This window comes from Salvelinus fontinalis, chromosome 4 (genome assembly GCF_029448725.1).
Source record: "Salvelinus fontinalis isolate EN_2023a chromosome 4, ASM2944872v1, whole genome shotgun sequence".
Taxonomy (NCBI): domain Eukaryota; kingdom Metazoa; phylum Chordata; class Actinopteri; order Salmoniformes; family Salmonidae; genus Salvelinus; species Salvelinus fontinalis.
In genome coordinates this window covers 4,471,534-4,615,712 of record NC_074668.1, presented here as the reverse complement: position 1 = coordinate 4,615,712, position 144,179 = coordinate 4,471,534, and the positions used below count along the sequence as shown (strand labels likewise).

The following is a 144,179-nucleotide window of genomic DNA, read 5'->3' as shown; positions in this document are numbered from 1 at the left end:
AATACCAGCCTGCCCATTTCTCAATACCAGCCTGCCCTTTCCTCAATACCAGCCTGCCCTTTCCTCAATACCAGCCTGCCCTTTCCTCAATACCGGCCTGCCCTTTCAGCCTGCCCTTTCCTCAATACCAGCCTGCCCTTTCCTCAATACCAGCCTGCCCTTTCCTCAATACCAGCCTGCTCTTTCCTCAATACCAGCCTGCCCTTTCCTCAATACCAGCCTGCCCTTTCCTCAATACCAGCCTACCCTTTTCTCAATACCAGCCTGCCCTTTCCTCAATACCAGCCTGCCCTTTCCTCAATACCAGCCTGCCCTTTCCTCAATACCAGCCTGCCCTTTCCTCAATACCAGCCTGCCCTTTCCTCAATACCAGCCTGCCCTTTCAGCCTGCCCTTTCCTCAATACCAGCCTGCCCTTTCAGCCTGCCCTTTCCTCAATACCAGCCTGCTCTTTCCTCAATACCAGCCTGCCCTTTCCTCAATACCAGCCTGCCCTTTCAGCCTGCCCTTTCCTCAATACCAGCCTGCTCTTTCCTCAATACAAGCCTGCTCTTTCCTCAATACCAGCCTGCTCTTTCCTCAATACCAGCCTGCTCTTTCCTCAATACCAGCCTGCCCTTTCCTCAATACCAGCCTGCCCTTTTCTCAATACCAGCCTGCCCTTTCCTCAATACCAGCCTGCCCTTTCCTGAATATCAGCCTGCCCATTTCTCAATACAAACCTGCCCATTTCTCAATACCAGCCTGCCCTTTCCTCAATACCAGCCTGCCCTTTCCTCAATACCAGCCTGCCCTTTCCTAAATACCGGCCTGCCCTTTCAGCCTGCCCTTTCCTCAATACCAGCCTGCCCTTTCCTCAATACCAGCCTGCCCTTTCCTCAATACCAGCCTGCTCTTTCCTCAATACCAGCCTGCCCTTTCCTCAATACCAGCCTGCCCTTTCCTCAATACCAGCCTGCCCTTTCCTCAATACCAGCCTACCCTTTTCTCAATACCAGCCTGCCCTTTCCTCAATACCAGCCTGCCCTTTCCTCAATACCAGCCTGCCCTTTCCTCAATACCAGCCTGCCCTTTCCTCAATACCAGCCTGCCCTTTCCTCAATACCAGCCTGCCCTTTCAGCCTGCCCTTTCCTCAATACCAGCCTGCCCTTTCAGCCTGCCCTTTCCTCAATACCAGCCTGCTCTTTCCTCAATACCAGCCTGCCCTTTCCTCAATACCAGCCTGCCCTTTCAGCCTGCCCTTTCCTCAATACCAGCCTGCTCTTTCCTCAATACAAGCCTGCTCTTTCCTCAATACCAGCCTGCTCTTTCCTCAATACCAGCCTGCTCTTTCCTCAATACCAGCCTGCCCTTTCCTCAATACCAGCCTGCCCTTTCCTCAATACCAGCCTGCCCTTTCCTCAATACCAGCCTGCCCTTTTCTCAATACCAGCCTGCTCTTTCAGCCTGCCCTTTCCTCAATACCAGCCTGCCCTTTCCTCAATACCAGCCTGCCCTTTCCTCAATACCAGCCTGCCCTTTCCTCAATACCAGCCTGCCCTTTCGTCAATACCAGCCTGCTCTTTCCTCAATACCAGCCTGCCCTTTCCTCAATACCAGCCTGCCCTTTCAGCCTGCCCTTTCCTCAATACCAGCCTGCCCTTTCAGCCTGCCCTTTCCTCAATACCAGCCTGCCCTTTCCTCAATACCAGCCTGCCCTTTCAGCCTGCCCTTTCCTCAATACCAGCCTGCCCTTTCCTCAATACCAGCCTGCCCTTTCAGCCTGCCCTTTCCTCAATACCAGCCTGCCCTTTCCTCAATACCAGCCTGCTCTTTCCTCAATACCAGCCTGCCCTTTCCTCAAAACCAGCCTGCTCTTTCCTCAATACCAGCCTGCTCTTTCCTCAATACCAGCCTGCTCTTTCCTCAATACCAGCCTGCTCTTTCCTCAATACCAGCCTGCCCTTTCCTCAATACCAGCCTGCCCTTTCCTCAATACCAGCCTGCCCTTTCCTCAATACCAGCCTGCTCTTTCAGCCAGCCCTTTCCTCAATACCAGCCTGCCCTTTCCTCAATACCAGCCTGCCCTTTCCTCAATACCAGCATGCCCTTTCCTCAATACCAGCCTGCCCTTTCAGCCTGCCCTTTCCTCATTACCAGCCTGCCCTTTCCTCAATACCAGCCTGCCCTTTCCTCAAAACCAGCCTACCCTTTCCTCAATACCAGCCTGCCCTTTCCTCAATACCAGCCTGCTCTTTCCTCAATACCAGCCTGCCCTTTTCTCAATACCAGCCTGCCCTTTCAGCCTGCCCTTTCCTCAATACCAGCCTGCCCTTTCAGCCTGCTCTTTCCTCAATACCAGCCTGCTCTTTCCTCAATACCAGCCTGCCCTTTCAGCCTGCCCTTTCCTCAATACCAGCCTGCCCTTTCCTCAATACCAGCCTGCCCTTTCAGCCTGCCCTTTCAGCCTGCCCTTTCCTCAATACCAGCCTGCCCTTTCCTCAATACCAGCCTGCCCTTTCCTCAATACCAGCCTGCCCTTTCCTCAATACCAGCCTGCCCTTTCAGCCTGCCCTTTCCTCAATACCAGCCTTCCCTTTCCTCAATACCAGCCTGCCCTTTCCTCAATACCAGCCTGCCCTTTCCTCAATACCAGCCTGCCCTTTCCTCAATACCAGCCCGCCCTTTCCTCAATACCAGCCTGCCCTTTCAGCCTGCCCTTTCCTCAATACCAGCCTGCCCTTTCCTCAATACCAGCCTGCTCTTTCCTCAATACCAGCCTGCTCTTTTCTCAATACCAGCCTGCTCTTTCCTCAATACCAGCCTGCCCTTTCCTCAATACCAGCCTGCTCTTTCCTCAATACCAGCCTGCTCTTTCCTCAATACCAGACTGCTCTTTCCTCAATAACAGCCTGCTCTTTCCTCAATACCAGCCTGCCCTTTCCTCAATACCAGCCTGCCCTTTCCTCAATAACAGCCTGCTCTTTCCTCAATACCAGCCTGCCCTTTCCTCAATACCAGCCTGCCCTTTCCTCAATACCAGCCTGCCCTTTCAGCCTGCCCTTTCCTCAATACCAGCCTGCCCTTTCCTCAATACCAGCCTGCCCTTTCCTCAATACCAGCCCGCCCTTTCCTCAATACCAGCCCGCCCTTTCCTCAATACCAGCCTGCCCTTTCAGCCTGCCCTTTCCTCAATACCAGCCTGCCCTTTCCTCAATACCAGCCTGCAGTTTACTCAATACCAGCCCGCCCTTTCCTCAATACCAGCCCGCCCTTTCCTCAATACCAGCCTGCCCTTTCAGCCTGCCCTTTCCTCAATACCAGCCTACCCTTTTCTCAATACCAGCCTGCCCTTTACTCAATACCAGCCTGCTCTTTCCTCAATACCAGCCTGCCCTTTCCTCAATACCAGCCTGCTCTTTCCTCAATACCAGCCTGCCCTTTCCTCAATACCAGCCTGCCCTTTCCTCAATACCAGCCTGCCCTTTCCTCAATACCAGCCTGCCCTTTCAGCCTGCCCTTTCCTCAATACCAGCCTGCCCTTTCAGCCTGCCCTTTCCTCAATACCAGCCTGCCCTTTCCTCAATACCAGCCTGCCCTTTCCTCAATACCAGCCTGCTCTTTCCTCAATACCAGCCTGCCCTTTCCTCAATACCAGCCTGCCCTTTCCTCAATTCCAGCCTGCCCTTTCAGCCTGCCCTTTCCTCAATACCAGCCTGCCCTTTCCTCAATACCAGCCTGCTCTTTCCTCAATACCAGCCTGCTCTTTCCTCAATACCAGCCTGCTCTTTCCTCAATACCAGCCTGCTCTTTCCTCAATACCAGCCTGCCCTTTCCTCAATACCAGCCTGCCCTTTCCTCAATACCAGCCTTCCCTTTCCTCAATACCAGCCTGCCCTTTTCTCAATACCAGCCTGCCCTTTCAGCCTGCCCTTTCGTCAATACCAGCCTGCCCTTTTCTCAATACCAGCCTGCCCTTTTCTCAATACCAGCCTGCCCTTTTCTCAATACCAGCCTGCCCTTTCAGCCTGCCCTTTCGTCAATACCAGCCTGCCCTTTTCTCAATACCAGCCTGCCCTTTTCTCAATACCAGCCTGCCCTTTCCTCAATACCAGCCTGCTCTTTCCTCAATACCAGCCTGCTCTTTCCTCAATACCAGCCTGCCCTTTCCTCAATACCAGCCTGCCCTTTCCTCAATACCAGCCTGCCCTTTCCTCAATACCAGCCTGCCCTTTCCTCAATACCAGCCTGCCCTTTCCTCAATACCAGCCTGCCCTTTCCTCAATACCAGCCTGCCCTTTCAGCCTGCCCTTTCCTCAATACCAACCTGCCCTTTCCTCAATACCAGCCTGCTCTTTCCTCAATACCAGCCTGCCCTTTCCTCAATACCAGCCTGCCCTTTCCTCAATACCAGCCTGCCCTTTCCTCAATACCAGCCTGCCCTTTCAGCCTGCCCTTTCCTCAATACCAACCTGCCCTTTCCTCAATACCAGCCTGCTCTTTCCTCAATACCAGCCTGCTCTTTCCTCAATACCAACCTGCCCTTTCCTCAATACCAGCCTGCTCTTTCCTCAATACCAGCCTGCCCTTTCCTCAATACCAGCCTGCCCTTTCCTCAATACCAGCCTGCTCTTTCCTCAATACCAACCTGCCCTTTCCTCAATACCAGCCTGCTCTTTCCTCAATACCAGCCTGCCCTTTCCTCAATACCAGCCTGCCCTTTCCTCAATACCAACCTGCCCTTTCCTCAATACCAGCCTTCCCTTTTCTCAATACCAGCCTGCCCTTTCAGCCTGCCCTTTCCTCAATACCAGCCTGCCCTTTTCTCAATACCATCCTGCCCTTTCCTCAATACCAGCCTGCCCTTTCCTCAATACCAGCCTGCCCTTTCCTCAATACCAGCCTGCCCTTTCAGCCTGCCCTTTCCTCAATACCAGCCTGCCCTTTCCTCAATACCAGCCTGCTCTTTCCTCAATACCAGCCTGCTCTTTCCTCAATACCAGCCTGCCCTTTCCTCAATACCAGCCTGCCCTTTCCTCAATACCAGCCTGCTCTTTCCTCAATACCAGCCTGCTCTTTCAGCCTGCCCTTTCCTCAATACCAGCCTGCCCTTTCCTCAATACCAGCCTGCTCTTTCCTCAATACCAGCCTGCTCTTTCCTCAATACCAGCCTGCCCTTTCCTCAATACCAGCCTGCCCTTTTTCTATAGAAAGACAGACAAGAGAAAAGCAGGGACAGTCAAAACACACAGTAGTTGAAAATGTAGCTCAAACATACTACATACCACACATACAGTACTTACATACACATGTTCCATCTACAATGACCAGACAGGACAGTTCTAGATATTCTCTATGTTCCATCTACAATGACCAGACTGGACAGTTCTAGATATTCTCTATGTTCCATCTACAATGACCAGACTGGACAGTTCTAGATATTCTCTATGTTCCATCTACAATGACCAGACTGGACAGTTCTAGACATTCTCTATGTTCCATCTACAATGACCAGACAGGACAGTTCTAGATATTCTCTATGTTCCATCTACAATGACCAGACTGGACAGTTCTAGATATTCTCTATGTTCCATCTACAATGACCAGACTGGACTGTTCTAGATATTCTCTATGTTCCATCTACAATGACCAGACTGGACAGTTCTAGATATTCTCTATGTTCCATCTACAATGACCAGACTGGACAGTTCTAGACATTCTCTATGTTCCATCTACAATGACCAGACTGGACAGTTCTAGACATTCTCTATGTTCCATCTACAATGACCAGACAGGACAGTTCTAGATATTCTCTATGTTCCATCTACAATGACCAGACTGGACAGTTCTAGACATTCTCTATGTTCCATCTACAATGACCAGACTGGACAGTTCTAGATATTCTCTATGTTCCATCTACAATGACCAGACTGGACAGTTCTAGATATTCTCTATGTTCCATCTACAATGACCAGACAGGACAGTTCTAGACATTCTCCATGTTCCATCGACTGAAATGAAAATAGCTCCTGTACAGTACATGTGGCACTGTGGCTGAATAGTCACCTGACTAAATAGTCTAGACAGAATTGTCAACTGGTTAAATGCAGTAGTCTAAACAGTCGGTGACTGTCTGAATAGTCAAAACATGGGAGCATTTAACATTAGCTACCATACAGTCTCATTTCACTGCAACACCAAGGTGATCCAGCAGATTCATAGTGGATGGATTGATGGACTGACGCGAATATGAGCCCAACTCTCCCTGATGGAATCCGGACAGTCACAGTATCGTGAGAGTTCGAACTCTCCCTGATGGAGTCCTGACAGTCACAGTATCGTGAGAGTTAGAACTCTCCCTGATGGAATCCTGACATTCACAGTATCGTGAGGGTTAGAACTCTCCCTGATGGAGTCCTGACAGTCACAGTATCGTGAGAGTTCGAACTCTCCCTGATGGAATCCTGACATTCACAGTATCATGAGATTTCGAACTCTCCCTGATGGAATCCTGACACTCACAGTATCGTGAGAGTTAGAACTCTCCCTGATGGAATCCTGACATTCACAGAATCGTGAGAGTTAGAACTCTCCCTGATGGAATCCTGACAGTCACAGTATCGTGAGAGTTAGAACTCTCCCTGATGGAATCCTGACAGTCACAGAATCGTGAGAGTTAGAACTCTCACTGATGGAATCCTGACATTCACAGTATCGTGAGAGTTCGAACTCTCCCTGATGGAATCCTGACACTCACAGTATCGTGAGAGTTAGAACTCTCCCTGATGGAGTCCTGACAGTCACAGTATCGTGAGGGTTAGAACTCTCCCTGATGGAATCCTGACACTCACAGTATCGTGAGAGTTAGAACTCTCACTGATGGAATCCTGACAGTCACAGTATCGTGAGGGTTAGAACTCTCCCTGATGGAATCCTGACATTCACAGTATCGTGAGAGTTAGCACTCTGTAAGCCCCCTGTTTGTATAACTAACGTGTCCTGCTTGCCCAGCAATTTCAGCCTTGCGTTTATTTTCCAAAGGGTATCAGGAGAGTTCTTGTGGGGTAAGATCTGGCCCCAACGAGTGCCTGGGGAGGTTTCTTCCTCAGATCAGAGAGATCAACAGAAGATGCATTTGGCTGATATAGAATATGATAGTGTAATGTGGAATGCTGCAGGACACAGAGCAGAGGATATCTGATGCAGAGGCAGAGGGGGGATGTAGACAGTGTAGACAAAGCACCCATGCTAGGTCTACTAAACCTAATATCACGGAATAATAATGGTTTTGGAACTAAGTCAACAGAACCTAGGTCTGATCCTGTAGGTTCTTTAGTTGAGATGTATGCATTAAGTAGATTCTAGAATTGTAAGACATAAGACGTAGGTTGGTATCCACCTGGTCTGTCGTATACCATGACCACATGTTCCGTCAAGCACTGATTGTTGTCCTCAGACTCTTAAACCACCCAAAAAAAGGAGAACGAACAGATCCGTTTTGTGACATTAGATACTCAAAGAGCTGGCCCGGCAATTCAACTGTAAACTTCTACATTTCCCAGACCATGATGCAATTTGTTTTTGGAAAAACGTTCTTTTTTAAAAAGTGTTCTAGAACAAGTTTAAAGTTTAAGACTCCCTTCTCCTCCAATGCCCCCTACCTACAGTATACTATTATAACAAAGTGTGCAATTATAGAGGAGAGAACACACTCAATTGTAAGTATCCCGTTGGATAGTCCAGCTATGATTTAGTGAACAAATGTTTTGGATTAAACAATAAGAACTAACCCAGCAAATAGGGAAACGTTTTAAGGACGTTCACGGGACCATGACACAACCTCCTGACGTTCTAGGAGCGTCCTAAAGACACATTATTTGTTTGTAGGGTACATGTCTGTTTTCAACGGTAATTAAACAACATGTAAATTGTAAATCCAATCCAATCACCACAGTAACTCTTTACATTAAGTGACTCGTAAACCTGTACAATAATTATTGTAATTGTTACAATATATAACTTTAGTAAGTGCATAGTAATGGAAATGAGTGTCTTATCACTGAAGAACAGTCCTAATTCGTTCCACTCCATTGCATGCTATTAAAAGGCAATTACGGAGGAACAATGTAGGACACTTTAAAGACCACTTAATGGAAAGTGTTACCAAATCAAATCAAATGTTATTGGTCACATCCACATGGTTAGCAGATGTTAATACGAGTGTAGCGAAAATGCTATGTAGGTTCTGAGTACATACAGTATACCAATGTGCAGAAAAGTGTAGTGTTGTAATTGACAGAAGCTACAGTTACTCCTATCATGCAGAAACAAACGGCTCTGCTATTCCCCAGGTGGTAGTAGTTAGCTGAAGACGCTACTCTGGGGATACAATGGGAATTGTCCATTTGAGAATGCATTGTGTGTGTGTGTGTGTTGTGCATGTGTTACTCACTCCTCGGTGCAATGAAAGGGATAATAGAATGTCCACTTTCACCTGCAGTGAAATATTTAAAACTCATATTGATGCTTAAGGCCAAAGGAAGTATTTGTGGGACAAATGACGTACAGAGAAAGCACGGTTCATTTTCTGCTTATTTTCATACTTTGCAATTGAGACCCAAAGTCCTGTGGTTCATGTGATGCTGTGGGGGTGCATATCAGGGTAACCCTAGAAGTGCTACCATGCCAACGTGGACATTCCAATAGGTAGATGTTCTCTGGCCCTTATAATGCACAACAGAAGTCTTATCGTTTAAGATACATACGTTTCTTTAGGATAAGTAACTTATATCATAATGATGTCATTACAAATGTAATTTGTTTAAAATGCTGTTTACAAAAGGAACTGTAGTGGTCTGGGTGTAGCTGATGCAGAGGAGTCAGACGCAGGACAGCAGAGATGAGTAACACAATTTTACTCAAATATTCCAATAACATGTCGTAATACCGAGCCCACAATAACGGACCGAACATACACAAAACAATCACGCACAAAGACCATGGGGGAAAACAGAGGGTTAAATAATGAACATGTAATTGGGGAATTGAAACCAGGTGTGTAAAACAAAGACAAAACAAATGGAAAATGAAAAGTGGATCGGCGATGGCTAGGAGGCCGGTGACGTCGACCGCCGACCGTCGCCTGAACAAGGAGAGGGACCGAATTCGGTGGAAGTCGTGACAGGAACATTCATTTACTGTTTGCGTATGACATGACTACAATAGTTAATTCCTGTACGGCACCTTTATTTTCATTTCTATTAAAGTACAAAATATTATGTTGTCCATTCTGTCATTACTATAGTACTATTATGTTGACCATTCTGTCATTGCTACAATACTATTATGTTGTCCATTCTCTCATTGCCTAATATTATGTTGTCCATTCTGTCATTGCCTAATATTATGTTGTCCATTCTGTCATTGCCTAATATTATGTTGTCCATTCTGTCATTGCCTAATATTATGTTGACCATTCTGTCATTATTATAGTAATATTATGTTGTCCATTCTGTCATTATTATAGTAATATTATGTTGTCCATTCTGTCATTGCCTAATATTATGTTGACCATTCTGTCATTACTATAGTACTATTATGTTGACCATTCTGTCATTATTATAGTAATATTATGTTGACCATTCTGTCATTATTATGGTACTATTATGTTGACCATTCTGTCATTATTATAGTAATATTATGTTGTCCATTCTGTCATTATTATAGTAATATTATGTTGTCCATTCTGTCATTTCCTAATATTATGTTGACCATTCTGTCATTACTATAGTACTATTATGTTGACCATTCTGTCATTACCTAATATTATGTTGACAATTCTGTCATTACTATAGTAATATTATGTTTACCATTCTGTCATTACTATAGTACTATTATGTTGACCATTCTGTCATTACTATAGTACTATTATGTTGACCATTCTGTCATTACCTAATATTATGTTGACAATTCTGTCATTACTATAGTAATATTATGTTTACCATTCTGTCATTACTATAGTAATATTATGTTGACCATTCTGTCATTACTATAGTAATATTATGTTGACCATTCTGTCATTACTATAGTACTATTATGTTGACCATTCTGTCATTACTATAGTAATATTATGTTGACCATTCTGTCATTACTATAGCACTATTATGTTGACCATTCTGTCATTACCTAATATTATGTTGACCATTCTGTCATTACTATAGTACTATTATGTTGACCATTCTGTCATTACTATAGTACTATTATGTTGACCATTCTGTCATTACTATAGTACTATTATGTTGACCATTCTGTCATTACTATAGTACTATTATGTTGACCATTCTGTCATTATTATAGTACTATTATGTTGACCATTCTGTCATTACCTAATATTATGTTGACCATTCTGTCATTACTATAGTACTATTATGTTGACCATTCTGTCATTACTATAGTACTATTATGTTGACCATTCTGTCATTACTATAGTAATATTATGTTGACCATTCTGTCATTACTATAGTAATATTATGTTGACCATTCTGTCATTACTATAGTAATATTATGTTGACCATTCTGTCATTACTATAGTAATATTATGTTGACCATTCTGTCATTACTATAGTACTATTATGTTGACCATTCTGTCATTACTATAGTAATATTATGTTGACCATTCTGTCATTACTATAGCACTATTATGTTGACCATTCTGTCATTACCTAATATTATGTTGACCATTCTGTCATTACTATAGTACTATTATGTTGACCATTCTGTCATTACTATAGTACTATTATGTTGACCATTCTGTCATTACTATAGTACTATTATGTTGACCATTCTGTCATTACTATAGTACTATTATGTTGACCATTCTGTCATTATTATAGTACTATTATGTTGACCATTCTGTCATTACCTAATATTATGTTGACCATTCTGTCATTACTATAGTACTATTATGTTGACCATTCTGTCATTACCTAATATTATGTTGACCATTCTGTCATTACTATAGTAATATTATGTTGACCATTCTGTCATTACTATAGTAATATTATGTTGACCATTCTGTCATTATTATAGTAATATTATGTTGACCATTCTGTCATTACTATAGTACTATTATGTTGACCATTCTGTCATTACTATAGTAATATTATGTTGACCATTCTGTCATTACCTAATATTATGTTGACCATTCTGTCATTACTATAGTAATATTATGTTGACCATTCTGTCATTACTATAGTACTATTATGTTGACCATTCTGTCATTACTATAGTAATATTATGTTGACCATTCTGTCATTACTATAGTAATATTATGTTGACCATTCTGTCATTACTATAGTAATATTATGTTGACCATTCTGTCATTACTATAGTAATATTATGTTGACCATTCTGTCATTACTATAGTACTATTATGTTGACCATTCTGTCATTACTATAGTAATATTATGTTGACCATTCTGTCATTACTATAGTAATATTATGTTGACCATTCTGTCATTACTATAGTAATATTATGTTGACCATTCTGTCATTATGATAGTAATATTATGTTGACCATTCTGTCATTACCTAATATTATGTTGTCCATTCTGTCATTACTATAGTAATATTATGTTGACCATTCTGTCATTACTATAGTAATATTATGTTGTCCATTCTGTCATTATGATAGTAATATTATGTTGACCATTCTGTCATTACTATAGTAATATTATGTTGACCATTCTGTCATTATGATAGTAATATTATGTTGACCATTCTGTCATTACCTAATATTATGTTGTCCATTCTGTCATTACTATAGTAATATTATGTTGACCATTCTGTCATTACTATAGTGATATTATGTTGTCCATTCTGCCATTACTATAGTAATATAATGTTGACCATTCTGTCATTACTATAGTAATATTATGTTGACTATTCTGTCATTACTATAGTACTATTATGTTGACTATTCTGTCATTACTATAGTACTATTATGTTGACCATTCTGTCATTACCTAATATTATGTTGACCATTCTGTCATTACTATAGTACTATTATGTTGACCATTCTGTCATTACCTAATATTATGTTGACCATTCTGTCATTACTATAGTAATATTATGTTGACCATTCTGTCATTACTATAGTAATATTATGTTGACCATTCTGTCATTATTATAGTACTATTATGTTGACCATTCTGTCATTACTATAGTAATATTATGTTTACCATTCTGTCATTACCTAATATTATGTTGACCATTCTGTCATTACTATAGTAATATTATGTTGACCATTCTGTCATTACTATAGTACTATTATGTTGACCATTCTGTCATTACTATAGTAATATTATGTTGACCATTCTGTCATTACTATAGTAATATTATGTTGACCATTCTGTCATTACTATAGTACTATTATGTTGACTATTCTGTCATTACCTAATATTATGTTGACCATTCTGTCATTACTATAGTACTATTATGTTGACCATTCTGTCATTACTATAGTAATATTATGTTGTCCATTCTGCCATTACTATAGTAATATTATGTTGACCATTCTGTCATTACTATAGTAATATTATGTTGACCATTCTGTCATTATTATAGTAATATTATGTTGACCATTCTGTCATTACTATAGTACTATTATGTTGACCATTCTGTCATTACTATAGTAATATTATGTTGACCATTCTGTCATTACCTAATATTATGTTGACCATTCTGTCATTACTATAGTAATATTATGTTGACCATTCTGTCATTACTATAGTACTATTATGTTGACCATTCTGTCATTACTATAGTAATATTATGTTGACCATTCTGTCATTACTATAGTAATATTATGTTGACCATTCTGTCATTACTATAGTAATATTATGTTGACCATTCTGTCATTACTATAGTAATATTATGTTGACCATTCTGTCATTACTATAGTACTATTATGTTGACCATTCTGTCATTACTATAGTAATATTATGTTGACCATTCTGTCATTACTATAGTAATATTATGTTGACCATTCTGTCATTATGATAGTAATATTATGTTGACCATTCTGTCATTACCTAATATTATGTTGTCCATTCTGTCATTACTATAGTAATATTATGTTGACCATTCTGTCATTACTATAGTAATATTATGTTGTCCATTCTGTCATTACTATAGTAATATTATGTTGACCATTCTGTCATTACCTAATATTATGTTGACCATTCTGTCATTACCTAATATTATGTTGACCATTCTGTCATTACTATAGTACTATTATGTTGACCATTCTGTCATTACTATAGTAATATTATGTTGACCATTCTGTCATTATGATAGTACTATTATGTTGACCATTCTGTCATTACCTAATATTATGTTGACCATTCTGTCATTACTATAGTACTATTATGTTGACCATTCTGTCATTACCTAATATTATGTTGACCATTCTGTCATTACTATAGTAATATTATGTTGACCATTCTGTCATTACTATAGTAATATTATGTTGACCATTCTGTCATTACTATAGTACTATTATGTTGACCATTCTGTCATTACTATAGTAATATTATGTTGACCATTCTGTCATTACCTAATATTATGTTGACCATTCTGTCATTACTATAGTAATATTATGTTGACCATTCTGTCATTACTATAGTACTATTATGTTGACCATTCTGTCATTACTATAGTAATATTATGTTGACCATTCTGTCATTACTATAGTAATATTATGTTGACCATTCTGTCATTACTATAGTAATATTATGTTGTCCATTCTGCCATTACTATAGTAATATTATGTTGACCATTCTGTCATTACTATAGTAATATTATGTTGACCATTCTGTCATTACTATAGTACTATTATGTTGACTATTCTGTCATTACTATAGTACTATTATGTTGACCATTCTGTCATTACCTAATATTATGTTGACCATTCTGTCATTACTATAGTACTATTATGTTGACCATTCTGTCATTACCTAATATTATGTTGACCATTCTGTCATTACTATAGTAATATTATGTTGACCATTCTGTCATTACTATAGTAATATTATGTTGACCATTCTGTCATTACTATAGTAATATTATGTTGACCATTCTGTCATTACTATAGTACTATTATGTTGACCATTCTGTCATTACCTAATATTATGTTGACCATTCTGTCATTACTATAGTAATATTATGTTGACCATTCTGTCATTACTATAGTACTATTATGTTGACCATTCTGTCATTACTATAGTAATATTATGTTGACCATTCTGTCATTACTATAGTAATATTATGTTGACCATTCTGTCATTACTATAGTAATATTATGTTGACCATTCTGTCATTACTATAGTAATATTATGTTGACCATTCTGTCATTACTATAGTACTATTATGTTGACCATTCTGTCATTACTATAGTAATATTATGTTGACCATTCTGTCATTACTATAGTAATATTATGTTGACCATTCTGTCATTATGATAGTAATATTATGTTGACCATTCTGTCATTACCTAATATTATGTTGTCCATTCTGTCATTACTATAGTAATATTATGTTGACCATTCTGTCATTACTATAGTAATATTATGTTGTCCATTCTGTCATTACTGATAGTAATATTATGTTGACCATTCTGTCATTACTATAGTAATATTATGTTGACCATTCTGTCATTATGATAGTAATATTATGTTGACCATTCTGTCATTACCTAATATTATGTTGTCCATTCTGTCATTACTATAGTAATATTATGTTGACCATTCTGTCATTACTATAGTAATATTATGTTGTCCATTCTGCCATTACTATAGTAATATTATGTTGACCATTCTGTCATTACTATAGTAATATTATGTTGACTATTCTGTCATTACTATAGTACTATTATGTTGACTATTCTGTCATTACTATAGTACTATTATGTTGACCATTCTGTCATTACCTAATATTATGTTGACCATTCTGTCATTACTATAGTACTATTATGTTGACCATTCTGTCATTACCTAATATTATGTTGACCATTCTGTCATTACTATAGTAATATTATGTTGACCATTCTGTCATTACTATAGTAATATTATGTTGACCATTCTGTCATTATTATAGTAATATTATGTTGACCATTCTGTCATTACTATAGTACTATTATGTTGACCATTCTGTCATTACTATAGTAATATTATGTTTACCATTCTGTCATTACCTAATATTATGTTGACCATTCTGTCATTACTATAGTAATATTATGTTGACCATTCTGTCATTACTATAGTACTATTATGTTGACCATTCTGTCATTACTATAGTAATATTATGTTGACCATTCTGTCATTACCTAATATTATGTTGACCATTCTGTCATTACTATAGTACTATTATGTTGACTATTCTGTCATTACCTAATATTATGTTGACCATTCTGTCATTACTATAGTACTATTATGTTGACCATTCTGTCATTACTATAGTAATATTATGTTGTCCATTCTGCCATTACTATAGTAATATTATGTTGACCATTCTGTCATTACTATAGTAATATTATGTTGACTATTCTGTCATTACTATAGTACTATTATGTTGACTATTCTGTCATTACTATAGTACTATTATGTTGACCATTCTGTCATTACCTAATATTATGTTGACCATTCTGTCATTACTATAGTACTATTATGTTGACCATTCTGTCATTACCTAATATTATGTTGACCATTCTGTCATTACTATAGTAATATTATGTTGACCATTCTGTCATTACTATAGTAATATTATGTTGACCATTCTGTCATTATTATAGTAATATTATGTTGACCATTCTGTCATTACTATAGTACTATTATGTTGACCATTCTGTCATTACTATAGTAATATTATGTTGACCATTCTGTCATTACCTAATATTATGTTGACCATTCTGTCATTACTATAGTAATATTATGTTGACCATTCTGTCATTACTATAGTACTATTATGTTGACCATTCTGTCATTACTATAGTAATATTATGTTGACCATTCTGTCATTACCTAATATTATGTTGACCATTCTGTCATTACTATAGTACTATTATGTTGACCATTCTGTCATTACCTAATATTATGTTGACCATTCTGTCATTACTATAGTACTATTATGTTGACCATTCTGTCATTACTATAGTAATATTATGTTGACCATTCTGTCATTATTATAGTAATATTATGTTGACCATTCTGTCATTACTATAGTACTATTATGTTGACCATTCTGTCATTACTATAGTAATATTATGTTGACCATTCTGTCATTACCTAATATTATGTTGACCATTCTGTCATTACTATAGTAATATTATGTTGACCATTCTGTCATTACTATAGTACTATTATGTTGACCATTCTGTCATTACTATAGTAATATTATGTTGACCATTCTGTCATTACTATAGTAATATTATGTTGACCATTCTGTCATTACTATAGTAATATTATGTTGACCATTCTGTCATTACTATAGTAATATTATGTTGACCATTCTGTCATTACTATAGTAATATTATGTTGACCATTCTGTCATTATGATAGTAATATTATGTTGACCATTCTGTCATTACCTAATATTATGTTGTCCATTCTGTCATTACTATAGTAATATTATGTTGACCATTCTGTCATTACTATAGTAATATTATGTTGTCCATTCTGTCATTACTATAGTAATATTATGTTGACCATTCTGTCATTACCTAATATTATGTTGACCATTCTGTCATTACCTAATATTATGTTGACCATTCTGTCATTACTATAGTACTATTATGTTGACCATTCTGTCATTATTATAGTACTATTATGTTGACCATTCTGTCATTATTATAGTACTATTATGTTCACCATTCTGTCATTACTATAGTAATATTATGTTGACCATTCTGTCATTACCTAATATTATGTTGACCATTCTGTCATTACCTAATATTATGTTGACCATTCTGTCATTACTATAGTACTATTATGTTGACCATTCTGTCATTACTATAGTAATATTATGTTGACCATTCTGTCATTACTATAGTACTATTATGTTGACCATTCTGTCATTACTATAGTACTATTATGTTGACCATTCTGTCATTACTATAGTACTATTATGTTGACCATTCTGTCATTACTATAGTACTATTATGTTGACCATTCTGTCATTACTATAGTAATATTATGTTGACCATTCTGTCATTACTATAGTACTATTATGTTGACCATTCTGTCATTACTATAGTAATATTATGTTGACCATTCTGTCATTACTATAGTAATATTATGTTGACCATTCTGTCATTACCTAATATTATGTTGACCATTCTGTCATTACTATAGTAATATTATGTTGACCATTCTGTCATTACTATAGTACTATTATGTTGACCATTCTGTCATTACTATAGTAATATTATGTTGACCATTCTGTCATTACCTAATATTATGTTGACCATTCTGTCATTACTATAGTACTATTATGTTGACCATTCTGTCATTACCTAATATTATGTTGACCATTCTGTCATTACTATAGTACTATTATGTTGACCATTCTGTCATTACTATAGTAATATTATGTTGTCCATTCTGCCATTACTATAGTAATATTATGTTGACCATTCTGTCATTACTATAGTAATATTATGTTGACTATTCTGTCATTACTATAGTACTATTATGTTGACTATTCTGTCATTACTATAGTACTATTATGTTGACCATTCTGTCATTACCTAATATTATGTTGACCATTCTGTCATTACTATAGTACTATTATGTTGACCATTCTGTCATTACCTAATATTATGTTGACCATTCTGTCATTACTATAGTAATATTATGTTGACCATTCTGTCATTACTATAGTAATATTATGTTGACCATTCTGTCATTATTATAGTAATATTATGTTGACCATTCTGTCATTACTATAGTACTATTATGTTGACCATTCTGTCATTACTATAGTAATATTATGTTGACCATTCTGTCATTACCTAATATTATGTTGACCATTCTGTCATTACTATAGTAATATTATGTTGACCATTCTGTCATTACTATAGTACTATTATGTTGACCATTCTGTCATTACTATAGTAATATTATGTTGACCATTCTGTCATTACCTAGATATTATGTTGACCATTCTGTCATTACTATAGTACTATTATGTTGACCATTCTGTCATTACCTAATATTATGTTGACCATTCTGTCATTACTATAGTACTATTATGTTGACCATTCTGTCATTACTATAGTAATATTATGTTGACCATTCTGTCATTACTATAGTAATATTATGTTGACCATTCTGTCATTACTATAGTACTATTATGTTGACCATTCTGTCATTACTATAGTAATATTATGTTGACCATTCTGTCATTACCTAATATTATGTTGACCATTCTGTCATTACTATAGTAATATTATGTTGACCATTCTGTCATTACTATAGTACTATTATGTTGACCATTCTGTCATTACTATAGTAATATTATGTTGACCATTCTGTCATTACTATAGTAATATTATGTTGACCATTCTGTCATTACTATAGTAATATTATGTTGACCATTCTGTCATTACTATAGTAATATTATGTTGACCATTCTGTCATTACTATAGTACTATTATGTTGACCATTCTGTCATTACTATAGTAATATTATGTTGACCATTCTGTCATTACTATAGTAATATTATGTTGACCATTCTGTCATTACTATAGTAATATTATGTTGACCATTCTGTCATTACTATAGTACTATTATGTTGACCATTCTGTCATTACTATAGTAATATTATGTTGACCATTCTGTCATTACTATAGTATATTATGTTGACCATTCTGTCATTACTATAGTAATATTATGTTGACCATTCTGTCATTACTATAGATATTATGTTGACCATTCTGTCATTACTATAGATATTATGTTGACCATTCTGTCATTACTATAGTACTATTATGTTGACCATTCTGTCATTACTATAGTAATATTATGTTGACCATTCTGTCATTACCTAATATTATGTTGTCCATTCTGTCATTACTATAGTAATATTATGTTGACCATTCTGTCATTACTATAGTAATATTATGTTGACCATTCTGTCATTACTATAGTAATATTATGTTGACCATTCTGTCATTACCTAATATTATGTTGACCATTCTGTCATTACCTAATATTATGTTGACCATTCTGTCATTACTATAGTACTATTATGTTGACCATTCTGTCATTATTATAGTACTATTATGTTGACCATTCTGTCATTACTATAGTAATATTATGTTGACCATTCTGTCATTACTATAGTACTATTATGTTGACCATTCTGTCATTACTATAGTAATATTATGTTGACCATTCTGTCATTACTATAGTAATATTATGTTGACCATTCTGTCATTACTATAGTACTATTATGTTGACCATTCTGTCATTACCTAATATTATGTTGACCATTCTGTCATTACTATAGTACTATTATGTTGACCATTCTGTCATTACCTAATATTATGTTGACCATTCTGTCATTACTATAGTAATATTATGTTGACCATTCTGTCATTACTATAGTAATATTATGTTGACCATTCTGTCATTACTATAGTAATATTATGTTGACCATTCTGTCATTACTATAGTACTATTATGTTGACCATTCTGTCATTACTATAGTAATATTATGTTGACCATTCTGTCATTACCTAATATTATGTTGACCATTCTGTCATTACTATAGTAATATTATGTTGACCATTCTGTCATTACTATAGTACTATTATGTTGACCATTCTGTCATTACTATAGTAATATTATGTTGACCATTCTGTCATTACTATAGTAATATTATGTTGACCATTCTGTCATTACTATAGTACTATTATGTTGACTATTCTGTCATTACCTAATATTATGTTGACCATTCTGTCATTACTATAGTACTATTATGTTGACCATTCTGTCATTACTATAGTAATATTATGTTGTCCATTCTGCCATTACTATAGTAATATTATGTTGACCATTCTGTCATTACTATAGTAATATTATGTTGACTATTCTGTCATTACTATAGTACTATTATGTTGACTATTCTGTCATTACTATAGTACTATTATGTTGACCATTCTGTCATTACCTAATATTATGTTGACCATTCTGTCATTACTATAGTACTATTATGTTGACCATTCTGTCATTACCTAATATTATGTTGACCATTCTGTCATTACTATAGTAATATTATGTTGACCATTCTGTCATTACTATAGTAATATTATGTTGACCATTCTGTCATTATTATAGTAATATTATGTTGACCATTCTGTCATTACTATAGTACTATTATGTTGACCATTCTGTCATTACTATAGTAATATTATGTTGACCATTCTGTCATTACCTAATATTATGTTGACCATTCTGTCATTACTATAGTAATATTATGTTGACCATTCTGTCATTACTATAGTACTATTATGTTGACCATTCTGTCATTACTATAGTAATATTATGTTGACCATTCTGTCATTACTATAGTAATATTATGTTGACCATTCTGTCATTACTATAGTAATATTATGTTGACCATTCTGTCATTACTATAGTAATATTATGTTGACCATTCTGTCATTACTATAGTACTATTATGTTGACCATTCTGTCATTACTATAGTAATATTATGTTGACCATTCTGTCATTACTATAGTAATATTATGTTGACCATTCTGTCATTACTATAGTAATATTATGTTGACCATTCTGTCATTACTATAGTAATATTATGTTGACCATTCTGTCATTACTATAGTACTATTATGTTGACCATTCTGTCATTACCTAATATTATGTTGACCATTCTGTCATTACTATAGTAATATTATGTTGACCATTCTGTCATTACTATAGTAATATTATGTTGACCATTCTGTCATTACTATAGTAATATTATGTTGACCATTCTGTCATTACTATAGTACTATTATGTTGACCATTCTGTCATTACTATAGTAATATTATGTTGACCATTCTGTCATTACCTAATATTATGTTGACCATTCTGTCATTACTATAGTAATATTATGTTGACCATTCTGTCATTACTATAGTACTATTATGTTGACCATTCTGTCATTACTATAGTAATATTATGTTGACCATTCTGTCATTACTATAGTAATATTATGTTGACCATTCTGTCATTACTATAGTAATATTATGTTGACCATTCTGTCATTACTATAGTAATATTATGTTGACCATTCTGTCATTACTATAGTACTATTATGTTGACCATTCTGTCATTACTATAGTAATATTATGTTGACCATTCTGTCATTACTATAGTAATATTATGTTGACCATTCTGTCATTACTATAGTAATATTATGTTGACCATTCTGTCATTACTATAGTAATATTATGTTGACCATTCTGTCATTACTATAGTACTATTATGTTGACCATTCTGTCATTACTATAGTAATATTATGTTGACCATTCTGTCATTACCTAATATTATGTTGACCATTCTGTCATTACTATAGTAATATTATGTTGACCATTCTGTCATTACTATAGTACTATTATGTTGACCATTCTGTCATTACTATAGTAATATTATGTTGACCATTCTGTCATTACTATAGTAATATTATGTTGACCATTCTGTCATTACTATAGTAATATTATGTTGACCATTCTGTCATTACTATAGTAATATTATGTTGACCATTCTGTCATTACTATAGTACTATTATGTTGACCATTCTGTCATTACTATAGTAATATTATGTTGACCATTCTGTCATTACCTAATATTATGTTGTCCATTCTGTCATTACTATAGTAATATTATGTTGACCATTCTGTCATTACTATAGTAATATTATGTTGACCATTCTGTCATTACTATAGTAATATTATGTTGACCATTCTGTCATTACCTAATATTATGTTGACCATTCTGTCATTACCTAATATTATGTTGACCATTCTGTCATTACTATAGTACTATTATGTTGACCATTCTGTCATTATTATAGTACTATTATGTTGACCATTCTGTCATTACTATAGTAATATTATGTTGACCATTCTGTCATTACCTAATATTATGTTGACCATTCTGTCATTACCTAATATTATGTTGACCATTCTGTCATTACTATAGTACTATTATGTTGACCATTCTGTCATTACTATAGTAATATTATGTTGACCATTCTGTCATTACTATAGTACTATTATGTTGACCATTCTGTCATTACTATAGTACTATTATGTTGACCATTCTGTCATTACTATAGTACTATTATGTTGACCATTCTGTCATTACTATAGTACTATTATGTTGACCATTCTGTCATTACTATAGTAATATTATGTTGACCATTCTGTCATTACTATAGTACTATTATGTTGACCATTCTGTCATTACTATAGTAATATTATGTTGACCATTCTGTCATTACTATAGTAATATTATGTTGACCATTCTGTCATTATGATAGTAATATTATGTTGACCATTCTGTCATTACCTAATATTATGTTGTCCATTCTGTCATTACTATAGTAATATTATGTTGACCATTCTGTCATTACTATAGTAATATTATGTTGTCCATTCTGTCATTATGATAGTAATATTATGTTGACCATTCTGTCATTACTATAGTAATATTATGTTGACCATTCTGTCATTATGATAGTAATATTATGTTGACCATTCTGTCATTACCTAATATTATGTTGTCCATTCTGTCATTACTATAGTAATATTATGTTGACCATTCTGTCATTACTATAGTAATATTATGTTGTCCATTCTGCCATTACTATAGTAATATTATGTTGACCATTCTGTCATTACTATAGTAATATTATGTTGACTATTCTGTCATTACTATAGTACTATTATGTTGACTATTCTGTCATTACTATAGTACTATTATGTTGACCATTCTGTCATTACCTAATATTATGTTGACCATTCTGTCATTACTATAGTACTATTATGTTGACCATTCTGTCATTACCTAATATTATGTTGACCATTCTGTCATTACTATAGTAATATTATGTTGACCATTCTGTCATTACTATAGTAATATTATGTTGACCATTCTGTCATTATTATAGTAATATTATGTTGACCATTCTGTCATTACTATAGTACTATTATGTTGACCATTCTGTCATTACTATAGTAATATTATGTTTACCATTCTGTCATTACCTAATATTATGTTGACCATTCTGTCATTACTATAGTAATATTATGTTGACCATTCTGTCATTACTATAGTACTATTATGTTGACCATTCTGTCATTACTATAGTAATATTATGTTGACCATTCTGTCATTACTATAGTAATATTATGTTGACCATTCTGTCATTACTATAGTACTATTATGTTGACCATTCTGTCATTACTATAGTAATATTATGTTGTCCATTCTGCCATTACTATAGTAATATTATGTTGACCATTCTGTCATTACTATAGTAATATTATGTTGACTATTCTGTCATTACTATAGTACTATTATGTTGACTATTCTGTCATTACTATAGTACTATTATGTTGACCATTCTGTCATTACCTAATATTATGTTGACCATTCTGTCATTACTATAGTACTATTATGTTGACCATTCTGTCATTACCTAATATTATGTTGACCATTCTGTCATTACTATAGTAATATTATGTTGACCATTCTGTCATTACTATAGTAATATTATGTTGACCATTCTGTCATTATTATAGTAATATTATGTTGACCATTCTGTCATTACTATAGTACTATTATGTTGACCATTCTGTCATTACTATAGTAATATTATGTTGACCATTCTGTCATTACCTAATATTATGTTGACCATTCTGTCATTACTATAGTAATATTATGTTGACCATTCTGTCATTACTATAGTACTATTATGTTGACCATTCTGTCATTACTATAGTAATATTATGTTGACCATTCTGTCATTACTATAGTAATATTATGTTGACCATTCTGTCATTACTATAGTAATATTATGTTGACCATTCTGTCATTACTATAGTAATATTATGTTGACCATTCTGTCATTACTATAGTACTATTATGTTGACCATTCTGTCATTACTATAGTAATATTATGTTGACCATTCTGTCATTACTATAGTAATATTATGTTGACCATTCTGTCATTATGATAGTAATATTATGTTGACCATTCTGTCATTACCTAATATTATGTTGTCCATTCTGTCATTACTATAGTAATATTATGTTGACCATTCTGTCATTACTATAGTAATATTATGTTGTCCATTCTGTCATTACTATAGTAATATTATGTTGACCATTCTGTCATTACTATAGTAATATTATGTTGACTATTCTGTCATTACTATAGTACTATTATGTTGACTATTCTGTCATTACTATAGTACTATTATGTTGACCATTCTGTCATTACCTAATATTATGTTGACCATTCTGTCATTACTATAGTACTATTATGTTGACCATTCTGTCATTACCTAATATTATGTTGACCATTCTGTCATTACTATAGTAATATTATGTTGACCATTCTGTCATTACTATAGTAATATTATGTTGACCATTCTGTCATTATTATAGTAATATTATGTTGACCATTCTGTCATTACTATAGTACTATTATGTTGACCATTCTGTCATTACTATAGTAATATTATGTTTACCATTCTGTCATTACCTAATATTATGTTGACCATTCTGTCATTACTATAGTAATATTATGTTGACCATTCTGTCATTACTATAGTACTATTATGTTGACCATTCTGTCATTACTATAGTAATATTATGTTGACCATTCTGTCATTACTATAGTAATATTATGTTGACCATTCTGTCATTACTATAGTACTATTATGTTGACTATTCTGTCATTACCTAATATTATGTTGACCATTCTGTCATTACTATAGTACTATTATGTTGACCATTCTGTCATTACTATAGTAATATTATGTTGTCCATTCTGCCATTACTATAGTAATATTATGTTGACCATTCTGTCATTACTATAGTAATATTATGTTGACTATTCTGTCATTACTATAGTACTATTATGTTGACTATTCTGTCATTACTATAGTACTATTATGTTGACCATTCTGTCATTACCTAATATTATGTTGACCATTCTGTCATTACTATAGTACTATTATGTTGACCATTCTGTCATTACCTAATATTATGTTGACCATTCTGTCATTACTATAGTAATATTATGTTGACCATTCTGTCATTACTATAGTAATATTATGTTGACCATTCTGTCATTATTATAGTAATATTATGTTGACCATTCTGTCATTACTATAGTACTATTATGTTGACCATTCTGTCATTACTATAGTAATATTATGTTGACCATTCTGTCATTACCTAATATTATGTTGACCATTCTGTCATTACTATAGTAATATTATGTTGACCATTCTGTCATTACTATAGTACTATTATGTTGACCATTCTGTCATTACTATAGTAATATTATGTTGACCATTCTGTCATTACTATAGTAATATTATGTTGACCATTCTGTCATTACTATAGTAATATTATGTTGACCATTCTGTCATTACTATAGTAATATTATGTTGACCATTCTGTCATTACTATAGTACTATTATGTTGACCATTCTGTCATTACTATAGTAATATTATGTTGACCATTCTGTCATTACTATAGTAATATTATGTTGACCATTCTGTCATTATGATAGTAATATTATGTTGACCATTCTGTCATTACCTAATATTATGTTGTCCATTCTGTCATTACTATAGTAATATTATGTTGACCATTCTGTCATTACTATAGTAATATTATGTTGTCCATTCTGTCATTACTATAGTAATATTATGTTGACCATTCTGTCATTACCTAATATTATGTTGACCATTCTGTCATTACCTAATATTATGTTGACCATTCTGTCATTACTATAGTACTATTATGTTGACCATTCTGTCATTATTATAGTACTATTATGTTCACCATTCTGTCATTACTATAGTAATATTATGTTGACCATTCTGTCATTACCTAATATTATGTTGACCATTCTGTCATTACCTAATATTATGTTGACCATTCTGTCATTACTATAGTACTATTATGTTGACCATTCTGTCATTACTATAGTAATATTATGTTGACCATTCTGTCATTACTATAGTACTATTATGTTGACCATTCTGTCATTACTATAGTACTATTATGTTGACCATTCTGTCATTACTATAGTACTATTATGTTGACCATTCTGTCATTACTATAGTACTATTATGTTGACCATTCTGTCATTACTATAGTAATATTATGTTGACCATTCTGTCATTACTATAGTACTATTATGTTGACCATTCTGTCATTACTATAGTAATATTATGTTGACCATTCTGTCATTACTATAGTAATATTATGTTGACCATTCTGTCATTATGATAGTAATATTATGTTGACCATTCTGTCATTACCTAATATTATGTTGTCCATTCTGTCATTACTATAGTAATATTATGTTGACCATTCTGTCATTACTATAGTAATATTATGTTGTCCATTCTGTCATTACCTAATATTATGTTGACCATTCTGTCATTACTATAGTAATATTATGTTGACCATTCTGTCATTACTATAGTACTATTATGTTGACCATTCTGTCATTACTATAGTAATATTATGTTGACCATTCTGTCATTACTATAGTAATATTATGTTGACCATTCTGTCATTACTATAGTAATATTATGTTGACCATTCTGTCATTACTATAGTAATATTATGTTGACCATTCTGTCATTACTATAGTACTATTATGTTGACCATTCTGTCATTACTATAGTAATTTTATGTTGACCATTCTGTCATTACTATAGTAATATTATGTTGACCATTCTGTCATTACCTAATATTATGTTGTCCATTCTGTCATTACTATAGTAATATTATTTTGACCATTCTGTCATTACTATAGTAATATTATGTTGTCCATTCTGTCATTACTATAGTAATATTATGTTGACCATTCTGTCATTACCTAATATTATGTTGACCATTCTGTCATTACCTAATATTATGTTGACCATTCTGTCATTACTATAGTACTATTATGTTGACCATTCTGTCATTATTATAGTACTATTATGTTCACCATTCTGTCATTACTATAGTAATATTATGTTGACCATTCTGTCATTACCTAATATTATGTTGACCATTCTGTCATTACCTAATATTATGTTGACCATTCTGTCATTACTATAGTACTATTATGTTGACCATTCTGTCATTACTATAGTAATATTATGTTGACCATTCTGTCATTACTATAGTACTATTATGTTGACCATTCTGTCATTACTATAGTACTATTATGTTGACCATTCTGTCATTACTATAGTACTATTATGTTGACCATTCTGTCATTACTATAGTACTATTATGTTGACCATTCTGTCATTACTATAGTAATATTATGTTGACCATTCTGTCATTACTATAGTACTATTATGTTGACCATTCTGTCATTACTATAGTAATATTATGTTGACCATTCTGTCATTACTATAGTAATATTATGTTGACCATTCTGTCATTATGATAGTAATATTATGTTGACCATTCTGTCATTACCTAATATTATGTTGTCCATTCTGTCATTACTATAGTAATATTATGTTGACCATTCTGTCATTACTATAGTAATATTATGTTGTCCATTCTGTCATTATGATAGTAATATTATGTTGACCATTCTGTCATTACTATAGTAATATTATGTTGACCATTCTGTCATTATGATAGTAATATTATGTTGACCATTCTGTCATTACCTAATATTATGTTGTCCATTCTGTCATTACTATAGTAATATTATGTTGACCATTCTGTCATTACTATAGTAATATTATGTTGTCCATTCTGCCATTACTATAGTAATATTATGTTGACCATTCTGTCATTACTATAGTAATATTATGTTGACTATTCTGTCATTACTATAGTACTATTATGTTGACTATTCTGTCATTACTATAGTACTATTATGTTGACCATTCTGTCATTACCTAATATTATGTTGACCATTCTGTCATTACTATAGTACTATTATGTTGACCATTCTGTCATTACCTAATATTATGTTGACCATTCTGTCATTACTATAGTAATATTATGTTGACCATTCTGTCATTACTATAGTAATATTATGTTGACCATTCTGTCATTATTATAGTAATATTATGTTGACCATTCTGTCATTACTATAGTACTATTATGTTGACCATTCTGTCATTACTATAGTAATATTATGTTTACCATTCTGTCATTACCTAATATTATGTTGACCATTCTGTCATTACTATAGTAATATTATGTTGACCATTCTGTCATTACTATAGTACTATTATGTTGACCATTCTGTCATTACTATAGTAATATTATGTTGACCATTCTGTCATTACTATAGTAATATTATGTTGACCATTCTGTCATTACTATAGTACTATTATGTTGACTATTCTGTCATTACCTAATATTATGTTGACCATTCTGTCATTACTATAGTACTATTATGTTGACCATTCTGTCATTACTATAGTAATATTATGTTGTCCATTCTGCCATTACTATAGTAATATTATGTTGACCATTCTGTCATTACTATAGTAATATTATGTTGACTATTCTGTCATTACTATAGTACTATTATGTTGACTATTCTGTCATTACTATAGTACTATTATGTTGACCATTCTGTCATTACCTAATATTATGTTGACCATTCTGTCATTACTATAGTACTATTATGTTGACCATTCTGTCATTACCTAATATTATGTTGACCATTCTGTCATTACTATAGTAATATTATGTTGACCATTCTGTCATTACTATAGTAATATTATGTTGACCATTCTGTCATTACTATAGTACTATTATGTTGACTATTCTGTCATTACCTAATATTATGTTGACCATTCTGTCATTACTATAGTACTATTATGTTGACCATTCTGTCATTACTATAGTAATATTATGTTGTCCATTCTGCCATTACTATAGTAATATTATGTTGACCATTCTGTCATTACTATAGTAATATTATGTTGACTATTCTGTCATTACTATAGTACTATTATGTTGACTATTCTGTCATTACTATAGTACTATTATGTTGACCATTCTGTCATTACCTAATATTATGTTGACCATTCTGTCATTACTATAGTACTATTATGTTGACCATTCTGTCATTACCTAATATTATGTTGACCATTCTGTCATTACTATAGTAATATTATGTTGACCATTCTGTCATTACTATAGTAATATTATGTTGACCATTCTGTCATTATTATAGTAATATTATGTTGACCATTCTGTCATTACTATAGTACTATTATGTTGACCATTCTGTCATTACTATAGTAATATTATGTTGACCATTCTGTCATTACCTAATATTATGTTGACCATTCTGTCATTACTATAGTAATATTATGTTGACCATTCTGTCATTACTATAGTACTATTATGTTGACCATTCTGTCATTACTATAGTAATATTATGTTGACCATTCTGTCATTACTATAGTAATATTATGTTGACCATTCTGTCATTACTATAGTAATATTATGTTGACCATTCTGTCATTACTATAGTAATATTATGTTGACCATTCTGTCATTATGATAGTAATATTATGTTTACCATTCTGTCATTACTATAGTAATATTATGTTGACCATTCTGTCATTACTATAGTAATATTATGTTGACCATTCTGTCATTACTATAGTAATATTATGTTGACCATTCTGTCATTATTATAGTACTATTATGTTGACCATTCTGTCATTACTATAGTACTATTATGTTGACCATTTTGTCATTACTATAGTAATATTATGTTGACCATTCTGTCATTACCTAATATTATGTTGACCATTCTGTCATTACTATAGTAATATTATGTTGACCATTCTGTCATTACTATAGTACTATTATGTTGACCATTCTGTCATTACTATAGTAATATTATGTTGACCATTCTGTCATTACTATAGTAATATTATGTTGACCATTCTGTCATTACTATAGTAATATTATGTTGACCATTCTGTCATTACTATAGTAATATTATGTTGACCATTCTGTCATTACTATAGTACTATTATGTTGACCATTCTGTCATTACTATAGTAATATTATGTTGACCATTCTGTCATTACTATAGTAATATTATGTTGACCATTCTGTCATTATGATAGTAATATTATGTTGACCATTCTGTCATTACCTAATATTATGTTGTCCATTCTGTCATTACTATAGTAATATTATGTTGACCATTCTGTCATTACTATAGTAATATTATGTTGTCCATTCTGTCATTACTATAGTAATATTATGTTGACCATTCTGTCATTACCTAATATTATGTTGACCATTCTGTCATTACCTAATATTATGTTGACCATTCTGTCATTACTATAGTACTATTATGTTGACCATTCTGTCATTATTATAGTACTATTATGTTCACCATTCTGTCATTACTATAGTAATATTATGTTGACCATTCTGTCATTACCTAATATTATGTTGACCATTCTGTCATTACCTAATATTATGTTGACCATTCTGTCATTACTATAGTACTATTATGTTGACCATTCTGTCATTACTATAGTAATATTATGTTGACCATTCTGTCATTACTATAGTACTATTATGTTGACCATTCTGTCATTACTATAGTACTATTATGTTGACCATTCTGTCATTACTATAGTACTATTATGTTGACCATTCTGTCATTACTATAGTACTATTATGTTGACCATTCTGTCATTACTATAGTAATATTATGTTGACCATTCTGTCATTACTATAGTACTATTATGTTGACCATTCTGTCATTACTATAGTAATATTATGTTGACCATTCTGTCATTACTATAGTAATATTATGTTGACCATTCTGTCATTATGATAGTAATATTATGTTGACCATTCTGTCATTACCTAATATTATGTTGTCCATTCTGTCATTACTATAGTAATATTATGTTGACCATTCTGTCATTACTATAGTAATATTATGTTGTCCATTCTGTCATTATGATAGTAATATTATGTTGACCATTCTGTCATTACTATAGTAATATTATGTTGACCATTCTGTCATTATGATAGTAATATTATGTTGACCATTCTGTCATTACCTAATATTATGTTGTCCATTCTGTCATTACTATAGTAATATTATGTTGACCATTCTGTCATTACTATAGTAATATTATGTTGTCCATTCTGCCATTACTATAGTAATATTATGTTGACCATTCTGTCATTACTATAGTAATATTATGTTGACTATTCTGTCATTACTATAGTACTATTATGTTGACTATTCTGTCATTACTATAGTACTATTATGTTGACCATTCTGTCATTACCTAATATTATGTTGACCATTCTGTCATTACTATAGTACTATTATGTTGACCATTCTGTCATTACCTAATATTATGTTGACCATTCTGTCATTACTATAGTAATATTATGTTGACCATTCTGTCATTACTATAGTAATATTATGTTGACCATTCTGTCATTATTATAGTAATATTATGTTGACCATTCTGTCATTACTATAGTACTATTATGTTGACCATTCTGTCATTACTATAGTAATATTATGTTTACCATTCTGTCATTACCTAATATTATGTTGACCATTCTGTCATTACTATAGTAATATTATGTTGACCATTCTGTCATTACTATAGTACTATTATGTTGACCATTCTGTCATTACTATAGTAATATTATGTTGACCATTCTGTCATTACTATAGTAATATTATGTTGACCATTCTGTCATTACTATAGTACTATTATGTTGACTATTCTGTCATTACCTAATATTATGTTGACCATTCTGTCATTACTATAGTACTATTATGTTGACCATTCTGTCATTACTATAGTAATATTATGTTGTCCATTCTGCCATTACTATAGTAATATTATGTTGACCATTCTGTCATTACTATAGTAATATTATGTTGACTATTCTGTCATTACTATAGTACTATTATGTTGACTATTCTGTCATTACTATAGTACTATTATGTTGACCATTCTGTCATTACCTAATATTATGTTGACCATTCTGTCATTACTATAGTACTATTATGTTGACCATTCTGTCATTACCTAATATTATGTTGACCATTCTGTCATTACTATAGTAATATTATGTTGACCATTCTGTCATTACTATAGTAATATTATGTTGACCATTCTGTCATTATTATAGTAATATTATGTTGACCATTCTGTCATTACTATAGTACTATTTTGTTGACCATTCTGTCATTACTATAGTAATATTATGTTGACCATTCTGTCATTACCTAATATTATGTTGACCATTCTGTCATTACTATAGTACTATTATGTTGACCATTCTGTCATTACTATAGTAATATTATGTTGACCATTCTGTCATTACTATAGTAATATTATGTTGACCATTCTGTCATTACTATAGTAATATTATGTTGACCATTCTGTCATTACTATAGTAATATTATGTTGACCATTCTGTCATTACTATAGTAATATTATGTTGACCATTCTGTCATTACTATAGTACTATTATGTTGACCATTCTGTCATTACTATAGTAATATTATGTTGACCATTCTGTCATTACTATAGTAATATTATGTTGACCATTCTGTCATTATGATAGTAATAATATGTTGACCATTCTGTCATTACCTAATATTATGTTGTCCATTCTGTCATTACTATAGTAATATTATGTTGACCATTCTGTCATTACTATAGTAATATTATGTTGTCCATTCTGTCATTACTATAGTAATATTATGTTGACCATTCTGTCATTACCTAATATTATGTTGACCATTCTGTCATTACCTAATATTATGTTGACCATTCTGTCATTACTATAGTACTATTATGTTGACCATTCTGTCATTATTATAGTACTATTATGTTCACCATTCTGTCATTACTATAGTAATATTATGTTGACCATTCTGTCATTACCTAATATTATGTTGACCATTCTGTCATTACCTAATATTATGTTGACCATTCTGTCATTACTATAGTACTATTATGTTGACCATTCTGTCATTACTATAGTAATATTATGTTGACCATTCTGTCATTACTATAGTACTATTATGTTGACCATTCTGTCATTACTATAGTACTATTATGTTGACCATTCTGTCATTACTATAGTACTATTATGTTGACCATTCTGTCATTACTATAGTACTATTATGTTGACCATTCTGTCATTACCTAATATTATGTTGACCATTCTGTCATTACTATAGTAATATTATGTTGACCATTCTGTCATTACTATAGTACTATCATCTTGTTTTAATAAGACACATAGTCAACTTACACGCATCACTGACACACACACTTCTCCCACCAGACATGCCACCAGGGGTCTTTTCACAGTCCCCAAGTCCAGAACAAATTCAAGGATATAAACAGTATTATACAGAGCCATGAGTGCATGGAACTCCCATCCATCTCATACAGCAAACCTGGTTTCCCTCCCCCCAAAAGCAACACTTCACGGCACAATGCCTCTCCCCCATGTGACCTGCTTGTCGTGTGCATGTACTGACATGTACGTGGAACTGATAGATGCACACACATACAGACTACACGTTAACGATTTAAATGTATGGACATAAAGTATTTTGTCTGCGATGTCTTTTTCGTTATGTGTCGGACCCCAGTAAGACCAGGTGTTCTAGGCGACTGTGTGATCACGTTCTCCGTAGCCGATGTGAGTAAGACCTTTAAACAGGTCAACGTTCACAAGGCCGCAGGCTCAGGATGAATTACCAGGACGTGTACTCCGAGCACGCGCTGACCAACTGGCATGTGTCTTCACTGACATTTTAAACCTGTCCCTGACTGAGTCTGTAATAGCAACATGTTTCAAGCAGACCACCAAGGCTGGTCATAGCTCACATCAACACCATCATCCCAGAAATCCTAGACCCACTCTAATTTGCATACCGCCCTAACAGATACACAGATGACGCAATCTCTATTGCACTCTACACTGCCCTTTCCCACCTGGACAAAAGGAACACCTATGTGAGAATGGTATTCTCAGCTTCAACACCATAGTGCCCCCAAAGTTCATCACAAATCTAAGGACCCTGGAACTAAACACCTCCCTCTGCAACTGGATCCTGGACTTCCTGACAGTCCACCCCCAGGTGATAAGGGTAGGAAACAACACATCTGCCAGGCTGATCCTCTACAGGCTGATCCACCACTCAGTGGTGCGTGCTCAGTCCCCTCTTGTACTCCCTGTTCACCCATGACTGCGTAGCCAAGCACGACTACAGCATACATCATTAAGTTTGCCGACGACACAACAGTGGTACAGACTATAGGGAGGAGGTCAGAGACCTGGCAGTCTGGTGTCAGGATAACAACCTCTCCCTCAACGTGATCAAGACAAAAGAGATGATCGTGAACTACAGCAAAAGGAGGGCCAAGCATGCCCCCATTCTCATTGCCTCAAAGATTTATTATTGGTCCTCAGATCGTCAAAAAGTTCTACAGCTGCACCATCAAGAGCATCCTGACCGGTTGCTTCGCTGCCTGGTGTGGCAACTGCTCAGCCTCCGACCACAAGACACTACAGAGGGTAATGCGTACGGCCCAGTACTTCACTGGGGCCAAGCATCCTGCCATCCAGGACCTCTATACCAGGCGGTGTCAGAGTAAGGCCCTAGAAATTGCCAAAGACTCCAGCCACCCTCGTCATAAACTGTTGTCTCTGCTACCGCATGGCAAGCGGTAACGGAGCGCTAAGTCTAGGTCCTAAAGGCTTCTTAACAGCATCTAATGTATGTGATATCAACAGAGAGGTATATTCTCTGGGTGATTTAAATATTGACTGGCTATCAAGCTGCCCACTCAGTAAAACACTTCAAACTGTAACCAGTGCCTGCAACCTGGATCAGGTTTGTCAGTCAACCTACCAGGGTATTTACAAACAGCACGGGAATTAAATCATCAACATGTATTGAACACATCTTTACTAACGCTGCAGATATTTGCTTTAAAGCAGTATCCAAATCCATCGGATGTAGTGATCATAATATAGTAGCCATATCTAGGAAAACCAAAGATCCAAAGGCTGGGCCTAATATAGTGTATGTCATACAAGAGGTTTTGTAGTGATTACTTTTTTGATGATGTAAACAATATTTGTTGGGTATGTAATGAGGAGCAACCAGATGCTGCACTTGACACATTTATGAAATTACTTATTCCAGTTACTAATAAGCATGCACCCATTAAGAAAATGATTGTAAAAACTGTTAAATCCCCTTGGATTGATGAGGAAATGAGAAATTGTATGGTTGAGAGGGATGAGGCAAAAGGAATGGCAATTAAGTATGGCAGCCCAACCGATTGGCAAACGTACGGCAAATTAAGAAATCATGTGACTAAACAAAAAAAAAAGATAAAGAAACTACACTATGAAACGAAGATAAATTATATAAAGAATGAGAGTAAAAGGCTTTGGAACTCCTTTAATGAAATTTTGGGGGAAAAATCCAACTCAGCTCCATCATTCATTGAATCAGATGGCTCTTTCATCCCAAAACCCACTGATATTGCCAAATACTTTAATGACTTTTTCATTGGCAAGATTAGCAAACTTCGGGATGACATGCCAGCAACAAAAGCTGACACTACACATCAAAGTATATGGGACCAAATTATGAAAGACAAAAATTGTACTTTTGAATTCCGTAAAGTCAGTGTGGAAGAGGTGAATTTTTTTGTTGTTGTCTATCAACAATGACAAGCCACCGGGGTCTGACAATCTGGATGGAAAATTACTGAGAATATTAATCAGACGATGTTGCCTCTCCTATTTGCCACATCTTAATGGGAGACTTTTATTTCCCTCACCAACTTTAAACATCTGCTATCTGAGCAGCTAACCGATCGCTGCAGCTGTACATAGTCCATCTGTAAACAGCCCACCCAATTTACCTACCTCATCCCCTTACTGTTTTTATTTATTTACTTTTCTGCTCTTTTGCACACCAGTATTTCTACTTGCTCATGATCATCTGATGATTTATCACTCCAGTGTTAATCTGCTAAATTGTAATTATTCGTTCCTATGGCCTATTTATTGCCTACCTCATGCCTTTTGCACACAATGTATATAGACTCATTTAGTTTTTTCCTACTGTGTTATTGACTTGTTTATTGTTTACTCCATGTGTAACTCTGTGTTGTTGTCTGTTCACACTGCTATGCTTTATCTTGGCCAGGTCGCAGTTGTAAATGAGAACTTGTTCTCAACTAGCGTACCTGGTTAAATAAAGGTGAAACAAATATATAATAAAAAAATATATACAGTATAATCTCCAATTTAAGCCTACTCGGGCCTGGAGGGAAGCTAAAGTCATTCCGCTACCCAAGAATAGTAAAGCCCCCTTTACTGGCTCAAATAACCAACCATTCAGCCTGTTACCAACCCTTAGTAAACTTCTGGAAATAATTGTGTTTGACCAGATACAATGCTATTTTACAGTAAACAAATTAACAGCAGAATTTCAGCATGCTTATAGGAAAGGACACTCAACAAGCACAGCACTTACACAAATGACTGATGATTGGCTGAGAGAAATTGGTGATAAAATGATTGTGGACAATGTCTTGTTAGACTTCAGTGCAGCTTTTGACATTATTGATCATAGTCTGCTGCTGGAAAAACGTATGTGTTATGGCTTTACACCCCTCTGCTATAATGTGGATAAAGAGTTACCTGTCTAACAGAACACAGAGGGTGTTCTTTAATGGAAGCCTCTCCAACATAATCCAGGTGGAATCAGGCATTCCCCAGGGCAGCTGTTTATGCCCCTTGCTTTTTTCAATTTTGACTTAGAGTAAAGCCAGAGTGTCTTTGTATCAACACTATACACGTCAGCTACTACAGTGACTGAAATGACTGCAACACTCAACAAAGAGCTGCAGTTACTTTCAGAGTGGGTGGCAAGGAATAAGTTAGCCCTAAATATTTCTAAAACTAAAAGCATTGCATTTGGAACAAAACACTCAAACACTCAAAACCTCAACTAAATCTTGTATTAAATAATGTGGAAATTGAGCAAGTTCAGATGACTAAACTGCGTGGAGTAAGCCTAGATTGTAAACTGTCATGGTCAAAACATATTGATGCAACAGTAGCTAAGATGGTGTGAAGTCTGTCCATAATAAAGTGATGCTCTGCCTTCCTAACAACACTATCAACAAGGCAGGTCCGACAGGCCCTAGTTTTGTCACACCTGGACTACTGGTCAGTCGTGTGGTCAGGTGCAACAAGAAAGGACTTAGGAAAATTGCAATTGGCTCAGAACAGGGCAGCACAGCTGGCCCTTGAATGTACACAGACAGCTATTATCAATAATATGCATATCAATTTCTCCTGGCTGAAAGTGGAGGAGAGATTGACTACATCACTACTTTTATTTATGAGAGGTACTGACATGTTGAATGCACCTAGCTGTCTGTCTGAACTACTGGCACACAGCTTAGACACCCATGCATACCCCACAAGACATGCCACAAGAGGTCTCTTCACAGTCCCCAAGTCCAGAACAGACTATGGGAGGCGCACAGTACTACATAGAGCCATGACTACATGGAACTCTATTCCACAGTACTACATAGAGCCATGACTACATGGAACTCTATTCCACATCAGGTAACTGATGCAAGCAATAAAATGTGATTTCAAAAACAGATAAAAAAGTACCTATTGGAACAGTGGGGACTGTGAAGCAACACAAACATTGGCACAGACACATACATACATACACACACACACACACACACACACACACACACACACACACACACACACACACACACACACACACACACACACACACACACACACACACACACACACACACACACACACACACACACACACACAATGCATACACATGGATTTAGTGGTGGAGTAGGGGCCTGAGGTCACACAGTATGTTGTGAAATCTGTGAATGTATTGTAATATTTTTTTAAACTGTATAAAATGCCTTCATTTTGCTGGACCCCAGGAAGAGTAGCTGCTGCTTGTTAAAATACCCCCAAGCCATAAGACTCCTGAACAGCTAATCAAATGGCTACCCGGACTATTTGCATTGACCCTCTACCTACATGTACACTCAGCAAAAAAAAGAAGTCCTCTCACTGTCAACTTATTAACTTTATTTTCAGCAAACTTAACATGTACAAATATTTGTATGAACATAAGATTCAACAACTGAGACATAAACTGAACAAGTTCCACAGACATGTGACTAACAGAAATGGAATAATGTGTCCCTGAACAAAGGGGAAGTCAAAATCAAAAGTAACAGTCAGTATCTGGTGTGGCCACCAGCTGCATTAAGTACTGCAGTGCATCTCCTCCTCATGGACTGCACCAGATTTGTCAGTTCTTGCTGTGAGATGTTACCCCACTCTTCCACCAAGGCACCTGCAAGTTCCCGCAAGTTCCGATCCAACAGGTCCCAGACGTGCTCAATGGGATTGAGATCCAGGCTCTTTGCTGGCCATGGCAGAACACTGACATTCCTGTCTTGCAGGAAATCACGCACAGAACGAGCATTATGGCTGGTGGCATTGTCATGCTGGAGGGTCATGTCAGGATGAGCCTGCAGGAAGGGTACCACATGAGGGAGGAGGATGTCTTCCCTGTAACGCACAGCATTGAGATTGCCTGCAATGACAACAAGCTCAGTCCGATGATGCTGTGACACACCACCCCAAACCATGACGGACCCTCCACCTCCAAATAGATCCCGCTCCAGAGTACAGACCTCGGTGTGATGCTCATTCCTTCGACGATAAACGTGAATCCGACCATCACCCCTGGTGAGACAAAACCGCGACTCGTCAGTGAAGAGCAGTTTTTGCCAGTCCTGTCTGGTCCAGCGACGGTGGGTTTGTGCCCGTAGGCGACGTTGTTGCCGGTGATGTCTGGTGAGGACCTGCCTTACAGCAGGCCTACAAGCCCTCAGTCCAGCCTCTTTCGGCACATTGCGGACAGTCTGAGCACTGATGAAGGGATTGTGCGTTCCTGATGTAACTCGGGCAGTTGTTGTTGCCACCCTGTACCTGTCCTAAGGTGTGATGCTCGGATGTACCGATCCTGTGCAAGTGTTGGTACACGTGGTCTGCCACTGCGAGGATGATCAGCTGTCCGTCCTGTCTCTGTGTAGCGCTGTCTTAGGCGTCTCACAGTACAGACATTGCAATTTATTGCCCTGGCCACATCTGCAGTCCTCATGCCTCCTTGCAGCATGCCTAAGGCACGTTCACGCAGATGAACAGGGACCCTGTGCATGTGTCTTTTGATGTAGAAAGTCAGTAGAAAGGCCTCTTTAGTGTCCTAACTGTGACCTTAATTGCCTACCATCTGTAAGCTGTTAGTGTCTTAAAACTTGTTTGGGATAGGGGGCAGCATTTTCACTTTTGGATGAATAGCGTGCCCAGAGTAAACTGCCTCCTACTCAGTCCCAGATGCTAATATATGCATATTATTATTGGTATTGGATAGAAAACACTCTGAATTTTCTAAAACTGTTTGAATGATGTCTGTGAGTATAACAGAACTCATATGGTAGGAAAAAACCCGAGAAAAAATCCAAACAGGAAGTGGGAAATCTGAGGTTTGTAGTTTTTGAACTCAGCCCCTATCGAATACACAGTGAGATGTGGGTTATTTTGCACTTCCTACAGCTTCCACTAGATGTCAAGAGTCTTTAGAACGTTGTTTCAGGCTTCTACCGTGAAGGGGGAACGGATGGGAGCTGTTTGACTAAGGGGCCTGGCAGCAGCCTCGTTCTCAGTCAAGCGCATTTCACATGAGAGGTAGTTCTCGTTCCATTGCTTTTCTACAGACAATGGAATTCTCCGGTTGGAACATTATTGAACATTTATGATAAAAACATCCTAAAGATTGATTCTATACTTAGTTTGACAAGTTTCTACGACCTGTAATATAACTTTTTTAACTTTTCGTCCAACTGGACCTGAACGCGCGTTTGGATTTGTTTACCAAACAAAAGAAGCTATTTGGACATAATTGATGGACATTATGGAACAAATCAAACATTAATGTCGAACTGCGATTCCTGGGAGTGCATTCTGATGAAGATCATCAAAGGTAAGTGAATATTTATAATGCTATTTCGGATATTTATTTTGGCTGTTTTGGACTCTGAGCGTCGTACTCAGATTATGCTTTTTCTGTAAAGTCTTTTTGAAATCTGACACAGCGGTTGCATTAAGGAGAAGTTTATCTAAAGTTCCATGTTTAATACTTGTATTTTCATCAACATTTATAATGAGTATTTCTGTGAATTGATGTGGCTCTCTGCACAATCACTGCATGTTTTGGAACTACTGAACGTAACACGCCAATGTAAAATAAGATTTTTGGATACAAATATGCACTTTACCGAACATAACATACATGTATTGTGTAACATGAAGTCCTATGAGTGTCATCTGATGAAGATCATCAAAGGTTAGTGATTAATTTTCTCTCTATTTGTTCTTTTTGTGACTCCTCTCTTTGACGGGAAAAATGGCTGGGTTTTTCTATGACTTGGTGGTGACCTAACATAATCGTTTGTGGAGCTTGCGCTGTAAAGCATTTTTGAAATCAGACACTGTGGCTGGATTAATGAGAATTGTATCTTTAAAATGGTGCCTAATACTTGTATGTTTGAGAAATTTGATTTATGAGATTTCTGTTGATTTGTATTTTGCGCCCTGCAATTTCATTGGCTGTTGGCCGCTAGCGGAACCCCAGTCCTAGATAGGTTAACGAAGGTTCCACAGGTGATGTTCATTAATTGTTTATGGTTCATTGAACAAGCATGGGAAACAGTGTTTAAACCCTTTACAATGAAGATCTGTGAAGTTATTTTGGATTTTTACGAATTATCTTCGAAAGACAGGGTCCTGAAAAAGGGACGTTTCTATTTTTGCTGAGTGTCGACTAACCTGTGACCACGCACATTGACTCTGTACTGTACCGGTAGCCCCTGTATATATGCAGTAAATATATCCTCGTTATTTTATTGTTGCTCTTTTAATGATTAGTTATTTTTTCTATTTTCTTCTTTGTTATTTATTCATTGTTTACTTCTGTTGATTTTAGTAAATACTTTCTTAATAACACTTATTTTTCAGAAAAAAAGGCATTGTTGGTTAAGGGCTTGTAAGTTTCATTGCATTTCACTGTAAGGTCTACACCTGTTGTAGGTGGCGCATGTGACAAATACAATTTGATTTGATTTGTTGCTATTGGCGTCGGCTAATGAGGATCCTAGTAAATCAAATCAAAACACACACACACACACACGACAACCTCTCTGTCCCGGCCTGTTTACCCACAGCTTTCACACTGCTAGTCGGGAGTCCACGAGGAATGGACGGCTGAACGCTAAACACCAAGAAAGGACTCAAGCAGTCTCTCTGTTGTCCATCTTTCCTGAAAAGTTACATCCGTTTAGAATACTTCTCTCATGGCTACATGTTAAGGATCAAATATGGTACTTGCTGCTGAGCATATTTTTTGCTTGATTGTACGAAAGGTTCAACAATTTAATTTTAACATGGGAATAAATACAGGCCAGGTTGAGACTGACAGAGAGAGTCACAAATCTGAACTCATTATTGAGGTCGCAGTGACTCGCGGGTCGGAACTCATCATCGGGGGACTCGCGGGTCTACGTACCCAAATCTATAACCTCACCTTATGAGCAAAACATTTTAGCAGCATTTCTTTTGACAGCGGAGAAAAAAAGTTTGAGTTAATTTTCAGCAATTCTACACATTTTGCCAGATTTTTTAGATTTTTTTTGTAGAGAAAATGTAGTTTTAAAGCAAAAATACTGCAAATCAAATCAAATGTATCTACATAGCCCTTCTTACATCAGCTGATATCTCAAAGTGCTTTACAGAAACCCAGCCTAAAACCCCAAACAGCAAGCAATGCAGGTGTAGAAGCACGGTGGCTAGGAAAAACTCCCTAGAAAAGGCCAAAACCTAGGAAGAAACCTAGAGAGGAACCAGGCTATGAGGGGTGGCCAGTCCTCTTCTGGCTGTGCCGGGTGGAGATTATAACAGAACATGGCCAAGATGTTCAAATGTTCATAAATGACCAGCATGGTCAAATAATAATAATCACATGGGGTGGAGAGAAGATTTTGTAGTTTTACAGCTTATTTCCTGCAATTCTACACATTTTGCCATGGGGCGGAGGGAAATGGCTGTTTTCAATATGATATCTGGGTGAGAGTGAATAATCCAAATCAATGGGGGCCCCCTGGTCGGTAATTCGGCCATGACTACTAGAAGTGTAGATTGCTGGCCGCTGGACTAAAGTACCAATCTAACAAATTGTAGCCATCTGATTGATTGACTGTCAGTGACTGACATACCGAGAGTAAACCTGACTATGGACAACCAAATGGCAAAAAAAATTGCACCTTGCGTATTCTACTACTCTAACTCTGAACAGTTCCAATTCTTTGGAAATTGATCCGCGGGCCTACCAAAAAGGGGGTCCGAAGCCGCCAGTTGCCCATCCCTGCAGTACAGTCTAGTCTCCTTGCCGTACAGTCTAGTCTCCCTGCAGTACAGTCTAGTCTCCTTGCCGTACAGTCTAGTCTCCCTGCAGTACAGTCTAGTCTCCTTGCCGTACAGGCTAAGCTGTACTATAGAACATCAAGAAAGAGGAGAAGAGGAGCATTTGACAAAATGGCTTTCTACGAAAGTTGTACAGTTCATTTTCTAGTAGATTCTGTAAAAGGAGCCTGTTGACAAACCACATCGTATTCTCGTTAAGCCGTAGATGTCGATTCTATTCATAGGTTGCAGCTCGATCACTCCGTTACCATGGTTATCAGCGTTCTACAGACGCCGCAGCCATATCGACGGTCAAAAAAGGTCAAACGGGGGGGGGGGGGGGGCTAATGACTTTGTTGTCTAAAATACACTATAGTGGCTTGGGAATATGATGACATTGCTAAAGTAGGCACCTATTTATTAGTCTGTAAAAAAAAAAAAAGCGTAATCAAATGTATTTAAGACAGATGACAAAGTCGTCACTGGCGAAATGTTCAGTGGGCCATCAGTTCTAAAACGAACGTTGTGACAAAACGTGCAACCAATGAACAGTGAGGGTTTTTTGACACCAAGCAAATGTGTTCAAATAAGCAACAATGGAAGAAACTACTTGGTACATTTTATTTCTGTTCATAAATAAATATATATATATATATGTATAATGTATGTTGGTAATGTAAATAAGTTATATATGCCATATATGTCTTAAAAAGCCATGTCAACATATATAATCAAGATATATATATATATAAAGATAATGTCATCATTTATAATCAAGATATATGTATATATATATATATATATATATATATATATATATATATATATATATATATATATATATATATATATATATAGTCTGTAAAAGGCAGATATTTCTAAATGTGTCATCTCAAAAATAAGGGAAAATTGGATTAAATCCCGGCCATTATCTTACCACCTCAATACACGGTGAGAAGATGAGAGCCACACAAAAGTGAGAACCACCAAACCTTACAGGAGGTTACTAGAGAGGAATAAACATTGTTCCAGACACAAAACTAGGGGGTTAAAATAAACATTCCGATATTACATTTCTACAAAAAAAGCTAATCGTAAAATAACATCACATTATACATAGGTACTTTACTTAAATCAGTACATGTCATCATCACTGGTTCCATGTAGCTTTTATAGATAATTCATTATCAAACAAACTGATAAATCATACAAAGACATTTGAGAAGGGGGTGTGACATTGAGACACCTCCTATTGGGGGGATGAGAAAGTGTCTCGTGTTTTCAATAACCCTCATATTTGGAGGACTATAATGGAAGCATGTACTTGGTGTAGACATGGGTAATGAATTATGGGTAGTGAATTTGCTGACACAACTGGGTCCCTTTCGTGAGAAATTACAAAATGGCTGGATTCCAACCAATCGGAGCTAGCTCTTCTTCATATTTAAAAGGTCATTTCCTATTGAGCCCACATATGCAGTGTTCACTGTAAATGCAGTCTTATCATGGGTGAACTTTTCCTTTAAAAATGTAAAAACGCCGAAAAGGGGCGATCGGATTAAATCCCGGCCATTATCTTTTCACCTCAATACACGGTGAGAAGATGAGAGCCACACAAAAGTAAGAACCACCAAACCTTACAGGAGGTTACTAGAGAGGAATAAACATTGTTCCAGGATGTCCATCTAATGATTATTCCCTAATGACTAATTAAAGCTGGATTTTTTTGTTGTTGTCAGTGTGTGTCTGTGTGCGGGCGACTAGTACTGTTTGTAACAACTGACAAAGTGAAAAGGAAACTTCTCCCCAGAACCGTTTGATGTTGTGGCTCCACAGGAGTGTATGGAGTCAGTGTGAACCTAACTGTCTATACATGGATTGTATATGGCTCCTTTGGGAACGCAGTCTCTCCAGAAAACGCAGCAGCATTCCCTTTAAATAGAAATCGCGCTAGCTAACGCTGATCTTTAAGACAACGGATTTAATCTAGCCCTTCATTTCGTTAATGAATTGGCTGGTCGTTGTTAAGAAACATTGCTTTTAAAGAATGTACTGATTGATTATGATGCATTTGATAACGGAGTTTAAAATAGGACAATACTTGTTTAATTAAGAGGTGAACCCTTAGAGACTGAGGTATTGTAGTAAGCGTTTTGCTTTATGTTGCTGTGAGACAACTGCTTTGGAATTGGTTGAAAAACCTTCATCCATAGCTCCTGTATATATTCCTTTATTTGTCCAGGCAAGTCAGTTAAGAAAAAATTCTTATTTTCAATGACGGCCTAGGAACAGTGGGTTAATTACCTTGTTCAAGGGCAGAATGACAGATTTTTACTTTGTCAGCTCTGGGATTTGATCTTGCAACCTTCTGGTTACTAGTCCAACACTCTAACCACTAGGCCACCTGCCGCCCCAAAGGTGATTTGCTGCCAAAAGTCTTTCTAACATGTATTGACCCAGGGGAGTGAATACTTACGTAAATTTGATATTTTTTTGTATTTCATTTGCAACAAATGTACAAAAAAAGCTACAAACAAATTTTCACTTTGTCTTTATGAGGTATCGTGTGTAGATGGCCGAGAAGAAAAATCAAAATTTAATCCTTTTTGAATTCAGGCTGTAACAGAACAAAATGTGTAATAAGTCAAGGGGTGTGAATACTTTCTGAAGGCTTCCCTAACCCTGAAGCTGCACTGCTTTCTGAAGGCTTCCCTAACCCTGAAGCTGCACTGCTTTCTGAAGGCTTCCCTAACCCTGAAGCTGCACTGCTTTCTGAAGGCTTCCCTAACCCTGAAGCTGCACTGCTTTCTGAAGGCTTCCCTAACCCTGAAGCTGCACTGCTTTCTGAAGGCTTCCCTAACCCTGAAGCTGCACTGCTTTCTGAAGGCTTCCCTAACCCTGAAGCTGCACTGCTTTCTGAAGGCTTCCCTAACCCTGAAGCTGCACTGTTTTCTGAAGGCCTCCCTAACCCTGAAGCTGCACGGCTTTCTGAAGGCTTCCCTAACCCTGAAGCTGCACTGTTTTCTGAAGGCTTCCCTAACCCTGAAGCTGCACTGCTTTCTGAAGGCTTCCCTAACCCTGAAGCTGCACTGCTTTCTGAAGGCTTCCCTAACCCTGAAGCTGCACTGCTTTCTGAAGGCTTCCCTAACCCTGAAGCTGCACTGCTTTCTGAAGGCTTCCCTAACCCTGAAGCTGCACGGCTTTCTGAAGGCTTCCCTAACCCTGAAGCTGCACTGCTTTCTGAAGGCTTCCCTAACCCTGAAGCTGCACTGCTTTCTGAAGGCTTCCCTAACCCTGAAGCTGCACTGCTTTCTGAAGGCTTCCCTAACCCTGAAGCTGCACTGCTTTCTGAAGGCTTCCCTAACCCTGAAGCTGCACTGCTTTCTGAAGGCTTCCCTAACCCTGAAGCTGCACTGCTTTCTGAAGGCTTCCCTAACCCTGAAGCTGCACTGTTTTCTGAAGGCCTCCCTAACCCTGAAGCTGCACGGCTTTCTGAAGGCTTCCCTAACCCTGAAGCTGCACTGTTTTCTGAAGGCTTCCCTAACCCTGAAGCTGCACTGCTTTCTGAAGGCTTCCCTAACCCTGAAGCTGCACTGCTTTCTGAAGGCTTCCCTAACCCTGAAGCTGCACTGCTTTCTGAAGGCTTCCCTAACCCTGAAGCTGCACGGCTTTCTGAAGGCTTCCCTAACCCTGAAGCTGCACTGTTTTCTGAAGGCTTCCCTAACCCTGAAGCTGCACTGCTTTCTGAAGGCTTCCCTAACCCTGAAGCTGCACTGCTTTCTGAAGGCTTCCCTAACCCTGAAGCTGCACTGCTTTCTGAAGGCTTCCCTAACCCTGAAGCTGCACTGCTTTCTGAAGGCTTCCCTAACCCTGAAGCTGCACTGCTTTCTGAAGGCTTCCCTAACCCTGAAGCTGCACTGCTTTCTCATATCAGAAGTGTTCTTAACTATGTACTAAATAAGTAACTGTATGTTTTATGTTGTGTTTCTATTATTACTTACAATGGGCCTCGGGATCTCATCACGGTGTATCTGTGCATTCAAATTGCCATCAATAACATGCCATTGTGTTCGTTGTCCGTAGCTTATACCTGCTCCACCGCCACCATGGAGCACTCTGTTCACAACGTTGACATAAGCAAAACTGCACACCCACATGACACAATACACGTGGTCTGCGGTTGTGAGGCCGGTTGGACATTCCGCCAAAATTCTTTAAAATGACATTGGAGTTGGCTTATGGTAGAGAAATGAACGATAAATTCTCTGGCAACAGCTCTGGTGGACATTCCGGCAGTCAGCATGCCAATTGCACGCTCCCTCAAAACTTGAGACATCTGTGGCATTGTGTTGTGACAAAACTACACATTTTAGAGTTGCCTTTTATTGTCCCCAGCACAAGGTGCACCTGTGTAACGATCATGCTGTTTAATGAGCTTTTTTTTTTTTTTTTTTTTTACCTTTATTTAACTAGGCAAGTCAGTTAAGAACAAATTCTTATTTTCAATGACGGCCTAGGAACAGTGGATTAACTGCCTGTTCAGGGGCAGAACGACAGATTTGTACCTTGTCAGCTCGGGGATTTAAACTTGCAACCTTCCGGTTACTAGTCCAACGCTCTAACCACTAGGCTACGCCGCCGCTCTTGATATGCCACACCTGTCAGGTGGATGGATAATTTTGATAAAGGAGAAATGCTCACTAACAGGGATGTAAAAAAAAATTGTGTGCACAACATTTTAGAGAAATAAACTTTTTGTGCGTATGAAAAATTCAGCTCAAGAAACATGGGACCAACCCATTACATGTTGTGTTTATATTTTGTGCACAGTATCAGTCAAAATGTTGGACACACCTACTCATTCAAGGGTTTTTCTACATTGTACTACATTGTTTTCTACATTGTACAACTTTCTACATTGTAGAATAACAGTGAAGACATCAAAACTATGAAATAACACTTATGGATTCACGTAGAAACCAAAAAAACTGTTAAACAAATCAAAAAATATTTTATATTTGAGATTCTTTAAAGTTGCCACCCTTTGCCTTGATGACAGCTTTGCACACTGTTGGCATTCTCTCAACCAGCTTCATGAGGTAGCCACCTGGAATGCGTTTCAATTAACAGGTGTGCCTTGTTAAAAGTTCATTTGTGGAATTTCTTTCCTTCTTAACGGCTTTGAAACAATCAGTTGTGTTGTGACAAGGTAGGGGTGGTATACAGAAGATAGCCATATTTGGTAAAAGACAGAGTCCATATTATGGCATGAACAGCTCAAATAAGCAAAGCGAAATGACAGTCCATCATTACTTTAAGACATGAAGGTCAGTCAATGCGGAAAATTTCAAGAACTTTGAAAGTTTCTTCAAGTGCAGTCGCAAAAACCATCAAACACTATGATGAAACTGGCATTCATGAGGACCGCCACAGGAAAGGAAGACCCAGAGTTACCTTTGCTGCAGAAGATAAGTTCATTAGAGTTACCAGCCTCAGAAATTGCAACCCAAATAAATGCTTCACAGAGTTCGAGTAACAGACACATCTCAACATCAACTGTTCAGAGGAGACTGTGTGAATCAGGCCTTCATGATCAGATTGCAGCAAAGAAACCACTACTAAAGGACACCAATAAGAAGAACAGACTTGCTTGGGCCAAGAAACACGAGCAATGGACATTAGACCGGTGGAAATCTGTCCTTTGGTCTGATGAGTCCAAATGTGAGATTTTTGGTTCCAACCGCCGTGTCTTTGTGAGACGCGGTGTGGGTGAACGGATGATCTCCGCATGTGTATTTCCCACCGTAAAGCATGTGACGGTGTGGGGGTGCTTTGCTGGTGACACTGTCAGTGATTTATTTAGAATTCAAGGCACAGAATTCAGAATTCTGCAGCGATACGCCATCCCATCTGGTTTGGGCTTAGTGGGACTATATATATTTTTTCAACAGGACGATGACCCAACACACCTCCAGGCTGTGTAAGGGCTATTTGACCAAGAAGGAGAGTGATGGAGTGCTGCATCAGATGACCTGGCCTCCACAATCACCCGACCTCAACCCAATTGAGATGGTTTGGGAGCCAACAAGTGCTTAGCATATGTGGGAACTCATTCAAGAATGTTGGAAAAGATTCCCTGGTGAAGCTAGTTGAGAGAATGCCAAGAGTGGTCCAAGCTGTCATCAAGGCAAAGGGTGGCTACTTTGAAGAATCTCAAACATAAAATATATTTTGATTTGTTTTTTGGTTACTACATGATTCTGTATGTAAACTTCCGACTTTAACTGTAGGTGGTAGTGGAGTAATGGCCTGAAGGCACACATTTAATATGTTGTGAAAAGTAATATCATGATGCTTCATAGTTTCGATATCTTCACTATTATTCTACAATGTATAAAATTAAAAAAATAAAATTTAAAAAAACTTGAATGAGTAGGTGTGTCTAAACTTGTAACCGGTACTATATATTGGGGGAAGGGTATATTACAGAATAACCTTTGCATATATTCTCTCTAGAAAGGAATCTTTAGAAAATAAGCATAGGATTTTACCAGATCATTTTACAGAGTGTATTAATGATGAATTATTACATGCAACGTGTATTACTTACATCATTGACTTTGATTGGTTGATTCAGAGTGAAATCCATGCAAAGACACATAGCCAAATATTACAGGGCCATCTAGTGTATATACCATCTGTACTTGAGTATACTAAACATAATTTTTCACTGTATTATTGACTATATGTTTGTTTTACTCCATGTGTAACTATGTGTTGTTGTATGTGTCGAACTGCTTTGCTTTATCTTGGCCAGGTCGCAATTGTAAATGAGAACGTGTTCTCAATTTGCCTACCTGGTTAAATAAAGGTTAAATAAAATAAAATAAAAAAATTATGAACACTTTCCTAATATGATGTTATATATAATAATATACACACGGGAAACTGTTGATCCTGACAGACCCAGCAGCGTGGCACTTCCTGAAACACTCAAACAGGTTCGCCTATAGCCTCGCTATTGTTATTTTACTGCTACTCTTTAATTATTTTGCTACTTTTATTTCTTATTCATGTGTTTTTAAACTGCACTGTTGGTTAAGGGCTTGTAAGTAAGCATTTCACTGTAAGGTGTTTGTATTCGGCGCATGTGACAAATACCATTTGATTTGACTTGATTTGACCTACTGTCATGTTCAAAGGCGTTTTTGTCAACTTCTGAATGGCACACACACACACACACACACACACACACACACACACACACACACACACACACACACACACACACACACACACACACACACACACACACACACACACACATGATGTCGCACCATTCTCTGTAAACCCGAGACACTGTTGTGCGTGAAAGGCCCAGGAGGGCGGCCATTTCTGAGATACTGAAAATGTATCCTGGCACCGACGATCATATCACACTCAAAGTCGTTTAGGTCACTTGTTTTACCCATTCTAACGTTCAACCGAACAGTAACTGAATGCCTCGATGCCTGTCTGCCTGTTTTATATAGCAGGCAGACTGGTGACTGTCTGTAGAAGCAATCCATTTTCATGAACAGGGTGGTGTACCTAATAAACTGGTCAGTGAGTGTATATAGAGAGTGTGGCAAACTTTTAAAATGGACGCCATGTTACTGCCATTGAGCATTCCATTTATCCATTCATGGCAAGTATTTTGATTCAAATGTTTTATTCTAGACGTTCAGTTATATGGCATTGTTTAAAATTAAGAAATTTCTGTAAACTGTTTTTGGTCAACATTGCCCACGGGGAGCTAACATGGCTGCCATATGTAATTCTTTGATAGTCCTAGTTGGAATTAGATAGAACGTCGAGGCCCCGCCCATCTGTGAGATGAACCAGATTTGGTCACCTAGGTTACCCCATTGGCTCACAGCAAATATTTGGCCTTTTTCAAACACAATTTTCTCATTGTTTGTTTGTTTTAGTCCATTAAAAAACTACATTTATGAAAAGTGCAACATGTCTGAAGATCACTTTTCAACATCGCCTGCTCCCAAGCATTCTAACTGCTTAGAAAAACCTAATATTGTAGGGCTTCCTTCATGCCCCTTTTCATGATGGTGCTTGTAGCCACGTGAGTGAGTGCTAGCTAGGTACTGACCAGAACATTAAAATCAAAAGCAGATTTGATTAGTCACATGCGCCGAATACAACAGGTGTAGACCTTACCGTGAAATGCTTACTTACAAGTCCTTTAGCTAACCAAGAACAAAAACACTTTACAAACGGACTATACAGCTACAGGTAGTGAGTGGAGTTACTAACAGACTATACAACTACAAGTAGTGAGTGGAGTTACTAACTGACTATACAACTACAAGTAGTGAGGAGTTACTAACAGACTATACAACTACAAGTAGTGAGTGGAGTTACTAACTGACTATACAACTACAAGTAGTGAGGAGTTACTAACAGACTATACAACTACAAGTAGTGAGTGGAGTTACTAACAGACTATACAACTACAAGTAGTGAGGAGTTACTAACAGACTATACAACTACAAGTAGTGAGGAGTTACTAACAGACTATACAACTACAAGTAGTGAGTGGAGTTACTAACAGACTATACAACTACAAGTAGTGAGGAGTTACAAACAGACTATACAACTACAAGTAGTGAGTGGAGTTACTAACGGAATACACTAAACTAGTTAAAGGTCTCACCTCTGATGAAATGTTTTCCACATTCATAGCGATGTGTAGCCAACTTGGACACAGGGTCGCCACATTTCCCGCGGTCCCACGCCACATAGCCTGAAGCCACAGGGCTCTTCTCGCAGGCTCTATATTTCCCTACGTGAGAATATTGCAGACCATAGGTCGGGATTTTTTTTACCTGGTTACATTGGACAATACAGCAGATTTTCGGCATGTGTTGTTATTTTGTTATTTCTGTATAACCCAAAAAAAATCAACGACGATGTTGGCTCTTTTTACACTGCGGGTCAATAGAAAATAATGTTTGTTTCCCCCATTGGTCAAAGGGAATTCCTCATTATTATGTAAATATAAACTCTGAGTATTGTACTATGATGTAAATACATCAATAATGCAGAAACTCTGTAAACATGCCTAGAGACCATTCCAAACAAGTTCATTGTTTTAGCTGCAAAGCCTTCGTTGATAGACCCTATTTTAACAAGTGTACTGAAGTTAGATGCATGTGCCAGTCACCTCTGACCTGGCCTACCCCAGTTACCTCTGACCTGGCCTATACCGGATACCTCTGACCTGGCCTACACCAGTTAACCTCTGACCTGGCCTATACCAGTTAACCTCTGACCTGGCCTATACCAGTTAACCTCTGACCTGGCCTATACCAGTTACCTCTGACCTGGCCTATACCAGTTAACCTCTGACCTGGCCTATACCAGTTACCTCTGACCTGGCCTACACCAGTTACCTCTGACCTGGCCTATACCAGTTACCTCTGACCTGGCCTATACCAGTTAACCTCTGACCTGGCCTATACCAGTTAACCTCTGACCTGGCCTATACCAGTTAACCTCTGACCTGGCCTATACCAGTTAACCTCTGACCTGGCCTATACCAGTTAACCTCTGACCTGGCCTACACCAGTTAACCTCTGACCTGGCCTATACCAGTTAACCTCTGACCTGGCCTATACCAGTTACCTCTGACCTGGCCTATACCAGTTAACCTCTGACCTGGCCTATACCAGTTACCTCTGATCTGGCCTATACCAGTTACCTCTGACCTGGCCTATACCAGTTAACCTCTGACCTGGCCTATACCAGTTAACCTCTGACCTGGCCTATACCAGTTACCTCTGATCTGGCCTACACCAGTTAACCTCTGACCTGGCCTATACCAGTTAACCTCTGACCTGGCCTATACCAGTTAACCTCTGACCTGGCCTATACCAGTTAACCTCTGACCTGGCCTATACCAGTTAACCTCTGACCTGGCCTATACCAGTTACCTCTGACCTGGCCTATACCAGTTACCTCTGACCTGGCCTACACCAGTTAACCTCTGACCTGGCCTACACCAGTTACCTCTGACCTGGCCTATACCAGTTACCTCTCACCTGGCCTACACCAGTTAACCTCTGACCTGGCCTATACCGGTTACCTCTGACCTGGCCTACACCAGTTAACCTCTGACCTAGCCTATACCAGTTAACCTCTGACCTGGCCTATACCAGTTAACCTCTGACCTGGCCTATACCAGTTAACCTCTGACCTGGCCTATACCAGTTAACCTCTGACCTGGCCTACACCAGTTACCTCTGACCTGGCCTACACCAGTTACCTCTGACCTGGCCTATACCAGTTACCTCTGACCTGGCCTATACCAGTTACCTCTGACCTGGCCTATACCAGTTACCTCTGACCTGGCCTACACCGGTTATCTCTGACCTGGCCTACACCGGTTACCTCTGACCTGGCCTATACCAGTTACCTCTGACCTGGCCTATACCAGTTACCTCCGATCTGGCCTATACCAGTTACCTCTGACCTGGCCTACACCAGTTACCTCTGACCTGGCCTACACCAGTTACCTCTGACCTGGCCTATACCAGTTACTTCTGACCTGGCCTATACCAGCTACCTCTGACCTGGCCTACACCGGTTATCTCTGACCTGGCCTACACCGGTTACCTCTGACCTGGCCTATACCAGTTACCTCTGACCTGGCCTATACCAGTTACCTCTGATCTGGCCTATACCAGTTACCTCTGACCTGGCCTATACCAGTTACCTCTGACCTGGCCTATACCAGTTACCTCTGACCTGGCCTATACCAGTTAACCTCTGACCTGGCCTATACCAGTTAACCTCTGACCTGGCCTATACCAGTTAACCTCTGATCTGGCCTACACCAGTTAACCTCTGATCTGGCCTACACCAGTTACCTCTGATCTGGCCTACACCAGTTACCTCTGATCTGGCCTACACCAGTTACCTCTGATCTGGCCTATACCAGTTACCTCTGATCTGGCCTACACCAGTTACCTCTGATCTGGCCTACACCAGTTACCTCTGACCTGGCCTATACCAGTTAACCTCTGATCTGGCCTATACCAGTTACCTCTGATCTGGCCTATACCAGTTACCTCTGATCTGGCCTACACCAGTTATCTCAGGTTTGACTAAAACACAGCAGGGTGGAGAGAAAATGCATTTTTACTGACAAACAGGTCAAAACTTTTCCAAAATCTCATGACAACAGCGTCCATTATCTGAATACATTAACACCCACGACTCTGTACATTAACAACTACGCAGTGTTATACTACTAAAGGTCTTAATGATTACTAAAAGCAATTTGCACAGACTATAAAATGCTTCCGTGCTGGCCCTCTTAAGGGGACAATACACACCTATATCTTTCTGCAGAGATGAGATGCAAGTGGTGCTTTTGTGACAGCTAACTTTCCTGAGTTGATGAAATTCCAAAACGTTAAACCCCCCCTCCCCCAAAAAAACAACAAAAATACACAAAACAATGACACTATGTCTTTCTTTAAATAGCATGAGTACTCTGACAGCAGGGTACAGTGTGTCGAGTCTTTGGTCACATTCCCATGATGCTTGGCTGGAACGGAACCGTCGGGAGCCGCAGACGAACGCGGTGAGGCTCTACGCCGCCGAGAAGATGGATCTGACAGAATCTTCTCGTAGCTGACGATGTTTCCCCATGTCACGTTCCTCCCTGGCTGTGCGTCTCTCAACGGTTATAGTGTAGTTCTTCCTGTTAGCAACAACAACACGCTTTGAGTTTCACATTCATTACCATTTCGTTTAGACCAGGCAAGTTATGCGTGTTTACTGTGATGCTTACCTCATAGCTGTCATGTCTGTATTCCTATGTCTGTATTCCCCCTATAGCTGTCATGTCTTTATTCCCACTACAGTTGTCACGTCTGTATTCCCACTACAGTTGTCACGTCTGTATTCCCCCTATAGCTGTCATGTCTGTATTCCCCCTATAGCTGTCATGTCTGTATTCCCCCTATAGCTGTCACGTCTGTATTCCACCTATAGCTGTCATGTCTGTATTCCACCTATAGCTGTCATGTCTGTATTCCCCCTATAGCTGTCACGTCTGTATTCCACCTATAGCTGTCATGTCTGTATTCCACCTATAGCTGTCATGTCTGTATTCCACCTATAGCTGTCATGTCTGTATTCCCCCTATAGCTGTCACGTCTGTATTCCACCTATAGCTGTCATGTCTGTATTCCACCTATAGCTGTCATGTCTGTATTCCACCTATAGCTGTCATGTCTGTATTCCCCCTATAGCTGTCACGTCTGTATTCCACCTATAGCTGTCATGTCTGTATTCCACCTATAGCTGTCATGTCTGTATTCCACCTATAGCTGTCATGTCTGTATTCCCCCTATAGCTGTCATGTCTGTATTCCCCCTATAGCTGTCACGTCTGTATTCCCCTGTAGCTGTCAGTCGTTATGCTTTTCCTATAGATCAGTGCTGTCTTTGAGGTGAGGTTAAAATGAAGCTTGAATCCAGTTGAAATGAGCCACATTTTTAATGAAACTTTTAATTTAAGAGATTGAAGTGCCGTTTTACCTGATGAAGTAGAAGGCCATGAGCAGTGCAGTCCCCAGCAGGGCTCCCACTATGATCCCAGTAACAGCAGATACTCCTAGTCCGCCTGCTTGGAGAGGAAGACGGGGGCTATTAGTTAGGCTAACGACACCTCTGCTACACACCTGTGGTACACTATATTTTAAACTGGATTGTCTGGAGTGGCCCTTAAGAGGACTACATTAGACAAGCTCATCGGCAGCTAAGCTAATGTGGATGATGATTTCAAATGTATAGCGAACACCGGAGATGAATACCTGCATGCAAGAGCTGAATAGCTGCATGCTAGTTCTGAATACCTGCAGGCTTGAGCTGAATACCTGCAGGCTAGAGCTGAATACCTGCAGGCTAGAGCTGAATACCTGCATGCTAGAGCTGAATACCTGCAGGCTAGAGCTGAATGTTATTGTAGACAGAGAGAACAGGTCTGTGTTTGTTATTGGAGACAGAGAGAACAGGTCTGTGTTTGTTATTGGAGACAGAGAGGACAGGTCTGTGTTTGTTATTGGAGACAGAGAGGACAGGTCTGTGTTTGTTATTGGAGACAGAGAGGACAGGTCTGTGTTTGTTATTGGAGACAGAGAGAACAGGTCTGTGTTTGTTATTGGAGACAGAGAGAACAGGTCTGTGTTTGTTATTGGAGACAGAGAGGACAGGACAGGTCTGTGTTTGTTATTGGAGACAGAGAGGACAGGTCTGTGTTTGTTATTGGAGACAGAGAGAACAGGTCTGTGTTTGTTATTGGAGACAGAGAGAACAGGTCTGTGTTTGTTATTGGAGACAGAGAGAACAGGTCTGTGTTTGTTATTGGAGACAGAGAGAACAGGTCTGTGTTTGTTATTGGAGACAGAGAGAACAGGTCTGTGTTTGTTATTGGAGACAGAGAGAACAGGACAGGTCTGTGTTTGTTATTGGAGACAGAGAGAACAGGACAGGTCTGTGTTTGTTATTGGAGACAGAGAGAACAGGTCAGGTCTGTGTTTGTTATTGTAGACAGAGAGAACAGGACAGGTCTGTGTTTGTTATTGTAGACAGAGAGAACAGGACATGTCTGTGTTTGTTATTGGAGACAGAGAGAACAGGTCTGTGTTTGTTATTGGAGACAGAGAGAACAGGTCTGTGTTTGTTATTGGAGACAGAGAGAACAGGTCTGTGTTTGTTATTGGAGACAGAGAGAACAGGTCTGTGTTTGTTATTGGAGACAGAGAGAACAGGACAGGTCTGTGTTTGTTATTGGAGACAGAGAGAACAGGTCTGTGTTTGTTATTGGAGACAGACAGGACAGGTCTGTGTTTGTTATTGGAGACAGAGAGGACAGGACAGGTCTGTGTTTGTTATTGGAGACAGAGAGAACAGGTCTGTGTTTGTTATTGGAGACAGAGAGAACAGGTCTGTGTTTGTTATTGGAGACAGAGAGAACAGGACAGGTCTGTGTTTGTTATTGGAGACAGAGAGAACAGGTCTGTGTTTGTTATTGTAGACAGAGAGAACAGGACAGGTCTGTGTTTGTTATTGGAGACAGAGAGAACAGGACAGGTCTGGGTTTGTTATTGGAGACAGAGAGAACAGGTCTGTGTTTGTTATTGTAGACAGAGAGGACAGGACAGGTCTGTGTTTGTTATTGGAGACAGAGAGAACAGGACAGGTCTGTGTTTGTTATTGGAGACAGAGAGAAGAGGTCTGTGTTTGTTATTGGAGACAGAGAGAACAGGTCTGTGTTTGTTATTGTAGACAGAGAGAACAGGTCTGTGTTTGTTATTGGAGACAGAGAGAACAGGTCTGTGTTTGTTATTGGAGACAGAGAGAACAGGTCTGTGTTTGTTATTGGAGACAGAGAGAACAGGTCTGTGTTTGTTATTGGAGACAGAGAGAACAGGTCTGTGTTTGTTATTGGAGACAGAGAGGACAGGACAGGTCTGTGTTTGTTATTGGAGACAGAGAGAACAGGTCTGTGTTTGTTATTGGAGACAGAGAGGACAGGTCTGTGTTTGTTATTGGAGACAGAGAGAACAGGTCTGTGTTTGTTATTGGAGACAGAGAGAACAGGTCTGTGTTTGTTATTGGAGACAGAGAGGACAGGTCTGTGTTTGTTATTGGAGACAGAGAGAACAGGTCTGTGTTTGTTATTGGAGACAGAGAGAACAGGTCTGTGTTTGTTATTGGAGACAGAGAGAACAGGTCTGTGTTTGTTATTGGAGACAGAGAGGACAGGTCTGTGTTTGTTATTGGAGACAGAGAGAACAGGACAGGTCTGTTTGTTGGTGTGTGTAGTGGTGGAGACAGAGAGAACAGGACAGGTCTGTTTGTTGGTGTGTGTAGTGGTGGAGACATATACAATCATTTGTGTGTTATTAGTTTGAGCACACTGTGTTTTTGTCTATTGTTGTGACTAAGATGAAGGTCAGATCAAATTTTTAGACCAATTTATGCAGAAATCCAGGTAATTCCAAAGGGTTCACATATTTGTTCTTGTCCCTGTATATATATTAGAGATAATTTACATGATTTGTCTGGCAGGTCTGTGTGGTGCACTCTGTGCCGTCCTTTCAGTGTGAAGAGTTCAGGGTTGAACACCGGAAGCATCTGGAAACTCTCGTTCACACCAAAGTAGTTACACACCGTCTGAAAACACAAACACCAAGTAGTTCGCTACAGACCTCTGAAACAAAGGGCAGTCAATCTCATACTCTGTTTTCCTGTTGGCTGCCACTCAAAAAAACGGTCCATAAATATAAAGATCATTGAGATCATATTACAGAAACAGTAACAATAAACCCAGCATGCAAAGAAACTGAAAGAAGTGAAATATAACAAAACTGTTCCACATAGAAACACTCATGTTTTTTGGGGGGAAATTATCTTTATTAACTATGAAATGATGAAAAACATGAATAACATTCCACCCACATTTGAGCATCGACTCCAGGAAAGGGCTACACGGTTGTCCAGATTTACTTACATCTGTAGACGTTTTTTAATGGCTCAGAATATGAGCTTTCCAAAAGTTGTTTATATTCTATGGAGATCAGTCATTTCGGGAGCCCAGATAATTTATTTATAAATTCCATCATTTGATGGTTCGGTAGTTGGGTTTCCCAAAGGGACTCCAGAGACCAGCATTGCTGACCTAAGTTGTAAATCTAGAAAAAAAGGAGTTGCCTGGTCATGTGTATTTGTATTTAAAATCTACATGTAATATCTTGGAATTTTTTCAAACCATTACTATCTATGATATGGATAGGGTACGGATTCCACATTTGGAACATTGGGGGATGCAAAAGACTGCCCTCGCGATTGCCAAGCATTATTGTGAAATATTAGAGTATGAGCATGCCATTTTGATTCCCAGTTACATTGTTTTTCAATGTACAGTCCTTTATGATGAGAATCTATAAGGGGGCATTTGACAAGCCAAATGGCAGTATGTGGTTTAAACCCGTCGGATCACTGGAGATGCAGGAGGTTCCAAGATTAGGTTGAACCTTCTGATCACTGGGGATGCAGGAGGTTACAGGATTAGGTTGAACCTTCTGATCACTGGGGATGCAGGAGGTTACAGGATTAGGTTGAACCTTCTGATCACTGGGGATGCAGGAGGTTACAGGATTAGGTTGAACCTTCTGATCACTGGGGATGCAGGAGGTTACAGGATTAGGTTGAACCTTCTGATCACTGGAGATGCAGGAGGTTCCAAGATTAGGTTGAACCTTCTGATCACTGGGGATGCAGGAGGTTACAGGATTAGTTTGAACCTTCTGATCACTGGGGATGCAGGAGGTTACAGGATTAGGTTGAACCCTCTGATCACTGGGGATGCAGGAGGTTACAGGATTAGGTTGAACCTTCTGATCACTGGGGATGCAGGAGGTTACAGGATTAGGTTGAACCTTCTGATCACTGGGGATGCAGGAGGTTACAGGATTAGGTTGAACCTTCTGATCACTGGGGATGCAGGAGGTTCCAAGATTAGGTTGAACCTTCTGATCACTGAAAATGCAGGAGGTTACAGGATTAGTTTGAACCTTCTGATCACTGGGGATGCAGGAGGTTCCAAGATTAGGTTGAACCTTCTGATCACTGGGGATGCAGGAGGTTACAGGATTAGGTTGAACCCTCTGATCACTGGGGATGCAGGAGGTTACAGGATTAGGTTGAACCTTCTGATCACTGGGGATGCAGGAGGTTACAGGATTAGGTTGAACCTTCTGATCACTGGGGATGCAGGATGTTACAGGATTAGGTTGAACCTTCTGATCACTGGGGATGCAGGAGGTTACAGGATTAGGTTGAACCCTCTGATCACTGGGGATGCAGGAGGTTACAGGATTAGTTTGAACCTTCTGATCACTGGGGATGCAGGAGGTTACAGGATTAGGTTGAACCCTCTGATCACTGGGGATGCAGGAGGTTACAGGATTAGTTTGAACCTTCTGATCACTGGGGATGCAGGAGGTTACAGGATTAGGTTGAACCTTCTGATCACTGGGGATGCAGGAGGTTACAGGATTAGGTTGAACCTTCTGATCACTGGGGATGCAGGAGGTTACAGGATTAGGTTGAACCTTCTGATCACTGGGGATGCAGGAGGTTACAGGATTAGGTTGAACCTTCTGATCACTGGAGATGCAGGAGGTTACAGGATTCGTTTGAAGTTATCTGTTCTGATCACTGGAGATGCAGAAGGTTACAGGATTAGTTTGAAGTTATCTGTTCTGATAACTGGGGATGCAGGAGGTTACAGGTTTAGTTTGAAGTTATCCCTTCTTACATCATAGGTATAGGGTCGGTTTGCCTTTTAGATGATTATTAATACAATCACATAGACAGGTGGGACATGATCCTAGATCAACACTCCTACTGAGACTCTTCATGACCTGATCCCAGATCACCACTCCTACTGAGACTCTGTATGACCTGATCCTAGATCATCACTCCTACTGAGACTCTTTATGACCTGATCCTAGATCAACACTCCTACTGAGACTCTTTATGACCTGATCCTAGATCACCACTCCTACTGAGACGCTTCATGACCTGATCCTAGATCAACACTCCTACTGAGACTCTTCATGACCTGATCCCAGATCACCACTCCTACTGGGATACTCTTTATGACCTGATCCCAGATCACCACTCCTACTGAGACTCTTCATGACCTGATCCTAGATCAACACTCCTACTGAGAGACTCGTTATGACCTGATCCTAGATCAACACTCCTACTGAGACTGTTCATGACCTGATCCCAGATCACCACTCCTACTGAGACTCTGTATGACCTGATCCCAGATCACCACTCCTACTGAGACGCTTTATGACCTGATCCCAGATCACCACTCCTTCTCTGAGACTCTTTATGACCTGATCCTAGATCAACACTCCTACTGAGACTCTTCATGACCTGATCCCAGATCACCACTCCTACTGAGACTCTGTATGACCTGATCCTAGATCATCACTCCTACTGAGACTCTTCATGACCTGATCCTAGATCACCACTCCTACTGAGAGACTCTTTATGACCTGATCCCAGATCACCACTCATACTGAGACTCTTTTTGACCTGATCCTAGATCACCACTCCTACTGAGACGCTTCATGACCTGATCCCAGATCAACACTCCTACTGAGACTCTTCATGACCAGATCCCAGATCACCACTCCTACTGAGACTCTTCATGACCTGATACCAGATCACCACTCCTACTGAGACTCTTCATGACCTAATCCCAGATCACCACTACTACTGAGACTCTTCATGACCTGATCCTAGATCACCACTCCTACTGAGACTCTTCATGACCTGATCCCAGATCATCACTCCTACTGAGACTCTTCATGACCTGATCCCAGATCACCACTCCTACTGAGACTCTTCATGACCTGATCCCAGATCACCACTCCTACTGAGACTCTTCATGACCTGATCCTAGATCAACACTACTACTGAGACTCTTTATGATCTGATCCCAGATCAACACTCCAACTCTGAGACTCTTTATGACCTGATCCTAGATCACCACTCCTACTGAGAGACTCGTTATGACCTGATCCTAGATCAACACTCCTACTGAGACTGTTCATGACCTGATCCCAGATCACCACTCCTACTGAGACTCTGTATGACCTGATCCCAGATCACCACTTCTACTGGGATACTCTTTATGACCTGATCCCAGATCACCACTCCTTCTCTGAGACTCTTTATGACCTGATGCCAGATCACCACTCCTACTGAGACTCTTCATGACCTGATCCCTGATCATCACTCCTACTGAGACTCTTCATGACCTGATCCCAGATCACCACTCCTACTGAGACTATTCATGACCTGATCCCAGATCACCACTCCTACTGAGACTCTTCATGACCTGATCCCAGATCACCACTCCTACTGAGACTCTTCATGACCTGATCCTAGATCAACACTACTACTGAGACGCTTTATGACCTGATCCCAGATCACCACTCCTACTCTGAGACTCTTCATGACCTGATCCTAGATCAACACTCCTACTGAGACTCTTCATGACCTGATCCTAGATCACCACTCCTACTGAGACTCTGTATGACCTGATCCCAGATCACCACTCCTACTGAGACGCTTTATGACCTGATCCCAGATCACCACTCCTTCTCTGAGAATCTTTATGACCTGATCCTAGATCAACACTCCTACTGAGACTCTTCATGACCTGATCCTAGATCAACACTACTACTGAGACTCTTTATGACCTGCTCCTAGATCACCACTCCTACTGAGACGCTTCATGACCTGATCCCAGATCAACACTCCTACTGAGACTATTCATGACCTGATCCCAGATCACCACTCCTACTGGGATACTCTTTATGACCTGATCCCAGATCACCACTCCTTCTCTGAGACTCTTTATGACCTGATCCCAGATCACCACTCCTACTGAGACTCTTTATGACCTGATCCCAGATCAACACTCCAACTCTGAGACTCTTTATGACCTGATCCCAGATCAGCACTCCTTCTCTGAGACTCTTCATGACCTGATCCCAGATCACAACTCCTACTGAGACTCTTCATGACCTGATCCCAGATCACCACTCCTACTGAGACTCTTAATGACCTGATCCCAGATCATCACTCCTACTGAGACTCTTCATGACCTGATCCCAGATCATCACTCCTACTGAGACTCTTCATGACCTGATCCCAGATCACCACTCCTACTGAGACTCTTCATGACCTGATCCCAGATCACCACTCCTACTGAGACTATGACCTGATCCCAGATCACCACTCCTACTGAGACTCTTCATGACCTGATCCTAGATCATCACTCCTTCTCTGAGACTCTTTATGACCTGATCCCAGATCACCACTCCTACTGAGAGACTCATTATGACCTGATCCCAGATCACCACGCCTTCTCTGAGACTCTTTATGACCTGATCCTAGATCACCACTCCTACTGAGACTCTTCATGACCTGATCCCAGATCACCACTCCTACTGAGACTCTTCATGACCTGATCCCAGATCACCACTCCTACTGAGACTCTTCATGACCTGATCCCAGATCACCACTCCTACTGAGACTCTTCATGACCTGATCCCAGATCACCACTCCTACTGAGACTCTTCATGACCTGATCCCAGATCACCACTCCTACTGAGACTCTTCATGACCTGATCCCAGATCACCACTCCTACTGAGACTCTTCATGACCTGATCCCAGATCACCACTACTACTGAGACTCCGTATGACCTGATCCTAGATCAACGCTCCTACTGAGACTCTTCATGACCTGATCCCAGATCAGCACTCCTACTCTGAGACTCTATATGACCTGATCCTAGATCAACACTCCTACTGAGACTCTTTATGACCTGATCCTAGATCACCACTCCTACTGAGACTATGACCTGATCCCAGATCACCACTCCTTCTCTGAGACTCTTTATGACCTGATCCTAGATCACCACTCCTTCTCTGGGACGCTCTATTAACGACGGGCCTGATCAAGAGCCATGCAGGAGGGTCAGGATTAGGTTGAGGCCCTGTTCTTACCTCATAGGTGCCTGCCTCTGTGTTGGTCATGCTCATCACAGAGAAGTCTCCGTATCTGTCCCCGTTGAAGTCCATAGACACCTGGCCTGCGATGCCTGCCCAGCAACCAGAGGACCAGCGGCATGCAAAGAATGGCAGAATTAATTAGCTACAAGAGCCCAACATTCCAAGGAAAACAGAGAGTGGAGTGGAGAAATTTCAGCACCGGCCAATATAACAGGAAATCCCATCTCTCCTCCCGCCGTTTGTGTTGGCAGGCCCTCCTAGAATTGTAATTGTATCCCTCCGCCTGTGTTCCCACATTTAAAAAATATTATTTTCTTTTAACAAGAAAATATGACCCTGTTCTTGACAATTCCTACTGATCAAAACATTGTTATTTAAGAGCTGGCTTGGCCTTTTAACCAGTTTGTCCAATTGGACATGTGCTCTGTGACTGGACTCTAATTATTGCAGATGAAAGAGTTCTGTACTCATGACTCATCCCCCCATCCTATTGGACAACACATTCATTGTAGTTTAGCTTTCGTATTCTGTTATCTTGAGGAGATATTGTGGTGCTGTGGTCCTACACACATTCTGCAAAGGAATTCTGGGGGATTTCAACATAGTTTTCTGGTTAACAGGTCAGGGGAAATGACTTTCTGGTTAACAGGTCAGGGGAAATGACTTTCTGGTTAACAGGTCAGGGGAAATGACTTTCTGGTTAACAGGTCAGGGGAAATTATTTTCTGCTTAACAGGTAAGGGATAGGGTGCCACATATCTCACTGTGTCAGGAATAGGGTGCCACGTATCTCACTGTGTCAGGGATAGGGTGCCACGTATCTCACTGTGTCAGGGATAGGGTGCCATGTAGCTCACTGTGTCAGGGATAGGGTGCCACGTATCTCACTGTGTCAGGGATAGGGTGACACGTATCTCACTGTGTCAGGGATAGGGTGCCATGTATCTCACTGTGTCAGGGATAGGGTGCCATGTATCTCACTGTGTCAGGGATAGGGTGCCATTAGGACATGTATCTCACTGTGTCAGGGATAGGGTGCCATGTATCTCACTGTGTCAGGGATAGGGTGCCATTAGGACATGTATCTCACTGTGTCAGGGATAGGGTGCCATTAGGACATGTATCTCACTGTGTCAGGGATAGGGTGCCATTAGGACATGTATCTCACTGTGTCAGGGATAGGGTGCCATTAGGACATGTATCTCACTGTGTCAGGGATAGGGTGCCATGTATCTCACTGTGTCAGGGATAGGGTGCCATGTATCTCACTGTGTCAGGGATAGGGTGCCACGTATCTCACTGTGTCAGGGATAGGGTGCCATTGGGACATGTATCTCACTGTGTCAGGGATAGGGTGCCATGTATCTCACTGTGTCAGGGATAGGGTGCCACGTATCTCACTGTGTCAGGGATAGGGTGCCATTGGGACATGTATCTCTCTGTGTCAGGGATAGGGTGCCATGTATCTCACTGTGTCAGGGATAGGGTGCCATGTATCTCACTGTGTCAGGGATAGGGTGCCATGTATCTCACTGTGTCAGGGATAGGGTGCCACGTATCTCACTGTGTCAGGGATAGGGTGCCATGTATCTCACTGTGTCAGGGATAGGGTGCCATTGGGACATGTATCTCACTGTGTCAGGGATAGGGTGCCATGTATCTCACTGTGTCAGGGATAGGGTGCCATTAGGACATGTATCTCACTGTGTCAGGGATAGGGTGCCATGTATCTCACTGTGTCAGGGATAGGGTGCCATGTATCTCACTGTGTCAGGGATAGGGTGACATGTATCTCACTGTGTCAGGGATAGGGTGCCATGTATCTCACTGTGTCAGGGATAGGGTGCCACGTATCTCACTGTGTCAGGGATAGGGTGCCATTAGGACATGTATCTCACTGTGTCAGGGATAGGGTGCCATTAGGACATGTATCTCACTGTGTCAGGGATAGGGTGCCATTAGGACATGTATCTCACTGTGTCAGGGATAGGGTGCCATTAGGACATGTATCTCACTGTGTCAGGGATAGGGTGCCATTAGGACATGTATCTCACTGTGTCAGGGATAGGGTGCCATTAGGACATGTATCTCACTGTGTCAGGGATAGGGTGCCATGTATCTCACTGTGTCAGGGATAGGGTGCCATGTATCTCACTGTGTCAGGGATAGGGTGCCACGTATCTCACTGTGTCAGGGATAGGGTGCCATTGGGACATGTATCTCACTGTGTCAGGGATAGGGTGCCATGTATCTCACTGTGTCAGGGATAGGGTGCCACGTATCTCACTGTGTCAGGGATAGGGTGCCATTGGGACATGTATCTCACTGTGTCAGGGATAGGGTGCCATGTATCTCACTGTGTCAGGGATAGGGTGCCACGTATCTCACTGTGTCAGGGATAGGGTGCCATTGGGACATGTATCTCACTGTGTCAGGGATAGGGTGCCATTAGGACATGTATCTCACTGTGTCAGGGATAGGGTGCCACGTATCTCACTGTGTCAGGGATAGGGTGCCACGTATCTCACTGTGTAAGGGATAGGGTGCCACGTATCTCACTGTGTCAGGGATAGGGTGCCATGTATCTCACTGTGTCAGGGATAGGGTGCCATTAGGACATGTGTCTCACTGTGTCAGGGATAGGGTGCCATTGGGACATGTGTCTCACTGTGTCAGGGATAGGGTGCCATTAGGACATGTATCTCACTGTGTCAGGGATAGGGTGCCATGTATCTCACTGTGTCAGGGATAGGGTGCCATGTATCTCACTGTGTCAGGGATAGGGTGCCATGTATCTCACTGTGTCAGGGATAGGGTGCCATGTATCTCACTGTGTCAGGGATAGGGTGCCACGTATCTCACTGTGTCAGGGATAGGGTGCCATGTATCTCACTGTGTCAGGGATAGGGTGCCACGTATCTCACTGTGTCAGGGATAGGGTGCCATTGGGACACAGGTTTAATGAGCAGAGTTTTTTGGGGTTTTTTTTACCTTCAAACGTTCTGTTCCACATGCGGTAGGTGATCTCTGCTCCGTCCTTCTTGGTGAGACCGTTCCTGATGGCTTCGTGCAACGCCAGAGCGTACAGCAGCAATGCATCATGGAACCCTTCCACAAACATGTTGATCTGGAGGGAGGGGGGGGGACAACAGACAGGAAGATTAGAATCATAATAACACATGAAGATAGGGATGAAACTAATGAATGAATGACAGATTCATCACTTAAAAATATATATATATACCAAAAACAGATGGTCCTTTCATACTGTTACTATATAACACAGTGTTGTCTTGCAGTGGGTCTCTGGCCTTCAAATACTTTAGAGTGATTAATGAGAAGAAAACATTGGACCCAAATGCAAAGTCTCGTACATGGATCCGTTCCTCTTTACTCAGGTTGTCAAGGCTGCTGCCAACAACGAATTTGGCAATTTATTGAAGAAGGGAGGGGGGGGGGGGGGGGTGATAACAGAGGATGGTAGGGTAAGGTACAGAAGAAGCAGCCCCGCCCCCCAGTCTGGTGATGGCAGGGGAAACACTGAATTCCAATGCATACGTAACATCTCAGAATGATGATTCAAATAAAATCTAACTTTATTTGTCACATGCGCCGAATACAACAGGTGTAATAGACCTTACTGTGAAATGCTTACTTACAAGCTCGTAACCAACAGTGCAGTTCAAGAAGAGTTAAGAAACTATTTACCAAATTAAGTAAAAAAAAATATAAAAAAATAACACAATAACATAACAAGACTATATACAGGCGGTATAGGTTAGTAATATCTGTAGTAATGTCTAGTATCATAGAGTTGTATGATCTTCTACGTCAATAACAAAATAACACTGTGAGACTACTTCAGCCTGATTTCTGTTTTGTGTTTGTGGAAATTGTCACGCCCTGGCCTTAGTATTCTTTGTTTTCTTAATTATTTTAGTTAGGTCAGGGTGTGACATTGGTATTTATGTGGGTTTTGTAGTGTCTAGGGTGGTTGTAAGGTTTAGGGGGTTTATTAGAGTAGTTGGGTTTATGTTTAGTATAGAAGTCTAGCAGTGTCTATGTTGTGTGTAGTTGTCTAGGAAAGTCTATGGTTGCCTGAATGGGTTCCCAATTAGAGACAGCTGGTTTCTGTTGTCTCTGATTGGGAGCCATATTTAAGGTAGCCATAGGCTTTAGTTTGTTGTGGGGAATTGTCTATGTAGAACGTTTGTAGCCTGTGTGTGTGTGCACTACGTTGATAGCTTCACGGTTGTTTGTTGTTTTGATAGTTTGTAAGTGTTTTGTTTCGTTTTGCCTTCTTCTATAATAAAAGAAGATGGCTTATTTTCCACATGCTGCGTTTTGGTCCGTCTCTCCTCCACACGATCGTGACAGAAACTAAATTCCCACTGCTTACCATATCAGTCATAATACACCACAGAAATTCACAGTCATGATTTTCTTTTTTACTTTTCTTTTTTAAGTACCAGAAAAATAATGAGTAACTCCACATACACAGTCTCTTACTAAACAAACAATTTGGTCTATATTTGTTTTCACAACAAAACAACAAAAGATATTGAAATGTTTTCCGTTCCACACAGTGCGTCATTGTGTGATACCCATCTCGTAGCGTGATCCTGTAGAAGACTTGCATGCCGCGTTCTAAATGGGGCACGTCAACACGTTCTAAATGGGGCACGTCAACACGTTCTAAATGGGGCGCGTCAACACGTTCTAATGGGGCGCGTCAACACGTTCTAAATGGGGCACGTCAACACGTTCTAATGGGGCACGTCAACACGTTCTAATGGGGCACGTCAACACGTTCTAATGGGGCACGTCAACACGTTCTAAATGGGGCACGTCAACACGTTCTAAATGGGGCACGTCAACACGTTCTAAATGGGGCGCGTCAACACGTTCTAAATGGGGCGCGTCAACACGTTCTAATGGGGCACGTCAACACGTTCTAAATGGGGCACGTCAACACGTTCTAAATGGGGCACGTCAACGCGTTCTAAATGGGGCACGTCAACACGTTCTAAATGGGGCACGTCAACACGTTCTAAATTTGGCGCGTCAACACGTTCTAAATGGGGCACGTCAACACGTTCTAAATGGGGCACGTCAACACGTTCTAAATGGGGCACGTCAACACGTTCTAAATGGGGCACGTCAACACGTTCTAAATGGGGCACGTCAACACGTTCTAAATGGGGCACGTCAACACGTTCTAAATGGGGCACGTCAACACGTTCTAATGGGGCACGTCAACACGTTCTAATGGGGCACGTCAACACGTTCTAAATGGGGCACGTCAACACGTTCTAAATGGGGCACGTCAACACGTTCTAAATGGGGCACGTCAACACGTTCTAAATGGGGCACGTCAACACGTTCTAAATGGGGCACGTCAACACGTTCTAATGGGGCACGTCAACACGTTCTAATGGGGCACGTCAACACGTTCTAAATGGGGCACGTCAACACGTTCTAATGGGGCACGTCAACACGTTCTAATGGGGCACGTCAACACGTTCTAATGGGGCACGTCAACACGTTCTAAATGGGGCACGTCAACACGTTCTAAATGGGGCACGTCAACACGTTCTAAATGGGGCACGTCAACACGTTCTAAATGGGGCACGTCAACACGTTCTAATGGGGCACGTCAACACGTTCTAAATGGGGCACGTCAACACGTTCTAAATGGGGCACGTCAACACGTTCTAAATGGGGCACGTCAACACGTTCTAATGGGGCACGTCAACACGTTCTAAATGGGGCACGTCAACACGTTCTAAATGGGGCACGTCAACACGTTCTAAATGGGGCACGTCAACGCGTTCTAATGGGGCACGTCAACGCGTTCTAAATGGGGCACGTCAACACGTTCTAATGGGGCACGTCAACACGTTCTAAATGGGGCACGTCAACACGTTCTAAATGGGGCACGTCAACACGTTCTAATGGGGCACGTCAACACGTTCTAATAGGGCACGTCAACACGTTCTAAATGGGGCGCGTCAACACGTTCTAAATGGGGCGCGTCAACACGTTCTAAATGGGCACATCAACACGTTCTAATGGGGCACGTCAACACGTTCTAATGGGGCACGTCAACACGTTCTAAATGGGGCACGTCAACACGTTCTAATGGGGCGCGTCAACACTGTAACGGCGTTCCTCTCTCTCTTCATAAGAAGAGGAGGAGTAGTGATCGAGCCAAGGCGCAGCGGGTTGTGAATACATGATGAATTTTATTTACAAGACAAAACGAAACAAACTATACTTGAATAAACTAACAAAATAACAAAACGAAAGTAGACAGACTTAGTACGACGAACTGACATAACACACGCAGAACGAACGAACAAGTACTTACTACAAAAACGCACGAACAAACCGAAACAATCCCGTATGGTGTAACATCGACACAGACACAGGAGACAATCACCCACAAACAAACAGTGAGAACACCCTACCTAAATATGACTCTTAATTAGAGGAGAACGCAAAACACCTGCCTCTAATTAAGAGCCATACCAGGCAACCAAAACCAACATAGAAACAGATAACATAGACTGCCCACCCAAAACACATGCCCTGACCTAAAACACATACAAAACAACATAAAACAGGTCAGGACCGTTACAGAACCCCCCCCTCAAGGTGCGAACGCCGGGCGCACCAGCACAAAGTCCAGGGGAGGGTCTGGGTGGGCAGTTGACCACGGTGGTGGCTCCGGCTCTGGACGCTGTCCCCACACCACCATAGTCACCCAACGCTTCTGTCTACCCCTCCCAATGACCACCCTAAAACTCACATCCCCTAAATAAACGGCCAGCACCAGGAGAAGGGGCAGCACCGGGACAAGGGGCAGCACCGGGACAAGGGGCAGCACCGGGACAAGGGGCAGCACCAGGATAAGGGGCAGCACCAGGATAAAGACCAGCACCGGGACAAGGGGCAGCACCGGGACAAGGGGCAGCACCGGGACAAGGGGCAGCACCGGGACAAGGGGCAGCACCGGGACAAGGGGCAGCACCGGGACAAGGGGCAACACCGGGACAAGGGGCAGGTCCCGGCTGATATACTCTGGCAGATCCTGGCTGCGGGACTCTGGCAGGTCTATGCAGGCTGACGGCTCTCGACGCTCATGGCAGGCTGACGGCTCTCGACGCTCATGGCAGGCTGACGGCTCTCGACGCTCATGGCAGGCTGACGGCTCTCGACGCTCATGGCTCTCTGACGGCTCTCGACGCTCATGGCTCTCTGACGGCTCTGGCTGCTCATGGCTCGCTGGCGGCTCTGGCAGCTCATGGCTCGCTGGCGGCTCTGGCAGATCCTGTCTGGTTGGCGGCTCTGGCAGATCCTGTCTGGTTGGCGGCTCTGGCAGATCCTGTCTGGTTGGCGGCTCTGGCAGATCCTGTCTGGCGGGCGGCTCTAGCGGCTCCTGTCTGAAGGGCGGCTCTAGCGGCTCCTGTCTGGCGGACGGCTCTGTAGGCTCATGGCAGACGGGCGGCTTTGCAGGCTCATGACAGACGGGCGGCTTTGCAGGCTCATGGCAGACGGATGGCTCAGACGGCGCTGGGGAGACGGATGGCTCAGATGGCGCTGGGGAGACGGATGGCTCAGATGGCGCTGGGGAGACGGATGGCTCAGATGGCGCTGGGGAGACGGATGGCTCTGGCCGGATACGGCGCACTGTAGACCTGGTGCGTGGTGCCGGAACTGGAGGCACCGGGCTAAGGATAAGCACCTTCCTACTAGTGCGGGGAGCAGGGACAGGGCACACTGTATTCTCAAAGCCCACTCTATACCTGATGCGAGGTACCGGCACTGGTGACACCGGGCTGAGGACAAGCACATCAGGATTAGTAGGGGGAGAATATACAGTGTGTTCAGGGCTCTGGAGACGCACAGGAGGCTCTGTGCGCGGTGCCGGAACTGGAGGCACCGAACTGGATACACGCACCACAGAGAGAGTGCGTGGAGGAGGAACTGGGCTCAGGAGACGCACTGGTAGCCTAGTGCGTAGTATAGGCACTGTAGGTACTAGGCTGGGGCGGGGAGGTGGCACCGGAAATACCGGACCGTGGAGGCGTACTGGCACTCTTGAGCATTGAACCCGCCCAACCTTACCTGGTTGAATGCTCCCGGTCGCCCGACCAGTGCGGGGAGGTGGAATAACCCGCACCGGCCTATGTAGGCGAACCGGGGAAACCATGCGTAAGGCCGGTGCCATGTATGCCGGCCCGAGGAGACGCACTGGAGACCAGACGCGTTGAGCCGGCCTCATGACACCTGGCTCAATACCCAATCTAGCCCTACCAGTGCGGGGAGGTGGAATAACCCGCACTGGGCTATGCACTCGTACAGGAGACACCGTGCGCTCTACTGCGTAACACGACGCCTGCCCGTACTCCCGCTCTCCACGGTAAGCCTGGGAAGTGGGCGCAGGTCTCCTACCTGCCCTTGGCCCACTACCTCCTAGCCCCCCCCCAAGAAATTTTTGGGAGTTACTTACGGGCTTTTTGGGCTTCCGTGCCAGACGCGTTCCCTCATAGCTCCGGTTCCTCTCTCCGGTAGCCTCTGCTCTCCTCAGTGCCTCCAGCTGTTCCCATGGGAGGCGATCCCTAACAGCCAGGATCTCCTCCCATGTGTAGCAACCCTTTCCGTCCAATATATCGTCCCATGTCCATTGCTCCTTCTTTTCTTGTCCCTTTCTCCGTTGACTCCGCTGCTTGGCTCTGGTATGGTGGGTGATTCTGTAACGGCGATCCTCCTCCTCTCCATCTTCGGAAAAGGAGGAGTATTGAGGGAACCAAGGCGCAGCGAAGTTTGAACACATATTTATTAAACAAGACGAAAAACGAACACGAACTACACTTGAAATGATACAAAATAACAGATAACATAGACTGCCCACCCAAAACACATGCCCTGACCTAAAACACATACAAAACAACATAAAACAGGTCAGGACCATTAAAAACACGTTCTAATGGGGCACGTCAACACGTTCTACCTCGTTCTACGGAGTCTCCTCTAAGCTAGATGATTCCACGGTGCATCTCACCTCCGTTAGCCAACATAGTAATCCGTTTTCTAAAACAACATTCGCTTTAAAAATGTAACTGTAACTACATCAAGGAATGATGAAGATCAACCAAACATGAATGAAGGTGCCTTTCAGTAATAGTTTTTACATTTTATTTCACCTTTATTTAACCAGGTAGGCTAGTTGAGAACACCTTTATTTAACCAGGTAGACCAGTTGAGAACACCTTTATTTAACCAGGTAGGCTAGTTGAGAACACCTTTATTTAACCAGGTAGGCTAGTTGAGAACACCTTTATTTAACCAGGTAGACCAGTTGAGAACACCTTTATTTAACCAGGTAGGCTAGTTGAGAACACCTTTATTTAACCAGGTAGGCTAGTTGAGAACACCTTTATTTAACCAGGTAGACCAGTTGAGAACACCTTTATTTAACCAGGTAGGCTAGTTGAGAACACCTTTATTTAACCAGGTAGGCTAGTTGAGAACACCTTTATTTAACCAGGTAGGCCAGTTGAGAACACCTTTATTTAACCAGGTAGGCCAGTTGAGAACAAATTCTCATTTACAACTGCGACCTGGCCATGATAAAGCAAAGCAGTGCGACACAAACAACAACACAGAGTTATACATAAACAAACGTACAGTCAATAACACAATAGAAAAAAAATAGAAAAATCTATGAACAGTGTGTGCAAATGTAGGAGATTATGGAGGTAGGCAATAAATAGGCCATAGAGGCGAAATAATTACAATTTAGCATTAATACTGGAGTAATACATGTGCAGATGATGATGTGCAAGTAGAGATACTGGGGTGCAAAATAGCAAGACGGAAAGTAATAATATGGGGATGAGGGTGTGCTATTTACAGATGGGCTGTGTACAGGTACAGTGATCGGTAAAAGCTGCTCTGAAAGCTGATGCTTAAAGTTAGAGAGGGAGATATAAGACTCCAGCTTCAGAGATTTTTGCAATTCGTTCCAGTCATTGGAGGCAGAGAACTGGAAGGAAAGGCGGCCAATGAAGTGTTGGCTTTGGGGATGACCAGTGAGATATACCTGCTGGAGCGCGTGCTACGGGTGGGTGTTGTTATCGTGACCAGTGAGCTGAGATAAGGCGTGGCTTTACCTAGCAAAGTCTTATAGATGACCTGGAGCCAGTGGGTTTGGCGACGGATATGTAGTGAGGGCCAGCCAATGAGAGCATACAGGTCTTAGAATATGTGGACAACTACAAATACCTACAGTAGGTGTCTGGTTAGACTGTAAACTCTCCTTCCAGACTCACATTGAGCATCTCCAATCCAAAATTAAATCTAGAATCGGCTTCCTATTTCGCAACAAAGCATCCTTAACTCACGCTGCCAAACATACCCTCGTAAAACTGACTATCCTACCGATCCTCGACTTTGGTGATGTCAAAATAGCCCCCAACACTCTACTCAGCGAACTGGATGTAGTCTATCACAGTGCCATCCGTTTTGTCACCAAAGCCCCATATACTACCCATGCTCCTCTTAGACTGACACTAATAGTTGATACCCCCTAAGAGCTGTGGATACTGTTAGACTGACACTAATAGTTGATACCCCCTAAGAGCTGTGGATACTGTTAGACTGACACTAATAGTTGATACCCCCTAAGAGCTGTAGATACTGTTAGACTGACACTAATAGTTGATACCCCCTAAGAGCTGTAGATACTGTTAGACTGACACTAATAGTTGATACCCCCTAAGAGCTGTGGATACTGTTAGACTGACACTAATAGCTGCTACATAGTGTGTTGCTCCATGTCTTCTCTGACTATCCAGTGTCCAATCTAAACAGGAAGTAATCTGTCCGCTGTGGAGGACTGCTGCTCAGTGGGGTACTAGCTGGGGTGATGTCTGTGTATTTACAATCGCCTTCAGCAGCCTATCAGTCGCACTGCAGCGGCGGGGAACAGGCTGATATAACTAATAATACTTTTATTTACAATATATAATTTATTTTTTGGGGAACTCAAGCTCCGGCCCATTCCTGGCAGGGGAAGAAGTCAAGAAAACAATACATGTTTTTTGAGGGGCACCGAGGCGGTTTTGGTCTAGAAGGGATACAGCTTTTGTCAAAATGTACTTTTCGTAGCAGGTTAAGAGAACTTAAGCAGTACGTTAGGACAACGAATGTAGCGGGTTAGGAGAATTAGGTTAAGGGTAGGAAAAGGATTAGCTAAAAAATACCCCAAATATATATACTTTTTCACGTCAAATTGACATAAGCTGACCCACGGGGCTGATACTATGCAGCGAGGGCTGTGGTGTCGTATCTCAGAGTCCGTTTGCTTTCTCAACGCTGACAATACACGCAGTAGACGCGCTTTCCTCGTCTACTGCTCCTTCCAAAACGTTTTCAATTGTTTCAATAAAAGGTAAGGGGAATTGCACAGTTCCAAACATACCCACATACAGAAGAATATTTTTGCAGAACAAAAAACGCTGACCTGATTCATTCTGAAGAAATATATAAAAGAGCCAAGGGTTCAGTCTACAGTACATGACATCCTGCTTCCACTTAACAATGAGCACCCCTTAAAACCCATGTATGTTACAGAAGTTATATAAGAAGATAGAGCGGATTGTAAGCAAAATACACACTGTTATATAGTACTGCTGTAGGAACTGTTACATAGTACTGCTGTAGGAACTGTTACATAGTACATAGTACTGCTGTTGGAACTGTTACATAGTACATAGTACTGCTGTAGGATCTGTTACATAGTACATAGTACTGCTGTAGGAACTGTTACATAGTACATAGTACTGCTGTTGGAACTGTTACATAGTACATAGTACTGCTGTAGGATCTGTTACATAGTACATAGTACTGCTGTAGAAACTGTTACATAGTACTGCTGTTGGAACTGTTACATAGTACTGCTGTAGGAACTGTTACATAGTACATAGTACTGCTGTAGAAACTGTTACATAGTACATAGTACTGCTGTAGAAACTGTTACATAGTACTGCTGTTGGAACTGTTACATAGTACATAGTACTGCTGTAGAAACTGTTACATAGTACATAGTACTGCTGTAGAAACTGTTACATAGTACATAGTACTGCTGTAGGAACTGTTACATAGTACATAGTACTGCTGTAGAAACTGTTACATAGTACATAGTACTGCTGTAGGAACTGTTACATAGTACTGCTGTAGGAACTGTTACATAGTACTGCTGTAGGAACTGTTACATAGTACTGCTGTAGGAACTGTTACATAGTACTGCTGTAGGAACTGTTACATAGTACTGCTGTAGGATCTGTTACATAGTACATAGTACTGCTGTAGAAACTGTTACATAGTACTGCTGTAGGAACTGTTACATAGTACATAGTACTGCTGTAGAAACTGTTACATAGTACATAGTACTGCTGTAGAAACTGTTACATAGTACATAGTACTGCTGTAGGAACTGTTACATAGTACATAGTACTGCTGTAGAAACTGTTACATAGTACATAGTACTGCTGTAGGAACTGTTACATAGTACTGCTGTAGGAACTGTTACATAGTACTGCTGTAGGAACTGTTACATAGTACATAGTACTGCTGTAGAAACTGTTACATAGTACATAGTACTGCTGTAGAAACTGTTACATAGTACATAGTACTGCTGTAGGAACTGTTACATAGTACATAGTACTGCTGTAGAAACTGTTACATAGTACATAGTACTGCTGTAGGAACTGTTACATAGTACTGCTGTAGAAACTGTTACATAGTACTGCTGTAGGAACTGTTACATAGTACATAGTACTGCTGTAGGAACTGTTACATAGTACTGCTGTAGAAACTGTTACATAGTACATAGTACTGCTGTAGAAACTGTTACATAGTACATAGTACTGCTGTAGAAACTGTTACATAGTACATAGTACTGCTGTAGGAACTGTTACATAGTACTGCTGTAGGAACTGTTACATAGTACATAGTACTGCTGTAGAAACTGTTACATAGTACATAGTACTGCTGTAGGAACTGTTACATAGTACATAGTACTGCTGTAGGAACTGTTACATAGTGCATAGTACTGCTGTAGAAACTGTTACATAGTACATAGTACTGCTGTAGAAACTGTTACATAGTACATAGTACTGCTGTAGGAACTGTTACATAGTACATAGTACTGCTGTAGGAACTGTTACATAGTACTGCTGTAGGAACTGTTACATAGTACTGCTGTAGAAACTGTTACATAGTACATAGTACTGCTGTAGGATCTGTTACATAGTACATAGTACTGCTGTAGGAACTGTTACATAGTACATAGTACTGCTGTAGGAACTGTTACATAGTACTGCTGTAGGAACTGTTACATAGTACTGCTGTAGAAACTGTTACATAGTACATAGTACTGCTGTAGAAACTGTTACATAGTACATAGTACTGCTGTAGGAACTGTTACATAGTACTGCTGTAGAAACTGTTACATAGTTCTGCTGTAGAAACTGTTACATAGTACATAGTACTGCTGTAGGATCTGTTACATAGTACATAGTACTGCTGTAGGAACTGTTACATAGTACTGCTGTAGAAACTGTTACATAGTACATAGTACTGCTGTAGAAACTGTTACATAGTACATAGTACTGCTGTAGGAACTGTTACATAGTACTGCTGTAGGAACTGTTACATAGTACTGCTGTAGGAACTGTTACATAGTACATAGTACTGCTGTAGGAACTGTTACATAGTACATAGTACTGCTGTATGATCTGTTACATAGTACATAGTACTGCTGTATGATCTGTTACATAGTACATAGTACTGCTGTAGGAACTGTTACATAGTACATAGTACTGCTGTAGAAACTGTTACATAGTACATAGTACTATAGTATATATATATATATAATTTTGATTGATTACTTGAATCAGCTGTGTAGTGCTAGTGCAAAAAAAAACTAAATGTGCACTCGGGCGTCAGGACCGTGTTTGGGAAACCCTTGCCTACGTGATGAGATTATTATGGAGAAAAAGAAAATCATGTTATTATTGAAATGTTTCAAACGGCAGCCAAGCATCGATCATCGTGTCACCAGAATAAGACCCTTAGGTATTTATTGGAAAGGAGCATCAAGCTCTGTGTTCTCCGTGTGTCACAGCACTCTCGTCTGAAGGTAACCCGGTACCGGATTAAAACATTTATGGTAGTTGGAGGTAGTTTTGTGGGGGAAAAAAGGGGGTAAATATGTGTCCATTTGTTATTATATTTACAAGTATGGGGAGCTGCTAATTATCAGTTTTAGAACCGTGAAGAAATTACCTTCGTCCTGCCTCCTGTAATCATCAGTTTTAGAACCGTGAAGAAGTGACCTTCGTCCTGCCTCCTGTAATCATCCGTTTTAGAACCGTTAAGAAGTGACCTTCGTCCTGCCTCCTGTAATCATCGGTTTTAGAACCGTGAAGAAGTGACCTTCGTCCTGCCTCCTGTAATCATCGGTTTTAGAACCGTGAAGAAGTGACCTTCGTCCTGCCTCCTGTAATCATCCGTTTTAGAACCGTGAAGAAATTACCATCGTCCTGCCTCCTGTAATCATCAGTTTTAGAACCGTGAAGAAGTGACCTTCGTCATGCCTCCTGTAATCATCCGTTTTAGAACCGTGAAGAAGTGACCTTCGTCTTGCCTCCTGTAATCATCGGTTTTAGAACCGTGAAGAAGTGACCTTCGTCCTGCCTCCTGTAATCATCCGTTTTAGAACCGTGAAGACGTGACCTTCGTCCTGCCTCCTGTAATCATCCGTTTTAGAACCGTGAAGAAGTGACCTTCATCCTGCCTCCTGTAATCATCAGTTTTAGAACCGTGAAGAAGTGACCTTCGTCCTGCCTCCTGTAATCATCCGTTTTAGAACCGTTAAGAAGTGACCTTCGTCCTGCCTCCTGTAATCATCCGTTTTAGAACCGTGAAGAAGTGACCTTCGTCCTGCCTCCTGTAATCATCCGTTTTAGAACCGTGAAGAAATTACCATCGTCCTGCCTCCTGTAATCATCCGTTTTAGAACCGTGAAGAAGTGACCATCGTCCTGCCTCCTGTATTCATTCCTTTTTAGAACCGTGAAGAAATTACCTTCGTCCTGCCTCCTGTAATCATCAGTTTTAGAACCGTGAAGAAGTGACCGTCGTCTTGCCTCCTGTATTCATTCCTTTTTAGAACCGTGAAGAAGTGACCTTCGTCCTGCCTCCTGTAATCATCAGTTTTAGAACCGTGAAGAAGTGACCTTCGTCCTGCCTCCTGTAATCATCAGTTTTAGAACCATGAAGAAGTGACTGGATTACAGACGATGTGGAACACCTTTGCGTTAGCACGAAGTACGTCTTTGTTTTTTGTTTTTTATACTTGGCAATTCAATGCAGAGACACAGATTTTTGTTTATTTAACAATAACAACACATCGTTTTGAATGTATTTTAAGTAATTTCATAAAATGTTGCATTTTGATATAAAATACAGAAATCTAAATACTCAAGCAATGGACCTAAAAACTGTCTGGGGGTATTGCCAAACGTCCAGGCAAGTGTTATAAAGGGCCCGAAAGTGTTTGTGGGTGAACTTCCCCTTTAACTTCTGCACACTGGTGAAAAGTCCTACAACATCATGCAGCCTAAAAAATAACCTTGGCTTGTCTTGAGGATATTCTGATCCTGCAGCCGTTAAACCAGAAGAGACAGTTGAATTAGTTGAAAATGTGTTTGTGCTGTGAATGACCATAGAAGTTCACAGCACAAACACATTTGGGACAAGGCTAGAGCCTGTTGAGGATAGAGGGCGCTATTTACACTTTGGGGGAAAATCGTGCCCAATTTAAACGGCCTCGTACTCTATTCTTGCTCGTACAATATGCATATTATTATTACTATTGGATAGAAAACACTCTCAAGTTTCTAAAACCATTTGAATTATATCTGTGAGTAAAACATAACTTATTTTGCAGCATACTTCCTGTCAGAAAGTGAAAAATCTAAAATCGAGGCTCTGTTCCAGGGCCTCCCTATCATTTTGCTTGAGATTTGTGACTATACATGCACTTCATACGCCTTCCACTAGATGTCAATAGGCTGTGAGAGGTGAAATGGGGTCTCAATCTCTTTCTATGGTCAAAAGAGACAGCTTGGAATGACATGACCCCAGAATTCGTTTGTTCAGGAAGCGCATAAAGGTCATCAGTATTGGCTTCTGAAAAGCAATCGTTATAGACGTCTTATATCTACGGCTTTGATTTTATTTGATAAATGTGAAGATATCATCGTAAAGTATGTTTTTTCAATATAGTTTTATTAGATTGTTGAAATTTTTCCGGGACGTTAGACGTGTTGCGTTCTTTGCGTTTAGTGAGGATGGACAGCTTAGCGCCACTTGGCTAGTTTAGCTTGCTAATTCGAGAGGGAAAAAGGCCATTCTAAAACCAGACAACGATTGTTCCCGACAAAGGACCCCTTGTACAACATTCTGATGGAAGATCATCAAAAGTAGGACCCATTTTATGATGCTATTTCATTTATCTGTCGAACATGTGTACTATTAGGTAGCCCAGATTTTGGGCACGCTCTCGCTATAACGTAAGCTGGATGTGGTAATGAAGTCATTTTTAGAATTCTAACGCGGTGATTGCATTAAGAACTAGTGTATCTATTATTTCCTATACAACATGTATTTTTTAGTTATGTTTATGAATAGTTATTTGGTCAGAATAGGTGAGTTTTAGAAAAATATCCGCACATTCTGGGAAAAAGATGCTACGTTAGCACAATGTATAACCACTGATTTCAGCTCTAAATATGCACATTTTCGAACAAAACATAAGTGTATGTATAACCTGATGTTATAGGACTGTCATCTGATGAAGCTTATCAAGGTTAGTCAAAAATTATATATCTTTTGCTGGTTTGTTACGATCGCTAACTTTTGCTGCTGGTAAATGGCTTGTGTTTCTGGCTATTGTGGTAAGCTAATATAATGCTATATTGTGTTTTCGCTGTAAAACACTTAAAAAATCTGAAATATTGGCTGGATTCACAAGATGCTTGTCTTTCATTTGCTGTACACCATGCATTTTTCAGAAATGTTTTATGATGAGTATTTAGGTATTCCACGTTGGTCTCTATAATTACTCTGGCTGCTTCGGTGCTATTTGTGACGGTAGCTGTGATGGTAGCTGCAATGTAAAACTGATTTATAGCTCAAATATGCACATCTTTCGAACAAAACATAGATTTATTTTGTAACATGTTATAAGACTGTCATCTGATGAAGTTGTTTCTTGGTTAGTTTGGTTGGTTCTTGGTTAGTTAGGTTGGTTTTGTGCATGCTACCTGTGCTGTGAAAGAAATGTCTGTGCTTTTTTGTATTTGGTGGTGAGCTAACATAAATATACGTGGTGTTTTCATTGTAAAACATTTTAAAAAATCGGACATGTTGACTGGATTCACAAGATGTTTATCTTTCATTTGCTGTATTGGACTTGTTAATGTGTGAAAGTTAAATATTTCTCAAAAATATGTTTGGAGACGTTGGTTTGGAGACGTTGGTCAGGGCTGAATGTGTTTGGAGACGTTGGTCAGGGCTGAATGTGTTTGGAGACGTTGGTCAGGGCTGAATGTGTTTGGAGACGTTGGTCAGGGCTGAATGTGTTTGGAGACGTTGGTCAGGACTGAATGTGTTTGGAGACGTTGGTCAGGACTGAATGTGTTTGGAGACGTTGGTCAGGGCTGAATGTGTTTGGAGACGTTGGTCAGGGCTGAATGTGTTTGGAGACGTTGGTCAGGACTGAATGTGTTTGGAGACGTTGGTCAGGACTGAATGTGTTTGGAGACGTTGGTCAGGACTGAATGTGTTTGGAGACGTTGGTCAGGACTGAATGTGTTTGGAGACGTTGGTCAGGACTGAATGTGTTTGGAGACGTTGGTCAGGACTGAATGTGTTTGGAGACGTTGGTCAGGACTGAATGTGTTTGGAGACGTTGGTCAGGGCTGAATGTGTTTGGAGACGTTGGTCAGGACTGAATGTGTTTGGAGACGTTGGTCAGGACTGAATATGTTTGGAGACGTTGGTCAGGACTGAATGTGTTTGGAGACGTTGGTCAGGACTGAATGTGTTTGGAGACGTTGAAAAGCACCGGTCTGTTCTTGACGTTCAGAGCCTGTTCTTGTCTTGATTCCTGACACAAATCAAAGTCCTTTTAACTGCGTACTGTGTGTCATGTTAGTGAACGTAATATCAGAGCTCTAACGCAACACACCCACCTACTGGTTGTGATTGGATAGAAATATTGGAGATATGGCCATCCACTTAAATTCTCTCTGCTCTCTCTCTCTCCCTGCGCTCTCTCTTTCTGTGTTCTCTCTCCCTGTGCTCTCTCTCTCCCTCCGCTCTCTCTCTCTGCGCTCTCTCTCTCTCCCTGTGCTCTCTCTCTCTCCCTGCGCTCTCTCTCTCTCCCTGCGCTCTCTCTCTCTCTCTCTCTCTGCAAGGGGATTTATTGGCATTGGAAACATATGTTTACATTGCCAAAGCAAGTATATTTGTCTATATACAATGTTGTAACGATGTGCAAATAGTTAAAGTACAAAAGGGAAAATAAATAAACATAGTTTGTATTCACAATGGTGTTTGTTCTTCACTAGTTGCCCTATTTTTGTGGTAACAGATCACACATCTTGCTGCTGTGATTGCACACTGTGATATTTCAGCCAATATATATGTGAGTTTATCAAATTCTTTGTGTGTCTGTGTAATCTGAGGGACATACAGTGGGGAAAACAAGTATTTGACACACTGCCGATTTTGCAGATTTTCCTACTTACAAAGCATGTAGAGGTCTGTAATTTTTATCATAGGTACACTTCAACTGTGAGAGACGGAATCTAAAACAAAAATCAAGAAAATCACATTGTATGATTTTTAAGTTATTAATTTGCATTTTATTGCACAACATGATGCTGCCACCCTTGTGCTTCACAGTTGGGATGGTGTTCTTCGGCTTGCAAGCTTCCCCTTTTTTCCTCCAAACATAACGATGGTCATTATGGCCAAACAGTTCTATTTTTGTTTCATCAGACCAGAGGACATTTCTCCAAAAAGTACGATCTTTGTCCCCATGTGCAGTTGCAAACCGTAATCTGGCTTTTTATGGCGGTTGTGAAGCAATGGCTTCTTCCTTGCTGAGGGGCCTTTCAGGTTATGTCGATATAGGACTCGTTTTACTGTGGATATAGACACTTTTGTAACTGTTTCCTCCAGCAAATTCACAAGGTTCTTTGCTGTTGTTCTGGGATTGATTTGCACTTTTCGCACCAAAGTTCGTTCATCTCTAGGAGACAGAATGCGTCTCCTTCCTGAGCGGTATGACGGCTGCGTGGTCCCATGGTGTTTATACTTGCGTACTAATGTTTGTAGAGATGAACGTGGTACCTTCAGGCGTTTGGAAATTGCTCCCAAAGATGAACCAGACTTGTGCAGGTCTCCAATTCTTTTCTGAGGTCTTGGCTGATTTCTTTTCATTTTCCAATGATGTCAAGCGAAGAGGCACTGAGTTTGAAGGTAGGCCTTGAAATACATCCACAGGTACTCAAATGATGCCAATTAGCTGATCAGAAGCTTCTAAAGCCATGACATCATTTCTGGAATTTTACAAGCTGTTTAAAAGGCACATTCAATGCAAACTTATGCAAACTTCTGACCCACTGGAATTGTGATACAGTGAATTATAAGTAAAATAATCTGTCTGTAAACAATTGTTGGAAAAATGACTTGTGTCATGCACAAAGTAGATGTCCTAACCGACTTGCCAAAACTATAGTTTGTTAACAAGAAATTTGTGGAGTGGTTGAAAAATTAGTTTTACTGACTGCAACCTAAGTGTATCTAAACTTCTGACTTCAACTGTATGTTAAAGAAGGTGGGGCTTAAGCTGCATCCCTGTCTCAACCCACGGCCATGTGAAAAGAAATCTTTCTCTCCCTCTCTCCCTCCTCCTGCATAGCCCTAGCTGAACGGTTTGTTGACAATGAAGTCTCTTGTGATGGTTGAGGCTGGTTGAGGTTGGTTGTGGCTGGCGTGTATAATTTACATATATCTGACGAGCAGCCTAGGAATTAGCGGTGCTGAATTCCCCCATGAATAACGCCTCCTTTCTCCCTCCCAGACATCCCCCCCTGATCCTCTCTGCCATAGTGAAAGAACTTCACATTACCTCAGCTTGGGGCACCAGCTAACTAGCGAACAACTGGTCCAGGCCAGAGAGTTTGGTGTGTTATGTTTATATTTCAGGGAATCCTAAAGTAGGAGTAGGGGGTGGTACTGGTAAAATATGGCCCTATCCTCTCCCCCGTATTATCTCCCCTCTACCCCCTATCCTCTCCCTTCTATTCCCCTACGGCTCCCCTCCACCCCCCCTAATCCTCCCCTCCACCCCCCCCCTAATCCTCCCCTCCACCCCCCCCTAATGCTCCCCCCCACCCCCCCCCCCCTAATGCTCCCCTCCACCCCCCCCTAATCCTCCCCTCCACCCCCCCCCCCAATGCTCCCCTCCACCCCCCCTAATCCTCTCCTACACCCCCCCCTAATGCTCCCCTCCACCCCCCCTAATCCTCCCCTACACCCCCCCTAATGCTCCCCTACACCCCCCCCTAATGCTCCCCTCCACCCCCCCCCTAATCCTCCCCTACACCCCCCCCCCAATGCTCCCCTCCACCCCCCCTAATCCTCTCCTACACCCCCCCCCCTAATGCTCCCCTCCACCCCCCCTAATCCTCCCCTCCACCCCCCCCAATGCTCCCCTCCACCCCCCCAAACCTCTCCTACACCCACCCCCCCTAATGCTCCCCTCCACCCCCCCTAATCCTCCCCTCCACCCCCCCCCCAATGCTCCCCTCCACCCCCCCTAATCCTCCCCTACACCCCCCCCCCCTAAAGCTCCCCTCCACCCCCCTAATGCTCCCCTCATCATCTCTGAGGACAGCCGAAGAACCCTTTTGGAATCCTTTTTCTAAGAGCGTATGGCCCAGTCCGTTATGTAATCGTTACCTTTACTCAACTCAGCACTGTGTTTAAAGACTAACTGGAGAGGCTCCCCAGCCGCATAGCACAGACATGTAGTACACACACACACACACACACCCCAGCCGCTGGGTCTAGACTAGCACAGACATGTAGTACACACACACACACACACACACACACACACACACACACACACACACACACACACACACACACACACACACACACACACACACACACCACCCCCCAGCCGCTGGGGCTAGCATAGCACAGACATGTAGTAAACACAAATAGTTGTGTTGTGACAAGGTAGGGTTGGTATACAGAATATAGCCCTATGATAAAATACAGAGTCCATATTATGTCAAGAACAGCTCAAATAAGCAAAGAGAAATGACAGTCCATCATTACTTTAAGACATGAAGGTCAGCCAATACAGAAAATTTCAAGAACTTTTAAAGTTTCTTCAAGTGCAGTCGCAAAAAACCATCAAGCGCTATGATGAAACTGGCTGTCATGAGGACCGCCACAGGAAAGGAAGACCCAGAGTTACCTCTGCTGCAGAGGATAAGTTCATCAGAGTTACCAGCCTCAGAAATTGCAACCCAAATAAGTGCTTCTCTGAGTTCAAGTAACAGACACATCTTAACATCAACTGTTCAGAGGAGACTGAGTGAATCAGGCCTTCATGGTCGAATTGCTGCAAAGAAATCACTACTAAAGGACACCATAAGAAGAAGAGACTTGCTTGGGCCAAGAAACAAGAGCAATGGACATTAGACCGGTGGAAATCTGTCCTTTGGCCTGGAGTCAAATTGTGAGATTTTTGGTTCCAACCGCCGTGTCTTTGTGAGACGCGGTGTGGGTGAACGGATGATCTCCGAATTTGTATTTCCCATCATAAAGCATGGAGGAAGAAGTGTTATAGTGTGGGAGTGCTTTGCTGGTGACACAATCTATGATTTATTTAGAATTCAAGGCACACTTAACCAGCATGGCTACCACAGCATTCTGCAGCGATACGCCATCCCATCTGGTTTAGGCTTAGTGGGACTATCATTTGTTTTTCCACAGGACAATGACCCAACACACCTGCAGGCTGTATAAGGGCTATTTTACCAAGAAGGAGAATGATGAAATGCTGCATCAGATGAGCTGGCCTCCACAACCCCCCGATCTCAACCAAATTGAGATGGCTTGGGATGAGTCAGACCGCAGAGTGAAGGAAAAGCAGCCAACAAGTGCTCAGCATATGTGGGAACTCCTTCAAGACTGTTGGAAAAGCATTCCAGGTGAAGCTGGTTGAGAATGCCAAGAGTGTGCAAAGCTGTCATCAAAGCAAAGGGTGGCTACTTTGAAAAATCTAAAATCGAAAAAATATTTTGATTTGTTTAACACTTTTTTGGTTACTACATGATTCCATATGTGTTATTTCATAGTATTCACAGTTAACAATTGGTTTAGGGTGCCAGATGTACATACATCGTCACAGTTAAGGGTCTCTAGGAGGTAGGGTCTAAGGGACTACGGTCTATGGTGCCAGACCTACTGTACGTACACTAAGAGTTTAGGGTGTAGGGTGCCAAACCTACTGCACGTACACTAAGAGTTTAGGGTGTAGGGTGCCAAACCTACTGCACGTACACTAAGAGTTTAGGGTGTAGGGTGCCAGACCTACTGTACGTACACTAAGAGTTTAGGGTGCCAGACCTACTGTACGTACACTAAGAGTTTAGGGTGTAGGGTGCCAAACCGACTGCACATACAGTAAGAGTTTAGGGTGTAGGGTGCCAGACCTACTGCACATACACTTAGAGTTTAGGGTGTAGGGTGCCAAACCTACTGCACATACAGTAAGAGTTTAGGGTGTAGGGTGCCAGACCTACTGCACATACACTAAGAGTTTAGGGTGTAGGGTGCCAAACCTACTGCACATACAGTAAGAGTTTAGGGTGTAGGGTGCCAGACCTACTGTACATACACTAAGAGTTTAGGATGCCTGACATACTAACATTGTCACAGTCGTCACAGTCCGGTAGTCCAGCCTTCTGAATTGATCTCTTGACCTCCAGGGAGAAGTTGACAAACTCTGGTTTGACCGTCCGGAGCAGCGTGACCGTGTTGAGGGCAGAGTACGCCTGTCGCGCTTCACTGTCGTACCTATCCCCTCGCTTCCACGAGCCGTTGCCTAGGATACCAAACAGGGAGAGATGAAAAAGAGGTGACATTTTTTGACATGTTGAAAAGTTTGTCTATAACCATGTAGTGCAGCCCTGGGTGTGGAGATGTGCATAGTGGGAAGGCCTTTACTCCGGACAAGCATTAAAACATAGCCAAGCATTAAAACATGGCCAAGCATTAAAACATGGCCAAGCATTAAAACATGGCCATGCATTAAAACATGGCCGAGCATTAAAACATGGCCGAGCATTAAAACATGGCCGAGCATTAAAACATGGCCAAGCATTAAAACATGGCCAAGCATTAAAACATGGCCAAGCATTAAAACATGGCCAAGCATTAAAACATGGCCAAGCATTAAAACATGGCCAAGCATTAAAACATGGCCAAGCATTAAAACATGGCCAAGCATTAAAACATGGCCAAGCATTAAAACATGGCCAAGCATTCATACATGGGGTTCTAGTTTAACAAACCTATAGCAGAGTAAATCTAAGCATTAAAACATGGGGTTCTATTTTAACAAACCTAACGGGTGAATCTAATCGCAGGCAGTAGCGCTATGGGTTCAGTAGTGCTATGGGTTCAGTAGCGCTATGGGTTCAGTAGCGCTATGGGTTCAGTAGCGCTATGGGTTCAGTAGCGCTATGGGTTCAGTAGCGCTATGGGTTCAGTAGTGCTATGGGTTCAGTAGCGCTATGGGTTCAGTAGCGCTATGGGTTCAGTAGTGCTATGGGTTCAGTAGTGTGTCAGAAATATTGTTGCTATTTTCACGATCACAATTATCGGCGCACTTGCTGGCGTTGGTGCGAAAGGGCTGGGTTTTGATGAATAAGCAAGTTGTGTTGAGGCTTGGCCCATTACTGGCCAATCAGAAGGTGCGAAAATACGTGGTTGTTTCAAGTTGTGTATTTACAGTCTGTTATTTATTGCCTTGGAATCAACTCCAATTCCAATGTTAGTTTGTTAAATGGCTTACAGAAACAAAATAACAAAATGTATCCCATCTTTGCTAAATAGGTTGACTTGAACCCATTTACAGTCCACATTGTTTTAAGTAATTATATGTCTTCAATAGCTTCCACACTGATATACGGGCTCCTACTGTAAATACAGTATGTAGTGTACATAGCATCCACACTGGTATAGGGGCTAGGCCTACTGTAAATACAGTATGTAGTGTACATAGCTTCCACACTGGTATAGGGGCTAGGCCTACTGTAAATACAGTATGTAGTGTACATAGCATCCACACTGGTATAGGGGCTAGGCCTACTGTAAATACAGTATGTAGTGTACATAGCATCCACACTTGTATAGGGGCTCCTACTGTAAATACAGTATAGTGTACATAGCATCCACACTGGTATAGGGGCTAGGCCTACTGTAAATACAGTATAGTGTACATAGCATCCACACTGGTATAGGGGCTCCTACTGTAAATACAGTATAGTGTACACAGCTTCCACACTGGTATAGGGGCTCCTACTGTAAATACAGTATAGTGTACATAGCTTCCACACTGGTATAGGGGCTAGGCCTACTGTAAATACAGTATAGTGTACATAGCATCCACACTGGTATAGGGGCTAGGCCTACTGTAAATACAGTATGTAGTGTACATACAAGTGTACATACAATTTAGCAGATTAACACTGGAGTGATAAATCATCAGATGATCATGTGCAAGAAGAGATACTGGTGTGCAAAAGAGCAGAAAAGTAAATAAATAAAAGCAGTATGGGGGGTGAGGTAGGTAAATTGGGTGGGTAGTTTACAGATGGACTATGTACAGCTGCAGCGATCGGTTAGCTGCTCGGATAGCAGATTTTTAAAGTTGTTGAGGGAAATAAAAGTCTCCAACTTCAGAGATTTTTGCAATTCGTTCCAGTCGCAGGCAGCAGAGAACTGGAAGGAAAGGCGTCCAAATGAGGTTTTGGCTTTAGGGATGATCAGTGAGATACACCTGCTGGAGCGCGTGCTACGGGTGGGTGTAGCCATCGTGACCAGTGAACTGAGATAAGGCGGTACTTTACCTACCATAGCTTTGTAGATGACCTGGAGCCAGTGGGTCTGACGACGAACATGTAGCGAGGGCCAGCCGACTAGGGCATACAGGTCGCAGTGGTGGGTCGTATAAGGTGCTTTAGTAACAAAACGGATGGCACTGTGATAAACTGCATCCAGTTTGCTGAGTAGAGTATTGGAAGCTATTTTGTAGATGACATCGCCGAAGTCGAGGATCGGTAGGATAGTCAGTTTTACTAGGGTAAGTTTGGCGGCGTGAGTGAAGGAGGCTTTGTTGCGGAATAGAAAGCCGACTCTAGATTTGATTTTGGATTGGAGATGTTTGATATGAGTCTGGAAGGAGAGTTTGCAGTCTAGCCAGACACCTAGGTACTTATAGATGTCCACATATTCTAGGTCGGAACCGTCCAGGGTGGTGATGCTAGTCGGGCGTGCGGGTGCAGGCAGCGAACGGTTGAAAAGCATGCATTTGGTTTTACTAGCGTTTAAGAGCAGTTGGAGGCCACGGAAGGAGTGTTGTATGGCATTGAAGCTCGTTTGGAGGTTAGATAGCACAGTGTCCAAGGAAGGGCCGGAAGTATACAGAATGATGTCGTCTGGGTAGAGGTGGATCAGGGAATTGCCCGCAGCAAGAGCAACATCATTGATGTATACAGAGAAAAGAGTCGGCCCGAGAATTGAACCCTGTGGTACCCCCATAGACTGCCAGAGGACCGGACAACATGCCCTCCGATTTGACACACTGAACTCTGTCTGCAAAGTAGTTGGTGAACCAGGCAAGGCAGTCATTAGAAAAACCGAGGCTACTGAGTCTGCCGATAAGAATATGGTGATTGACAGAGTCGAAAGCCTTGGCCAGGTCGATGAAGACGGCTGCACAGTAATGTCTTTTATCGATGGCGGTTATGATATCGTTTAGTACCTTGAGCGTGGCTGAGGTGCACCCGTGACCGGCTCGGAAACCGGATTGCACAGCGGAGAAGGTACGGTGGGATTCGAGATGGTCAGTGATCTGTTTGTTGACTTGGCTTTCGAAGACCTTAGATAGGCAGGGCAGGATGGATATAGGTCTGTAACAGTTTGGGTCCAGGGTGTCTCCCCCTTTGAAGAGGGGGATGACCGCGGCAGCTTTCCAATTCTTGGGGATCTCAGATGATACGAAGGAGAGGTTGAACAGGCTGGTAATAGGGGGTGCGACAATGGCGGCGGACAGTTTCAGAAATACGGGGTCCAGATTGTCAAGCCCAGCTGATTTGTATGGGTCCAGGTTTTCCAGCTCTTTCAGAACATCTGCTATCTGGATATGGGTAAAGGAGAAGCTGGGGAGGCTTGGGCGAGTAGCAGCGGGGGCGGGGCTGTTGGCCAAGGTTGGAGTCGCCAGGAGGAAGGCATGGCCAACCATTGAGAAATGTTTGTTGAAGTTTTCGATTATCACGGACTTATCAGTGGTGACCGTGTTACCTAGCCTCAGTGCAGTGGGCAGCTGGGACGAGGTGCTCTTGTTTTCCATGGACTTTACAGTATCCCAGAACTTTTTGGAGTTAGAGCTACAGGATGCAAATTTCTGCTTGAAAAAGCTGGCCTTTGCTTTCCTGACTGACTGCGTGTATTGGTTCCTGACTTCCCTGAACAGTTGCATATCGCGGGGGCTCTTCGATGCTATTGCAGTTCGCCACAGGATGTTTTCACACTGGTATAGGGGCTAGGCCTACTGTAATACAGTATGTAGTGTACATAGCATTCACACTGGTGTAGGAGCTATGTGACACTTGGCATTCAGGCCAAAGAGTTCAATCTTGGTTTCATCAGACCAGAGAATCTTGTTTCTCATGGTCTGAGAGTCTTTAATAAGTTCCTTTTGGCAAACTCCAAGCGTGTTGTCATGTGTCTTTTACTGAGGAGTGGCTTCCGTCTGGCCACTCTACCAAAAAGGCCTGATTGGTGGAGTGTTGCAGAGATGGGAGAACCTTCCAGAAGGACAACCATCTCCACAGAGGAACTCTGGAGCTCTGTCAGTGTGACCATTAGGTTCTTGGTCACCTCCCTGACCAAGGCCATTCTCCCCCAATTGCTCAGTTTGGCCAGGCGGCCAGCTCTAGAAAGAGTCTTGGTGGTTCCAAACTTCTTCCAATTAAGAATGATGGAGGCCACTCTATTCTTGGGGACCTTCAATGTTGCAGAAATGTTTTGGTACCCCAGATCTGTGCCTCGACACAATCCTGTCTCGGAGCTCTACGGACAATTCTTTCGACCTCATGGCTTGGTTTTTGTTCTGACATGCACTGTCAACTGTGGGACCTTATATAGACAGGTGTTTGCCTTTCCAAATCATGTCCAATCAATTTAAAATGTACCACAGGTGAACTCCAATCAAGTTGTAGAACTCTCAAAGATTTCGAGTCTCATAGCAAAGGGGCTGAATACTTACATATACATTTGTAAACATTTCTGCAAACCTGTATTCACATTTTTAATATGGGGTGTAGATGGCTGAGGACATTTATTTAATCCATTTTAATATAAGGCTGTAACGAAACTAAATTCAAGGGGTCTGAATACTTTCCGAAGGCACTGTATGTAGGGCTGGGAACAACAGAGTATATATGTAGGGAACAACAGAGTATATATGTAGGGAACAACAGAGTATATATGTAGGGAACAACAGAGTATATATGTAGGGAATAACAGAGTATATATGTAGGGAACAACAGAGTATATATGTAGGGAACAACAGAGTATATATGTAGGGAACAACAGAGTATATATGTAGGGAACAACAGAGTATATATGTAGGGAACAACAGAGTTAATATGTAGGGAACAACAGAGTATATATGTAGGGCTGGGAACAACTGAGTATATATGTAGGGAACAACAGAGTATATATGTAGAGCTGGGAACAACAGAGTATATATGTAGGGAACAACAGAGTATATATGTAGGGAACAACAGAATATATATGTAGGGCTGGGAACAACAGAGTATATATGTAGGGAACAACAGAGTATATATGTAGGGCTGGGAACAACAGAGTATATATTTACATTTACATTTAGGTCATTTAGCAGACGCTCTTATCCAGAGCGACTTACAAGTACATACATTCATACTTTTTTGTACTGGCCCCCCGTGGGAATCAAACCCACAACCCTGGCGTTGCAAGCGCCATGCTCTACCAACTGAGCTACACAGGACATATATACTCTGTAGGGCTGGGAACAACAGAGTATATATGTAGGGAACAACAGAGTATATATGTAGGGAACAACAGAGTATATATGTAGGGAACAACAGAGTATATATGTAGGGAACAACAGAGTATATATGTAGGGAACAACAGAGTATATATGTAGGGCTGGGAACAACAGAGTATATATGTAGGGAACAACAGAGTATATATGTAGGGAACAACAGAGTATATATGTAGAGCTGAGAACAACAGAGCATATATGTAGGGAACAACAGAGTATATATGTAGGGAACAACAGAGTATATATGTAGGGAACAACAGAGTATATATGTAGGGCTGGGAACAACAGAGTATATATGTAGGGAACAACAGAGTATATATGTAGGGAACAACAGAGTATATATGTAGAGCTGAGAACAACAGAGCATATATGTAGGGAACAACAGAGTATATATGTAGGGAACAACAGAGTATATATGTAGGGAACAACAGAGTATATATGTAGGGCTGGGAACAACAGAGTATATATGTAGGGAACAACAGAATATATATGTAGGGCTGAGAACAACAGAGTATATATGTAGGGAACAACAGAGTATATATGTAGGGAACACCAACGTATATATGTAGGGAACACCAGAGTATATATGTAGGGAACACCAGAGTATATATGTAGGGCTGGGAACACCAGAGTATATATGTAGGGAAAACCAGAGTATATATGTAGGGAACACCAGAGTATATATGTAGGGAACACCAGAGTATATATGTAGGGCTGGGAACAACAGAGTATATATGTAGGGAACAACAGAGTATATATGTAGGGAACAACAGAGTATATATGTAGGGAACAACAGAGTATATATGTAGGGAACACCAGTGTATATATGTAGGGAACACCAGAGTATAAATGTAGGGAACACCAGAGTATAAATGTAGGGAACAACAGAGTATATATGTAGGGAACAACAGAGTATATATGTAGGGAACAACAGAGTATATATGTAGGGCTGGGAATAAAAGTATATATGTAGAGCTGAGAACAACAGAGTATATATGTAGGGAACAACAGAGTATATATGTAGGGAACAACAGAGTATATATGTAGGGAACAACAGAGTATATATGTAGGGAACAACAGAGTATATATGTAGGGAACAACAGAGTATATATGTAGGGAACAACAGAGTATATATGTAGGGAACAACAGAGTATATATGTAGGGCTGGGAACACCAGAGTATATATGTAGGGCTGGGAACACCAGAGTATATATGTAGGGAACACCAGAGTATATATGTAGGGAACACCAGAGTATATATGTAGGGAACACCAGAGTATATATGTAGGGAACACCAGAGTATATATGTAGGGAACAACAGAGTATATATGTAGGGAACAACAGAGTATATATGTAGGGAACAACAGAGTATATATGTAGGGAACAACAAAGTATATATGTAGGGAACAACAGAGTATATATGTAGGGAACACCAGTATATATATGTAGGGAACACCAGAGTATAAATGTAGGGAACAACAGAGTATATATGTAGGGAACAACAGAGTATATATGTAGGGAACAACAGAGTATATATGTAGGGAACAACAGAGTATATATGTAGGGAACAACAGAGTATATATGTAGGGAACAACAGAGTATGTATGTAGGGAACAACAGAGTATGTATGTAGGGCTGGGAACAACAGAGTATATATGTAGGGAACAACAGAGTATATTTGTAGGGAACAACAGAGTATATATGTAGGGAACAACAGAATATATATGTAGGGCTGAGAACAACAGAGTATATATGTAGGGAACAACAGAGTATATATGTAGGGAACAACAGAGTATATATGTAGGGAACAACAGAGTATATATGTAGGGCTGGGAACAACAGAGTATATATGTAGGGAACAACAGAGTATATATGTAGGGCTGGGAACACCAGAGTATATATGTAGGGAACAACAGAGTATATATGTAGGGCTGGGAATAAAAGTATATATGTAGAGCTGAGAACTGAGTATATATGTAGGGAACAACAGAGTATATATGTAGGGCTGGGAACAACAGAGTATATATGTAGGGAACAACAGAGTATATATGTAGGGAACAACAGAGTATATATGTAGGGAACAACAGAGTATATATGTAGGGAACAACAGAGTATATATGTAGGGAACAACAGAGTATATATGTAGGGAACAACAGAGTATATATGTAGGGAACACCAGAGTATATATGTAGGGAACACCAGAGTATATATGTAGGGAACACCAGAGTATATATGTAGGGAACACCAGAGTATATATGTAGGGAACACCAGAGTATATATGTAGGGCTGGGAACAACAGAGTATATATGTAGGGAACAACAGAGTATATATGTAGGGAACAACAGAGTATATATGTAGGGCTGGGAATAAAAGTATATATGTAGAGCTGAGAACAACAGAGTATATATGTAGGGAACAACAGAGTATATATGTAGGGAACAACAGAGTATATATGTAGGGAACAACAGAGTATATATGTAGGGAACAACAGAGTATATATGTAGGGAACAACAGAGTATATATGTAGGGCTGGGAACACCAGAGTATATATGTAGGGCTGGGAACACCAGAGTATATATGTAGGGAACACCAGAGTATATATGTAGGGAACACCAGAGTATATATGTAGGGAACACCAGAGTATATATGTAGGGAACACCAGAGTATATATGTAGGGAACAACAGAGTATATATGTAGGGAACAACAGAGTATATATGTAGGGAACAACAAAGTATATATGTAGGGAACAACAGAGTATATATGTAGGGAACACCAGTATATATATGTAGGGAACACCAGAGTATAAATGTAGGGAACAACAGAGTATATATGTAGGGAACAACAGAGTATATATGTAGGGAACAACAGAGTATATATGTAGGGAACAACAGAGTATATATGTAGGGAACAACAGAGTATATATGTAGGGAACAACAGAGTATGTATGTAGGGAACAACAGAGTATGTATGTAGGGCTGGGAACAACAGAGTATATATGTAGGGAACAACAGAGTATATTTGTAGGGAACAACAGAGTATATATGTAGGGAACAACAGAATATATATGTAGGGCTGAGAACAACAGAGTATATATGTAGGGAACAACAGAGTATATATGTAGGGAACAACAGAGTATATATGTAGGGAACAACAGAGTATATATGTAGGGCTGGGAACAACAGAGTATATATGTAGGGAACAACAGCGTATATATGTAGGGCTGGGAACACCAGAGTATATATGTAGGGAACAACAGAGTATATATGTAGGGCTGGGAATAAAAGTATATATGTAGAGCTGAGAACTGAGTATATATGTAGGGAACAACAGAGTATATATGTAGGGCTGGGAACAACAGAGTATATATGTAGGGAACAACAGAGTATATATGTAGGGAACAACAGAGTATATATGTAGGGAACAACAGAGTATATATGTAGGGAACAACAGAGTATATATGTAGGGAACAACAGAGTATATATGTAGGGAACAACAGAGTATATATGTAGGGAACACCAGAGTATATATGTAGGGAACACCAGAGTATATATGTAGGGAACACCAGAGTATATATGTAGGGAACACCAGAGTATATATGTAGGGAACACCAGAGTATATATGTAGGGCTGGGAACAACAGAGTATATATGTAGGGAACAACAGAGTATATATGTAGGGCTGGGAACAACAGAGTATATATGTAGGGAACAACAGAGTATATATGTAGGGAACAACAGAGTATATATGTAGGGAACAACAGAGTATATATGTAGGGAACAACAGAGTATATATGTAGGGAACAACAGAGTATATATGTAGGGAACAACAGAGTATATATGTAGGGAACAACAGAGTATATGTGTAGGGCTGGGAATAAAAGTATATATGTAGAGCTGAGAACAACTGAGTATATATGTAGGGAACAACAGAGTATATATGTAGGGCACAACAGAGTATATATGTAGGGAACAACAGAGTATATATGTAGGGCTGGGAACAACAGAGTATATATGTAGGGAACAACAGAGTATATATGTAGGGAACAACAGAGTATATATGTAGGGCTGGGAACAAAAGTATATATGTAGAGCTGAGAACAACAGAGTATATATGTAGGCCTGGGAACAACAGAGTATATATGTAGGGCTGGCGACGTTGTGCTGATGTGTATTTTTACCGTAGGACGAGGAGTTGAAGAGTTCGATGTTGAAGAAGATGTAGCTGCCGTTGGTGAGCCTCCTTCTGTGAACTGCTAGCATGATGTCTCGGACAACGTCTGCTCCCGCACACATGATAACAACTGCAAGGAAACGACACGGAGGAAACAGTGTTACGACTCAACCCAGTTTCAACAAGACTAGAAATACATACAGTATATAATGTAGGAGACCGTTTCAGAAAACAATGTTCACAGAACAATTGATAAAATCCTTTTCTTAAAGCTGTAATGGAAAGGATGCCTGTATTCTCGCTACAGGTTTAATACAACACCCAATCCTTATTTGTCGTTTCTTAAAACTTAAAATCGAAGCACAAATAAAAAAATTATGATCCTTGTGCGATTAAATAGATTCAAACCATCCTGCCCAACATGTCTGGTCTGATGCAGTCTTAGGTTACGTCCCAAATGGCACTCTATTCCCATGAGGCTCTGATCTAAAGTGGTGCACTATATAGGGAATAGGGTGCCATTGTAGTTGTTGGTTCTATAGAAGTACCGGGTGTTTGTAGTCGTCGGTTCTATAGAAGTACCGGGTGTTTGTAGTCGTCGGTTCTATAGAAGTACCGGGTGTTTGTAGTCGTCGGTTCTATAGAAGTACCGGGTGTTTGTAGTCGTTGGTTCTATAGAAGTACCGTGTGTTTGTAGTCGTCGGTTCTATAGAAGTACCGTGTGTTTGTAGTCGTCGGTTCTATAGAAGTACCGGGTGTTTGTAGTTGTCGGTTCTATAGAAATACCGGGTGTTTGTAGTCGTCGGTTCTATAAAAGTACCGGGTGTTTGTAGTCGTCGGTTCTATAAAAGTACCGGGTGTTTGTAGTCGTCGGTTCTATAGAAGTACCGGGTGTTTGTAGTCGTCGGTTCTATAGAAGTACCGGGTGTTTGTAGTCGTCGGTTCTATAGAAGTACCGGGTGTTTGTAGTCGTCGGTTCTATAGAAGTACCGGGTGTTTGTAGTCGTCGGTTCTATAGAAGTACCGGGTGTTTGTAGTCGTCGGTTCTATAGAAGTACCGGGTGTTTGTAGTCGTCGGTTCTATAGAAGTACCGGGTGTTTGTAGTCGTCGGTTCTATAGAAGTACCGGGTGTTTGTAGTCGTCGGTTCTATAGAAGTACCGGGTGTTTGTAGTCGTCGGTTCTATAGAAGTACCGGGTGTTTGTAGTCGTCGGTTCTATAGAAGTACCGGGCGTTTGTAGTCGTCGGTTCTATAGAAGTACCGGGCGTTTGTAGTCGTCGGTTCTATAGAAGTACCGGGTGTTTGTAGTCGTCGGTTCTATAGAAGTACCGGGTGTTTGTAGTCGTCGGTTCTATAGAAGTACCGGGTGTTTGTAGTCGTCGGTTCTATAGAAGTACCGGGTGTTTGTGGTCGTCGGTTCTATAGAAGTACCGGGTGTTTGAGGTCGTCGGTTCTATAGAAGTACCGGGTGTTTGAGGTCGTCGGTTCTATAGAAGTACCGGGTGTTTGTAGTCGTCGGTTCTATAGAAGTACCGGGTGTTTGTAGTCGTCGGTTCTATAGAAGTACCGGGTGTTTGAGGTCGTCGGTTCTATAGAAGTACCGGGTGTTTGTAGTCGTCGGTTCTATAGAAGTACCGGGTGTTTGTAGTCGTCGGTTCTATAGAAGTACCGGGTGTTTGAGGTCGTCGGTTCTATAGAAGTACCGGGTGTTTGTAGTCGTCGGTTCTATAGAAGTACCGGGTGTTTGTAGTCGTCGGTTCTATAGAAGTACCGGGTGTTTGTGGTCGTCGGTTCTATAGAAGTACCGGGTGTTTGAGGTCGTCGGTTCTATAGAAGTACCGGGTGTTTGTAGTCGTCGGTTCTATAGAAGTACCGGGTGTTTGTGGTCGTCGGTTCTATAGAAGTACCGGGTGTTTGAGGTCGTCGGTTCTATAGAAGTAGAAGGAAATAAAAACACAACTGTTGATATCAGAGTAATAGGCATCAATGCTGATGATTTATCTTGTACCACCTTGGTTACACCCAAAATTAAAGTGTACACACACGTGAACATGGCACGTTGTGCCCACTTGCTTCTTGTGGTTTCATAAGTGCACAATTACATAGAGCACCATCCTAACCCTGCACTCAACCAGACAGTACAGTACAGGCCTATGAGGACCCTCCTAACTCTGGACTCAACCTGACAGTAAAGGCCTATGAGGACCCTCCTAACCCTGGACTCAACCAGACAGTACAGTACAGGCCTGTGAGGACCCTCCTAACTCTGGACTCAACCAGACAGTACAGGCCTATGAGGACCCTCCTAACTCTGGACTCAACCAGACAGTACAGGCTATGAGGACCCTCCTAACCCTGGACTCAACCAGACAGTACAGTACAGGCCTATGAGGACCCTCCTAACCCTGGACTCAACCAGACAGTACAGTACAGCCTATGAGGACCCTCCTAACCCTGGACTCAACCAGACAGTACAGTACAGCCTATGAGGACCCTCCTAACTCTGGACTCAACCAGACAGTACAGGCTATGAGGACCCTCCTAACCCTGGACTCAACCAGACAGTACAGTACAGGCCTATGAGGACCCTCCTAACCCTGGACTCAACCAGACAGTACAGTACAGCCTATGAGGACCCTCCTAACTCTGGACTCAACCAGACAGTACAGGCTATGAGGACCCTCCTAACCCTGGACTCAACCAGACAGTACAGTACAGGCTATGAGGACCCTCCTAACTCTCGACTCAACCAGACAGTACAGGCTATGAGGACCCTCCTAACCCTGGACTCAACCAGACAGTACAGTACAGGCTATGAGGACCCTCCTAACCCTGGACTCAACCAGACAGGACAGTACAGGCCTATGAGGACCCTCCTAACTCTCGACTCAACCAGACAGTACAGGCTATGAGGACCCTCCTAACCCTGGACTCAACCAGACAGTACAGTACAGGCCTATGAGGACCCTCCTAACTCTCGACTCAACCAGACAGTACAGGCCTATGAGGACCCTCCTAACTCTCGACTCAACCAGACAGTACAGGCCTATGAGGACCCTCCTAACTCTCGACTCAACCAGACAGTACAGGCCTATGAGGACCCTCCTAACTCTGGACTCAACCAGACAGTACAGGCTATGAGGACCCTCCTAACCCTGGACTCAACCAGACAGTACAGTACAGGCTATGAGGACCCTCCTAACCCTGGACTCAACCAGACAGGACAGTACAGGCCTATGAGGACCCTCCTAACTCTGGACTCAACCAGACAGTACAGGCTATGAGGACCCTCCTAACCCTGGACTCAACCAGACAGTACAGTACAGGCCTATGAGGACCCTCCTAACCCTGGACTCAACCAGACAGTACAGTACAGGCTATGAGGACCCTCCTAACTCTGGACTCAACCAGACAGTACAGGCTATGAGGACCCTCCTAACCCTGGACTCAACCAGACAGTACAGTACAGGCCTATGAGGACCCTCCTAACCCTGGACTCAACCAGACAGTACAGGCTATGAGGACCCTCCTAACCCTGGACTCAACCAGACAGTACAGTACAGGCTATGAGGACCCTCCTAACCCTGGACTCAACCAGACAGTACAGTACAGGCCTATGAGGACCCTCCTAACTCTCGACTCAACCAGACAGTACAGGCCTATGAGGACCCTCCTAACTCTGGACTCAACCAGACAGTACAGTACAGGCTATGAGGACCCTCCTAACCCTGGACTCAACCAGACAGTACAGTACAGGCTATGAGGACCCTCCTAACCCTGGACTCAACCAGACAGGACAGGCCTATGAGGACCCTCCTAACTCTGGACTCAACCAGACAGTACAGGCCTATGAGGACCCTCCTAACTCTGGACTCAACCAGACAGTACAGTCTATGAGGACCCTCCTAACCCTGGACTCAACCAGACAGTACAGTACAGCCTATGAGGACCCTCCTAACTCTGGACTCAACCAGACAGTACAGGCTATGAGGACCCTCCTAACCCTGGACTCAACCAGACAGTACAGTACAGGCCTATGAGGACCCTCCTAACCCTGGACTCAACCAGACAGTACAGTACAGCCTATGAGGACCCTCCTAACTCTGGACTCAACCAGACAGTACAGGCTATGAGGACCCTCCTAACCCTGGACTCAACCAGACAGTACAGTACAGGCTATGAGGACCCTCCTAACTCTCGACTCAACCAGACAGTACAGGCTATGAGGACCCTCCTAACCCTGGACTCAACCAGACAGTACAGTACAGGCTATGAGGACCCTCCTAACCCTGGACTCAACCAGACAGGACAGTACAGGCCTATGAGGACCCTCCTAACTCTCGACTCAACCAGACAGTACAGGCTATGAGGACCCTCCTAACCCTGGACTCAACCAGACAGTACAGTACAGGCCTATGAGGACCCTCCTAACTCTCGACTCAACCAGACAGTACAGGCCTATGAGGACCCTCCTAACTCTCGACTCAACCAGACAGTACAGGCCTATGAGGACCCTCCTAACTCTCGACTCAACCAGACAGTACAGGCCTATGAGGACCCTCCTAACTCTGGACTCAACCAGACAGTACAGGCTATGAGGACCCTCCTAACCCTGGACTCAACCAGACAGTACAGTACAGGCTATGAGGACCCTCCTAACCCTGGACTCAACCAGACAGGACAGTACAGGCCTATGAGGACCCTCCTAACTCTGGACTCAACCAGACAGTACAGGCTATGAGGACCCTCCTAACCCTGGACTCAACCAGACAGTACAGTACAGGCCTATGAGGACCCTCCTAACCCTGGACTCAACCAGACAGTACAGTACAGGCTATGAGGACCCTCCTAACTCTGGACTCAACCAGACAGTACAGGCTATGAGGACCCTCCTAACCCTGGACTCAACCAGACAGTACAGTACAGGCTATGAGGACCCTCCTAACCCTGGACTCAACCAGACAGTACAGTACAGGCTATGAGGACCCTCCTAACTCTGGACTCAACCAGACAGTACAGGCTATGAGGACCCTCCTAACCCTGGACTCAACCAGACAGTACAGTACAGGCTATGAGGACCCTCCTAACCCTGGACTCAACCAGACAGGACAGTACAGGCCTATGAGGACCCTCCTAACTCTGGACTCAACCAGACAGTACAGGCTATGAGGACCCTCCTAACCCTGGACTCAACCAGACAGTACAGTACAGGCCTATGAGGACCCTCCTAACTCTCGACTCAACCAGACAGTACAGGCCTGAGGACCCTCCTAACTCTGGACTCAACCAGACAGTACAGGCCTATGAGGACCCTCCTAACTCTGGACTCAACCAGACAGTACAGGCCTGAGGACCCTCCTAACTCTGGACTCAACCAGACAGTACAGGCCTATGAGGACCCTCCTAACTCTCGACTCAACCAGACAGTACAGGCCTATGAGGACCCTCCTAACCCTGGACTCAACCAGACAGTACAGGCCTATGAGGACCCTCCTAACTCTGGACTCAACCAGACAGTACAGGCCTATGAGGACCCTCCTAACCCTGGACTCAACCAGACAGTACAGGCTATGAGGACCCTCCTAACCCTGGACTCAACCAGACAGTACAGTACAGGCTATGAGGACCCTCCTAACCCTGGACTCAACCAGACAGTACAGTACAGGCTATGAGGACCCTCCTAACCCTGGACTCAACCAGACAGGACAGTACAGGCCTATGAGGACCCTCCTAACCCTGGACTCAACCAGACAGGACAGGCTATGAGGACCCTCCTAACTCTCGACTCAACCAGACAGTACAGTACAGGCCTATGAGGACCCTCCTAACCCTGGACTCAACCAGACAGTACAGTACAGGCCTATGAGGACCCTCCTAACTCTCGACTCAACCAGACAGTATATAATTATTGGCACCCGTGATAAAGATGAGCAAAAAAAAAGACGGTATTAAATAAATAATAACTATATTGAATGCTCCAAGGTGAACATTTATATTATTTTATAATAATACAATTACCCAGAGATAGAGATTTTGTTTAAGAAGTGATCATTTTCTTCTTAAAAAGGAAGTGGTTAAAAAAATGTTTTGGCACCCCTGTTTTCAATACCCTTTCAATAGCTAACCTTGTGAGGATAAAGGCACTGAGGGCTCTATTCAATCCGTATCGCAGCAGTACAGCCTCACAGCGTGATTTCAATTTCAAAAAGGCAATGATTCCGGTGTCAGCAAAAATACTGCATTCACGGCAAAATACTGCATGTGTCGGCTCAATGGGAAATGACCTTAACATTTCCATATACGCAATCTGTAACGCTTCAGCCATACAGATTTTTTTTTTAAAGAGTCCTGAGTCTTTTTCTAGAATGTTTTATGAGATTCTAGAACACATTGGGAGGGATCTTAGACCTGTTCCTCTATAACAGAATCTGATTCCAGAACACATTGGGAGGGATCTTAGACCCGTTCCTCTATAACAGAATCTGATTCTAGAACACATTGGGAGGGATCTTAGACCCGTTCCTCTATAACAGAATCTGATTCCAGAACACATTGGGAGGGATCTTAGACCCGTTCCTCTATAACAGAATCTGATTCCAGAACACATTGGGAGGGATCTTAGACCAGTTCCTCTATAACAGAATCTGATTCCAGAACACATTGGGAGGGATCTTAGACCAGTTCCTCTATAACAGAATCTGATTCCAGAACACATTGGGAGGGATCTTAGACCCGTTCCTCTATAACAGAATCTGATTCTAGAACACATCGGGAGGGATCTTAGACCCGTTCCTCTATAACAGAATCTGATTCCAGAACACATTGGGAGGGATCTTAGACCCGTTCCTCTATAACAGAATCTGATTCCAGAACACATTGGGAGGGATCTTAGACCCGTTCCTCTATAACAGAATCTGATTCCAGATCGTTGATATCCTTCATCTGTTCTGATGGACTGAGCCTCTTCAATTCAAACCAAAGTGTTTCAAATGGGGTTTAAGTCCCGGAGACTTGAGATGACCGTTGCAAAATGTCGATTTTGACGTGTGCTTGGGGTTATCGTCTTGCTGGAAGATCTGTAGTGCGGCCAAGTTTCAGCCTCTAACAGAGGCAACCAGGTTTCTGGCTAAAATGTCCTGGTACCAGGTAGAGTTCATGATGCCTTTGACCCCATTACATAGAAAGATACACCACCATATTTTGCAGTAGGTATGGGGTTATTTTCTGATTATGCATCCTTACTTCAACAGGTGGAACTAATTTATTTCCATGTATGTACTATGTGTCACGGGAGGCTGGTGAGGGGAGGACGGCTCATTATAATAGGTGGAATGGAGTGACTGGAATGGTATCAAACATATGGAAACGATGTGTTTGATACCGTTCCATTCATTCCATTCCAGCCATTACTTTGAGCCCGTCCTCTTCAATTAAGGTGCCACCAGCTGCCTGTTCTGTGTGTACATGTTTTACTTAAAATTTAATTAACATTTATTTAACTAGGCAAGTCAGTTAAGAACATATTCTTATTAAGAATGACGGTCTACCAAAAGGCAAGATTAAAAATAAAACTGGAATTAAAAATAATAATAAATTAAATAAAGAATTTAGGACAACACACACACATCACGACAAGAGAGACAACACTACATAAAGAGAGACCTAAAGACGACAACACAGCAAGGCAGCGACACATAACAACACAGCATGGTAGCAACACAACATGGTAGCAACACAACATGGTAGCAACACAACATGGTAGCAACACAACATGGTAGTAACACAAAATGGTAGCAACACAACATGGTAGCAACACAACATGGTAGCAACACAACATGGTAGCAACACAACATGGTAGCAACACAACATGGTAGAAACACAACATGGTAGCAACACAACATGGTAGAAACACAACATGGTAGCAACACAACATGGTAGCAACACAACATGGTAGCAACACAACATGGTAGCAACACAACATGGTAGAAACACAACATGGTAGCAACACAACATGGTAGCAACACAACATGTCAACAACACAGCATGGTAGCAACACAACATAACAACAACATGGTAGCAACACAACATGACAACAACACAACATGGTAGCAACACAACATAACAACAACATGGTAGCAACACAACATAACAACAACATGGTAGCAACACAACATAACAACAACATGGTAGCAACACAACATGACAACAACACAACATGGTAGCAACACAACATAACAACAACATGGTAGCAACACAACATAACAACAACATGGTAGCAACACAACATGTCAACAACACAACATGGTAGCAACACAACATGACAACAACACAACATGGTAGCAACACAACATGACAACAACATGGTAGCAACACAACATAACAACAACATGGTAGCAACACAACATGGTAGCAACACAACATGTCAACAACACAGCATGGTAGCAACACAACATGACAACAACATGGTAGCAACACAACATAACAACAACATGGTAGCAACACAACATGATAGCAACACAGCATGGTAGCAACACAACATAACAACAACATGATAGCAACACAGCATGGTAGCAACACAACATAACAACAACATGATAGCAACACAGCATGACAACAACATGGCAGCAACACAAAACAGGGTACCAACATTATTGGACACAGACAACAGCGAATAAAATCAATCAGAAGCTGAGCAAGCGGGAAAACGAGGTGATGAAGAGAAACCGATGTCACAGCTAGAGGCATGAGCCTCCTGCACAGTTGCAATAGTATTAGGTGCTGATATCTGTTAATATCAACACTACACATCACAGCCAGGGGATACCTGTCCTTAGGCTGGTCCCAGATCTGTTAATGGAAACACTACACATCACAGCCAGGGGATACCTGTCCTTAGGCTGGTCCCAGATCTGTTAATAGCAACACTACACATCACAGCCAGGGGATACCTGTCCTTAGGCTGGTCCCAGATCTGTTAATGGCAACACTACACATCACAGCCAGGGGATACCTGTCCTTAGGCTGGTCCCAGATCTGTTATTGGCAACACTACACATCACAGCCAGGGGATACCTGTCCTTAGGCTGGTCCCAGATCTGTTAATGGCAACACTACACATCACAGCCAGGGGATACCTGTCCTTAGGCTGGTCCCAGATCTGTTTGTGTTTGGCGTAGAGCTGGGCAAAAATGGTCAGAAATCCACATGGAGATAATATGCCTGAACTGATGCGATAATGATAGATTGGTTGTTATAATTTCCTTTTAAGTACTGTTACTAGCTGTGATGGTTGTAGGCATCAATTGTTTTTATCTCCCTGCTGCAGTTTTACACATCAGCATTTCCAGTCGGTTTCACAGAGTTAAGGTAACAATGTGTCAAGTTAACCACGTCACCCAAAGACATTTATCTCCACTGTAAAAACAGCTGATTCCGAAGTGAATTTGAAACAGCTGATTCTAAAGTGAATTTGAATCAGCTGATTCTAAAGTGAATTTGATTCAGCTAATTCCCGAAGTGAATTTGAAACAGCTGATTCCCGAAGTGAATTTGAAACAGCTGATTCCCGAAGTGAATTTGAAACAGCTGATTCCCGAAGTGAATTTGAAACAGCTGATTCCCGAAGTGAATTTGAAACAGCTGATTCCCGAAATGAATTTGAAACAGCTGATTCCCGAAGTGAATTTGTGATACTGTATCTTGTTGAAATACACGCCACGTTTGGACAACAGCTCACAGCAGCGTACAGTAGAGAAGGTATTCCCAGCTCCAACAAATATCAACAGAAAACCTGTGCAATAGTCACAGTACATAAGTAAGATACAGTAGGGGACAGTCAGAGAAGGGCTCGGCGGCCCTAGTCCTTCCCCAAATATCAACAGAAAACCTGTGCAATAGTCACAGTACATCAGTAAGATACAGTAGGGGACAGTCAGAGAAGGGCTCGGCGGCCCTAGTCCTTCCCCAAATATCAACAGAAAACCTGGGCAATAGTCACAGTACATAAGTAAGATACAGTAGGGGACAGTCAGAGAAGGGCTCGGCGGCCCTAGTCCTTCCCCAAATATCAACAGAAAACCTGGGCAATAGTCACAGTACATAAGTAAGATACAGTAGGGGACAGTCAGAGAAGGGCTCGGGCGGCCCTAGTCCTTCCCCAAATATCAACAGAAAACCTGTGCAATAGTCACAGTACATCAGTAAGATACAGTAGGGGACAGTCAGAGAAGGGCTCGGCGGCCCTAGTCCTTACCCAAATATCAACAGAAAACCTGTCTGGTTACTATGGAGCGAGGTTAAAAATAAAACCCAACAAAACAGGCAAACAAACAAACAACGAGGAGAGGCCAAGTGGGCATTTGGAAAAAGTTTGGAAATAACTTGAGAGTGTCCCAGTGTTGACCAGCCGTGGTTAATAGGGTTGAGCCCCAAAATAGCATCCTATCGCCTATATAGTGCACTATTTTGACCAGGGCCCCATATAAAAGGATAAGGGTCAAAGTAGTGCACTAAATAGGGAATCGGGGGGCCATTTGGAACACACCCAGAGTCTGCTGAAATATTCCCCCTCTTCTGTCACTGTAGCGCCGGGCCGGTCAGGGGGCTAGCATCCAGAGAGGGGACACACTTCACCTCAGTCCTGCTGACAGTATTACTGCACCGTTTCATTACTGGGACAGAGACAACAATTCCAGCACTGTGTCTGTCTGCATGCGCGTGTCCGTCTGTCTGCGTGTCCGTCTGTCTGTCTGCGTGCGCGTGTCCGTCTGTCTGCATGTGCGTGTCCGTCTGTCTGCATGCGCGTGTCTGTCTGTGTCCGTCTGTCTGTCTGTCTGCATGCAGGTGTCTGTCTGTCTGCATGCGCGTGTCCGTCTGTCTGCGTGTCCGTCTGTGTCTGTCTGTCTGCATGCGCGTGTCTGTCTGTGTCCGTCTGTCTGTCTGTCTGCATGCAGGTGTCTGTCTGTCTGCATGCAGGTGTCTGTCTGTCTGCATGCGGGTGTCCGTCTGTCTGCGTGTCCGTCTGTCTGTCTGCATGCGCGTGTCTGTCTGTGTCCGTCTGTCTGTCTGTCTGCATGCAGGTGTCTGTCTGTCTGCATGCGGGTGTCCGTCTGTCTGCGTGTCCGTCTGTCTGTCTGCATGCGCGTCCGTCTGTCTGTGTCCGTCTGTCTGTCTGTCTGCATGCAGGTGTCTGTCTGTCTGCATGCAGGTGTCTGTCTGTCTGCATGCAGGTGTCTGTCTGTCTGCATGCGCGTGTCCGTCTGTCTGCGTGTCCGTCTGTCTGTCTGCGTGCGCGTGTCCGTCTGTCTGCGTGCGCGTGTCCGTCTGTCTGCGTGCGCGTGTCCGTCTGTCTGCGTGTCCGTCTGTCTGCGTGTCCGCCTGTGTCCGTCTGTGTCCGTCTGTCTGTTCTCCCCTCTCTAGGTAGGGAGCACTGAGCTCAGGAATGCAGAGAAGGGGCACTACACACGGGCCCTACTTATCGTGGCTCACAGGACGTTTTCATGTGTCTCCTTGGCTCATTATAAACATGGTGTTGTGTGAGGGAATTATGCAAATAGGGGAACGACGTTGTGCAAACTTGTAACGCAGCCTGCCTGCCTGCCTGCCTGCCTGCCTGCCTGCCTGCCTGCCTGCCTGCCTGCCTGCCTGCGTTACAAGAGAGTGGAGGAGTGGAGGAGGAGAGAAGAAGTGGAGGAGTAGTGGAGGAGAGAAGGAGTGGAGAGAGTGGAGTAGTGGAGGAGGAGAGAAGAAGGAGAGAAGGAGTGGAGAGAGTGGAGTACTGGAGGAGGAGAGAAGGAGTGGAGGAGGAGAGAAGGAGTGGAGGAGAGGAGGAGTGGAGGAGGAGAGAGTGGAGTAGCGGAGAAGAGGAGGAGAGAGTGGAGTAGTGGATGAGAGGAGGAAAGATTCGAACTTGCAACCAGTCCAATGCTCTAACCACTAGGCTACGCTGCCGCCCCTCAGACTAATGACAGTGTTACAGCCTAGCTATCTATCTCCTGTATCTAATCCTCAGACTAATGACAGTGTTACAGCCTAGCTATCTATCTCCTGTATCTAATCCTCAGACTAATGACAGTGTTACAGCCTAGCTATCTATCTCCTGTATCTAATCCTCAGACTAATGACAGTGTTACAGCCTAGCTATCTATCTCCTGTATCTAATCCTCAGACTAATGACAGTGTCCGCTGGGGGCAAAATGTTCATTGGATGTTACATTCAAAGAACTCTACCCCACATGCCAGGTAGTTCCGTATGCTAGTTTGCTACATTGCAGAAAATGGAAGAAATCCCAGAGGAAAAACGGAGGGTTCTCTATAGACAACATCAGCATACACCTGCACTGAATCCTCTCGGAGGACACCTGCACTGAATCCTCTCGGAGGACACCTGCACTGAATCCTCTCGGAGGACACCTGCACTGAATCCTCTCGGAGGACACCTGCACTGAATCCTCATGGAGGACACCTGCACTGAATCCTCAGGGAGGATACCTGCACTGAATCCTCGGGGAGGACACCTGCACTGAATCCTCGGGGAGGACACCTGCACTGAATCCTCGGGGAGGACACCTGCACTGAATCCTCGGGGAGGACACCTGCACTGAATCCTCTCGGAGGACACCTGCACTGAATCCTCAGGGAGGACACCTGCACTGAATCCTCAGGGAGGACACCTGCACTGAATCCTCAGGCTACGTTCCAGAACACAAAGAAACAGGGCTACGTTCCAGAACACAAAGAAACAGGGCTACGTTCCAGAACACAAAGAAACAGGGCTACGTTCAAGAACACAAAGAAACAGGGCTACGTTCCAGAACACAAAGAAACAGGGCTACGTTCAAGAACACAAAGAAACAGGGCTACGTTCCAGAACACAAAGAAACAGGGCTACGTTCCGGAACACAAAGAAACAGGGCTACGTTCCAGAACACAAAGAAACAGGACTACGTTCCAGAACACAAAGAAACAGCGCTACGTTCCAGAACACAAAGAAACAGCGCTACGTTCCAGAACACAAAGAAACAGGACTACGTTCCAGAACACAAAGAAACAGGGCTACGTTCCAGAACACAAAGAAACAGGGCTACGTTCCAGAACACAAAGAAAAAGGGCTACGTTCCAGAACACAAAGAAACAGGGCTACGTTCCAGAACACAAAGAAAAAGGGCTACGTTCCAGAACACAAAGAAACAGGGCTACGTTCCAGAACACAAAGAAACAGGGCTACGTTCAAGAACACAAAGAAACAGGGCTACGTTCCAGAACACAAAGAAACAGGGCTACGTTCCAGAACACAAAGAAACAGGACTACGTTCAAGAACACAAAGAAACAGGGCTGCGTTCCAGAACACAAAGAAACAGGACTACGTTCAAGAACACAAAGAAACAGCGCTATGTTCCAGAACACAAAGAAACAGGGCTACGTTCCAGAACACAAAGAAACAGCGCTATGTTCCAGAACGCAAAGAAACAGGGCTACGTTCCAGAACACAAAGAAACAGGGCTACGTTCCAGAACACAAAGAAACAGCGCTACGTTCCAGAACGCAAAGAAACAGGGCTACGTTCCAGAACACAAAGAAACAGGGCTACGTTCCAGAACACAAAGAAACAGCGCTATGTTCCAGAACACAAAGAAACAGGGCTACGTTCCAGAACACAAAGAAACAGGGCTACGTTCCAGAACACAAAGAAACAGGGATACGTTCCAGAACACAAAGAAACAGGACTACGTTCAAGAACACAAAGAAACAGGACTACGTTCCAGAACACAAAGAAACAGGACTACGTTCAAGAACACAAAGAAACAGAGCTACGTTCAAGAACACAAAGAAACAGGGCTACGTTCCAGAACACAAAAAAACAGGGCTACGTTCCAGAACACAAAAAAACAGGGCTACGTTCCAGAACACAAAGAAACAGGGCACAAGGTTGACTAAGAAAAGAAAAGCAGAACCTTACAACACCAACCTATTCTGATGAGCTTTCGGTCTGAGACTTCCTGGCCAACTTCTTGGCCAACTTCCTGGCCATCCTCACGCACTGTTAGACATACTAAACTAATCTAGTGAGCGACTTTGGAGCTCCGCCAAAGAAAGGCTTTTGATTGGTTTGACGTGTTGCGAGGAGTGAAGGATTTACAACGGGCACCTTATAATTATTATTATTATTTATTTTACAGCTATTTAACAATTTGTTCTGCCATGAACTTCCCCAGGCTTCCCATTTAGGAAACTCAATGAGGCTACTAGTTGGGTACATCTTAGTCTTCAGACTACAGGCTTGATAGTGCCAGCTGTATATCCTAGTCAGACTACAGGCTTGATAGTGCCAGCTGTATATCCTAGTCAGACTACAGGCTTGATAGTGCCAGCTGTATATCCTAGTCAGACTACAGACTTGATAGTGCCAGCTGTATATCCTAGTCAGACTACAGGCTTGATAGTGCCAGCTGTATATCCTAGTCAGACTACAGACTTGATAGTGCCAGCTGTATATCCTAGCCAGACTATAGACTTGATAGTACCAGCTGTATATCCTAGTCAGGCTACAGACTACAGGCTTGATAATGACAGCTGTAAACCCTAGTCAGACTACAGACTTGATAGTACCAGCTATATATCCGAGTCAGGCTACAGACTTGATAGTACCAGCTGTATATCCTAGTCAGACTACAGACTTGATAGTGCCAGCTGTACACTACCAGTCAAGAGTTTTAGAACACCTACTCATTCAAGGGTTTTCTTATTTTAACTATTTTCTACATTGTTGAATAATATTGAAGACATTAAAACTATGAAATAACACATATGGAATCATATAGTAACCAAAAAAAGTGTTAAACAAATCCAAATATTTTACATTTGAGACTCTTCAAATAGCCACCCTTTGCCTTGATGACAGCTTTGCACACTCTTGGCATTCTCTCAACGAGCTTCACCTGGAATGCTTTTCCAATAGTCTTGAAGTAGTTCCCACATATGCTGAGCACTTGTTGGCTGCTTTTCCTTCACTCTGCGGTCCAACTCATCCTAAGCCATATAACTTGGATTGAGATCAAGTGATTGTGGAGGCCAGGTCATCTGATGCAGCACTCTATCACTCTCTTTCTTGGTCAAATGTCCCTTACACAGCCTGGAGGTGTGTTTTGGGTCATTGTCCTGTTGAAAAATGAATGATAGTCCCACGAAGCGCCAACCAGATGGGATGGTGCATCGCTGCAGAATGCTGTGGTAGCCATGCTGGTTAAATGTGCCTTGAAATCGAAATAAATCACAGACAGTGTCGCCAGAATGCACTCCCACACCATAACACCTCTTCCTCCATGCTTTATGATGGGAAATACAAATGCGGAGATCATCCGTTCACCCACACCGCGTCTCACAAAGACACGGCGGTTGGAACCAAAAATCTCACATTTTGGACTCATCAGATCAAAGGACAGACTTCCACCGGTCTAATGTCCATTGCTCATGTTTCTTGGCCCAAGCAAGTCTCTTCTTATTGGTGTCCTTTAGTAGTGGTTTCTTTGCAGAAATCCGACCATGAATCCGACCATGAAGGCCTGATTCACGCAGTCTCCTCTGAACAGTTGATGTTGAGATGTGTCTGTTACTTGAACTCTGTGAATCTTTTATTTGTGCTGCAATTTCTGAGGCTGGTAACTCTAATGAACGTATCCTCTGCAGCAGAGATAACTCTGGGTCTTCTTGTCCTGTGGCGGTCCTCATGAGAGCCAGTTTCATCCTAGCGCCTGATGGTTTTTGCGACTGCACTTGAAGAAACTTTCAGAGTTCTTGAAATGTTCCCTATTGACTGACTTTCATGTCTTAAAGTAATGATGGACTGTTGTTTCTCTTTGCTTATTTGAGCTGTTCTTGCCATAATATGGACTTGGTCTTTTACCAAATAGGGCTATCTTCTGTATACCACCTCTACCTTGTAACAACACAACTGATTGGCTCAAACGCATCAAGAAGGAAAGAAATTCCACAAATTAACTTTTAACAAGGCACACCTGTTAATTGAAATGCATTCCAGGTGACTACCTCATGAAGCTGGTTGTGAGAATGTCAAGAATGTGCAAAGCTATCATCAAGGCAAAGACACTCTGATGTACTTGTCCTCTTGCTTAGTTATTCACCGGGGCCTCCCACACCTCTTTCTATTCTGGTTAGAGCCAGTTTGCGCTGTTCTGTCAAGGGAGTAGTACACAGCGTTGTACGAGATCTTCAGTTTCTTGGCAATTTCTCGCATGGAATAGCCTTCATTTCTCAGAACAAGAATAGACTGACGAGTTTCAGAAGAAAGGGCTTTGTTTCTGATCATTTTGAGCCTGTAATCGAACCCACAAATGCTGATGCTCCAGATACTCAGCTAGTCTAAAGAAGGACAGTTTTATTGCTTCTTTAAATCAGAACAACAGTTTTCAACTGTGCTAACATAATTGCAAAAGGGTTTTCTAAATGATCAGTTAGCCTTTTAAAATGATTATCTTATATTAGCTAACACAACGTGCCATCGGAACACAGGAGTGATGGTTGCTGATAATGGGCCTCTGTACGCCTATGCGGATATTCCCCCCCCCAAAAAAATGTATCATCCGTTTCTAGCTACAATAGTCATTTAAAACATTAACAATATCTACACTGTATTTCTGATCAATTTGATGTTATTTTAAATGGACAAAAAAAATTGCTTTTCTTTAAAAAACAAGGACATTTCTAAGTAACCATAAACTTTTGAACGGTATATTTGATTAAAACACGTAGGATATGTCTATATATGGAAAAATACACATTTAAAAATGTTAAAGACGACTCTTGGTTCGACCAAGATTATTATTTTTTTGTCGGGACAGCCCTGATAAGACAACATAGAACCGTCCGCCCGTCCAACCATCCAGCTATCCACCTATCTACCCAGCTCTCCACCCTTCTACCCATCCCTCTGCCCAGAGCCAAAGAAATGAGGTCTGACTGAATAGGGATTATTTTTCAGAACAGAGGATGGTGGAATGGCTGGCCATCTCCCAGAGCTCTGTAGCGGAGAGACAATGGATCGTTTTGACAGCAGGCAGATACTTTGACACCTGGACTGTTCCAAAGAAAACAGTGGGCACGGCCACCGACGGACCTGAGGGGAGCTGCCATTGGGAGAGAGCGGAGCAGGCGGGCGGGCAAGGGGCACAGGAGGGCAGGTGTTGTCTTTGGCGAAGAGTGACGGGGGAGAGTTTCACCACAGCATAATGGGATTGGCAGCAGAGAAATAGAATGTTTGTGTGTACAGTGAGCTCCAACAGTATTGGAACACGTTTTTTTTTGTTTTGGCTCATACACAAGCACTTTGGATTTAAAATTATACAATGACTATGAGGTTAAAGTGCAGACTGTTAGCTTCAGTGGAAATTCTAGTATGTAAATATTGGTGGGGCAAAAGAAAATAATGCCAACAAAGCCACAACACTAAACAATACATTAATTGCACTATAACGGTGACAATCGGTGCCCACAAACTGTTAGGGACTACATAAAGCTGTCCCAACATCTTACCACCACTACACCTGGCTATCAGTGGAGCCTTGTCTGGCAGGGAAACTGTTCATTCAGCCTCATTTGCTGCCTTTAAAAAAAAAACATGGCTGATATGGCTGACTTGCTTAAACAAATGTGGTTTCTAATGACAATTGAGATGTACAAACTATGGCATAACGGGACGACAAGCGGATAAGAGGCAATCCGTAATTTCGATTAAGACATTAGAGAGCTAGGACGGACGTAGTCAATATAACTATTTGTTTAGCACTTTTGAACTGTGAATTTTGGCCCATTCCTCCTGACAGAGCTGGTGTAACTGAGTCAAGTTTAAAGGCCTCCTTGCTCGCACACGCATTTTCAGTTCTGCCCACAGATGTTCTATAGGATTGAGGTCAGAGCTTTGTGATGGCCACTCCAATACCTTGACTTTGTTGTCCTTAAGCCATTTTGCCACAACTTTGGAAGTGTGCTTGGGGTCATTGTCCATTCGGAAGACCCATTTGCAACCAAGCTTCAACTTCCTGACTGATGTCTTGAGATGTTGCTTCAATATATCCACATAATTTTCCATCCTCGTGATGCCATCTATTTTGTGAAGTGCACCAGTCCCTCCTGCAGCAAAGCACCCCCACAACATGATGCTGCCACCCCTGTGCTTCATGGTTGGGATGGTGTTCTTCGGCTTGCAAGCATCCCAAATTTTTCCTCCAAATATTATGGCCAAACAGTTCTATTTTTGTTTCATCAGACCAGAGGACATTTCTCCAAAAAGTACAATCTTTGTCACCATGTGCAGTTGCAAACCGTAGTCTGGCTTTTTATTGGCAGTTTTGGAGCAGTGGCTTCTTCGTTGTTGAGCGGCCTTTCAGGTTATGTCGATATAGGACTCGTTTTACTGTGGATATAGATACTTTTGTACCTGTTTCCTCATGCATCTTCACAAGGTCCTTTGCTGTTGTTCTGGGATTGATTTGCACTTTTCGCACCAAAGTACATTCATCACTAGGAGACAGAACGTGTCTCCTTCCTGAGTGGTATGACGGCTGCGTGATCCCATGGTGTTTATACTTGCGTACTATTGTTTGTACAGATGAACGTGGTACTTTCAGGTGTTTGGAAATTGCTCCCAAAGATTAACCAAACTTGTGGAGGTTTTGGCTGATTTCTTTTGATTTTCTCATGATGTCAAGCAATGAGGCACTGAGTTTGAAGGTAGGCCTTGAAATACATCCACAGGTACACCTCCAATTGACTCAAATTATGACAATTAGCCTATCAGAAGCGTCTAAAGCCATGACATCATTTTCTGGAATTTTCCAAGCTGTTTAAAGGAACAGTCAACTTAGTGTATGTAAACTTCTGACCCACTGGAATTGTGACACAGTGAATTATAAGTGAAATAATCTGTCTGTAAACAATTGCTGGAAAAATGACTTGTATCATGCACAAAGTAGATTTCCTAACCGACTTGCCAAAACTATAGTTTGTTAACAAGAAATTTGTGAAGTGGTTGAAAAATGAGTTTTAATGACTCCAACCTCAGTGTATGTAAACTTCCGATTTCAACTGTATGTATGTGTGTATGTATGTGTGTATGTATGTATGTATGTATGTATGTATGTATGTATGTATGTATGTATGTATGTATGTATGTATGTGGGTGGGTGTGGGGGAGGGGGGGTGTTAGTTAGGCGCATGAAGTGTTGCAGCGTTGCACCCCTCTGTGACAACACACAGAGCAGGAGGGAGGGAGGGAGGGAGGGAGGGAGGGAGGGAGGGAGGGAGGGAGGGAGGGAGGGAGGGAGGGAGGGAGGGAGGGAGGGAGGGAGGGAGGGAGGGAGGGAGGGAGGGAGGGAGGGAGGGAGGGAGGGAGGGAGGGAGGGAGGGAGGGAGGGAGGGAGGGAGGGAGGGAGGGAGGGAGGGAAAAGAGGGAAGACCCATCTCACCCCTCTGTGAGGGGTAGGGAGGGAGGGAGATTACGCTCTCCTCACAGCACCAATGTCCTAAGACAAAGGCCACTCTCCACACAGTACTGGGAAGGAAGCTAAATCATGAAGTAATTCAATAATAGCAAGAATGGAACCATCATGGGTTTGAGTAGGCCCAGTACTGTAGCCTATATTTAGCCAATATTTGTATTCTGTACAGGCTTCCTTCTCTTCACTCTGTCATTTAGGTTCTTATTGTGGAGTAACTACAATGCTGTTGATCCACATTTACATTTACATTTAAGTCATTTAGCAGACGCTCTTATCCAGCGCGACTTACAGTACAGACAATCATACTTTTTTGTACTGGCCACCCGTGGGAAACGACCTCACAACCCTGGCGTTGCAAGCGCCATGCTCTACCAACTGAGCCACACGGGACCATCCTCAGTTTTCTCCTAACACAGCCATTAAACTCTGTAACTGTTTTAAAATTACCATTGGCCTCATGGTGAAATCCCGGCAACTGAGTTAGAAAGGACACCTGTATCTTTGTAGTGACTGGGTGTATTGATGCACCATCCAAAGTGTAATTAATAACTTCACCATGCTCAAAGGGATATTCAATGTCTGCTTTCGTTTATTTTTTTTTGCTCCTCTACCAATAGTTGCCCCTTCTTTGTGAAGAGCATTGGGAAACCTCCCTGGTCTTTGCGGTTAAATCTGTGTTTGGAATTCACCGCTTGACTGAGGGGTTTTACAGATTATTGTATGTGTGGAGTACAGAGATGAGGTAGTCATTCATAAATCATGTTAAACACTATTATTGAACACGGAGTGAGTCCATGCAACTTATTATGTGACTTGTTAAGCACATTTGTACTTCTGAACTTATTTAGGTTTGTCTAAGCAAAGAGGTTGAATACTTGCTGACTCAAGACATTTCAGCTTTTCATTTTTTATTAATTTGTAAAACTTGACCTAATGGGGTAGTGTGTGTAGGCCAGTGACACAAAATCTAATTTTCATAAACGTTATATTCAGGCGGTAACACAACAAAATGTGGAAAAAGTCAAGGGGTGTGAACACTTTCTTCAATAAAGCACACGAACGCGAACATTTTAAGTGCAATAAGTATATTGAGTGGCAGTATTAGTAGATGGGGCTACAGTTAAACATTTCTGACATTTACGCTATACAATGGGACAGTGTAGAGGCTTTTCTCAGTACAAGTAGCCTACCTTCACTCTCGTAGATGTAGTTGATGATGTCATCTGCGTTCAGGCCCTCTTCTTTAGTGTTGATCGCTATGTGGACTGTATGATATTGCTCCATGAGTTTGAGGTGCACCCCTTCCAGAGTGAAGTAACAATTTCTCTCCTCTTTGTCGTCATCGAAGATCAGCAGCGCGTCTTTCCAGTTGAAGTGATGGAACATCGCCGAGAATGTTTCTGCCATTTTTAGGTAAGACGGGGAGATTCGGGTCAGGTGAGAATATTCTTTCTCCTTGTCACTAAACCCGCTGGCAAGAGCACCTGTCGATATTACCGGGATGTTCCAGTGAGAAGCCATCCTTACAACCGGCGCCGCAGCGTATTCACACACCGGACCGAGAACCAAGTCCGGCTTCTTCTCGCAGGAGCGGTCCACCAGGGAGAAGAGCGCATCATTGCCACAGTTAGAATCCGCATAGCGTAAATTGAAATTAAGTCCGGAATACACACCGCCTCCGATTTTCAACCTCTGTTTTGCATACTCTATTGCCGGGGCCACTCTTGCTATTGAGAAAATATAAGAGTTGTTTTTTGGCAACATCACCAATACTTCGATGTCCTCAATCACTGTTGCACTTGTCCGACCAGGTAACAACCCCAGCCAAATGTACAAACACACTGAAATGTAACATGGCATGATGCAACTTTAAAAGTTATGCTTTGTCTATAATCATTAATAAATGTATATCTCTCTCTCCAAGTCAACTGCGTCCCCGGAGCCGCAGACTTTCCGAGTACACAGGTAAATTGCAAATTCCAATGTGGAGTCTTCCAAAATAAATAATCTAAATTAAATAACCTTTTTCTTTGAATGAATGAAATAAAAATTCTAAATGTATGAAGTGTATGATCCTGCACAGAGAGTCTCCTGCAACCTCCTCAACTGATGGAAGAATCCCCTGAGTTTTGCTAACTAATTCTCCTGTTTCTCTGGTCATTCCTCTTGTTTAAATACGGTAACTGCCCAGACAGCTACCACACACGCTGGCTGGAGGGGGAGGAATTTTGAAGCATCTTTTCATTATTATTCCTGCGTCATCCCTGTACAACACACCTCTTTCTTAAAGCTACAGGTCCTTATTTTTTCTCTCTTTTTTTTTTAAATTAGAGAAAATAATTGTTCGTTTTGCCACATTTGCAGAGACTGAATGCACTGGGATGCATTGCCTCATATACAATAAACGGTGTGCAATTATTATTATTTTTAAATTCAAACAGAAAGATAAACGAAACTGTAGTGATAAGTTTCAAGATTTTTTTTACTTTTGCTATTTTAAAAACAAACACGAGTCTAAGCCGTTTTGAGCTACACAATACAATATAATATACCGTGTAGTACAGTGTAGCGCCTATATAGCTTGTATTAATAGCCTAAACACCTTTAACTTACCTGATCAAGTTACCTTTCAAGCATACTGCACCTGAATAGACCTACAGAACATTATACAGATCCACATTTCGATTCATTTTGCTTTCAGAAACACCGTCTAAACATACCCAGTATTAGAAGCGTGCTGATTGTTCCCAAAGTGAACTACAGCAGCCAGGATGAAAGATCAACCTCTAGTGCAGCATGAGGATACTCTGCATGGGAGAGGGGAAAAAACCCTGCTGTAGACTGCCACCTAGTGGCCACAGCCAACATAGACTGTTCTATAGTAAAGAAGTAGACCTATTGAGGAGGGTTCACTATAGATATGCCTATATTGTTCAGACGATTTTAAGCAGAACAATATCTGTTTAATAACAATAGACTGTACCTAGTAAACCTAGCTTACTGATTTGTGTTGGTCTATTGGGAAACAATGGTGTCTTCCGAGTGGCGCGGTGGCCTAAGGCACTGCATCACTACAGACCCTGGTTTGATTCCAAGCTGTATCACAACCGTCTGTGATTGGGAGTCCCATAGGGCGGTGTACAATTGGCCCGGCATTGTCCGGGTTTGCCCGGAGTAAGCAGTCATTGTAAAATAAGAATTTGTTCTTAACTGACTTGCCCTAGTTAAATAAAAAACTCCTGTGTTGGATAGAGATCAACAGTTGAGTACCAAATGTTGGATGTTAATATAAGGAGAAGAGATCATCCCAGGTATATTTCTCATGCCCCATTAAATGTCGCTCCTGCAAATGAGTCACCTAACCAGTTCCCTAGACGTATGAGTAACAACCTCTCATTCATGACACGTTTAAATGGGCCACTTGGTTTTGTGGCTGGCGTAATTCATTGACATGTAACGGGGGACACGTTCTCCACAAGTCTCATTATAATAATGACAGGAGTTTTGAGGTAACGTTGGGTCTCTCGTCTGTGATTTCTTTAGACACTCCCCTTATCCCGATTACACCAATGGGTGCAATTTGAAGCTGCTGGAGTCATTCTGCTTAACTGACAGGACACCTTGTTGTTTAATTGTACAACGTCCTATAGCTACAGATGCTGCATATTACTTTGACCCAGTTTCTCACAGCAGAAAAATAATTTGGCAACAACAAGAAATATGAATTATTATATGGGTTTGATCATTTTTTCGGTAGGGCAAATCAAGTCTTACATTTTTGGAAATTACAAACTTTAGAATCCTTTATAAACCTTTAATACACTACATGTTTGCATTTCCTGCAACAACAGGATCATCAAATAAAGACACAGCATCTGGTGTGTAGGTCTCTACAGGGACTGGTACAACACTCTTAGGGAACTAACTTTCACGTATACTTGGAGATAGAGGTCACTTCATTCCAAGTGTTGCTACCATGCTGTGTTTTCATGTGTTGTTGCCGTGCTATGTCTTAGGTCTCTCTTTATGTAGTGTTGTGGTGTCTCTCTTGTCGTGATGTGTGTTTTGTCCTATATTTTTATTTCATTTACTTTATATTTAATCCCAGGCCCTCGTCCCCGCAGTAGGCCTTTTGATAGGCCGTCATTGTAAATAAGAATTTGTTCTTAACTGACTTGCCTAGTTAAATAAAAGGTTAAATAAAAATACAAATAAAAGGTCTATGATACAGCCTGCCTGGCTGGCTAGATCTGGTTGATGCCCAGTGCAGGTCGTTTGCGTGTGTGTGTGTCGTATAATTGTCCAGACAGACCGTACTGCAGGGCAGGTTGTTAGTTGATCTAATAAGGGTTCTGGTTTATGACCACATCGCTTTTAAATCTATTAAAGGGTTCGTGTAATCAAGGCCATCTGTCAGAGCCACGACAGGGTGTGTTTTATATTAATGCTGTATACTTGTTTAATGTCCCCGGTTGTGTGTGTGTGTATGGTGTGTCAGAGAGAGAGAGAGAGTCAGAGAGAGAGAGAGAGACAGAGAGAGAGACAGAGAGACAGAGAGACCGAGAGAGAGAGACAGAGAGACAGAGAGAGAGACAGAGAGACCGAGAGAGAGAGACAGAGAGACAGAGAGACAGAGAGAGACAGAGAGAGAGTGTGTCCCTAACGTTCCCCCAATGTTGCGTGTTGCCGTGTATTTTCTAAGTTGCATTAGAATCCAGAACGGTTGCATTAGAATCTAGAACGGTTGCATTAGAATCTAGAACGGTTGCATTAGAATCTAGAACGGTTGCATTAGAATCTAGAACGGTTGCATTAGAATCTAGAACAGTTGCATTAGAATCTAGAACGGTTTTCTAAAAACAGGTTCCCTCAGAATGGTAGATTTCAATTGAGTTAATACCACTGGGTGACACCTGAAGTTTAGCCTTGTACGATGCACACTAACCGTAACAACAACAAAAAACTCCTTGTACAACAGAAGGACGTGCTGTAGTTGCTCAACGTGCAACTTCCTGTTTCTATGTTAATGAAATAGCTTCTGCTGGGGTTGCAGAGGCCCAGGGGGATGGAAAACAGAGGTGGATGGTGACGTCTTCTTTGGGAGGTTGAACAGTTGAACCTGTTAGTGATGTGCCGAATTGACAAATCACACAATTTGACATATTAGAACAAACAGCCTGGGAAAAAGAGTCAATGTTGAAGACGCACAGCAATTGTTGATTCAGTTCAGGATGAATGTTGAAGACAGACAGGACTTGTTGAAGTTTACTTCAGTTCATGATGAATGGAGCAAAGTACAGAGAGGTCCTTGATGAAAACCTGCTCCAGAGCGTTCAGGACCTCAGACTGGGGTGAAGGTTCACCTTCCAACAGGACAACGACCCTAAGCACACAGCCGAGACCGCGCAGAAGTGGCTTCGGGACAAGTCTCTGACTGTCTTTGAGTTGCCCAGCCAGAGCCTGGACTTGAATACGATCGAACATCTCTGGAGAGACCTGAAAATAGCTGTGCAGCGACGCTTCCCATCCAACCTGACAGAGTTTGAGAGAATCTGCAGAGAAGAATGAGATAAACTCCCCAAATACAGGTGTGCCAAGTTTGTAACGTCATACCCCAGAAGACTCAAGGATGTAATCGCTGTCAGAGGTGCTTCAACAAAGTACTGAGTAAAGGGTTTGAATACTTCTGTAAATGTGATTTTTCCATTTGTATTTTTTGAGAAAAAAAATTCTAAAATGTCTAAAAAACTATTTTTGCTTGGTCATTATGGGGTATTGTGTGTAGATTTATGAGGTAAAAAAACTATTTAATCCATTTATTTCAAAAGGTCATTAAAAAGTTGAGGAAAGAGGGGCGTGTGTGTGTGTGTGTGTGTGTGTGCGTGCGTGCGTGCGTGTGTGCGCGTGTCTATGAATGTGCCAAAGAAGCAGCTTCTCTTCCTGGATAGGAAGGTCGATAGGTAGGTAGTGGTAGCAGTTGATGTTACTCTTCAATAACACAGACCCCAAAGAAAATCAGGGGGAGAGAAATAGGTTCATTCAAAGAGGATAAATCGTAGGATGTTATACTGAGAGGTAGATGTTCATTCTCCCCTGTCCTCAGTGATTCTCTCCTCAGAACAAAGGGACAGGATGTAGTTTTATAACCCAACCCTAGCCTGTGGTTGACCAATTAGAATGAAGTGCAATAAAACTGGACCAAAGACCAAATAACAAGTATCCTATTTCAGACTCAATGTATAGACGAATTCCTCCCGTGTCTCTGACCCATTGATCGTTAATTCCCTCTTGACCTTTAGTCTCTTGACCTTTAGTCCCTTGACCTTTAGTTCTCCTCATTGTGTTTTTATCTTAAAATATTCTTACTGTAGGTAGGAAGGTCGTCAGATAGACCTACTGCCATCCAGACCAGATAGATAGATAGACCTACTGTCATCCAGACCAGACGGATAGATAGATAGACCTACTGTCATCCAGACCAGACGGATAGATAGATAGACCTACTGTCATCCAGACCAGACAGATAGATAGATAGACCTACTGTCATCCAGACCAGACAGATAGATAGACCTACTGTCATCCAGACCAGACGGATAGATAGATAGACCTACTGTCATCCAGACCAGACGGATAGATAGACCTACTGTCATCCAGACCAGACGGATAGATAGATAGACCTACTGTCATCCAGACCAGACAGATAGATAGACCTACTGTCATCCAGACCAGACGGATAGATAGATAGACCTACTGTCATCCAGACCAGACGGATAGATAGATAGACCTACTGTCATCCAGACCAGACGGATAGATAGATAGACCTACTGTCATCCAGACCAGACGGATAGATAGATAGACCTACTGCCATCCAGACCAGACGGATAGATAGATCTACCGTCATCCAGACCAGACGGATAGATAGATAGACCTACTGTCATCCAGACCAGACGGATAGATAGACCTACTGTCATCCAGACCAGACGGATAGATAGACCTACTGTCATCCAGACCAGATAGATAGATAGATCTACCGTCATCCAGACCAGACATATAGATAGACCTACCGTCATCCAGACCAGACGGATAGATAGATAGACCTACTGTCATCCAGACCAGATAGATAGATAGACCTACTGTCATCCAGACCAGATAGATAGATAGACCTACCGCCATCCAGACCAGATGGATAGATAGACCTACTGTCATCCAGACCAGACGGATAGATAGATAGACCTACTGTCATCCAGACCAGACGGATAGATAGACCTACTGCCATCCAGACCAGAAGGATAGATAGACCTACTGTCATCCAGACCAGACGGATAGATAGACCTACTGTCATCCAGACCAGATAGATAGATAGACCTACTGTCATCCAGACCAGATAGATAGATAGACCTACTGCCATCCAGACCAGATAGATAGATAGACCTACTGTCATCCAGACCAGATAGATAGATAGACCTACCGTCATCCAGACCAGACGGATAGATAGATAGATAGACCTACTGTCATCCAGACCAGACGGATAGATAGACCTACTGTCATCCAGACCAGACGGATAGATAGACCTACTGTCATCCAGACCAGACGGATAGATAGACCTACTGTCATCCAGACCAGACGGATAGATAGACCTACTGTCATCCAGACCAGACGGATAGATAGATAGATAGACCTACTGTCATCCAGACCAGACGGATAGATAGACCTACTGTCATCCAGACCAGACAGATAGATAGATAGACCTACTGTCATCCAGACCAGATAGATAGATAGACCTACTGTCATCCAGACCAGACGGATAGATAGACCTACTGTCATCCAGACCAGACGGATAGATAGACCTACTGTCATCCAGACCAGACGGATAGATAGACCTACTGTCATCCAGACCAGACGGATAGATAGATAGATAGACCTACTGTCATCCAGACCAGACGGATAGATAGATAGACCTACTGTCATCCAGACCAGACGGATAGATAGACCTACTGTCATCCAGACCAGACATATAGATAGATAGACCTACCGTCATCCAGACCAGGTGGATAGATAGATAGACCTACTGTCATCCAGACCAGACAGATAGATAGATAGACCTACTGTCATCCAGACCAGACAGATAGATAGATAGACCTACTGTCATCCAGACCAGACAGATAGATAGATAGACCTACTGTCATCCAGACCAGACAGATAGATAGACCTACTGTCATCCAGACCAGACGGATAGATAGACCTACTGTCATCCAGACCCGACGGATAGATAGACCTACTGTCATCCAGACCAGACGGATAGATAGATAGATAGACCTACTGTCATCCAGACCAGATGGATAGATAGACCTATTGTCATCCAGACCAGACGGATAGATAGACCTACTGTCATCCAGACCAGACGGATAGATAGACCTACTGTCATCCAGACCAGATGTATAGATAGACTTACTGTTATCCAGACCAGACGGATAGATAGACCTACTGTTATCCAGACCAGACGGATAGATAGACCTACCGTCATCCAGACCAGATGTATAGATAGACTTACTGTCATCCAGACCAGACGGATAGATAGACCTACTGTCATCCAGACCAGACGGATAGATAGACCTACTGTCATCCAGACCAGACGGATAGATAGACCTACTGTCATCCAGACCAGATAGATAGATAGATAGACCTACCGTCATCCAGACCAGACAGATAGATAGATAGACCTACTGTCATCCAGACCAGATAGATAGATAGACCTACCGTCATCCAGACCAGATAGATAGATAGACCTACTGTCATCCAGACCAGACAGATAGATAGACCTACTGTCATCCAGACCAGATAGATAGATAGACCTACTGTCATCCAGACCAGACAGATAGATAGATAGACCTACCGTCATCCAGACCAGACAGATAGATAGATAGACCTACTGTCATCCAGACCAGATAGATAGATAGACCTACCGTCATCCAGACCAGATAGATAGATAGACCTACCGTCATCCAGACCAGATAGATAGATAGACCTACCGTCATCCAGACCAGATAGATAGATAGACCTACTGTCATCCAGACCAGATAGATAGATAGATAGACAGTCCCATCCCCATCCCCAGTCCCAGTCCCAGTCCCAACCCCAGTCCCAGTCCCACCCCCAGTCCCAGTCCCAGTCCCAACCCCAACCCCAGTCCCAACCCCAGTCCCAGTCCCAACCCCAGTCCCAGTCCCAGTCCCACCCCCAGTCCCAGTCCCAGTCCCAACCCCAGTCCCAACCCCAGTCCCAGTCCCAGTCCCAACCCCAGTCCAAGGCCAAGTCCCAGTCCCAGTCCCAGCCCCAACCCCAGTCCCAGTCCCAGTCCCAGCCCCAACCCCAGTCCCAGTCCCAACCCCAGTCCCAGCCCCAGTCCCAGTCCCAGCCCCAGTCCCAGTCCCAACCCCAGTCCCAGTCCCAGTCCCAACCCCAGTCCCAGTCCCATCCCCCAACCCCAGCCCCAGTCCCCAGTCCCAGTCCCCAGTCCCAGTCCCCAACCCCAGTCCCCAGGTCCCAGTCCCCAACCCCAGTCCCCAGGTCCCAGTCCCCAACCCCAGTCCCACCCCCAGTCCCAGTCCCAGTCCTAGTCCCAGTCCCAGTCCCAGTCCTAGTCCCAGTCCCAGTCCCACCCCCAGTCCCAGTCCCAGTCCCACCCCCAGTCCCAGTCCCTGCCCCAGTCCCACCCCCAGTCCCATCCCCAGTCCCATCCCCAGTCCCAGTCCCAGTCCCCAGGTCCCAGTCCCCAACCCCAGTCCCCAGGTCCCAGTCCCCAACCCCAGCCCCAGTCCCACCCCCAGTCCCAGTCCCAGTCCTAGTCCCAGTCCCAGTCCCACCCCCAGTCCCAGTCCCAGTCCCACCCCCAGTCCCTGCCCCAGTCCCACCCCCAGTCCCATCCCCAGTCCCATCCCCAGTCCCAGTCCCAGTCCCACCCCCAGTCCCAGTCCCAGCCCCAGCCCCAGTCCCAGTCCCATCCCCTGTCCCAGTCCCATCCCCAGTCCCAGTCCCATCCCCAGTCCCATCCCCTGTCCCAGTCCCAGTCCAATCCCCAGTCCCAGTCCCAGTCCCATACCATCCCATCCCCAGTCCCATCCCCAGTCCCAGTCCCATCCCCAGTCCCATCCCATCCCCAGTCCCAGTCCCATCCCCAGTCCCAGTCCTAGTCCCATCCCCAGTCCCAGTCCCATCCCCAGTCCCATCCCCAGTCCCAGTCCCAGTCCCAGTCCCGTCCCATCCCCATCCCCAGTCCCAGTCCCAGTCCCATCCCCAGTCCCATCCCATCCCCAGTCCCAGTCCCATCCCCAGTCCCAGTCCTAGTCCCATCCCCAGTCCCAGTCCCACCCCCAGTCCCAGTCCCAGTCCCACCCCCAGTCCCAGTCCCTGCCCCAGTCCCACCCCCAGTCCCATCCCCAGTCCCATCCCCAGTCCCAGTCCCAGTCCCAGTCCCAGTCCCATCCCCTGTCCCAGTCCCATCCCCAGTCCCAGTCCCATCCCCAGTCCCATCCCCTGTCCCAGTCCCAGTCCAATCCCCAGTCCCAGTCCCAGTCCCATACCATCCCCAGTCCCATCCCCAGTCCCAGTCCCACCCCCATCCCCATCCCCAGTCCCATCCCCATCCCCAGTCCCAGTCCCAGTCCCATCCCCAGTCCCATCCCATCCCCAGTCCCAGTCCCATCCCCAGTCCCAGTCCTAGTCCCATCCCCAGTCCCAGTCCCATCCCCAGTCCCATCCCCAGTCCCAGTCCCAGTCCCAGTCCCGTCCCATCCCCATCCCCAGTCCCAGTCCCAGTCCCATCCCCAGTCCCATCCCATCCCCAGTCCCAGTCCCATCCCCAGTCCCAGTCCTAGTCCCATCCCCAGTCCCAGTCCCATCCCCAGTCCCATCCCCAGTCCCAGTCCCAGTCCCATCCCCATCCCCAGTCCCATCCAATCCCCAGTCCCAGTCCCATCCCCATCCCCAGTCCCAGTCCCAGTCCCATCCCCAGTCCCATCCCCAGTCCCAGTCCCATCCCCAGTCCCATCCCCAGTCCCAGTCCCATCCCCAGTCCATGTCCCATGCCCAGTCCCAGCCCCAGTCCCAGTCCCATGCCCAGTCCCATCCCCAGTCCCAACCCCAGTCCCAACCCCAGTCCCATCCCCAGTCCCATCCTCAGTCCCATCCCCAGTCCCAGCCTGTCCCAGCCCCAGTCCCATCCCCAGCCCTAGCCCCAGTCCCATGCCCATTCCCATCCTCAGTCCCAGTCCCAGTCCCATCCCCAGTCCCAGTCCCAGTCCCAGTCCCATCCCCAGTCCCAGTCCCAGTCCCAGCCCCAGCCCCAGTCCCAGTCCCAGTCCCATGCCCAGTCCCATCCCCATCCTCAGTCCCAGTCCCAGTCCCAGTCCCATCCCCAGTCCCATCCCCAGTCCCAGTCCCAGTCCCAGTCCCAGTCCCATCCCCAGTCCCATCCTCAGTCCCATCCCCAGTCCCAGCCCGTCCCAGCCCCAGTCCCATCCTCAGTCCTAGTCCCAGCCCCAGTCCCATCCTCAGTCCCAGTCCCAGCCCCAGTCCCAGTCCCATGCCCAGTCCCATCCTCAGTCCCAGTCCCAGCCCCAGTCCCATCCTCAGCCCCAGTCCCATCCTCAGTCCCATCCTCAGTCCCAGTCCCAGCCCCAGTCCCATCCTCAGTCCCAGCCCCAGTCCCAGTCCCAGTCCCAGTCCCAGCCCCAACCCCAATCCCAGTCCCAGTCCCAGCCCCAGTCCCAGTCCCAGTCCCAGTCCCATCCTCAGTCCCAGCCCCAGTCCCAGCCCCATCCCCAGTCCCAGCCCCAGCCCCAGCCCCAGTCCCATCCCTAGCCCCAGTCCCATGCCCAGTCCCAGTCCCAGCCCCAGTCCCAGCCCCATCCCCAGTCCCAGCCCATCCCAGCCCCAGTCCCATCCCAAGCCCTAGCCCCAGTCCCATGCCCAGTCCCATCCTCAGTCCCAGCTCCAGTCCCATCCTCAGTCCCAGTCCTAGTCCCAGCCCCAGCCCCATCCTCAGTTCCAGTCCCAGTCCTAGTCCCAGTCCCATCCTCAGTCCCAGTCCCAGTCCCAGTCCTAGTCCCAGCCCCATCCTCAGTTCCAGTTCCAGTTCCAGTTCCAGTCCCAGTCCCCAACCCAGTCCCAGTCCCAGTCCCAGCCCCCAGTCCCAGCCCCCAGTCCCATCCCCAATTCCAGCCCCAGTCCTAGTCCTAGTCCCAGCCCCAGCCCCAGCCCCATCCTCAGTTCCAGTCCCATCCTCAGTCCTAGTCCCAGCCCCAGCCCCAGCCCCAGTTCCAGCCCAACTCCTAGTCCCAGCCCCAGTCTGGCCTGTTGTCAACAAAGTGCCATGAAAGTACTTTAGTATGAATGAAACTGTGAATACTGCCATTAATACTAATAGAATGTTCCACTGTGTTGTATTCAGCGACAATATGGAAATGTCCGTCTCCTAGGTGATGGGATTCTGTGTTCTGTGTTTGTCAAAGGTAGGGCTTTTTATTATTCAGTGATGATGTTGGGGGGAGACATCCGGGCCCGTTCAGATTTTCAGCAGCTTGTGATACAAACGTTGTATTTATTTGTTTTGCGGAATTTGTTGATAATATTGTCTTGTTAAAATCAATGGCTTTCTATTTCAACTGAGCCAAACATAGTAATCTCCTCCTACATGTTACAGCCACATCAAGGCCTGAGTTCCATTGCCACCACATTGATGCAGTGTGATGGTTTCGCCAGTAGGTAGCGCTGTTTGTACACACTACAGCAGGGCTCTCCGGGAACAGGGTTGGAGTTAAAACCTACAGGAGGGTCTCTCTCCAGGAACAGGGTTGGAGTTAAACCCTAAAGGAAGGTATCTCTCCAGGACCAGGGTTGGAGTTAAAACCTACAGAAGGGTCTCTGTCCAGGACCAGGGTTGGAGTTAAAACCTACAGGAGGGTCTCTCTCCAGGACCAGGGTTGGAGTTAAAACCTACAGGAGGGTCTCTCTCCAGGACCAGGGTTGGAGTTAAAACCTACAGGAGGGTCTCTCTCCAGGACCAGGGTTGGAGTTAAAACCTACAGGAGGGTCTCTCTCCAGGACCAGGGTTGGAGTTAAAACCTACAGGAGGGTCTCTCTCCAGGACCAGGGTTGGAGTTAAAACCTACAGGAGGGTCTCTCTCCAGGACTAGGGTTGGAGTTAAAATCTACAGGAGGGTCTCTCTCCAGGACTAGGGTTGGAGTTAAAACCTACAGGAGGGTATCTCTCCAGGACCAGGGTTGGAGTTAAAACCTACAGGAGGGTATCTCTCCAGGACCAGGGTTGGAGTTAAAACCTACAGGAGGGTATCTCTCCAGGACCAGGGTTGGAGTTAAACCTACAGGAGGGTATCTCTCCAGGAAAAGGGTTGGAAAGCACTGCTCAACAGACAGGGAGTGCCAAAGTCTAATGTTGATCACCACTCTGCTAATTCAATGTAAAGTCTATTTGGGTTGCCTCTAATGTACGCTTGTACTCCTACTTTTTGCCATTATTGTAAGCCTGCCACACACACACACTCTATACGATACATTTATTAAACATAAGAATGAGTGTGAGTTGTCGTCACAACCCGGCTCATGGGAAGAGACAAAGAGCTTTTATTGGACCAGGGCACAAATAATAATCAATAATTTTGCTCTTTATTTAACCATATAACCCGGAAGTCAGTCGCAACAATGTGTTGGAGGAAACACCGTCCGACTGAGGACCGATGGCGGCTCACAGGAGCCAGGCCCTGCCCTTACCTGGTAAAATAACACCGTCCGACTGAGGACCGATGGCGGCTCACAGGAGCCACGCCCTGCCCTTACCTGGTAAAATAACACCGTCCGACTGAGGACCGATGGCGGCTCACAGGAGCCACGCCCTGCCCTTACCTGGTAAAATACCACCGTCCGACTGAGGACCGATGGCAGCTCACAGGAGCCAGGCCCTGCCCTTACCTGGTAAAATAATAATCATATAAATACAAGGAGTCACTAAAGCGTGATGAGTCGAGGACAACATACACTTTTGGTGAAACCAATTTCTACTCAAATCAATCTGTGGTTTAAACAGCAAAGTATTAAGTCTGTGGATACATTAAATCTGTAACAGCAGTCTAGCTCTTCCTCCTCGGACGAGGAGAGGAGGATCGGAGGACCAATGTGCAGCGTGGTAATTTTCCATGAATTTAATCAACACAAAGACAAGATACTGAGAAACTAATACAAAACAACAAACGACTGTGAAGCTACAAACAAAAGTGCAATACACAAGCTACTAACGTTAGACATAGACACTATACAAAATAACAAACGAACTAACCGTCACAGTCCTAGCTGGTGCAGACAAAACACAAAGACAGGAAACAACCACCCACAATCCCCAACACAAAACAAGCCACCTATATATGATTCTCAATCAGGGACAACGATTGACAGCTGTCTCTGATTGAGAACCATATTAGGCTGAACACAGAAACAGACGAACTAGACACACAACATAGAATTCCCACCCAGCTCACGTCCTGACCAACACTAAACAAGCAAAACACATAAGAACTCTGGTCAGGACGTTACAAAATCAATCTTATTGACACAGCGGACAGGATATCGTAACTCTGCCGATGACTTATTTGCAGGAATTGATCACTTATAATTTTGCTACGGTCCAGTGGACCATAGCAATCCTTAAACACAACCCAATTGGTTGGAGCTGTTCTGATGATCTGGTATTGTGAAATGAAATAAGATAATTGAACCCAATATATTTTTTCTTATTTTAATACAAATTATTGATTAGAATCTGATTCATAATTTGGATTGTGTTTAATGATTGAAATGACAAGAAAGTCTAAATGGGAAAAAAATAAGAGAATGCCACATACATCCATCTTCATAAAGTCACGTTTTAAAGTCAAAAACAGCAAAATCTACATTTGTTTTGAGGTAAACCACTACCATTTACCTTGAGGAAAACCACCACCATTTACCTTGAGGAAAACCACTACCATTTACCTTGAGGAAAACCACTACCATTTACCTTGAGGAAAACCACCACCATTTACCTTGAGGAAAACCACCATTTACCTTGAGGAAAACCACCACCATTTACCTTGAGGAAAACCACCACCATTTACCTTGAGGAAAACCACCACCATTTACCTTGAGGAAAACCACCATTTACCTTGAGGAAAACCACCACCATTTACCTTGAGGAAAACCATCATTTACCTTGAGAAAAACCACCATTTACCTTGAGAAAAACCACCATTTACCTTGAGAAAAACCACCATTTACCTTGAGGAAAACCACCATTTACCTTGAGGAAAACCACCACCATTTACCTTGAGGAAAACCACCACCATTTACCTTGAGGAAAACCACCACCATTTACCTTGAGGAAAACCACCACCATTTACCTTGAGGAAAACCACCACCATTTACCTTGAGGAAAACCACCACCATTTACCTTGAGGAAAACCACCACCATTTACCTTGAGGAAAACCACCACCATTTACCTTGAGGAAAACCACCATTTACCTTGAGAAAAACCACCATTTACCTTGAGAAAAACCACCATTTACCTTGAGGAAAACCACCATTTACCTTGAGGAAAACCACCATTTACCTTGAAGAAAACCACCATTTACCTTGAGGAAAACCACTGCCATTTACCTTGAGGAAAACCACCATTTACCTTGAGGAAAACCACCATTTACCTTGAGGAAAACCACCACCATTTACCTTGAGGAAAACCACCACCATTTACCTTGAGGAAAACCACCACCATTTACCTTGAGGAAAACCACCATTTACCTTGAGGAAAACCACCATTTACCTTGAGGAAAACCACCATTTACCTTGAGGAAAACCACCATTTACCTTGAGGAAAACCACTGCCATTTACCTTGAGGAAAACCACCGCCATTTACCTTGAGGAAAACCACCACCATTTACCTTGAGGAAAACCACCACCATTTACCTTGAGGAAAACCACCACCATTTACCTTGAGGAAAACCACCACCATTTACCTTGAGGAAAACCACCATTTACCTTGAGGAAAACCACCATTTACCTTGATGAAAACCACCATTTACCTTGAGGTAAACCACCATTTACCTTGGTAAACCACCACCATTTACCTTGAGGAAAACCACTGCCATTTACCTTGGTAAACCACCACCATTTACCTTGAGGAAAACCACTGCCATTTACCTTGAGGAAAACCACTGCCATTTACCTTGAGGAAAACCACCATTTACCTTGAGGAAAACCACCACCATTTACCTTGAGGAAAACCACCACCATTTACCTTGAGGAAAACCACCACCATTTACCTTGAGGAAAACCACCATTTACCTTGAGGAAAACCACCACCATTTACCTTGAGGAAAACCACCATTTACCTTGAGGAAAACCACCACCATTTACCTTGAGGAAAACCACCACCATTTACCTTGAGGAAAACCACCACCATTTACCTTGAGGAAAACCACCACCATTTACCTTGAGGAAAACCACCACCATTTACCTTGAGGAAAACCACCACCATTTACCTTGAGGAAAACCACCATTTACCTTGAGAAAAACCACCATTTACCTTGAGAAAAACCACCATTTACCTTGAGGAAAACCACCACCATTTACCTTGAGGAAAACCACCACCATTTACCTTGAGGAAAACCACCATTTACCTTGAGGAAAACCACCATTTACCTTGAGGAAAACCACCATTTACCTTGAGGAAAACCACCACCATTTACCTTGAGGCGAACCACCACCATTTACCTTGAGGAGAACCACCACCATTTACCTTGAGGAAAACCACCACCATTTACCTTGAGGAAAACCACCACCATTTACCTTGAGGAAAACCACCACCATTTACCTTGAGGAAAACCACCACCATTTACCTTGAGGAAAACCACCATTTACTTTGAGGTAAACCACCATTTACCTTGAGGAAAACCACCATTTACCTTGAGGAAAACCACCACCATTTACCTTGAGGAAAACCACCATTTACCTTGAGGAAAACCACCACCATTTACCTTGAGGAAAACCACCACCATTTACCTTGAGGAAAACCACCACCATTTACCTTGAGGAAAACCACCATTTACCTTGAGGAAAACCACCATTTACCTTGATGAAAACCACCATTTACCTTGAGGTAAACCACCATTTACCTTGGTAAACCACCACCATTTACCTTGAGGAAAACCACTGCCATTTACCTTGAGGAAAACCACTGCCATTTACCTTGAGGTAAACCACCATTTACCTTGAGGAAAACCACCATTTACCTTGAGGTAAACCAACACCATTTACCTTGAGGAAAACCACCGCCTTTTATCTTGAGGAAAACAACCACCTTTTACCATGAGGAAAACCGCCATTTACCTTGTAGAAAACCATCACCATTTACCTTGAGGAAAACCACCATTTACCTTGAGGTAAACCACCATTTACCTTGAGGAAAACCACCATTTACCTTGAGGTAAACCACCACCATTTACCTTGAGGAAAACCACCACCATTTACCTTGAGGAAAACCACCACCATTTACCTTGAGATAAACCACCATTTACCTTGAGGTAAACCACCACCATTTACCTTGAGGAAAACCACCACCATTTACCTTGAGGAAAACCACCACCATTTACCTTGAGGAAAACCACCACCATTTACCTTGAGGAAAACCACCATTTACCTTGAGAAAAACCACCACCATTTACCTTGAGGAAAACCACCACCATTTACCTTGAGGAAAACCACCACCATTTACCTTGAGGTAAACCACCATTTACCTTGAGGAAAACCACCACCATTTACCTTGAGGTAAACCACCATTTACCTTGAGGTAAACCACCATTTACCTTGAGGTAAACCACCATTTACCTTGAGGAAAACCACCACCATTTACCTTGAGGAAAACCACCATTTACCTTGAGGAAAACCACCACCATTTACCTTGAGGAAAAACACCGCCATTTTAGCCTAAATAACCTGTAGTTAAACCATACACCTCAACTCTAAGGTGTCTATGGCACAATGTTGCCCTGGTCAAAAGTAGTCCACTATTTGGGAAACAGGGACCTAATTAATGTATGGCAGGCCACTGTGTGAAGAACGAATCTCCTCATTAGAGAGACAGGCTGTGACCTAGAAACATAACCCCATCACTATCTATTAGTCGTGTCTGTCTAAACCCCACTGCCAACCCTTTCTTAATTATAGGAACATGGAGCATGTCCAGACCACATACACCGGTAATCCACTACACCACTAGCAAACAATGTTATCTCATTGAGACACATGGGTAGGCTTAAATAAAAGGTTGCAGCTACAGTGTAATGAAACACATGTTTATTTTATGAAATATTTCCAATTGCAATATTCAGGAAATACTTTCTCGTGAAGACATTATAGTTGGAGTGTTTGTTAGCTGTTGACCTTTGAACTGGCAGTTGGCAGAGTAACACAGGGATCCCTGGTTGATCAAAGACTAACAGGGGTTATAAAGAGAAGTGATGGCCCCCGTGCGTTTGTCGTGCCCGCTCCCGGACAGAAACATTCTGGAAGTATTAATGGATAAAGGTGAGGAATTCTGTGTTTGGAGCATGATGGATGAGTCTATATCGGGTTGCCTTTGAAGTGCAAACCCCCCCACCTCTGGGCATTTGGGCCGGCCCAATAATACATTTAATTCCAGTAAGTGTAGCTAGCGCTGCCTGGACACCGACACAACCAGAGGCAAGGCTATACTTCCCTCAGCAACACAACAGATCAAAAAACTTGATATACATCTCGTCAGACACCGGCAGAGCTGTTACCAAAAACACACCGCTCTACCGACGTTCCAAAGAATCCTTAGACAATGGAGTTTAAACGTTCTAGAACGTGACAATGGAGTTTAAACGTTCTAGAACGTGACAATGGAGTTTAAACGTTCTAGAACGTGACAATGGAGTTTAAACGTTCTAGAACGTGACAATGGAGTTTAAACGTTCTAGAACGTGACAATGGAGTTTAAACGTTCTAGAACGTGACAATGGAGTTTAAACGTTCTAGAACGTGACAATGGAGTTTAAACGTTCTAGAACGTGACAAATGCAGCTGTGGAACAACAATACTACAGTTAAATCTGTCCGGTCCTCTTTTATACCTACTGACGTCATCTGCTTTACCTGACTTACTTCCAGCCAATTGACTTACCGTACTGTGCTTGAAACCTATTTACTTTGATATAAAAGCTTTATAGAAACCTTTTGAAAGCGTATAAGAATAGTAGTTTATGACGGGGACAAATGACAATCTACCTCAGGTGAATTACTGCATGGGAAGACCGATCAGATCTCAACATTCTCCACATTATTTCCCATTACATGGTGTGTCCTTGGGGAAATGTTCAATTCAAATGGTCACAATGAACATTTTATTGGACAAATTGTAATTATGTCTGCAGTGACTGTGATTGTGTGTCATGGTCCACATCGACCACATTCCTCTTGCTTTCATCTTCATGGCTGTTCAATAAGGCATCCACAGAGCAAATCTCTCTCTCTCTCTCTCTCTCTCTCTCTCTCTCTCTCTCTCTCTCTCTCTCTCTCTCTCTCTCTCTCTCTCGGAGGACTACCTGGCATGATGACTCCTTGCTGTCCCCAGTCCACCTGGCCGTGCTGCTGCTCCAGTTTCAAATGTTCTGCCTGCGGCTATGGAACCCTGACCTGTTCACCGGATTCAAATGGTCACAATGAACATTTTATTGGACAAATTGTAATTATGTCTGCAGTGACTGTGATTGTGTGTCATGGTCCACATCGACCACATTCCTCTTGCTTTCATCTTCATGGCTGTTCAATAAGGCATCCACAGAGCAAATCTCTCTCTCTCTCTCTCTCTCTCTCTCTCTCTCTCTCTCTCTCTCTCTCTCTCTCTCTCTCTCTCTCTCTCTCTCTCTCTCTCTCTCGGAGGACTACCTGGCATGATGACTCCTTGCTGTCCCCAGTCCACCTGGCCGTGCTGCTGCTCCAGTTTCAACTGTTCTGCCTGCGGCTATGGAACCCTGACCTGTTCACCGGATTCAAATGGTCACAATGAGCATTTTATTGGACAAATTGTAATTATGTCTGCAGTGACTGTGATTGTGTGTCATGGTCCACATCGACCACATTCCTCTTGCTTTCATCTTCATGGCTGTTCAATAAGGCATCCACAGAGCAAATCTCTCTCTCTCTCTCTCTCTCTCTCTCTCTCTCTCTCTCTCTCTCTCTCTCTCTCTCTCTCTCTCTCTCTCTCTCTCTCTCTCTCTCTCTCTCTCTCTCTCTCTCTCTCTCGGAGGACTACCTGGCATGATGACTCCTTGCTGTCCCCAGTCCACCTGGCCGTGCTGCTGCTCCAGTTTCAACTGTTCTGCCTGCGGCTATGGAACCCTGACCTGTTCACCGGACGTGCTACCTGTCCCAGACCTGCTGTTTTCAACTCTCTAGAGACAGCAGGAGCGGTAGAGATACTCTCAATGATCGGCTATGAAAAGCCAACTGACATTTACTCCTGAGGTGCTGACTTGTTGCACCCTCGACAACTACTGTGATTATTACTATTTGACAATGCTGGTCATTTATGAACATTTGAACATCTTGGCCATGTTCTGTTATAATCTCCACCCGGCACAACCAGAAGAGGACTGGCCATCCCTCATAGCCTGGTTCCTCTCTAGGTTTCTTCCTAGGTTTTGGCCTTTCTAGGGAGTTTTTCCCTAGCCACCGTTCTTCTACACCTGCATTGCTTGCTGTTTGGGGTTTTAGGCTGGGTTTCTGTACAGCACTTTGAGATATCAGCTGATGTAAGAAGGGCTATATGCTACTGTCCTCAATCACACCTGGGTTAATCTGGCCTGTTACTGGTTTATACTGCTACTGTCCTCACCTGGGTTAATCTGGCCTGTTACTGGGTTATATGCTACTGTCTTCAATCCCACCTGGGTTAATCTGGCCTGTTACTGGGTTATACTGCTACTGTCCTCAATCACACCTGGGTTAATCTGGCCTGTTACTGGGTTATACTGCTACTGTCCTCAATCACACCTGGGTTAATCTGGCCTGTTACTGGGTTATACTGCTACTGTCTTCAATCCCACCTGGGTTAATCTGGCCTGTTACTGGGTTATACTGCTACTGTCCTCAATCACACCTGGGTTAATCTGGCCTGTTACTGGGTTATACTGCTACTGTCCTCACCTGGGTTAATCTGGGCTGTTACTGGGTTATATGCTACTGTCTTCAATCACACCTGGGTTAATCTGGCCTGTTACTGGGTTATACTGCTACTGTCCTCACCTGGGTTAATCTGGCCTGTTACTGGGTTATATGCTACTGTCCTCAATCACACCTGGGTTAATCTGGCCTGTTACTGGGTTATATGCTACTGTCCTCAATCACACCTGGGTTAATCTGGCCTGTTACTGGGTTATACTGCTACTGTCCTCACCTGGGTTAATCTGGCCTGTTACTGGGTTATACTGCTACTGTCTTCAATCACACCTGGGTTAATCTGGCCTGTTACTGGGTTATATGCTACTTACTTCAATCACACCTGGGTTAATCTGGGCTGTTACTGGGTTATATGCTACTGTCTTCAATCACACCTGGGTTAATCTGGCCTGTTACTGGGTTATACTGCTACTGTCTTCAATCACACCTGGGTTAATCTGGCCTGTTACTGGGTTATACTGCTACTGTCCTCACCTGGGTTAATCTGGCCTGTTACTGGGTTATATGCTACTGTCCTCAATCACACCTGGGTTAATCTGGCCTGTTACTGGGTTATACTGCTACTGTCCTCAATCACACCTGGGTTAATCTGGCCTGTTACTGGGTTATACTGCTACTGTCTTCAATCACACCTGGGTTAATCTGGCCTGTTACTGGGTTATACTGCTACTGTCCTCACCTGGGTTAATCTGGCCTGTTACTGGGTTATACTGCTACTGTCCTCACCTGGGTTAATCTGGCCTGTTACTGGGTTATACTGCTACTGTCTTCAATCACACCTGGGTTAATCTGGCCTGTTACTGGGTTATACTGCTACTGTCTTCAATCACACCTGGGTAAATCTGGCCTGTTACTGGGTTATACTGCTACTGTCCTCACCTGGGTTAATCTGGCCTGTTACTGGGTTATATGCTACTGTCTTCAATCACACCTGGGTAAATCTGGCCTGTTACTGGGTTATATGCTACTGTCCTCAATCACACCTGGGTTAATCTGGCCTGTTACTGGGTTATACTGCTACTGTCCTCAATCACACCTGGGTTAATCTGGGCTGTTACTGGGTTATACTGCTACTGTCCTCAATCACACCTGGGTTAATCTGGCCTGTTACTGGGTTATACTGCTACTGTCCTCACCTGGGTTAATCTGGCCTGTTACTGGGTTATACTGCTACTGTCCTCAATCACACCTGGGTTAATCTGGCCTGTTACTGGGTTATACTGCTACTGTCTTCAATCACACCTGGGTTAATCTGGCTTGTTACTGGGTTATATGCTACTGTCTTCAATCACACCTGGGTTAATCTGGCCTGTTACTGGGTTATACTGCTACTGTCCTCAATCACACCTGGGTTAATCTGGCCTGTTACTGGTTTATACTGCTACTGTCCTCACCTGGGTTAATCTGGCCTGTTACTGGGTTATATGCTACTGTCCTCAATCACACCTGGGTTAATCTGGCCTGTTACTGGGTTATATGCTACTGTCTTCAATCCCACCTGGGTTAATCTGGCCTGTTACTGGGTTATACTGCTACTGTCTTCACCTGGGTTAATCTGGCCTGTTACTGGGTTATACTGCTACTGTCCTCAATCACACCTGGGTTAATCTGGCCTGTTACTGGGTTATACTGCTACTGTCTTCAATCACACCTGGGTTAATCTGGCCTGTTACTGGGTTATACTGCTACTGTCCTCAATCACACCTGGGTTAATCTGGCCTGTTACTGGGTTATACTGCTACTGTCTTCAATCCCACCTGGGTTAATCTGGCCTGTTACTGGGTTATACTGCTACTGTCCTCAATCCCACCTGGGTTAATCTGGCCTGTTACTGGGTTATACTGCTACTGTCCTCAATCACACCTGGGTTAATCTGGCCTGTTACTGGGTTATACTGCTACTGTCTTCAATCACACCTGGGTTAATCTGGCCTGTTACTGGGTTATACTGCTACTGTCTTCAATCACACCTGGGTTAATCTGGCCTGTTACTGGGTTATATGCTACTGTCCTCAATCCCACCTGGGTTAATCTGGCCTGTTACTGGGTTATATGCTACTGTCCTCACCTGGGTTAATCTGGCCTGTTACTGGGTTATACTGCTACTGTCCTCACCTGGGTTAATCTGGGCTGTTACTGGGTTATATGCTACTGTCTTCAATCACACCTGGGTTAATCTGGCCTGTTACTGGGTTATACTGCTACTGTCCTCACCTGGGTTAATCTGGCCTGTTACTGGGTTATATGCTACTGTCCTCAATCACACCTGGGTTAATCTGGCCTGTTACTGGGTTATATGCTACTGTCCTCAATCACACCTGGGTTAATCTGGCCTGTTACTGGGTTATACTGCTACTGTCCTCACCTGGGTTAATCTGGCCTGTTACTGGGTTATACTGCTACTGTCTTCAATCACACCTGGGTTAATCTGGCCTGTTACTGGGTTATATGCTACTTACTTCAATCACACCTGGGTTAATCTGGGCTGTTACTGGGTTATATGCTACTGTCTTCAATCACACCTGGGTTAATCTGGCCTGTTACTGGGTTATACTGCTACTGTCTTCAATCACACCTGGGTTAATCTGGCCTGTTACTGGGTTATACTGCTACTGTCCTCACCTGGGTTAATCTGGCCTGTTACTGGGTTATATGCTACTGTCCTCAATCACACCTGGGTTAATCTGGCCTGTTACTGGGTTATACTGCTACTGTCCTCAATCACACCTGGGTTAATCTGGCCTGTTACTGGGTTATACTGCTACTGTCTTCAATCACACCTGGGTTAATCTGGCCTGTTACTGGGTTATACTGCTACTGTCTTCAATCACACCTGGGTTAATCTGGCCTGTTACTGGGTTATACTGCTACTGTCCTCACCTGGGTTAATCTGGCCTGTTACTGGGTTATACTGCTACTGTCTTCAATCACACCTGGGTTAATCTGGCCTGTTACTGGGTTATATGCTACTGTCCTCAATCACACCTGGGTTAATCTGGCCTGTTACTGGGTTATACTGCTACTGTCCTCAATCACACCTGGGTTAATCTGGCCTGTTACTGGGTTATACTGCTACTGTCTTCAATCACACCTGGGTTAATCTGGCCTGTTACTGGGTTATACTGCTACTGTCCTCAATCACACCTGGGTTAATCTGGCCTGTTACTGGGTTATACTGCTACTGTCCTCAATCACACCTGGGTTAATCTGGCCTGTTACTGGGTTATACTGCTACTGTCTTCAATCCCACCTGGGTTAATCTGGCCTGTTACTGGGTTATACTGCTACTGTCCTCAATCACACCTGGGTTAATCTGGCCTGTTACTGGGTTATACTGCTACTGTCCTCAATCACACCTGGGTTAATCTGGCCTGTTACTGGGTTATACTGCTACTGTCCTCACCTGGGTTAATCTGGCCTGTTACTGGGTTATACTGCTACTGTCCTCAATCACACCTGGGTTAATCTGGCCTGTTACTGGGTTATACTGCTACTGTCTTCAATCACACCTGGGTTAATCTGGCCTGTTACTGGGTTATATGCTACTGTCTTCAATCACACCTGGGTTAATCTGGCCTGTTACTGGGTTATACTGCTACTGTCCTCAATCACACCTGGGTTAATCTGGCCTGTTACTGGGTTATACTGCTACTGTCCTCACCTGGGTTAATCTGGCCTGTTACTGGGTTATATGCTACTGTCCTCAATCACACCTGGGTTAATCTGGCCTGTTACTGGGTTATATGCTACTGTCTTCAATCACACCTGGGTTAATCTGGCCTGTTACTGGGTTATACTGCTACTGTCTCTCACCTGGGTTAATCTGGCCTGTTACTGGGTTATACTGCTACTGTCCTCAATCACACCTGGGTTAATCTGGCCTGTTACTGGGTTATACTGCTACTGTCTTCAATCACACCTGGGTTAATCTGGCCTGTTACTGGGTTATACTGCTACTGTCCTCAATCACACCTGGGTTAATCTGGCCTGTTACTGGGTTATACTGCTACTGTCTTCAATCCCACCTGGGTTAATCTGGCCTGTTACTGGGTTATACTGCTACTGTCCTCAATCCCACCTGGGTTAATCTGGCCTGTTACTGGGTTATACTGCTACTGTCCTCAATCACACCTGGGTTAATCTGGCCTGTTACTGGGTTATACTGCTACTGTCTTCAATCACACCTGGGTTAATCTGGCCTGTTACTGGGTTATACTGCTACTGTCTTCAATCACACCTGGGTTAATCTGGCCTGTTACTGGGTTATATGCTACTGTCCTCAATCCCACCTGGGTTAATCTGGCCTGTTACTGGGTTATATGCTACTGTCCTCACCTGGGTTAATCTGGCCTGTTACTGGGTTATACTGCTACTGTCCTCACCTGGGTTAATCTGGGCTGTTACTGGGTTATATGCTACTGTCTTCAATCACACCTGGGTTAATCTGGCCTGTTACTGGGTTATACTGCTACTGTCCTCACCTGGGTTAATCTGGCCTGTTACTGGGTTATATGCTACTGTCCTCAATCACACCTGGGTTAATCTGGCCTGTTACTGGGTTATATGCTACTGTCTTCAATCCCACCTGGGTTAATCTGGCCTGTTACTGGGTTATACTGCTACTGTCTTCACCTGGGTTAATCTGGCCTGTTACTGGGTTATACTGCTACTGTCCTCAATCACACCTGGGTTAATCTGGCCTGTTACTGGGTTATACTGCTACTGTCTTCAATCCCACCTGGGTTAATCTGGCCTGTTACTGGGTTATACTGCTACTGTCCTCAATCCCACCTGGGTTAATCTGGCCTGTTACTGGGTTATACTGCTACTGTCCTCAATCACACCTGGGTTAATCTGGCCTGTTACTGGGTTATACTGCTACTGTCTTCAATCACACCTGGGTTAATCTGGCCTGTTACTGGGTTATACTGCTACTGTCTTCAATCACACCTGGGTTAATCTGGCCTGTTACTGGGTTATATGCTACTGTCCTCAATCCCACCTGGGTTAATCTGGCCTGTTACTGGGTTATATGCTACTGTCCTCACCTGGGTTAATCTGGCCTGTTACTGGGTTATACTGCTACTGTCCTCACCTGGGTTAATCTGGGCTGTTACTGGGTTATACTGCTACTGTCCTCACCTGGGTTAATCTGGCCTGTTACTGGGTTATACTGCTACTGTCCTCAATCACACCTGGGTTAATCTGGCCTGTTACTGGGTTATACTGCTACTGTCTTCAATCACACCTGGGTTAATCTGGCTTGTTACTGGGTTATATGCTACTGTCTTCAATCACACCTGGGTTAATCTGGCCTGTTACTGGGTTATACTGCTACTGTCCTCAATCACACCTGGGTTAATCTGGCCTGTTACTGGGTTATACTGCTACTGTCCTCACCTGGGTTAATCTGGCCTGTTACTGGGTTATATGCTACTGTCCTCAATCACACCTGGGTTAATCTGGCCTGTTACTGGGTTATATGCTACTGTCTTCAATCCCACCTGGGTTAATCTGGCCTGTTACTGGGTTATACTGCTACTGTCTCTCACCTGGGTTAATCTGGCCTGTTACTGGGTTATACTGCTACTGTCCTCAATCACACCTGGGTTAATCTGGCCTGTTACTGGGTTATACTGCTACTGTCTTCAATCACACCTGGGTTAATCTGGCCTGTTACTGGGTTATACTGCTACTGTCCTCAATCACACCTGGGTTAATCTGGCCTGTTACTGGGTTATACTGCTACTGTCTTCAATCCCACCTGGGTTAATCTGGCCTGTTACTGGGTTATACTGCTACTGTCCTCAATCCCACCTGGGTTAATCTGGCCTGTTACTGGGTTATACTGCTACTGTCCTCAATCACACCTGGGTTAATCTGGCCTGTTACTGGGTTATACTGCTACTGTCTTCAATCACACCTGGGTTAATCTGGCCTGTTACTGGGTTATACTGCTACTGTCTTCAATCACACCTGGGTAAATCTGGCCTGTTACTGGGTTATATGCTACTGTCCTCAATCCCACCTGGGTTAATCTGGCCTGTTACTGGGTTATATGCTACTGTCCTCACCTGGGTTAATCTGGCCTGTTACTGGGTTATACTGCTACTGTCCTCACCTGGGTTAATCTGGGCTGTTACTGGGTTATATGCTACTGTCTTCAATCACACCTGGGTTAATCTGGCCTGTTACTGGGTTATACTGCTACTGTCCTCACCTGGGTTAATCTGGCCTGTTACTGGGTTATATGCTACTGTCCTCAATCACACCTGGGTTAATCTGGCCTGTTACTGGGTTATATGCTACTGTCCTCAATCCCACCTGGGTTAATCTGGCCTGTTACTGGGTTATACTGCTACTGTCTCTCACCTGGGTTAATCTGGCCTGTTACTGGGTTATACTGCTACTGTCCTCAATCACACCTGGGTTAATCTGGCCTGTTACTGGGTTATACTGCTACTGTCTTCAATCCCACCTGGGTTAATCTGGCCTGTTACTGGGTTATACTGCTACTGTCCTCAATCCCACCTGGGTTAATCTGGCCTGTTACTGGGTTATACTGCTACTGTCCTCAATCACACCTGGGTTAATCTGGCCTGTTACTGGGTTATACTGCTACTGTCTTCAATCACACCTGGGTTAATCTGGCCTGTTACTGGGTTATACTGCTACTGTCTTCAATCACACCTGGGTTAATCTGGCCTGTTACTGGGTTATATGCTACTGTCCTCAATCCCACCTGGGTTAATCTGGCCTGTTACTGGGTTATATGCTACTGTCCTCACCTGGGTTAATCTGGCCTGTTACTGGGTTATACTGCTACTGTCCTCACCTGGGTTAATCTGGGCTGTTACTGGGTTATATGCTACTGTCTTCAATCACACCTGGGTTAATCTGGCCTGTTACTGGGTTATACTGCTACTGTCCTCACCTGGGTTAATCTGGCCTGTTACTGGGTTATATGCTACTGTCCTCAATCACACCTGGGTTAATCTGGCCTGTTACTGGGTTATATGCTACTGTCCTCAATCACACCTGGGTTAATCTGGCCTGTTACTGGGTTATACT

At 42.3% G+C, this 144,179-nt stretch overlaps 1 protein-coding gene across 1 annotated transcript; it reads right to left on the bottom strand.

Annotated features, from left to right (window-relative positions):
* Window positions 1–54,083: 54,083 nt before the first annotated feature.
* On the bottom strand, window positions 54,084–118,013 carry npr3 (natriuretic peptide receptor 3). Its single transcript, XM_055918644.1, has 8 exons — window positions 116,996–118,013; window positions 96,300–96,422; window positions 86,677–86,852; window positions 66,573–66,708; window positions 63,576–63,670; window positions 58,030–58,150; window positions 55,511–55,595; window positions 54,084–54,669 (listed from the first exon to the last, which is right to left on the bottom strand). The coding sequence occupies exons 1-8, from the start codon at window positions 117,663–117,665 to the stop codon at window positions 54,558–54,560; spliced, it is 1,518 nt and encodes a 505-aa protein (XP_055774619.1). The 5' UTR covers window positions 117,666–118,013; the 3' UTR covers window positions 54,084–54,557.
* Window positions 118,014–144,179: the final 26,166 nt, after the last annotated feature.

Excerpts from the sequence above, each read along its gene's own strand:
- npr3 (XM_055918644.1), bottom strand. The coding sequence starts at position 117,665 with ATGCCATGTTACATTTCAGTGTGTTTGTACATTTGGCTGGGGTTGTTA. Across the intron at positions 55,596-58,029 it reads AGACCTGCCAGACAAATCAT|GCGGACTAGGAGTATCTGCT; the intron begins GTAAATTATCTC and ends CTCTCCAAGCAG. Across the intron at positions 54,670-55,510 it reads ATGGCCTTCTACTTCATCAG|GAAGAACTACACTATAACCG; the intron begins GTAAAACGGCAC and ends TGTTGCTAACAG.